Source organism: Ranitomeya imitator, chromosome 2 (assembly GCF_032444005.1).
Source record: "Ranitomeya imitator isolate aRanImi1 chromosome 2, aRanImi1.pri, whole genome shotgun sequence".
In the NCBI taxonomy this organism is placed as follows: Eukaryota; Metazoa; Chordata; class Amphibia; order Anura; family Dendrobatidae; genus Ranitomeya; species Ranitomeya imitator.
The window spans coordinates 715,510,096-715,638,560 of record NC_091283.1 but is presented as its reverse complement, the minus strand read 5'-3'; the positions used below and the strand labels follow the sequence as shown (position 1 = coordinate 715,638,560).

At 44.6% G+C, this 128,465-nt stretch overlaps 1 protein-coding gene across 1 annotated transcript; it reads left to right on the top strand.

Annotated features, from left to right (window-relative positions):
- The first annotated feature begins 52,712 nt into the window (after positions 1-52,712).
- LRIT1 (leucine rich repeat, Ig-like and transmembrane domains 1) lies at positions 52,713-126,000 on the top strand. The gene is made up of 5 exons (XM_069753138.1): positions 52,713-52,962; positions 66,485-66,951; positions 75,027-75,332; positions 100,817-100,993; positions 124,536-126,000. Exons 1-5 carry the CDS (start codon positions 52,841-52,843, stop codon positions 125,303-125,305), a joined length of 1,842 nt encoding a protein of 613 aa, XP_069609239.1. The 5' UTR covers positions 52,713-52,840; the 3' UTR covers positions 125,306-126,000.
- Positions 126,001-128,465: the final 2,465 nt, after the last annotated feature.

Here is a 128,465-nt window from a genome sequence, read left to right as displayed (position 1 = left end):
GCTTTTTACTTACTTAGTTACAGCAGGGTTTTTGCTCATTTTGTTTCTTGTAGGTTTTGTATGCTTTATGGCCAATGTGAACAAGCTCAATTTTTTTATTTTTTCTTTGTATTTTTGCATTCTGTGAAAGCCCTCTCCTGAGCTGGAAATTACATTAAAAGGCTTCCCCAGACTGGTGTCCACAGGTCGAGACCTAGTCCTTTTGTCTGCCCTTATTCACACACTGAGGTCATCTCTGACACATGGTAAGGTTTTTAATATTAGACAGCATAGGACTGTCCCGATCAGGGTCACCTTGTCGACGGTGGGATGGCTTTTTTACTATTTTGGATAAAAAACAGCATTACTAAGAACTCTGTTATTTAAATGCACTTTTGCTTTTTACTTATTTAGTTACGGCAGGGTTTACGCTCATTTTGTTTCTTGTAGGTTTTGTATTATTGTATTAGCGTTCCAGTTCCTGTATATGTATATGTGTATATATATATATATATATATATATATATACATATATATATATATATATATATACATATGTATATATATATATATATATACATATATATATATATATATATATATATACCGTATTTTCCGCTTTGTAAGACGCACTTTATTTCCCCCAAATTTGGGGGGGAAATGGGGGTGCGTCTTACAAAGCGGATATACCGCTTACCGTTACAGGCTGGGATGAGGGGGTGTCCGCTGCTGCCCGCCTCCCGCCACCGCTATCGCCCGCCACCGCTGCCGCGGTTGTCCGCTGCTGCCCGCTGCTGTCCTGGGAGATCCTGGAAACTCCGGTGCTGCGTGGGGCTCTGGCGAAATTTTGTGAAAGACCAGAGCCCCCAGGCAGTTCGTCCATGCATTCCTGTATGACTGACTTTGGGAAAATGGCCGCCGGAATCTCGAGAGATGAGATCTCAGCGCTGAGATCTCATCTCTCGAGATTCCGGCGGCCATTTTCGCGGAGTTAGTTCCAGTATGACTGACTTCGGGAAAATGGCCGCCGGAATCTCGGGAGATGAGATTTCAGCGCTGAAATCTCACCTCTCGAGATTCCGGTGGCCATTTTCCCGGAGTCAGTCATACAGGAACGCATGGACGAATTGCAGGGGGGCTCTGGTCTTTCACAAAATGTCGCCGGAGCCCCCCGCAGCCCCGGAGACAGCCCTGCAGCCCCCGAGACAGCCCTGCAGCCCCCGAGACAGCCCTGCAGCCCCCGAGACAGCCTTGCAGCCCCGGAGACAGCCCTGCAGCCCCGGAGACAGCCCTGCAGCACAGGAGCCCCCCTGCAGACCCCCTCATCCCAGCCTGCCGCACAGGAGCCCCCCTGCAGACCCCCTCATCCCAGCCTGCAGCAATGCTCCACTCCTGCCTCCAGCACCGACCCTGGGACCCTGATCCGCTGCAGCCACAACCCCTGGTGAGTAATAAGACGCATGGATTATAAGACACCCCACCAATTTATTAAAAAAAGTTTTTTTCCCTACTTTTCTCCTCAAATTTTGGGGTGCGTCTTATAATCCGGAGCGTCTTACAAAGCGAAAAATACGGTATATATATATATATATATATATATATATACAGTACAGACCAAAAGTTTGGACACACCTTCTCGTTTAAAGATTTTTCTGTATTTTCATGACTATGAAAATTGTAACTTCACACTGAAGGCATCAAAACTATGAATTAACACATGTGGAATTATATACTTAACAAAAAGTGTGAAACAACTGAAAATATGTCTTATATTCTAGGTTCTTCAAAGTAGCCACCTTTAGCTTTGATGACTGCTTTGCACACTCTTGGCATTCTCTTGATGAGCTTCAAGAGGTAGTCACCGGGAGTGGTCTTCCAACAATTTTGAAGGAGTTCCCAGAGATGCTTTGCACTTATTGGCCCTTTTGCCTTCACTCTGTGGTCCAGCTCACCCCAAACCATCTCGATTGGGTTCAGTTCTGGTGACTGTGGAGGCCAGGTCAGCTGATAGTCCTACTGAATAAACTGTTTGAATTTGTATTATGGCAAGAAAAAAGCAGAATATATGCATGGTTCCTTTTCTCTTTTTGGAACCTAGAATTTAAGACATATTTTCAGTTGTTTCACACTGTTAAATATTTTTTGTATTAATTATTAGTAGCTGGGTCCGACGGTAATAGTTAATATTGGAACCTGATAGAGGTGCACTGAAAGTCTCTCCCTTCAATAACAAACATTTTAGGTGGGAAGAACTCTGCCTTTTTGAGTTACACACCTGTTGGAAATGCGGTCCAGCACAAATATCAAGAGGACCTGTTTGGACCCGGGACATCTAGAGATTAAAGCCTTTCATATGAGAACTATATTAATACATTGCATAACTTACTAAGATTAATTCATCATACAACACTTTTTACAGCTGGACGACCTTAATCTTTAGTTAGGTATTCAGGATGTCTTCCATCTGTTAATCGTTTTCACAGACTTTACTTACTTTTAAAATTCATGTGCACATTTTAAGTATTTGTTGCAGACTTTTCTGCATCAAAAATATGTCTTGTGCTTTTTTCCATTTACCCCTTGAGGAAGCAACATATTTTATATGTGAAATGCCTACTGGGGATCATATGTTAGATGACTATACCTGGTGCTAGCTATTATGGGAAAGAAACCTGATTGCCATAACATACTGTACAAGCATATGCACTCGTTGGGGATTGGATTATCGTTTGACCATTGTGTCTTTTATTGATAATAGTGTTAATGTCCCCTATATTTGGCCTTTATTTTGTCTATGGATTCGTTATTTACTAACAATTTGGCTGTAGAACTATGCGGAATATTGTAGACAATAGTCAATTTTGTTACATAGATATTATGGTATTGCAATTTGAGCTCTGTAATTCTATCTGACCATTGTGCCTATTATTTGTCTATATTCTCTATGCACCTACTAAACCTTTTTCTACACGAATTTTGGGTGCCAATGTACTGGTATTGGTCATTTGATATATCCTGTTATTTTACACATTTCTGTTTCCGAAAAATGATTTAGCTGTGAACGTTATTTGACTGAATAACCCATTTATTGAAACTAAATACCGTATATACTTGAGTATAAGCCGACCCGAGTATAAGCCGAGACCCCTAATTTTGCCACAAAAATCTGGGAAAACTTAATGACTCGAGTATAAGCCTAGGGTGGGAAATGCAGCAGCTACTGGTAAATTTCAAAAATAAAAATAGATACCAATAAAAGTAAAATTAATTGAGACATCAGTAAGTTAAGTGTTTTTGAATATCCATATTGAATCAGGAGCCCCATATAATGCTCCGTACAGTTCATGATGGGCCCCATAAGATGCTCCATATTAAAATATGCCCCATATAATGCTGCACAAATGTTGTTTATGACCCCATAAGATGCTCCATAGACACATTTGCCCCATATAATGCTCCACAAATGCTGATTATGACCCCATAAGATGCTCCATAGAGATATTTGCCCCATATAATGCTGCACATGGCCCCATAGAGATCTTTTCCCCATATATGCTCCATACAAATATTTGCTCCATATAATGCTGTACATGGCCCCACACAGATATGTGCCCCATATAATGCTGCACATGGCCCCATAGAGATCTTTTCCCCATATAATGCAGCACATGGCCCCATAAGATGCTCCATACAAATATTTGCTCCATATAATGCTGTACATGGCCCCATACAGATATTTGCCCCATATAATGCTATACATGGCCCCATAGAGATATTTGCCCAATATAATGCTGCACATGGCCCCATAAGATACTTCATACAGATATTTGCCCCATATAATGCTGCACATGGCCCCATACAGATATTTGACCCATATAATGCTGCACATGGCCCCATAGAGATATTTGCCCCATATAATGCTGCACATGGCCCCATACAGATATTTGCCCCATATAATTCTGCACATGGCCCCATAAAATGCTCCATGCAGACATTTGCCCCATATGCTATTGCTGCGATTAAAAAAAATGACATACTCAACTCTCATGCCCCCTGCACTTGCTATATTCGCCGGTCCGCGTTCCACAGATGGCCACCGCTATGTCTTCCCTGTCCTGTGCACTGACGCTCAGACAGAGGGTGGCGCGCACACATATCGCGTCACCGCGTCCTCTGACCTGAGCATCACTGCAGAGGACAGGGAAGATACAGCGGTGGCTGTCGGTGGAACGGGGAAAAGGTGAATATCGCGCACTGCGTTATACTCACCTGCTCCTGGCGCGATGCAGTCCCTGGTTCTCTGGGTGCCGGCAGCTTCTTCCTGCATTGAGCGGTCACATGGTACCGCTCATTACAGTAATGAATATGCGGCTCTACCCCTATGGGAGTAGAGTCGGCTCCATATTCATTACTGTAATGAGTGGTACCACGTGACCGCTCACTACAGGAAGAAGCTGCTGGCACCCGGAGAACCAGGGACGTGCAGGGACCGCACCAGGAGCAGGTGAGTATGATTAGACAGCTGTTGCTCCCCCTCCCCTCCCAACCCCTGGGTATGACTTGAATATAAGCCGAGAGGGGCAATTTCAGCCTAAAGAAATGGGCTGAAATTCTCAGCTTATACTCGGGTATATACGGTATGTATCTGTTGGAGTTGCTGTTTCACGTTAAGTATTTGCTGCAGACTATTCTGCATAAAAAATGTGTCTTCCGGCAGGAAAAACGCTACATAAAAGTGCATGTTTTGCATGTTTTTCACATATTTTTTTTCAATTGATTAAAATTGATGCAAAAACTCTGAAAGAATAGATATGCTGCAAATTATAATCGGCTTCAAATCTTCAGGGAAAAAAAAGCAGCATGCACATGACATTTCATAAATCTTATTCACTTTGCTTGGAGAGTGAAATGATGCAGTTTTTGCTGCAAAAACGCAGCATGGGAACATACCTTATTCTGCATGGTGGAGCTTTGGAAATTAGTGGGTTACAGAGCTGATTGTAGAAAAATATCTCATCAGATTTGTAAAAAAAAAGTGTTTAAGAGGCAGATTTAGATCTCAGAGAAGATGCTAACTCATGTATAACATGAAAAATATCTTTATAGTTAGTCTCAGAATATTTACACCAATTCCAGTGTCTTCTCTTTTTTAATCACATTATTAATTAAATTGCAATTATCAGTAGCTTTTAAGTTAGGTTAAAGGTCCTTGTTAAAGGACTTATAAAGGCAATAATTTTAGAACATAATTTAGTGTTGCATCCATTTTGAGGATCTAGACTAGAGATGAGCGACATTGTTTGGAAAACATTTGCCAATCTCAAATGCAGCATGAACATAGCTCATTTGGATTTGAGTAGCATTTTTCATCAAAATCGGCTAAATTCAGGCGCAGTTTGGTAAATGATCGCGTTTCGCGTTTCCACTCATACTTTTGTTACTACTTTAGCTAGGATAGTCAAAATTGTTTGGGCTAGTGACGTAATCACGAGAGCAATACATCCTCTGCCACAACTGTGGCTATAGCCAGCACCGGTCCCAAGTCTGCAGTTTGCAGAGGCGGCAAGCCTTGCCTGGACCTTTTTTGACATCACAAAGGATGACCCAACTCACGTTATCTGCCAACTTTGCAAGCGACTCAGTTGAGGCAAATATTGCAATAATTTGACTGCTACATGCATGAACATGTGCGATCAGCATGCCTTAATCTGGGAATCACATTGCACTAAAATGCAGACTAGCGGGCCTTGTCAACCACTGGCAGTCCCATCAACCACATCTGCTGCTTCTTCCTCCTCGGTCACCGTGGCAAGTGTTCTCACACAGGTCTCCGGCCGTAGAACTCATGCCGTAGAACTCATACTTGTTTACCTCTACAATGTGGGTGTGTGAGAGCCCATCAGCGGTTATGGAAGTGCAGATTCCTGCTGTTTTTGTTTCACTTAGTTTACCACATCTTCCTCCATCCACCATAACATTTCCGCATGCACCTCACTCACAGTCCAGCAGTTTATCCTATTCACCCTACTACACACTGTCTCAGCACAGCAGCCAGCCCTCGGTCTTGCAGTTGTGGTCACGCAAAAAATGTTTCCTCCTACACATGCCAAATCTGAGAGCTTGAACTCAACATCTCTAATCTGTTGGCCATGGAAATTCTGCATTTCTGTCTTGTGGCTACAGATGGTTTCCAAACGTTGATGTCTGTTGCAGTCCCCTTGTAGCAGCTGCCCAGTCAGCATTATTACTTCTCTAAGAAAGTTGTGGTGCCTGAGCTACACGAACATGATGCAGACAACATCATCTTTTCAATGAAAAAATCTATCTCTGACAGGGTGCATTTCACAACTGCCCCCTTAGACGCACACATGGACAGGAACGCTACATCTTGCTTACTGAGCACTGGATGACTCTGGTGGCTGTGGGGAAAGGCAGTCAAGGGGCTGTGCTATAAGCCTTGGAATCCCCAAGACTTGTGGGACAAACATCTGTATCTAACACTTCCTCCACTGATCCTGGCTCTTCCACCTCCTCTAGCACCCCCACCTGTGTCCTCAACCAGTCCCTTAATGAGACAAGAGTTTCAACAGTGCGGAGAGAATCCCTCCCCACCTCTGTACAGTGCAGCCAGGGATCACCATAATCAGGCAGTGTTTAAATTAATATGCCTTAGAGATCAAAGTCACACAGCTCAAGAGCTGTGGACACAGTATCCAGGCCAAGTTTGAGCAATGGCTGTCTCCACTGAACCTGGAGTCAGGGAAGACCATGTGCGATAATAATGCAAACCTGGTGGCGGCCGTACATTGGGGCAACCTCACACACGTGCCTTGCATGGCTCACGTCCTCAACCTGGTTGTACAGCAATTTCTCCTCCACTATCACAGCCTGGATGTGACACGCCCACTAGGGCCGTGGGGTTCTCCGAGTCGGACAGTTCTTTGGGGTAGTGATGGGCCGTGGCTTGGCTCAGTGGCCCTGGCTGTGCCGTAAAATGATTTAACGTGATGCCACCTGTGGTGTTTGGCAACAGATGGCCGATGCTGCTAAAGGAGACCACTGGGGCTGATGGTGACGCAGCTGGGATGGTTCTGCTCCCCACAGGTGGAGCTGCGCCCCAAGGCTACCAGTTCCAATTTTGTCAGGCTTCGTGTACCTTGTGGTGCAAGACACAGAGCGCAAGAGATCACTGAAGGACACAAGGGCTGTAGTTTTCTTTTCCTTTACTTGATGGTTGATAGCACAGACCGGGGTACTGGTAACAGATCATAAAGGAGAGCTGTGCAGCCTGGATGCAATTTTTGGATACACCTGGCCAGGTAGGTACGGAGGCCTTCTTTCTGCGCTATCCTCCCTTTTTTATTTGCTGTCTAACAGCTCACCCTCCTGCTGCTGTCTCTCTCTGTTTTAAAAACAAACCGTTGCCCGCATGGCAGCCAGCTCGAGCTTATCACAGGTGCCGCTTCTTTTTTGTCAGCTCCAGGCTCTGGTATGCTGCTATGCCGACGGGTATTAGATCGGGCCAGGAGACCTGCAGTCCCCTGCCCTCCGGATTTAACTTCTGGGACTTCAGTACCCACGCAACCACGGACTCTGGTATCCGATTCCTAGCACTCAGCTCTGGGGTGAATTTAATCACAGCTCCACTCCCCAGGTTCTGCTCTACTTCTCTCCTACAGACACCAGGTAACAGGATCCCTCCTTGCTTCCAGGCATGACATTACTCCCTGTAAGGAGGCAATGCCACTGTGGCAATCGGACTCATGAGGTGCCATATTCCCCCCTAGTGAAATTCAGTACTCTCGGACTGAGGAAACAAATAATAAACAAATTAAACAGTGAACAATCATAACTATTTACAAAATTTCAAAAATAACAATTACAAAAACCAAAGCTCCAAAATAGTCCTGGTGATGACTAGACCATGCATCATTGTCCATTGTTCGTTCCTGAGCCAAATTGATAACTATATACAAGTATCGTCTTGGTCACGATTCCAGTGACACAGTCGTCCATTAAATCAAGTAAAATAGGATTGCTCAAGAGTTGTTAGAGTCTCTGTAGGCTCATATGCTTAATGGTTAAGTACTTACATTACATATTTCCATATCTTATTTACACAATCTACTTACATGCGCAACCTTACGGGGATATGACCTAGGGTACTATGGGTAGACCTTCGTAGCATTGGAACTGGTGTAGTGCGCTCTCTATTGGCTGCACTACGGGTGACTATACGTGGCACGAGTATACCTGATGTTCTACAACCACTGATGCTCACCGTGGGCATGACAGATTTGCCGGTGGCAGGGGGTGGATTTTCTTGCTCTGCTTCTGGTGTGGCATCTGCTGCTTGAGCCCGCTGCTCTTCAGGCTGGTCTTGAGTCGCATCTCTTTCTGGCACTACTAGCTGGGGAAAGGTAAAAACGGACACGACTATGGCCTGGTTCACCCTTGTCCAATTTGGAGGGAACTCGCCGAGTACTGTGTTGATCTTTTCTTCCACCTCTTCCACTGGCTGAGGAACGTCTTGGTCTGCAATCCTCTCCTTTAGTTGGTCAGGACATTTTTTTAGATGATCTCTCGACACTGCCGTTGAGGTTTCTCCTACATCTTTGGTGTTATCAAAATCTGAAGGTAAAACGGTGTATGGCTCAGCTTCCCACTGGTCATCTAGTTCGTGAACTCGTATCTTCCTTTTGAGTACCTGTTCTCCAGGTGACAAGGGAACTGCAGAGGTGTGCTGATTATAATTTCTTTCCTGCCTCTATCTTGCCTGGGACAAACTTTTCTCTGCACCTTGTGATATTGCTGCTGCCGCTCCGTATCCCAGTCTGTATCTGGTGATGTTGTCTGAGGTGTTAAAACTTCCATGTCCAAGTCAATGGGTAACTTGCCAGGTCTTTCCCTCATCAGGTAGGTGGGTGTACAATTAGTGGAGTTCACCGGGATGTGTTTATATAAGTTTACCAAATCCAGTAACTTCTCTGGCCACAGGCTACGCTCTTCCAGGGGCAGAGTCTGCAACACGTCTATTACTACCTGGTTCATTTTCTCATATAACCCATTGGTCTGGGGATGGTACTGCATGGTTCATATTTTCGTGCAGCTGTACAGGTTACAGAACTCCTGGAAAACTTCTGCTTCAAAGGCTGGGCCTTGGTCGGTAAGCACTTGTTCAGGGTATCCGTGCGGGCGACAAAAGTGTTGTTGAAATGCTTGGGCTGCTGTCATCGCCGTCAGATCCTTTGCTGACACTACTACCAGGAACCAGGAGTAGTGGTCTTCTATGGTGAGGGCGTAGACATAGCCTGACTGGCTTGGGGCCAGCTTCACGTGGTCCAAGGCTACCAGCTCAAGCGGATGTTTGGTGACTATGGGCTAAAGGGGAGCCCTCTGGCTATCATGGTCTTTTCATCTCAGGTTGCATGGACCACATTCTTGATGCCAATTCTCGATTGATTTCCTCATGCCAACCCAGTAGAATCACTCAAGCAGCAGGACTTCCAACTTCTTCCACCCGAAGTGTCCTGCTCCATCATGTTACGCTTCTAAAAACATTGGCGTATCCTGCTTCGGGACTTCCACCTGCCAGACCACTTCATATGTTCGGGAGTTGACACTTCTCCAACACAGCTTCCCCTCATAGATGAACAGCTTGCCCTTCTCCTTCCACAACTGTTGGGTCTCTTGTGGAGCATCTGGACCAGGGTGCGAATCAGCTTGTGTCAGCAATTTCTTTACTCGGTGGACTGCCGGATCGCTGTTCTGCGCTTCTGCCCATCCAAGGTGGGGCAATGGGTTAATTGTTGCCTCTTGCACGGCATAGTGCTTGTCTCGCATGCAGTGGCAGCACTGGGCCACACGGGGCTGGTAACTTGAATTCTTCGAGTTACTCTGGGTCTTCTCCCACATCCGGCAAGCGCATCAGCATTAGTGTTTTTATGCCCCACCCGGTATTTGATGATAAACTCATAGTTGGGCAGCCGAGCCATCCATCGCTGCTTCAAGGCACCTAACCTTCGCCGTTTCAAGGTGGGTCAGTGATTTATTATCTGTATAAATGATAAATTTTGCTGAAACCAGGTAGTGCTTGAATCGCTCCTTTACTGCCCAGATTATGGTGAGAAACTCCATTTTAAAGGAACTATAGTTGTCGGCGTTATGGTTGAGCGACTTTTACTTTTTTAGGATCGAGTCGGGTTTTGCGAAACCCGACTATCTCAAAAGTCAAGTCGAGTGAAATCGGCCGATTATCGCGAAAGGTCGGGGATGGACCGAAACACGAAACCCAATGCAAGTCAATGGGGAAGCATAGTCGGCAGTGAGTGGAGGCCAGGAAAACACCTACAGTGCCCATTTAAATGGCAAAAAACATCCATTCTTGGTACTGAAGCTTGTCAATCTTAATTTACCCTATAATAATAGTTAGGCATTGGACATTGGGGGTCATTTGGCTAAAGTTGTGGGGGGTATGGCTGGTTCAAGTATTTAGTTGGCCCAAGAAATGTGGACCACGTCACGGCAGTGGAGCAGGGAGAGGTAAGTATTTCAACTTTGCAAGTGCTGTGATCCTGAGCAAGCAGGGGGGGCCCACTCATTCGCATTGGCACTGGCACAGGGCCCCTCAAAGTACGGCGTTGTGTTTTCACGGCGGGGGTGCCTCCCACCGGCAGCGACACTTTTGCGTACTATGTGGGGCCCTGTGCCAGTGACGTTGCCAACGAGTATTCCCCCCACCTGATGAAGGAGCCTACACTTTCATCTGCACCTTCCTCTTTGTCCCCGTGTAAGGTGATATAGTATGCGGAAAGGGGAACCTCACTTTCAGCAGGGTCAGATTCTGGCTGTGTAGCGTGCAAGGGGAATGTAGCGGTCTGGGTCAATGTACCAGCAGCGTCATCTAGCACTGGCTGGGCAATGGGCAGGATGAGGAGGAAACACAGATATAGGCCCAAATAATAAAGTGGGCTAAATGCATTTCAAAATTGGTAACAGGACTAACCAGGCGGCATTGCTTTGTTCAGTGGAGGACAACTGTAATGAGAGGCTGACACAGTGAGTTGGCCCAAATCAGTAAGTAGTCTAAATGCAGTTCAAAATTGGTAACAGTAGTAAACAGGCGGCACTGCTTAGTTCAATGGAGAACAGCAAGGAGCGGCAGACACTGTTAGTAGGCCCCAACCAAACTAGTAGGCCAAATGCAGTGTTATATTAAAAACTACTTAATGAGAGCCTGAAGATAGAAGCTCAGGAAAGGAAACCAGGAGAACACCTTGGAGCAACAGACACCGTTAGTAGGACCCAACCAAACTAGTAGGCCAAATGCAGTGTTATATTAAAAACTACTTAATGAGAGCCTGAAGATTGAATCTCAGGAAAGGAAACCAGGAGAAACCCTTGGAGCGGCAGACACCGTTAGTAGGCTCCAGCCAAACTAGTAGGCCAAATGCAGTGTTATATTAAAAACTACTTAATGAGAGCTTGAAGATTGAAGCTCAGGACAGTAAACCCGGAGAACACCTTGGAGCGGCAGACACCTTTAGGAGGCCCCAACCAAACTAGTAGGCCAAATGCAGCGTTATATTAAAAATTACTTAATGAGAGCCTGAAGATTGAAGTTCAGTACAGGAAACCAGGAGAAAACCTTGGAGCGGCAGACACCGTTAGTAGGCCCCAACCAAACTAGAAGGCCAAATGCAGTGTTATATTAAAAACTACTTAATGAGAGCCTGAAAATTGAAGCTCTGGACAGTAAACTTGGAGAACACCTTGAAGCGGCAGACACCGTTAGTAGGCCCCAACCAAACTAGTAGGCCAAATGCAGTGTTATATTAAAAACTACTTAATGAGAGCCTGAAGATTGAAGCTCAGGACAGGAAACCAGGAGAAAACATTGGAGCAGCAGACATCGTTAGTATGCCCCAACCAAACTAGTAGGCCAAATGCAGTGTTATATTAAAAACTACTTAATGAGAGCCTGAAGATTGAAGCTCAGGACAGTAAACCTGGAGAACACCTTGGAGCGGCATACACCGTTTGTAGAACCCAACCAAACTTGTAGCCCCAATGCAATTTTCAAATTCCGATAGGCTGAAAACCTGACAATTGCAGCTCAGCTTTTTAAGAGGAGGACAGCTGTATTGAGTGGCGCAGACACTGGTAGTAGGCCTTACACCACAAAGTTGGCTCAATGCAGTTTAAAAAAGGTTACAGGGGTACACGGGAAGCATTGGTGTGGTCAGCGGAGGACAATTGGCAGGAAGGACCGCAGACAGACTTACTAGACCTAAAATAAAAAAGTAGGCTCGATGCAGATCTAAATAGGTTCCAGGGGTACACAGGCAGCATTGGCGTGGTCAGTGGAGGACAATTGGGAGGAGGGATCGCAGACAGACTTACTAGGCCTAAAATAAAAAAGTGGGCTCGATGCATATCTAAATAGGTTCCAGGGGTACACAGGCAGCATTAGCATGGTCAGTGGAGGACAATTGGCAGGAGAGATCGCAGACAGACTTACTAGGCCTAAAATAAAGAAGTAGGCTCGATGCAGATCTAAATAGGTTCCAGGGGTACACAGGCAGCATTGGCGTGGTCAGTAGAGGACAATTGGCAGGAGGGACCGCAGACAGACTTACTAGGCCTAAAATAAAAAAGTGGGCTCGATGCAGATCTAAATATGTTCCAGGGGTACACAGGCAGCATTGGCGTGGTCAGTGGAGGACAATTGGCAGGAGGGACCGCAAACAGACTTACTAGGCCTAAAATAAAAAAAGTAGGCTCGATGCAGATCTAAATAGGTTCCAGGGGTACACAGGCAGCATTGGCGTGGTCAGTAGAGGACAATTGGCAGGAGGGACCGCAGTCAGACTTACTAGGCCTAAAATAAAAAAGTGGGCTCGATGCAGATCTAAATAGGTTCCAGGGGTACACAGGCAGCATTGGTGTGGTCAGCGGTGTTGTGAATTCAGCTTTTGGGCTCCCTCCGGTGGTTGTACAGGGTAATGCAGTTGTGCCTGGACTGCAGGAGTGGACAGGTGTATCTACTAATTGCAAAACTGACTGGGGTATATAGCTTTGCTGGATCCTTTAGTCAGTGCCAGTTGTCCATTGTTCTTGAAGGATTCACTTCCCTGCTGGTCTCTCCAGTTTGCTGTGTTTTTCTACAAAGATAAGTCCTGGCTTTGTTTTTGCTGTCCACCTGCAGTGGACCTTATAGTTCTGTGCATTTTTATGTTTTTGTTTTGTCCAGCTTGGTCTGTGAAGGATTTTTTGCAGCCTAGCTATTTCTCTGGAGATGCAGATATATCCCCATGTCTTTAGTCAGATGTGGTGATCCGTATTTTCTGCGGTGGATATTTTCTAGTGTTTTTATACTGACCGCATAGTACTCTGTTCTATTCTTTCTTTTTAGCTAGTATGGCCTTCTATGCTAAAATCTGATTTCATATCTGTGTATGTTATTTCCCTCTCCTCTCACAGTCAATATTTGTAGGGGGCTATCTATCCTTTGGGGATTTTCTCTGAGGCAAGATAGGTTTCCTGTTTCTGTCTTTAGGGGTTGTTAGATCTTAGGCTGTGCCGAGGGGTCTAGGGAGTGTTAGGTACCCCCCACGGCTACTTTTAGTTGCGCTGCTAGGTTCAGGGTTTGCGGTCAGTACAGGTACCACCTTCTCCAGAGTACGTCTCATGCTGCTCCAAGGCCACCAGATCATAACAAGCGGAGGACAATTGGAAGGAGTGTCTGACACAGGTAGTAGTCCAAAATAATAAATATATGTTTATGTCTGGCAAAAAAACAAATTAACAAATAAACAGGTGGCATACCTAGGTACAGGGGTGGGCTCCTCTGCTGACTTGCAGACAGTGGTATTTGGCGCAAAGTATTAACTGGCGTAAATGTAGTTCAGGGCCCCTGAATATTTTTGCTAGCATCATACATGTCAAGAAATTGGTATTGGCAGTGCCATTGAAAGATTTAACTGCATAGACTAAACAGTGGTGGAGCAGTGAGAGATAATTTTGCAAGTGGTAGAGCACTGTTTGAGCTTGGGGGGGACACTCTCTCGTGGCCGGCGGTACTGGCCCAGGGCCCCTCATGCTACAACAGTGTGTCTGACGTTGGGTGCACACCACCACTGCCAGAGACACTTCCTTGTACTATGGGGGACCCTGTGCCAGTGCCGTCGCCCAAAAGTGGGCACACCCACCTCTTCAGAGAAACGGCACTCTCACGGGTGCTTGCGCCAAGTGGTGACCACGGCCCCGTGGGGGGAGTCAGCCCATTTAGGGAGGTGTAAAAATGTTGTATGCTGGACATACAGCAGCTGCAAATGGAGAAATTGGAACACTCAGTAAGACCAGTCCAAAAGCAAGACCTTATACAGAAAAGCTAGGTGTCAGCTGGGAGAGGTGGGGCAAAATAATTAGAAATCCATGATTGGTTCATTTTAATGAAGGTTAGATCATCAACATTTTGGGTAGGCAGACGACTCCTTCTTTTGGTCAGTATTGAACCAGCAGCACGGAATACTCTTTCTGGTAGCACACTAGCTGCTGGGCAAGCAAGCTCCTGCAATTCATATTCTGCCAATTCAGGCCAGGTGTCTATTTTGGATGCCCAGTAATCAAATGGGAATGACGGGTGAGGGAGAACATCGATAAGGGAGGAAAAATAGTTAGTAACCATACTGGACAAATGTTGTCTCCTGCCACTTTGAATTGATGCTGCAGTACCTGTCCTGTCTGTGGTCATTGCAAAATCACTCCACAAACTGGTCAGAAAACCCCTCTGTGCAACGCCACTTCTGATTTGTGCACCTCTAACACCTCTGTCATGTTGCCCCTTGCAGCTCGTGTGAGAACCATCAGCGCCGCTGTGTGCTGGGAATGCCTGAACCAAACAGTCTACAAGAGTTGCTTGTTTGGTAGCCAATATTTGCTCAAGGTTCTCATGTGGCATGATATTTTGCAATTTCCCTTTGTAGCGTGGATCCAGGAGGCAGGCCAACCAATATTCGTCATCTGTCATCATTTTTATAATGCGTGGGTCCCTTTTTAGGATGCTCAAGGCATAATCCGCCATGTGGGCCAATGTTCCAGGTGTCAATTCACTGCTTGTGCTGGGTTGTGGAGCACTTTCTGGCAAATCAACGTCACTTGTCTCCCTCAAAAACCCTGAACCTGACCTTGCAACGCCACCAGTTTCTATTGCCCCCTGACAAGATTTCTCATCCAAAAAATATTCATCCTCATCATCCTCCTCGTCCTCGGCTGCAGACGCCTGCTCCTTTATGTGCGTCAAACTTTGCATCAGCAGACGCATTAGGGGGATGCTCATGGCGTCATCTGCACTAACCAGGCGTGTGCATTCCTCAAAACATTGAAGGACTTGACACAGGTCTTGTAGCTTCGACCACTGCACACCTGACAACTCCATGTCTGCCATCCAACTGCCTGCCCGTGTATGTGTATCCTCCCACAAATACATAACATCACGCCTCTGTTCGCACAGCCTCTGAAACATGTGCAGTGTGGAGTTCCACCTTGTTGCAACGTCGATTATTAGGCGGTGCTGGGGAAGCTTCAAAGATCGCTGATGGTTCTGCATACGGTTGGAGTGTACGGTCGAACGGCGGATGTGCGAGCAAAGTCTGCACACCTTCAGGAGCAGGTCAGGTAACCCCGGATAACTTTTCAGGAAGCACTGCACCACCAGGTTCAAGGTGTGAGCCAGGCAAGGAATATGTTTTAGTTGTGAAAGGGCTATGGCAGCCATAAAATTCCTTCCGTTATCACTGACTACCTTGCCTGCTTCAAGATGTACACTGCCCAGCCATGACTGAGTTTCTTGCTTCAAGAACTCGGACAGAACTTCCGCGGTGTGTCTGTTGTCGCCCAAACACTTCATTCCCAACACAGCCTACTGACGCTTGCCACTAGCTGTTCTATAATGGGACACCTCGTGTTCAACATTGGCAGCTGCGGATGGAGCGGTTGTGCGACTGCGGTCTGTGGACAAGCTCTCGCTTCTGCTGGAGGATGAGGAGGAGGAGGAGGGGGGCGAACGCCTACAGCCAACCGTTTCCTAGACCGTGGGCTAGGCAGAACTATCCCAATATGGCTGTCCCCTGTGGACCCTGCATCCACCACATTAACCCAGTGTGCCGTGATGGACATGTAACGTCCCTGGCCGTGCCTACTGGTCCATGCATCTGTTGTGAGGTGCACCTTTCTACTGACAGATTGCCTGAGTGCATGGACAATGCGGTCTTTTACATGCTGGTGGAGGGCTGGGATGGCTTTTCTCACAAAGAAGTGTCGACTGGGTATGTTGTAGCGTGGTACTGCGTAGTCGGTAGGGCATCATCTCTAGCGAGATAAGTCTAGCAATGTGGGCATTCAAACCCTGTGTATGCAGATGAGAGGATGAGTACTTCCTTTTCCTAACGAGAGTCTCTTGTAGGGTGAGCTGGACTGGAAAGCTGCATATGGTGGAACTAGCGGGGGTGTTGGTGGACATGGCAGACTGAGAGAGGGTTGGTGATGGTATTCTTGCTGTTGGCCTACATACAGTGTTTCCTACCAAGAACCTGGTGATTCCCTGACTGCTTTGGCCTTGCGACGATACCGCCACATTTGCTGCAGGTGGTGTGGTAAACGGTGTGCTTACAGTGAGGGAAGGAATGTAGCGTTGCTGACTAACTTCATTGTGAGCGGGTACAACAACGTTACAGGACGTTTGGTAGTTAGTCCAGGCTTGCAAGTGCATGGTGGTTAAATGTCTACGCATGCAAGTTGTATTTAGATTTTTCACATTCTGAACTCTGCTAAAGGTCCTTGAGCATTTCTTACAGATGACTTTGCACTGATCATTCGGATCTTGGTTAAAAAATGGCCAGACTGCACTCTTCCTACTATCGAATACCTTTTCAGGCATTGCACACTAAGCTACTTTAACCGGATGGCCACGCTGTCCTACAACTGTTTTTGGTTTTGACACACGTTTTTGCCCAGATACGGGCCTGCCAGATGAAAGCTGTTGCGATGTTGATGCCTGCTGCAGCTCCTCCTCCTCCGCTTCAGAGCTACTGCCGGCAGCACCCTGTTCCCCCAATGGCTGCGAATCGGGGTCAACAACTGTGTCATCTATCACCTCCTCTTCTATGTCCTGTGCACCTTCCTCTGTGTCACCGTGTAAGCCAGTGCTATAGCGTTCGGGACGGGGCACCATAGTCTCATCAGGGTCAGATTCTGGCTCAGTACACTGTAAGGACAATGTTGTGATATGACTCAATGGAACAGCATAATAATCTAGCTGTGGCTGTGCATCTGTGCACTCCATGTCCGATTCATCTTGTAATGGGCATGGCCTGTTACCAATTTCCCTTTCTAACCCAGGCACGATATGTGTAAAGAGCTCCATGGAGTAACCTGTTGTGTCGCCTAACGCATCCTTCTCTGTTGTTCTGGATGAAGGACACAAGGAAGCAACTTGTTCCTGACCGGGAGCATCCACTGACGACGCACTGCTTTTAAATTTTGCACTTTCCGATGAGGAGGCGAAAGAGCTAGAGGCAGAATCAGCAAGGAAAGCGAAAACTTGTTCCTGCTGCTCCAGCTTTAAAAGCGGTTTTCCTACTCCCGGAAAAGGGAGCGTTCGAGGCTTTGTGTAGCCAGACAATGACGCTGGCTCAACAACTCGAGACTTAAGTGCTATATTGCTTTTCCCATGACCACCTGATGCTCCACCACCACTACCATCATTACCAGCTGGCAATGACCGACCACGGCCACGACCTCTTCCACCAGACTTCCTCATTCTTAGAAAAATGTAACCAAACTAACTTGTTGTGAGTTTAAATCTCCCTTTATAGGTGTGTGAGACAGCAGGAAAAAATCAGGCCCACTGTATTACACTACAGTTTGAGTGGCAGAAAGTGGATAACAGATGCCACAAACAGGACTGACGCAGATGCACTCAGTGGCAATACAAATCTCCCTTTTTTATGTGTGGGAGACAGCAGGAAAAAATCAGGCCCACTGTATTACACAACAGTTTGAGTGGCAGAAAGTGGATGACAGATGCCACAAACAGGACTGACGCAGATGCACTCAGTGGCAATACAAATCTCCCTTTTTTATGTGTGGGAGACAGCAGTAAAAAATCAGGCCCACTGTATTAAACAACAGTTTGAGTGGCAGAAAGTGGATGACAGATGCCACAAACAGGACTGACGCAGATGCACTCAGTGGCAATACAAATCTCCCTTTTTTATGTGTGGGAGACAGCAGCAAAAAATCAGGCCCACTGTATTACACAACAGTTTGAGTGGCAGAAAGTGGATGACAGATGCCACAAACAGGACTGACGCAGATGCACTCAGTGGCAATACAAATCTCCCTTTTTTATGTGTGGGAGACAGCAGCAAAAAATCAGGCCCACTGTATTACACAACAGTTTGAGTGGCAGAAAGTGGATGACAGATGCCACAAACAGGACTGACGCAGATGCACAGTGGCAATACAAATCTCCCTTTTTGATGTGTGGGAGAATGCAGGAAAAAATCAGGCCCACTGTATTACACAACAGTTTGAGTGGCAGAAAGTGGATGACAGATATATCAAAAAATACAAAGGCTGTAGTCGAATTTCAATCTCCCTACAATGATCAAAGGACAAGTATGGCAGCAATAAAAAGGACTGCTGCACACAAGAGTGCGGACAAAGAAACAAGAGAACTGTGCAGAAAAGAAGGAGCAACAGGATTTTTGCTTTGAAAAAAGCAGTTGGTTTGCACAGCGGTGTACAAACAGCAATGCAGCTTATCAGGGAGCCTTAGAATGCAGCCTAATAAGCTACAGAGCTGATGCACCAAAAAAAAACCTCCACTGTCCCTGCAAAGAAAAGGTGGTGTTAGACAGTGGAAATCGCTACAGCACAAGCGGTTTGGAGGTTAAAATTCCCTTCCTAACAATATCCCTGCTTCAGACGAAGCTACAGCAACCTCTCCCTATGCTCAGATTGGCAGAAGTAAGATGGCGGTCGGCGTGCACGCCTTTTTATAGCCCCTGTGACGCCGCAGAAAGCAAGTGAATCACTGTAATGCCCTTCTCTAAGATGGTGGGGACTGAGACCTATGTCATCACGCTGCCCACACTCTGCATCCACCTTCATTGGCTGAGAAATGGCGCTTAACGCGTCATATGAAACACGACTTTGGCGCGAAGATCGCCAAGCGCGTGGCCGATCCCACACTGGGATCGGCCCAGGTTTCACAAAGCCCGACTTTGCAGAAAGTCTGCGACTTATGAAATTGACCGATCCGTTTTGCTCAACCCTACTTTGGGATGATTCAGATGAAGCCTCTGAGGGATTTATGCACTATAATAAGGCAGATGAGTTACTCTAGACTCCGTCTGGCCTATGTTCAGCGGTGTCCTTCTTTTCAGAAGTGCACAAAACTGTGGACGACAGCACGTTTATGCATGACTAAAATGACGGCACCGCCGGCTCATAGGCCAGAACACATCCACAGTGCCTCCATTGAATGTTTTGCTGCTGTGACACACTAAAAGCCGCTTTTTTTTCAAAAACTAGTTTTTGCATCATCATATTTAGACAGCTAGAATTTTTACATATTCCGACTGACAAAGTCATGTGGGTTTGTTTTTTGTGGGACATTTTAGGGCACATGACAACAGTTTTTGATCGCTTTTTATTCCGATTTTTGGGAGGCAGAATGAACAAAAAACAGCAATTTAGGAATTGTTGTTTTTTATTTATTTCTGTAGTTCCGCATGTGACAAAATTGATAAGGCAGCTTTATTCTTTGGGTCAGTACGATTACAGAGATACCACATTTATATTGTTTATTTATGTTTTGGAGCTTTTACAGAATAAAAACTACTTTATGGAAATAATAATTATTTTTGCTCTGAGCATGATCAAGCAACTTTCTTAACTCTGGTATCCCGAATGTCATAACAACATTGGGTCACCATGGCAATAATTGGGAACCTGCAATGATGTTGTGCGGTCTCCGATCCAAGGGCAGAGGGGCTTTTGGAGCACCACCAAGGGCTGTGGGGTACTCAGATCCGGGCCCTTCTTCTGTACTCAGTGGGGATGTCATGGTGGCTGACCCGGTCCGTGGCCCTTGGGAGGTCCGTTGATGAAATGGGGAAAGGTCTTTAAAGGGATAGTGTTCGTGACGCCACCTGTGGTATTCGGTCAGGGTGACCGACGCTGCATAGTGGTCCGCTGGGGTGATGTTATGGCAGCTAGATGGTATACCTTCCCACAGGTGAAGTATGTCCCCAGGGCTTCCCAGAGTGTAGATGGTGGATGGTAGATGATGTAAGGCACAGTGAATAACGAGGACACAAGGTTGCAGTCTATTTACCTTTACTGAAGGCTTCAGCATCCACAGTCCAGAGTAGGGACCACAGGGTAGGCAGAGTCCGGCCGGTCTGAAGGCAAATCCAGAGTCCCCTTATCCAGGTGGAATTCAATAGCCTTCCTCTAGCGCCTGGGCATTGTATTACCTCCCTGCTGAGCAAATCGGTAAGGTCCTCACAAGTATTGTAGATGTTAAGTCTCTTCTCTCTGTCCCCCTGACGGATAGGACAAACCCGTATGACTGGCGGCCTGAGGCTTTTTACAGGGACCCTAGTGACGCTCCGGCCTCCACAAGTTGCCACCCTGCCTCCTGAGTAAATGGTCAGGCAGCTAACGTGGATTAACTGTCCTGCCAGTCTCTGAAGTAAAGCATAGAGATCCTTACTCCCTCGGCGTTCTAGCTACTGGCACTGCGCTTCAGAAGGAGGCAGACTGCTACTAGCTGGTCTCCCTCTGATAATCTTCTCCTTTTGCTATGACTTCGTTGCTCACTCACTGCAACACAATTCCTTTCATTTCCTTTCCTAGGATGCTGCCGCATGGGGTGCAGGTGCAGCTCCGTGTACCTTCCTCTTCCACAGGCCGCAGTCTGGAGCTGGCTGGAACCCACTCCAACCAGCCTCTGCCAAACTCGGTCGGAACTCACTGACTATCTCCTTCTCCCTCTAGTCAGCTTCTGTCTGAACTCACTTCCTAACCAACCCACCAGTTTTACCTAAGTGTGAGGAGTACCCTAGTAGATAGAAGCATGGCTCCCATTGGAGGACTGGAGTGTGAAGTGTGTTTTGTGGTTGTGATACCTGGACAGAAGATCTCCTTCATTGCCTTCATACGTAACATCACTCCCCCTGGTGGAAGAATAACTGTTCTGTCTCCGCCATCTAATATTGTTACCCTGATTATCTGTTTGCGTAATTACAGGTTTCTCAGTATGGATGTTCATATCTTTATTTGTTTTTAGTGCTTTGGCTCCCTCTAGCGGTCAGAGTTATGTTGACAGTTCAATCTTCTGTGTTTGTATTATCCATGTCTGATTCTCCTCCTCCTTTGCAATGCATTATGGTAGCTCAGCCTCCATTTCCCTCCATTTTTCCTTTCACTTTCTTCAGTTTGCCTTCAAGGAAAGACGCTTCACTTCATCCCCCTTGTGATTGCATTGCCGGTATGTCTTTATGCTTTCCGTAGATATTTCTGCTCCATTTAAGCCTAGCCTAGCCAGTTGTACTCCCAGTTTAGTCACTAGCTTTCTAAATGTTATGCATAATGTCTATCATGTGTATTATGTATCTATTCTATACCATGCACTGATTCTATGTATATCATTGTTCACAGTTTCACCGCATCAATATACCACTACGTTTAATAAAGCACAGACTCAACCACAGTCTCCTTATTGGACCCCGGTATAGCGGTTTAGCTGACTGTATAGCTACGTATGAGCCTGCCTCAGCTAGTGAGGACAGAACAGTGAAACAGCAGCCATCCAACTAGTGGGATTCAAGTCACCGGCTACACAGAGACTGAATACAGCTGCAGCAATCTCTGCACAGCCAAGCACTTTCCCAAGACACCATGTCTCACAAATCACATAGGACTAGATCTGTTACTTCCGTCTCCTCAAAGACAGCATCCATCAGCAGCGCGGTCGCCATTGCCCGCGCAAATGCTGAAGCCGCCAAAATACGAGCGAGCTTTGCTGACCAAGAGATGCAACTTAAATTAGAAAAAGCACGCCTAGATGACGAAGAGAGAAGGTTGCGCTTAGAGAGAGACGAGCAAGAGAGAAGGTCACGCTTAGAGAGAGCCGACCAAGAGAGAAGAATGCAGTTAGAGAGAGCCGACCAAGAGAGAAGAATGCAGTTAGAGAGAGCCGACCAAGAGAGAAGAACGCAGTTAGAGAAGACACGTGTGGATGCCGCCTTAGGCTAGGTTCACACTACGTTAGTGCAGTCCGTTCAACATATCCGTTAAACGGACTGCACTAACGCAAGTGCCGGCGCTTGCACAGCGCTAGCGCAGATGGAGCTTCTGCTAGCTCCATCTGCGCTAGCGGCATGCTAGCAGTGACGGGCACAGAAACGCTGCAAGCGGCGTCTCGGGTCCGTCACTCAAATGACGGCACATCGCTAGCGCATGCCCATTATGGGCGTGCGCTAGCGATGCGCTCGCCATTGCTTGTAATGGTGGCGTTAACGGACTACGCTACACCGCGTTATGCTGCGGTGTAACGTAGTCCGTTAAACGGGTTCACACAACACAGTGTGAACCCAGCCTTAGAAAGCCTAGCAGCAAAAAGAGAAGCTGCCGCAGCCCTCGCCGAAGCAGAATCGCTAGAAGCTGCGCAAAATCCCAAGCTACATAGCCAAAGCAGTATGTCGAGTCTGGAGTTTCCACTGCAAGACTCACCACAATGCACATCTCAGTATGTTAATGACCTTCCTGATCCAAACTATAACCCTGAACCAGTACCAAAACCAGAATACGATACCTCCAGCGAAGTGAGCGAGAGTCGTCACAAGGCTCAGCTCCAGGACAGAAACAAACTCGAAAACATGAGGCAAAACAACTCTGCTAATGACTACCTTGCCCCTCATCAGGTAACCAACGTGGATCACCCTGCTGACACACCGTACATCAGGCCGAAGCAATACGATACCGGCTGGCGCCACCATGAGGACACTAACAGGTACGAACGCACCTCACATCACTATCAGGGCGACCCATCACCAGTATACTCTGCTGACCACCGGTTCACGACAGAATTTGCCAAGTTCTTCACACGACGTGAACTGGTTGCCAAGGGACTCATGAAATTCACTGACCGAGCTGAAGGTTACAGAGCTTGGAAAGCTTCCTTTCAAAAAGTCATTAGAGACTTAGGGCTACAACACAGGGAAGAGATAGACCTGTTAGTCAAAAACCTGGGAGAAGAGTCAGTCAAACACGCAGTAAGGATCAGAGACATTAATATAAACCGCCCTGAGACTGGCCTCAAAGAGATCTGGAAAAGGCTGGATGAGTGTTACGGCTCAGCAGAAGTAATAGAAAGAGCCTTGTTCAAAAGAATTGATGACTTTCCTAAAATATCTAACAAAGGTCTCCAGAAACTTAGAGAACTAAGCGACCTGCTGAAGGAAGTCCAAGTTGCCAAATATGAGGACGACCTACAGGGACTTGCATTTCTCGACACAGCCAGAGGTGTTAATCCTATAGTCCAGAAGTTGCCCTACAATCTACAGGAGAGGTGGCTCACACATGGTTCCATGTACAAATACAAACACAGCGTTCCATTCCCTCCCTTCTACGTTTTTGTAGACTTCATACACCAACAAGCGAGAATTAGAAACGATCCCAGCTTTGACTTTGCAATGCCATATGCCACACCATCACCACCTGCAAATCCACGCAGAACATCTGTGGCAGTACACAAGACTTATGTTTCTTCAGGCTCTAATTACAGGTCTGCTGGCTGCTCCCAATCAGAGACAAAGGTGCAGGACCCTGACAAGCAGTGCCCACTTCATCAGAAGCCTCATCCTCTCCTGAAATGCAAAGCCTTCAGAGGAAAATCTATGCCAGATCGCAGAAGCTTCCTGAAAGAAAACGGTATCTGCTACAAGTGCTGCTCGTCCACAGCTCATCTCGCCAAGGATTGCAAGGTCAGTGTAAAATGCACAGAATGTGGCACCACAGATCATAACACTGCTCTACACCCTGGCCCAGCTCCATGGAGTACACAAAACACGCCAGCTGACAGTGAGCATGGCGGGGAGGAAAGGAACACTGATACAGCTACGCCAGAGATCACTTCACAATGCACCGAGGTCTGCAAAGGGACAATAGACAGTAGGTCCTGTTCAAAAATATGCCTCGTCAAAGTATACCCGAAGGGCCATAGAGACCAAGCTGTAAGACTGTATGCTATCTTGGATGATCAAAGTAATAGATCCCTGGCTAGATCAACGTTCTTTGACCTATTCAACATCAAAGGGCCAAGCACTCCCTACTCCTTAAAGACGTGTGCAGGTACTGTGACAACAGCAGGCAGGAAAGCTACTGACTACCAGATCGAGTCTTTAGATGGACAATTCTGCCTACCGCTACCTACGATCATCGAATGTAACCAGATCCCAGACAACAGATCTGAAATCCCTACACCAGATGTAGCAATCCATCACGCTCACTTAAAACGAATAGCACACCTTATACCGGAACTCGACCATCAGGCCCAGATAATTCTGCTGTTGGGGAGAGATATCCTGCAGGTTCATAAAGTGAGACGTCATATCAATGGACTCCACAATGCTCCCTATGCCCAAAGGCTAGACCTAGGATGGGTCATAATTGGCAATGTATGCTTGGAACGCATGCACGCCCCATCTTCTGTGACAAGCATGCTGACAAATACATTGGAGAAAGGACGTCCATCTCTGTTTCAACCTTGTAACAATGAGTTCCATGTCAGGGAACTGCCACACAGCATCCAACTACATGATCATTTAATAGACTTTACTCACGACAGTAGTATAGTGTCGGGAAGCTATGAGGATCAGTTAGGGTGCACAGTCTTCCAGAGAACTAAGCAGGACAACCAAGTGGCAATGTCGGTAGAAGACAAGTTGTTCTTAGAGATAATGGACAAGGGACTCGTTAAAGATAAGACCAACAGCTGGGTCGCACCTCTTCCCTTCAAAACCCACAGACCACGTCTACCGAACAACAGAAATCAGGCATTACAACGTTTCTCCTCTCTCAAACGTAATCTGCAAAAAAAAACAGAGATGAAAATCACTTTTTCTCCTTCATGTCAAAGATTTTTGAAAACTGTCACGCAGAACTAGCTCCCACTCTCAAAGACTCTGAAGAATGCTGGTTCCTACCCATGTTCGGAGTTTACTACCCCAAAAAACCAGGCCAGATCAGAGTCGTGTTTGATTCCAGTGCTAAATTTAATGATGTCTCCTTGAATGACGTTCTACTGACAGGACCAGACCTCAATAACAAACTATTGGGTGTACTTATGCGCTTCCGTAAGGATTCCATTGCCGTTATCGCTGACATCCAGCAAATGTTCCATTGTTTCCTTGTGAGAGAGAGAGACAGGAACTTCCTAAGATTCTTCTGGTACAGAGACAATGATCCTACTAAAGAAGTCACAGAGTATCGCATGAGAGTGCACATCTTTGGCAACAGTCCTTCACCTGCAGTCGCCATTTACAGACTCAAAAGGTCGGCTCAGGAAGGAGAAGCAGAATATGGAGCAGATGTCAGACAATTCATAGAAAAGGACTTTTATGTCGACGACTGTCTAAAAGCCATGCCTTCAAATGAGACTGCCATCAGTCTTCTCAGGAGAGCCCAGGACATGCTTGCCTGATCGAACCTTAGGCTTCATAAAATAGCCTCAAACAGCCAAGAATTCATGGAAGCGTTCCCTTCTCAGGACCTATGTAATGGTCTCAGAGACCTGGACCTGGGGTCAGACCCCGCACCAATGCAACGCAGCCTCGGGCTTCTCTGGAATCTACAATCAGACACTTTCACCTTTCAGGTCAGCCAGGAAGAAAGGCCTTTCACACGTAGAGGCGTCCTGTCTACCATCAACAGTCTGTACGATCCCTTGGGTTTCGCAGCTCCTGTTACTATACAAGGCAAGGCCCTACTAAGAGACTTAACTAGGGAAACATCTGACTGGGATGCACCTCTGCCACCTGACAAGAGGATCCAGTGGGAAGAGTGGAAGAACTCGTTAGCGGCACTCTCCAACCTGCATGTGCCAAGACCATACACCCCTGTGCCATCTACTGAGATACAGAGCCAAAGACTGTACGTATTTGCAGATGCTTCTGTCAAAGCAATTGCCGCTGTTGCCTACCTCAAAACTGTAGACTCTAAATGTCAGTGCCACATTGGTTTTGTCATGGGAAAGGCCAAACTCGCACCACAACCAGAGCACACTATACCCAGGTTAGAGCTTTGTGCCGCAGTCTTAGCCGTTGAGTTAGCGGAGTTCATCGCATCCGAAATGGATATCGACCTGACACAGGCCAAGCTCTACTCAGACAGCAAAGTAGTCCTGGGATATATCCACAATGAAACCAGGCAATTCTACATTTATGTCAATAACAGAGTGCTACGAATCAGGAGATCAGTTCATCCAAAGCAGTGGCATTACATACCCACAGATCAGAATCCCGCAGATCATGCAACTAGAGCTAGTTGACGCAAGTCGACTAGGAAACACAACGTGGCTCTCTGGACTAAAACTATTGTACATTGAGGAATGTTTTCCAGATACCTTTGAACTAGTAGGAGAGGACTCAGATGCTGAAATCCGCCCTCAGGTGTCTACCCTTCATACAGTGACCTCTGTTATCCAGCTTGGATCTTGCAGGTTCGACAGATTCTCAAGTTGGAAGTCACTTACTCGAGCCATTACCTGCCTGACTCATATAGCTCGCTCATTCAGGACCACCAGAACTTGTGGCACAGAAAAATGTAAAGGTTGGCATCTTTGTAAAAATACCTACGCTACCTCCGACTTAGAGTTCTCTAGAAATCACATCATCCTCACTGTTCAAAGAGAAACCTACTTTGCAGAAATCCAATGTCTTATTAACAAAGCTCCAATACCAGTGAGCAGCATATTGAGAAAACTCGACCCATTCATCGACAACAGCGGCCTACTGAGAGTAGGAGGCCGACTCAAAGAAGCTGAGATGGAGTTTGTGGAGAAATTCCCTCTTATACTTCCCGGAAAATGTCACGTTGCCTACCGAATCGTACAACATTACCACAATCTGGTCAAGCACCAAGGAAGACTATTTACAGAAGGAGCAGCGAGGCTTACCCACGAAAGCCTAATCACCTTCATGGCTGAAGCTTCAGCTATAATCAATGCAAGACCCCTGGTTCCAGTTCCTAACGACCCTGAGGAGCCCTTGTTATTGACTCCATCTACTTTACTTACCCAGAAAACGGGACTGTCCAGTACCCCTCCAGGAGGATTCGACGCTAAGGACCTCTACAAGCGCCAATGGAGACAGGTACAAAGTCTTGCAAATACTTTCTGGGACAGGTGGCGCAAACAATATTTGTCTACCCTGCAGCCACGGACGAAGTGGCAATCTACTAAACCTAATCTGAACATAGGTGACCTTGTTCTTGTGAAAGACTGTCAAATTCATCGGAACCAGTGGCCACTTGGCCTAGTTACCGCAACGTTCCCGAGTAAGGATGGCAACGTCCGCAAAGTTGAGCTAAGGATGACCAAAGGGAAGACATTTTCCAGACCGGTATCTGAACTGGTCCTATTGTTGCCTTCGGAAGAAAGGAGTAGTGACATCCGTTGATGCCAGACGGGGAGTGTTCTGTCTCCGCCATCTAATATTGTTACCCTGATTATCTGTTTGCGTAATTACAGGTTTCTCAGTATGGATGTTCATATCTTTATTTGTTTTTAGTGCTTTGGCTCCCTCTAGCGGTCAGAGTTATGTTGACAGTTCAATCTTCTGTGTTTGTATTATCCATGTCTGATTCTCCTCCTCCTTTGCAATGCATTATGGTAGCTCAGCCTTCATTTCCCTCCATTTTTCCTTTCACTTTCTTCAGTTTGCCTTCAAGGAAAGACGCTTCACTTCATCCCCCTTGCGATTGCATTGCCGGTATGTCTTTATGCTTTCCGTAGATATTTCTGCTCCATATTAGCCTAGCCTAGCCAGTTGTACTCCCAGTTTAGTCACTAGCTTTCTAAATGTTATGCATAATGTCTATCATGTGTATTATGTATCTATTCTATACCATGCACTGATTCTATGTATATCATTGTTCACAGTTTCACCGCATCAATATACCACTACGTTTAATAAAGCACAGACTCAACCACAGTCTCCTTATTGGACCCCGGTATAGCGGTTTAGCTGACTGTATAGCTACGTATGAGCCTGCCTCAGCTAGTGAGGACAGAACAACAACAGTACTGCAACGAACCAGGACTCTGGGGCGCTGCACTTTCTTGCTCTGCATGCTCTTGAAATGCTGCAATCAAGTTCATTCTCAGCATTTAGGGTGTTAAAGTGCCAGGAGCACTGCTGGACCAGTCCTGGCACTAAGTGCTGGGTGTCAGCTGTCAGAATCAGCTGACACCTGGCGATGATCGGGCATGCACAGTGTCTGTGCGCACAATCGCCTAGACGTATCCATACATCCAAGTTCGATAAGTACCAGGCCACCTGGACGTATGGATACATCTAAGGTCGAAAGGTGTTAAAGATAGGGGCCAGGATGGGGGATATTATTAAAAGAAGGGGACAGCTGGGGGATAATTTTGAAAGATAGGGACCAGAATGAGGGATATTATTACAGAATGGAGACTATAATGAAGGTCATTATTAAAGAGTAGAGGCCAGGATGGGGGACATCATTAAAGGATGGGGGTCAGGATGAGGAACATTAATAAAGAGGGACCAGGATGGGGGATATTATTACAGGATAACCGATATTATTACAGAGTGGAGACCATGATGAAAGTCATTTTTACATGGTAGAGGCCAGGATGGGGGACATTATTAAATGAGAGGGGCCATGATGGGGGACATTATTAAACGATGGGGGCCAGGAAGGGGATATTATTAAACCCTTAATAAGCTCTCTCCTCATATAGCAGACAATGGTTATATGAAATATCCAGAACCTGTCTTTAACAGATGGGGCCAAAGATAAGCTCTGGCAGTGGCTGTTAACTATTTAAATGCCAGCATTTAAACGAAACTCCTAACTCTGTTCATGCTTACCTGTTCCCATCGGTGCCCTGTGACAATGGGCTACAAAAGCAGTTGCTAGCTTAGCCCTCCTCTGAAAAGAGACCGAGATTTACCCTATAAATTGCAATACTGCAGAATTCCAGTATATAGTACAAGCGATTGAATGATCACAGGTACTGGTCCCCTGAGATGACAACATTGCAGGACAGATAGTATTCTTACAGGATGGAGACCAGGATAATGTACATTATGTACATTATTACATGATGGAGGCCAGGATGGGAAGCATTATTACAGGATAGGAGACATTATTATAGGATAGAGGCAAGGACGGGGGCCAGAATGATAAAAAAAACATACATTATTACATTATTAGGTTATGGTAGCAAGGGTCATAATAACTGTATTGTGTCAATTGCAGGACATTATTATTAATGAATAGGGTCAATTAGGGGGAATCATTACTCCACAATGGAGGACATTAATAATGTTCCCCATTGTGGCTTGTACATTATCAATTATGGAGCCACAAATTGTAACATTCCCACTGTATCTAGATATAATAGGTGGATGTGATTACTGTATGGGGGAGTGGGCAGAAATGGTGTGTGTTATTACTGTATGGTTCCCATCAGGAAAGGGGTAATATTGTGATAGTTGACCACAAAGGCTGACATTACTACTGTGTTGGGACACAAAGAGGAATTTTACTATTGCATCGAGACTACAAAAAAGGACATATGCATTAATTTTGTATGGCAGTCACAGAGGGGGTCATTTCTACTGTGAGGGGTTCACAAAGGGATACATCACTATTGTAATATATAGTTTTTTAGGTTTTTTTTGTGGATACTCTCTCAATGAGAGGGACAAAATGGAGTTACTGTTACCGTGCAGGGCACCAGGGCGGTAATATTACAATTCTCTTCTTTATCTGGTGCAGTGTAGAAGTGGGGTGGATGAGTTTTGAGTTTTGCTGTAGAAGTGATCAGAAGGGTTGAGCAAAACGGGTCGTTCATTTTCAAAAGTCGCCGACTTTTGGCAAAGTCGGGTTTCATGAAACCCGATCCGACCCCTGTGCGGGGTCGGCCATGCGGTACGCGACTTTCGCGCCAAAGTCGCGTTTCAATGACGCGAAAAGCGCCATTTCTCAGCCAATGAAGGTAAACGCAGAGTGTGGGCAGCGTGATGACATAGGTCCTGGTCCCCACCATCTTAGAGAAGGGCATTGCAGTGATTGGCTTGCTGTCTGCGGCGTCACAGGGGCTATAAAGGGGCGTTCCCGCCGACCGCCATGTTACTGCTGCTGATCTGAGCATAGGGAGAGGTTGCTGCCGCTTCGTCAGAAGCAGGGATAGCGTTAGGCAGGGTCCATTAACCACCAAACCGCTTGTGCTGTAGCGATTTCCACTGCCCAACACCACGTTCGGTGTGCAGGGACAGTGGAAGCTACATTTTTTTTTTTTCCCCTCAGCGCTGTAGCTCATTGGGCTGCCCTAGAAGGCTCCCTGATAGCTGCATTGCTGTGTGTACGCCGCTGTGCAAACCAACTGCTTTTTTCAAAGCACAAATCCTCTTGTTCCTTCCTTTCTGCACAGCTATCTTTTTTGTTTGTACACACTTTTTATTTAATTTGTGCATCAGTCCACTCCTTATTGCTGCCTGCCATACCTGGCTGAGATTACTGCAGGGAGATAGTAATTGTTGGACACTCCCTGTTTTTTTTTTTTTTTTGTGGGAGATTAAGATTGACATTTCTGCTAGAGTGCCATCCCTGTGTGTGCCATCTCTCACTCAGTGGGCCATAGAAAGCCTATTTATTTTTTTGCTTGATTTGGGTTCTAAAATCTACCTGAAAAAATCACTACATCAATCAGTGGGAGAAAAATATTGGCCTCAGGGCTTGTGTGCCACTCCTGACTCCTGTGTGCATCATCACTCACTCAGTGGGCCATAGAAAGCCCATTTTTTTTTTTTTTTGCTTTATTTGGGTTCTAAATTCTAACTGAAAAAATCAATAAATCAATCAGTGGGAGATTAATATTGGCCTTTGGGCTTGTGTGCCAGTCCTAAGCGTGCCATCTCTCTCTCTCAGATAGTGGGCCATAGAAAGCCTATTTATTATTTTTTTTATTGGGTTTATAAATTTTCCCTGGAACAAAAAAAAAAAAGTGGGAGATTAATATTGGCCTCTGGGCTTGTGTGCCAGTCCTGAGCGTGCCATCTCTCTCACAAATAGTGGGCCATAGAAAGCCTATTTATTTATTTTTTTTTGGTTTTATAAATTCTCCCTGAAAAAAAAAAGGGAGATTAATATTGGCCTTTGGGCTTGTGTGCCAGTCCTAAGCGTGCCATCTCTCTCTCTCAGATAGTGGGCCATAGAAAGCCTATTTATTATTTTTTTTTATTGGGTTTATAAATTTTCCCTGGAACAAAAAAAAAAAAGTGGGAGATTAATATTGGCCTCTGGGCTTGTGTGCCAGTCCTGAGCGTGCCATCTCTCTCACAAATAGTGGGCCATAGAAAGCCTATTTATTTTTTTTTTTTGGTTTTATAAATTCTCCCTGAAAAAAAAAAGGGAGATTAATATTGGCCTTTGGGCTTGTGTGCCAGTCCTAAGCGTGCCATCTCTCTCTCTCAGATAGTGGGCCATAGAAAGCCTATTTATTTATTTTTTTATTGGGTTTATAAATTTTCCCTGAAAAAAAAAAAAAAAGTGGGAGATTAATATTGGCCTCTGGGCTTGTGTGCCAGTCCTGAGCGTGCCATCTCTCTCACAAATAGTGGGCCATAGAAAGCCTATTTATGTTTTTGGTTGATTTGGGTTCTAAATTCTACCTGAAAAAATCAATAAATCAATCAGTGGGAGATAAATATTGGCCTCTGGGCTTGTGTGCCACTCCTGACTCCTGTGTGCGTCATCTCTCACTCAGTGGGCCATAGAAAGCCTTTTTTTGTTTTATTTGTTTTCTAAATTCTCCCTGAAAAAATCATTTTATTTTATTTGGTTTCTAAATTCTTCCTGAAAAAAATCATTTTATTCTATTATTTTTTTTTCCTAAAGTCTCCCTGAAAAAAAAAAAAAAACAAATCAGTGGGAGATTAATATTGCCCTTTCTGCTTGTGTGCCAGTCTTGACTCCTGGGTGTGCCATCTCTCTCTCTCTCTCCAATTGTGGGCCATAGAAAGCCTATTATTTTTTTAGCTTGATTTGGGTTCCAAAATCTACCTGAAAAAATCACTACATCAATCAGTGGGAGATAAATATTGGCCTCTGGGCTTGTGTGCCACTCCTGACTCCTGTGTGCGTCATCTCTCACTCAGTGGGCCATAGAAAGCCTTTTTTTGTTTTATTTGTTTTCTAAATTCTCCCTGAAAAAATCATTTTATTTTATTTGGTTTCTAAATTCTTCCTGAAAAAATCATTTTATTCTATTATTTTTTTTTCCTAAAGTCTCCCTGAAAAAAAAAAAAAAAAAAATCAGTGGGAGATTAATATTGCCCTTTCTGCTTGTGTGCCAGTTTTAACTCCTGGGTGTGCCATCTCTCTCTCTCTCTCTCCAATTATGGGCCATAGAAAGCCTATTATTTTTTTAGCTTGATTTGGGTTCCAAAATCTACCTGAAAAAATCACTACATCAATCAGTGGGAGATAAATATTGGCCTCTGGGCTTGTGTGCCACTCCTGACTCCTGTGTGCGTCATCTCTCACTCAGTGGGCCATAGAAAGCCTTTTTTTGTTTTATTTGTTTTCTAAATTCTCCCTGAAAAAATCATTTTATTTTATTTGGTTTCTAAATTCTTCCTGAAAAAATCATTTTATTCTATTATTTTTTTTTCCTAAAGTCTCCCTGAAAAAAAAAAAAAAAAAAAAATCAGTGGGAGATTAATATTGCCCTTTCTGCTTGTGTGCCAGTCTTGACTCCTGGGTGTGCCATCTCTCTCTCTCTCTCCAATTGTGGGCCATAGAAAGCCTATTATTTTTTTAGCTTGATTTGGGTTCCAAAATCTACCTGAAAAAATCACTACATCAATCAGTGGGAGATAAATATTGGCCTCTGGGCTTGTGTGCCACTCCTGACTCCTGTGTGCGTCATCTCTCACTCAGTGGGCCATAGAAAGCCTTTTTTTGTTTTATTTGTTTTCTAAATTCTCCCTGAAAAAATCATTTTATTTTATTTGGTTTCTAAATTCTTCCTGAAAAAATCATTTTATTCTATTATTTTTTTTTCCTAAAGTCTCCCTGAAAAAAAAAAAAAAAAAATCAGTGGGAGATTAATATTGCCCTTTCTGCTTGTGTGCCAGTCTTGACTCCTGGGTGTGCCATCTCTCTCTCTCTCTCCAATTGTGGGCCATAGAAAGCCTAATATTTTTTTAGCTTGATTTGGGTTCCAAAATCTACCTGAAAAAATCACTACATCAATCAGTGGGAGATAAATATTGGCCTCTGGGCTTGTGTGCCACTCCTGACTCCTGTGTGCGTCATCTCTCACTCAGTGGGCCATAGAAAGCCTTTTTTTGTTTTATTTGTTTTCTAAATTCTCCCTGAAAAAATCATTTTATTTTATTTGGTTTCTAAATTCTTCCTGAAAAAATCATTTTATTCTATTATTTTTTTTTCCTAAAGTCTCCCTGAAAAAAAAAAAAACAAATCAGTGGGAGATTAATATTGCCCTTTCTGCTTGTGTGCCAGTCTTGACTCCTGGGTGTGCCATCTCTCTCTCTCTCTCTCCAATTGTGGGCCATAGAAAGCCTATTATTTTTTTAGCTTGATTTGGGTTCCAAAATCTACCTGAAAAAATCACTACATCAATCAGTGGGAGATAAATATTGGCCTCTGGGCTTGTGTGCCACTCCTGACTCCTGTGTGCGTCATCTCTCACTCAGTGGGCCATAGAAAGCCTTTTTTTGTTTTATTTGTTTTCTAAATTCTCCCTGAAAAAATCATTTTATTTTATTTGGTTTCTAAATTCTTCCTGAAAAAATCATTTTATTCTATTATTTTTTTTTCCTAAAGTCTCCCTGAAAAAAAAAAAAAAAAAAAATCAGTGAGAGATTAATATTTACATTTGTGCTTCAGTGACAGTCCAGCGTGTGTGGCATCTCTCTCATTTGTTGCCACCAACAACAGAGTGTGTAACATTGTGCCTGATTTTCGTTGTGGTCTCACTCACCTGTAAAGGGGTAGCTAAATCATACTGAAGTTATAGCTCACCGTGTAAGTTGTGTGACAGCAACAAATACCGTTAGTTTGTTTACGTTTTTAAAACAATGAGGAAGTCTTGTGGAAGAGGTCGTGGCCGGGGGCGTTCATTGTCAAAGCCAAAACCTGTTGGAGGACAGCGTGGCCATCCGGTTAAAGCTCAGTCTGCAATGCCTGAAAAGGTATCCGATGCTAGAAAGAGTGCAGTCTGGCATTTTTTTAAACAACATCCAATTGATCAGCGCAAAGTCATCTGTCAAAAATGTTCAACTACCTTAAGCAGAGGACAGAATCTGAAAAGTCTCAATACAAGTTGCATGCATAGACATTTAACCACCATGCATTTGCAAGCCTGGACTAACTACCAAACGTCCCTTAAGGTTGTAGCACCCTCGGCCAATGAAGCTAGTCAGCAACGCAATATCCCTTCCGGCAGTGTAGGGCCACCATTTTCCGCACCACCTGCAGTATCTGTGCAGGTTTCTTTGCCAGGCCAAAGCAGTCAGGGTCAGGGAATCACCAGTTTCGTAGTAGGAAACACTGCATCTAGGGCACCGGCGGCAACAATACCATCTCCCACCGTCTCTCAGTCTGCCATGTCCACCGGCACCCCCGCTAGTTCCACGATCTCCAGCTCTCCAGTCCAGCTCACCCTACATGAGACTATGGTTAGAAAAAGGAAGTACTTAGCCTCGCATCCGCGTACACAGGGTTTGAACGCCCACATAGCTAGACTAATCTCGTTAGAGATGATGCCCTACCGGTTAGTTGAAAGCGAAGCTTTCAAAGCCCTGATGGACTACGCTGTACCACGCTACGAGCTACCCAGTCGACACTTTTTTTCCAGAAAAGCCATCCCAGCCCTCCACCAGCATGTTAAAGAGCGCATCGTCCATGCACTCAGGCAATCTGTGAGCACAAAGGTGCACCTGACAACAGATGCATGGACCAGTAGGCATGGCCAGGGACGTTACTTGTCCATCACGGCACACTGGGTGAATGTTGTGGATGCAGGGTCCACAGGGGACAGCAAGTTTGGGACAGTTCTGCCTAGCCCACGGTCTAGGAAACAGTTGGCTGTAGCCGTTCGCACCCCCTCCTCCTCCTCTTCGTCCTCCTGCAGAAGCGAGAGCTCGTCCACAGACCGCAGTCGCACAACCACTCCATCCGCAGCTGCCACTGTTGCACACCAGGTCTCCCATTATGGGGCAGCTACTGGCAAACGTCAGCAGGCTATATTGGCTATGAAGTGTTTGGGCGACAACAGACACACCGCGGAAGTTCTGTCCGAGTTCTTGCAGAAAGAAACGCAGTCGTGGCTGGGCACTGTAGATCTTGAGGCAGGCAAGGTAGTGAGTGATAACGGAAGGAATTTCATGGCTGCCATCTCCCTTTCCCAACTGAAACACATTCCTTAATAAAACCATCCCACAATGGCCAGCAGAGTACTTGGTCCTATACACATCCTAATAGTACTGTGTTAACGCAACAAGACCAAGATAAACATATAGTATAGGACACTCCAAAAATACATAAAGACACTACAGAACATACGGAGTCTAAGTCCCATTAATCCAAAATGCAAATATAAATCTTTATTAGTAAAACCGTAAATTACATAACAGAATACATAAAGACATAAATAATAAATTGTAACAGACATATAATATTCGAACAAGGAACCAAAAAATAGCACTGAAAACAGTCCCTGCTAGGCGGCAACCCCTATAGATCCCTGTTAATTGTAAATTCATAAAGTGCCAGTAGTGCAACAAATCAGGGTGAAAAACACCATATGAACCCATCAGACTAGTACTCAATCCGTTAGCCTCCACTTTTGGGAACCTACGTGCCAGGTGCGGCAGTTGTCATATTGAATCAGGCTCAGTGTCTCTTACCCATGGGACAGGAGTATACGGGTCACCGCCGCGGCCCCAACGCGCGTTTCGCGTCGGCTTCGTCAGGGGGCAGACTGTTTTTCACCCTGATTTGTTGCACTACTGGCACTTTATGAATTTACAATTAACAGGGATCTATAGGGGTTGCCGCCTAGCAGGGACTGTTCGAATATTATATGTCTGTTACAATTTATTATTTATGTCTTTATGTATTCTGTTATGTAATTTACGGTTTTACTAATAAAGATTTATATTTGTATTTTGGATTAATGGGACTTAGACTCCGTATGTTCTGTAGTGTCTTTATGAAACACATTCCTTGCCTGGCTCACACCTTAAACCTGGTGGTGCAGTGCTTCCTGAAAAGTTATCCGGGGTTATCCGACCTGCTCCTCAAAGTGCGTGGACTTTGCTCACATATCCGCCGTTCGCCCGTACACTCCAGCCATATGCAGACCTATCAGCGTTCTTTGAACCTTCCCCAGCATCGCCTAATCATAGACGTTGCAACAAGGTGGAACTCAACACTGCACATGCTTCAGAGACTGTGCGAACAGAGGCGGGCTGTTATGTTTTTGTGGGAGGATACACATACACGGGCAGGCAGTAGGATGGCAGACATGGAGTTGTCAGGTGTGCAGTGGTCGAAGATTCAAGACATGTGTCAAGTCCTTCAGTGTTTTGAGGAATGCACACGGCTGGTTAGTGCAGACAACGCCATAATAAGCATGAGCATCCCCCTAATGCGTCTGCTGATGCAAAGTTTGACGCACATAAAGGATCAGGCGTCTGCAGCTGAGGAAGAGGAAAGCCTTGATGACAGTCAGCCATTGTCTGGCCAGGGCAGTGTACAGGACGAGTTAGCGGGCGAAGAGGAGGAGGAGGACGAGGAGGATGATGGGGATGATTATATTTTTAATGAGGAAGCTTTTCCGGGGCCACTGGAAATTGGTGGCGCGGCAAGGCCGGGTTCTGGTTTTTGGAGGGACACAAGTGACGTGGATTTGCCTGAAACTGCCCCTCAACCAAGCACAACCGCAGATTTGAGAACTGGAACTTTGGCCCACATGGCGGATTATGCCTTACGTATCCTCAAAAGGGACACACGCATAACTAAAATGATGAACGATGACGATTACTGGTTGGCCTGCCTCCTTGATCCTCGCTATAAAGGCAAATTGCAAAATATAATGCCACATGAGAACTTGGAACTAATATTAGCAACCAAACAATCAACTCTTGTTGACCGTTTGCTTCTGGCATTCCCTGCACACAGCGCCCGTGATCGTTCTCACACGAGCTGCAGGGGCCAGCAGACCAGAGGAGTTAGAGGGGCAGAAATCAGAAGTGGCGTTGGCCAGAGGGGTTTTCTGACCAGGTTGTGGAGTGATATTGCTATGACCGCAGACAGGACAGGTACTGCAGCATCAATTCAAAGTGACAGGAGACAACATTTGTCCAGTATGGTTACAAACTATTTTTCATCCCTTATCGATGTTCTCCCTCAACCGTCATTCTCATTTGATTACTGGGCATCCAAATTAGACACCTGGCCAGAATTGGCAGAATATGCATTGCAGGAGCTTGCTTGCCCGGCAGCTAGTGTCCTATCAGAAAGAGTATTCAGTGCTGCAGGTTCAATACTAACAGAAAAAAGGACTCATCTGGCTACCCAAAATGTAGATGATCTAACCTTCATTAAAATGAACCACAACTGGATTTCGAAATCTTTTGCCCCACCTTGCCCGGCTGACACCTAGCTTTCCTATGAAAAGGTCTTGCCTGTGGACTATTCTGAATGCCTTTTCCAATCTCGTAATTTTCTGCACCTGATTGTCCAGCATACGACATGTTTACACCTCACTAAATGGCCAAACTCCCCACACGGGGCCGTGGTATCGACACTTGGCGACAGCACCCGTGAGAGTGCTGTTTGTCTGAAGAGGTGGGTGTGCCTGCTTTTGGTCGACGGCACTGCCACTGGGTCCCTCCTAGTACAATAAAGTGTCTCTGGCGGTGGTGGTGCGCACCCAACGTCAGACACACCGTTGTAATATGAGGGGCCCTGGGCCTGTACCGCCGGCCACAAGACAGTTCCCCCCCCCCCAGCTCAAACAGTGCTCTACCACTTGCAAAATTATCTCACAGCTCCACCAATGTTTAGTCTATGCGCTGACATCCTTCAATGCCTGCCACTGACAATACCATTGTATTGACATTTTTGTTATGTTAGGCCTTCGAAGCCTGTCTGCAGTCACTCCTTCCACTATGCCTCCACTGACCACACCACTGCTGCCCGTGTACCCCTGGAACCAATTTAAAATTGCCTACAGCCAGCCCAATTTTTTTATTTTAGGCCTTCGAGGCCTGTCTGCGGTCACTCCTTCCACTAGGCCTCCACTGACCACACCACTGCTGCCCGTGTACCCCTGGAACCAATTTAAAATTGCCTACAGCCATGTGTTATTATTTTAGGCCTTCGATGCCTGTCTGCGGTCACTCCTTCCACTAGGCCTCCACTGACCACACCACTGCTGCCCGTGTTCCCCTGGAACCAATTTAAAATTGCCTACAGCCAGCCCAATTTTTTTTATTTTAGGCCTTCGATGCCTGTCTGCGGTCCATTCTTTCTACTACTACTACACTGACCAGGCCACTGCTGCCCGTGTACCCCTGGAACCAATTTAAAATTGCCTACAGCCATGTGTTATTATTTTAGGCCTTCGATGCCTGTCTGCGGTCACTCCTTCCACTAGGCCTCCACTGACCACACCACTGCTGCCCGTGTACCCCTGGAACCAATTTAAAATTGCCTACAGCCATGTGTTATTATTTTAGGCCTTCGATGCCTGTCTGCGGTCACTCCTTCCACTAGGCCTCCACTGACCACACCACTGCTGCCTGTGTACCCCTGGAACCAATTTAAAATTGCCTACAGCCATGTGTTATTATTTTATGCCTTCGATGCCTGTCTGCGGTCACTCCTTCCACTATGCCTCCACTGACCACACCACTGCTGCCCGTGTACCCCTGGAACCAATTTAAAATTGCCTACAGCCATGTGTTATTATTTTAGGCCTTCGATGCCTGTCTGCGGTCACTCCTTCCACTAGGCCTCCACTGACCACACCACTGCTGCCCGTGTACCCCTGGAACCAATTTAAAATTGCCTACAGCCATGTGTTATTATTTTAGGCCTTCGATGCCTGTCTGCGGTCACTCCTTCCACTAGGCCTCCACTGACCACACCACTGCTGCCCGTGTACCCCTGGAACCAATTTAAAATTGCCTACAGCCATGTGTTATTATTTTAGGCCTTCGATGCCTGTCTGCGGTCACTCCTTACAATATGCCTCCACTGACCACACCACTGCTGCCCGTGTACCCCTGGAACCAATTTAAAATTGCCTACAGCCAGCCCAATTTTTTTATTTTAGGCCTTCGATGCCTGTCTGCGGTCCGTTCTTTCTACTACTACTACACTGACCAGGCCACTGCTGCCCGTGTTCCCCTGGAACCAATTTAAAATTGCCAACAGCAATGTGTTATTATGTTAGGCCTTCGATGCCTGTTTGCGGTCACTCCTTCCAATAGTTCTCCACTGACCAGACCAATGCTGGCCGTGTACCCCTGGAACCCAGCTGAAAGTGCATGTAGCCTCCTTTTTTTCTTTGTTTTATATTTAGAAAGCCCAGATGAACTACGCTGTGCAACGGTTCAAGCTACCCAGTCGACATTTCTTTTGCGAGAAAAGCCATCCCAGCCCTCCACCGGCATGAAAAAGTCTGCATTGTCATAGCACTCAGGCAATCAAACAGTAGAAAGGTGCACCTGACAAGAGACGCATGGACCAGTAGGCATGTCCACAAAAAGTTACGTGTCCATTACGGCGCACTGGGTTAATGTGTTGGATGCATGGTCCACAGGGGACAGCCTACAAAGTCTGTCTGCAGTCCCTAATTCCAATTTTCCTCCGCTGACCACACCACTGCTGCCCGTGTACCCCTGGAACCAATTTTACAGTGTCTACAGCCTAATTTTGTTATGTTAGGCCTACTACGCCTGTCTGCGGTCCCTCCTTCCAATACTCGTCCACTGACCACACCACTGCTGCCCGTGGACCCCTGGAACCTATTTTTAATTGCATTGAGCATCCTTTTTTTAATAGTAGGCGTACAAAGTCTGTCTGCGGTCCACTATTGAAATTGTCCTCCACTGCCCAGAGCACTGCTGCTTGTGTACCCCTGTAACTTTTTTAAGCTGCAGTGAGCCACATTTTTGGGTTAAGTCCTACTACCTGTGTCTGTCTGCGCCACTCAATTCAGCTGTGTTCCTTTGAAAAAAGCTGAGCGTCAATAGTCTTGTTTTCAGCCTCTAGGAATTTTAAAACTGCATTGGGGGTACAACTTTGGTAGGGCCTACTAACGGTGTCTGCCTCCCCAAGGTGTGCCCCAGGTTTCCTCGCCATTGCTTCGATCTTAATGCTCTCGTTTAGTAGTTGTTGGAAACTACACTGCATTAGGCCTACAAATTGGGTATGGGGTGTAGAGAGATGGTGTGTTCCACTCCAAGGTGTTCTCCAGGTTACCTTTCCTGAGCTCCGATCTTCCGGCTCTCGTTTAGTAGTTCTTGGAAACTACACTGCATTAGGCCTACAAATTGGGTATGGGGTGTAGAGAGATGGTGTGTTCCACTCCAAGGTGTTCTCCAGGTTGCCTTTCCTGAGCTCCGATCTTCCGGCTCTCGTTTAGTAGTTCTTGGAAACTACACTGCATTAGGCCTACAAATTGGGTATGGGGTGTAGAGAGATGGTGTGTTCCACTCCAAGGTGTTCTCCAGGTTGCCTTTCCTGAGCTTCGATCTTCCGGCTCTCATTTAGTAGTTCTTGGAAACTACACTGCATTAGGCCTACAAATTGGGTATGGGGTGTAGAGAGATGGTGTGTTCCACTCCAAGGTGTTCTCCAGGTTGCCTTTCCTGAGCTTCGATCTTCCGGCTCTCGTTTAGTAGTTCTTGGAAACTACACTGCATTAGGCCTACAAATTGGGTATGGGGTGTAGAGAGATGGTGTGTTCCACTCCAAGGTGTTCTCCAGGTTGCCTTTCCTGAGCTTCGATCTTCCGGCTCTCGTTTAGTAGTTGTTGGAAACTACGCTGCATTAGGCCTACAAATTGGGTATGGGGTGTAGAGAGATGGTGTGTTCCACTCCAAGGTGTTCCCCAGGTTTCCTCGCCAATGCTTCGATCTTCATGCTCTCGTTTAGTAGTTGTTGGAAACTACGCTGCATTAGGCCTACAAATTGGGTATGGGGTGTAGAGAGATGGTGTGTTCCACTCCAAGGTGTTCTCCAGGTTGCCTTTCCTGAGCTTCGATCTTCCGGCTCTCGTTTAGTAATTCTTGGAAACTACACTGCATTAGGCCTACAAATTGGGTATGGGGTGTAGAGAGATGGTGTGTTCCACTCCAAGGTGTTCTCCAGGTTGCCTTTCCTGAACTTCGATCTTCCGGCTCTCGTTTAGTAGTTCTTGGAAACTACACTGCATTAGGCCTACAAATTGGGTATGGGGTGTAGAGAGATGGTGTGTTCCACTCCAAGGTGTTCTCCAGGTTGCCTTTCCTGAGATTCGATCTTCCGGCTCTCGTTTAGTAGTTCTTGGAAACTACACTGCATTAGGCCTACAAATTGGGTATGGGGTGTAGAGAGATGGTGTGTTCCACTCCAAGGTGTTCTCCAGGTTGCCTTTCCTGAGCTTCGATCTTCCGGCTCTCGTTTAGTAGTTCTTGGAAACTACACTGCATTAGGCCTACAAATTGGGTATGGGGTGTAGAGAGATGGTGTGTTCCACTCCAAGGTGTTCTCCAGGTTGCCTTTCCTGAGCTTCGATCTTCCGGCTCTCGTTTAGTAGTTGTTGGAAACTACGCTGCATTAGGCCTACAAATTGGGTATGGGGTGTAGAGAGATGGTGTGTTCCACTCCAAGGTGTTCCCCAGGTTTCCTCGCCAATGCTTCGATCTTCATGCTCTCGTTTAGTAGTTGTTGGAAACTACGCTGCATTAGGCCTACAAATTGGGTATGGGGTGTAGAGAGATGGTGTGTTCCACTCCAAGGTGTTCTCCAGGTTGCCTTTCCTGAGCTTCGATCTTCCGGCTCTCGTTTAGTAATTCTTGGAAACTACACTGCATTAGGCCTACAAATTGGGTATGGGGTGTAGAGAGATGGTGTGTTCCACTCCAAGGTGTTCTCCAGGTTGCCTTTCCTGAGCTTCGATCTTCCGGCTCTCGTTTAGTAGTTCTTGGAAACTACACTGCATTAGGCCTACAAATTGGGTATGGGGTGTAGAGAGATGGTGTGTTCCACTCCAAGGTGTTCTCCAGGTTGCCTTTCCTGAGCTTCGATCTTCCGGCTCTCGTTTAGTAGTTGTTGGAAACTACGCTGCATTAGGCCTACAAATTGGGTATGGGGTGTAGAGAGATGGTGTGTTCCACTCCAAGGTGTTCCCCAGGTTTCCTCGCCAATGCTTCGATCTTCATGCTCTCGTTTAGTAGTTGTTGGAAACTACGCTGCATTAGGCCTACAAATTGGGTATGGGGTGTAGAGAGATGGTGTGTTCCACTCCAAGGTGTTCTCCAGGTTGCCTTTCCTGAGCTTCGATCTTCCGGCTCTCGTTTAGTAGTTCTTGGAAACTACACTGCATTAGGCCTACAAATTGGGTATGGGGTGTAGAGAGATGGTGTGTTCCACTCCAAGGTGTTCTCCAGGTTGCCTTTCCTGAGCTTCGAACTTCCGGCTCTCGTTTAGTAGTTGTTGGAAACTACACTGCATTAGGCCTACAAATTGGGTATGGGGTGTAGAGAGATGGTGTGTTCCACTCCAAGGTGTTCTCCAGGTTGCCTTTCCTGAGCTTCGATCTTCCGGCTCTCGTTTAGTAGTTCTTGGAAACTACACTGCATTAGGCCTACAAATTGGGTATGGGGTGTAGAGAGATGGTGTGTTCCACTCCAAGGTGTTCTCCAGGTTGCCTTTCCTGAGCTTCGATCTTCCGGCTCTCGTTTAGTAGTTCTTGGAAACTACACTGCATTAGGCCTACAAATTGGGTATGGGGTGTAGAGAGATGGTGTGTTCCACTCCAAGGTGTTCTCCAGGTTGCCTTTCCTGAGCTTCGATCTTCCGGCTCTCGTTTAGTAGTTGTTGGAAACTACGCTGCATTAGGCCTACAAATTGGGTATGGGGTGTAGAGAGATGGTGTGTTCCACTCCAAGGTGTTCCCCAGGTTTCCTCGCCAATGCTTCGATCTTCATGCTCTCGTTTAGTAGTTGTTGGAAACTACGCTGCATTAGGCCTACAAATTGGGTATGGGGTGTAGAGAGATGGTGTGTTCCACTCCAAGGTGTTCTCCAGGTTGCCTTTCCTGAGCTTCGATCTTCCGGCTCTCGTTTAGTAATTCTTGGAAACTACACTGCATTAGGCCTACAAATTGGGTATGGGGTGTAGAGAGATGGTGTGTTCCACTCCAAGGTGTTCTCCAGGTTGCCTTTCCTGAACTTCGATCTTCCGGCTCTCGTTTAGTAGTTCTTGGAAACTACACTGCATTAGGCCTACAAATTGGGTATGGGGTGTAGAGAGATGGTGTGTTCCACTCCAAGGTGTTCTCCAGGTTGCCTTTCCTGAGATTCGATCTTCCGGCTCTCGTTTAGTAGTTCTTGGAAACTACACTGCATTAGGCCTACAAATTGGGTATGGGGTGTAGAGAGATGGTGTGTTCCACTCCAAGGTGTTCTCCAGGTTGCCTTTCCTGAGCTTCGATCTTCCGGCTCTCGTTTAGTAGTTCTTGGAAACTACACTGCATTAGGCCTACAAATTGGGTATGGGGTGTAGAGAGATGGTGTGTTCCACTCCAAGGTGTTCTCCAGGTTGCCTTTCCTGAGCTTCGATCTTCCGGCTCTCGTTTAGTAGTTGTTGGAAACTACGCTGCATTAGGCCTACAAATTGGGTATGGGGTGTAGAGAGATGGTGTGTTCCACTCCAAGGTGTTCCCCAGGTTTCCTCGCCAATGCTTCGATCTTCATGCTCTCGTTTAGTAGTTGTTGGAAACTACGCTGCATTAGGCCTACAAATTGGGTATGGGGTGTAGAGAGATGGTGTGTTCCACTCCAAGGTGTTCTCCAGGTTGCCTTTCCTGAGCTTCGATCTTCCGGCTCTCGTTTAGTAATTCTTGGAAACTACACTGCATTAGGCCTACAAATTGGGTATGGGGTGTAGAGAGATGGTGTGTTCCACTCCAAGGTGTTCTCCAGGTTGCCTTTCCTGAGCTTCGATCTTCCGGCTCTCGTTTAGTAGTTCTTGGAAACTACACTGCATTAGGCCTACAAATTGGGTATGGGGTGTAGAGAGATGGTGTGTTCCACTCCAAGGTGTTCTCCAGGTTGCCTTTCCTGAGCTTCGATCTTCCGGCTCTCGTTTAGTAGTTGTTGGAAACTACGCTGCATTAGGCCTACAAATTGGGTATGGGGTGTAGAGAGATGGTGTGTTCCACTCCAAGGTGTTCCCCAGGTTTCCTCGCCAATGCTTCGATCTTCATGCTCTCGTTTAGTAGTTGTTGGAAACTACGCTGCATTAGGCCTACAAATTGGGTATGGGGTGTAGAGAGATGGTGTGTTCCACTCCAAGGTGTTCTCCAGGTTGCCTTTCCTGAGCTTCGATCTTCCGGCTCTCGTTTAGTAGTTCTTGGAAACTACACTGCATTAGGCCTACAAATTGGGTATGGGGTGTAGAGAGATGGTGTGTTCCACTCCAAGGTGTTCTCCAGGTTGCCTTTCCTGAGCTTCGAACTTCCGGCTCTCGTTTAGTAGTTGTTGGAAACTACACTGCATTAGGCCTACAAATTGGGTATGGGGTGTAGAGAGATGGTGTGTTCCACTCCAAGGTGTTCTCCAGGTTGCCTTTCCTGAGCTTCGATCTTCCGGCTCTCGTTTAGTAGTTCTTGGAAACTACACTGCATTAGGCCTACAAATTGGGTATGGGGTGTAGAGAGATGGTGTGTTCCACTCCAAGGTGTTCTCCAGGTTGCCTTTCCTGAGCTTCGATCTTCCGGCTCTCGTTTAGTAGTTCTTGGAAACTACACTGCATTAGGCCTACAAATTGGGTATGGGGTGTAGAGAGATGGTGTGTTCCACTCCAAGGTGTTCTCCAGGTTGCCTTTCCTGAGCTTCGATCTTCCGGCTCTCGTTTAGTAGTTCTTGGAAACTACACTGCATTAGGCCTACAAATTGGGTATGAGGTGTAGAGAGATGGTGTGTTCCACTCCAAGGTGTTCTCCAGGTTGCCTTTCCTGAGCTTCGATCTTCCGGCTCTCGTTTAGTAGTTGTTGGAAACTACGCTGCATTAGGCCTACAAATTGGGTATGGGGTGTAGAGAGATGGTGTGTTCCACTCCAAGGTGTTCCCCAGGTTTCCTCGCCAATGCTTCGATCTTCATGCTCTCGTTTAGTAGTTGTTGGAAACTACGCTGCATTAGGCCTACAAATTGGGTATGGGGTGTAGAGAGATGGTGTGTTCCACTCCAAGGTATTCTCCAGGTTGCCTTTCCTGAGCTTTGATCTTCCGGCTCTCGTTTAGTAATTCTTGGAAACTACACTGCATTAGGCCTACAAATTGGGTATGGGGTGTAGAGAGATGGTGTGTTCCACTCCAAGGTGTTCTCCAGGTTGCCTTTCCTGAACTTCGATCTTCCGGCTCTCGTTTAGTAGTTCTTGGAAACTACACTGCATTAGGCCTACAAATTGGGTATGGGGTGTAGAGAGATGGTGTGTTCCACTCCAAGGTGTTCTCCAGGTTGCCTTTCCTGAGCTTCGATCTTCCGGCTCTCGCTTAGTAGTTTTTGGAAACTACACTGCATTAGGCCTACAAATTGGGTATGGGGTGTAGAGAGATGGTGTGTTCCACTCCAAGGTGTTCTCCAGGTTGCCTTTCCTGAGCTTCGATCTTCCGGCTCTCGTTTAGTAGTTGTTGGAAACTACGCTGCATTAGGCCTACAAATTGGGTATGGGGTGTAGAGAGATGGTGTGTTCCACTCCAAGGTGTTCCCCAGGTTTCCTCGCCAATGCTTCGATCTTCATGCTCTCGTTTAGTAGTTGTTAGAAACTACGCTGCATTAGGCCTACAAATTGGGTATGGGGTGTAGAGAGATGGTGTGTTCCACTCCAAGGTGTTCTCCAGGTTGCCTTTCCTGAGCTTCGATCTTCCGGCTCTCGTTTAGTAATTCTTGGAAACTACACTGCATTAGGCCTACAAATTGGGTATGGGGTGTAGAGAGATGGTGTGTTCCACTCCAAGGTGTTCTCCAGGTTGCCTTTCCTGAGCTTCGATCTTCCGGCTCTCGTTTAGTAGTTCTTGGAAACTACACTGCATTAGGCCTACAAATTGGGTATGGGGTGTAGAGAGATGGTGTGTTCCACTCCAAGGTGTTCTCCAGGTTGCCTTTCCTGAGCTTCGATCTTCCGGCTCTCGTTTAGTAGTTGTTGGAAACTACGCTGCACTAAGGCCTACAAATTGGGTATGGGGTGTAGAGAGATGGTGTGTTCCACTCCAAGGTGTTCCCCAGGTTTCCTCGCCAATGCTTCGATCTTCATGCTCTCGTTTAGTAGTTGTTGGAAACTACGCTGCATTAGGCCTACAAATTGGGTATGGGGTGTAGAGAGATGGTGTGTTCCACTCCAAGGTGTTCTCCAGGTTGCCTTTCCTGAGCTTCGATCTTCCGGCTCTCGTTTAGTAGTTCTTGGAAACTACGCTGCATTAGGGCTACAAATTGGGTATGGGGTGTAGAGAGATGGTGTGTTCCACTCCAAGGCGTTCCCCAGGTTTCCTCGCCAATGCTTCGATCTTCATGCTCTCGTTTAGTAGTTGTTGGAAACTACGCTGCATTAGGCCTACAAATTGGGTATGGGGTGTAGAGAGATGGTGTGTTCCACTTCAAGGTGTTCTCCAGATTGCCTTTCCTGAGCTTCGATCTTCCGGCTCTCGTTTAGTAGTTCTTGGAAACTACACTGCATTAGGCCTACAAATTGGGTATGGGGTGTAGAGAGATGGTGTGTTCCACTCCAAGGTGTTCTCCAGGTTGCCTTTCCTGAGCTTCGATCTTCCGGCTCTCGTTTAGTAGTTGTTGGAAACTACGCTGCATTAGGCCTACAAATTGGGTATGGGGTGTAGAGAGATGGTGTGTTCCACTCCAAGGTGTTCCCCAGGTTTCCTTGCCAATGCTTCGATCTTCATGCTCTCGTTTAGTAGTTGTTGGAAACTACGCTGCATTAGGCCTACAAATTGGGTATGGGGTGTAGAGAGATGGTGTGTTCCACTCCAAGGTGTTCTCCAGGTTGCCTTTCCTGAGCTTCGATCTTCCGGCTCTCGTTTAGTAGTTCTTGGAAACTACACTGCATTAGGCCTACAAATTGGGTATGGGGTGTAGAGAGATGGTGTGTTCCACTCCAAGGTGTTTTCCAGGTTGCCTTTCCTGAGCTTCGAACTTCCGGCTCTCGTTTAGTAGTTGTTGGAAACTACACTGCATTAGGCCTACAAATTGGGTATGGGGTGTAGAGAGATGGTGTGTTCCACTCCAAGGTGTTCTCCAGGTTGCCTTTCCTGAGCTTCGATCTTCCGGCTCTCGTTTAGTAGTTCTTGGAAACTACACTGCATTAGGCCTACAAATTGGGTATGGGGTGTAGAGAGATGGTGTGTTCCACTCCAAGGTGTTCTCCAGGTTGCCTTTCCTGAGCTTCGATCTTCCGGCTCTCGTTTAGTAGTTCTTGGAAACTACACTGCATTAGGCCTACAAATTGGGTATGGGGTGTAGAGAGATGGTGTGTTCCACTCCAAGGTGTTCTCCAGGTTGCCTTTCCTGAGCTTCGATCTTCCGGCTCTCGTTTAGTAGTTCTTGGAAACTACACTGCATTACGCGTACAAATTGGGTATGGGGTGTAGAGAGATGGTGTGTTCCACTCCAAGGTGTTCTCCAGGTTGCCTTTCCTGAGCTTCGATCTTCCGGCTCTCGTTTAGTAGTTGTTGGAAACTACACTGCATTAGGCCTACAAATTGGGTATGGGGTGTAGAGAGATGGTGTGTTCCACTCCAAGGTGTTCTCCAGGTTGCCTTTCCTGAGCTTCGATCTTCCGGCTCTCGTTTAGTAGTTGTTGGAAACTACACTGCATTAGGCCTACAAATTGGGTATGGGGTGTAGAGAGATGGTGTGTTCCACTCCAATGTGTTCTCCAGGTTGCCTTTCCTGAGCTTCGATCTTCCGGCTCTCGTTTAGTAGTTCTTGGAAACTACACTGCATTAGGCCTACAAATTGGGTATGGGGTGTAGAGAGATGGTGTGTTCCACTCCAAGGTGTTCTCCAGGTTGCCTTTCCTGAGCTTCGATCTTCCGGCTCTCGTTTAGTAGTTGTTGGAAACTACGCTGCATTAGGCCTACAAATTGGGTATGGGGTGTAGAGAGATGGTGTGTTCCACTCCAAGGTGTTCTCCAGGTTGCCTTTCCTGAGCTTCGATCTTCCGGCTCTCGTTTAGTAGTTCTTGGAAACTACACCGCATTAGGCCTACAAATTGGGTATGGGGTGTAGAGAGATGGTGTGTTCCACTCCAAGGTGTTCTCCAGGTTGCCTTTCCTGAGCTTCGAACTTCCGGCTCTCGTTTAGTAGTTGTTGGAAACTACACTGCATTAGGCCTACAAATTGGGTATGGGGTGTAGAGAGATGGTGTGTTCCACTCCAAGGTGTTCTCCAGGTTGCCTTTCCTGAGCTTCGATCTTCCGGCTCTCGTTTAGTAGTTCTTGGAAACTACACTGCATTAGGCCTACAAATTGGGTATGGGGTGTAGAGAGATGGTGTGTTCCACTCCAAGGTGTTCTCCAGGTTGCCTTTCCTGAGCTTCGATCTTCCGGCTCTCGTTTAGTAGTTCTTGGAAACTACACTGCATTAGGCCTACAAATTGGGTATGGGGTGTAGAGAGATGGTGTGTTCCACTCCAAGGTGTTCTCCAGGTTGCCTTTCCTGAGCTTCGATCTTCCGGCTCTCGTTTAGTAGTTCTTGGAAACTACACCGCATTAGGCCTACAAATTGGGTATGGGGTGTAGAGAGATGGTGTGTTCCACTCCAAGGTGTTCTCCAGGTTGCCTTTCCTGAGCTTCGAACTTCCGGCTCTCGTTTAGTAGTTGTTGGAAACTACACTGCATTAGGCCTACAAATTGGGTATGGGGTGTAGAGAGATGGTGTGTTCCACTCCAAGGTGTTCTCCAGGTTGCCTTTCCTGAGCTTCGATCTTCCGGCTCTCGTTTAGTAGTTCTTGGAAACTACACTGCATTAGGCCTACAAATTGGGTATGGGGTGTAGAGAGATGGTGTGTTCCACTCCAAGGTGTTCTCCAGGTTGCCTTTCCTGAGCTTCGATCTTCCGGCTCTCGTTTAGTAGTTCTTGGAAACTACACTGCATTAGGCCTACAAATTGGGTATGGGGTGTAGAGAGATGGTGTGTTCCACTCCAAGGTGTTCTCCAGGTTGCCTTTCCTGAGCTTCGATCTTCCGGCTCTCGTTTAGTAGTTGTTGGAAACTACACTGCATTAGGCCTACAAATTGGGTATGGGGTGTAAAGAGATGGTGTGTTCCACTCCAAGGTGTTCTCCAGGTTGCCTTTCCTGAGCTTCGATCTTCCGGCTCTCGTTTAGTAGTTCTTGGAAACTACACTGCATTAGGCCTACAAATTGGGTATGGGGTGTAGAGAGATGGTGTGTTCCACTCCAAGGTGTTCTCCAGGTTGCCTTCCCTGAGCTTCGATCTTCCGGCTCTCGTTTAGTAGTTGTTGGAAACTACACTGCATTAGGCCTACAAATTGGGTATGGGGTGTAGAGAGATGGTGTGTTCCACTCCAAGGTGTTCTCCAGGTTGCCTTTCCTGAGCTTCGATCTTCCGGCTCTCGTTTAGTAGTTGTTGGAAACTACACTGCATTAGGCCTACAAATTGGGTATGGGGTGTAGAGAGATGGTGTGTTCCACTCCAAGGTGTTCTCCAGGTTGCCTTTCCTGAGCTTCGATCTTCCGGCTCTCGTTTAGTAGTTCTTGGAAACTACACTGCATTAGGCCTACAAATTGGGTATGGGGTGTAGAGAGATGGTGTGTTCCACTCCAAGGTGTTCTCCAGGTTGCCTTTCCTGAGCTTCGATCTTCCGGCTCTCGTTTAGTAGTTGTTGGAAACTACGCTGCATTAGGCCTACAAATTGGGTATGGGGTGTAGAGAGATGGTGTGTTCCACTCCAAGGTGTTCTACAGGTTGCCTTTCCTGAACTTCTATCTGCAGGCTCTCATTAAATTGTGGTTAAACGGAACAACTGCATTTGGCGTACTAGTTGGTTTGGGGCCTACTATCGGTGTCTGCCACTCCTTGCTGTTCTCCTGGTTTCCTGTCCTGAAATTCCATTTTCAGGCTCTCGTTAAGTAGTTGTTAATGTTAGACTGCATTTGGCCTACTAGTTGGGTTGGGGCCTACTATCGGTGTCTGCCACTCCTTGCTGTTCTCCTCCACTGAACAAAGCTGTGCCGCCTGTTTACTACGGTTGCCAATTTTGAACTGCATTTCGACTACTTACTGATTTGGGCCTACTCTCTGTGTCAGCCTCTCATTCCAGTTGTCCTCCACTGCAATGCCCCCTGGTTAGTCCTGTGTTACCAATTTTGAACTGCATTTAGCCAACTTTATTCTTTGGGCCTATATCTGTGTTTCCTCCTCATCCTGCCCATTGCCCAGCCAGTGATAGATGAGTCTGCTGGTACATTGACCCATAACGCAACATTCCCCGTGCACGCTACACAGCAAGATTGTGACCCTGCTGAAAGTCAGGTTCCTCTTCCCGCATACCATACCACCTTACACGGGGACAAAGAGGAAGGTGCAGATGAAAGTGCAGGGTCCTTCATCAGGTGGGGGGAGGAATACTAGTTGGCGACGTCACTGGCACAGGGCCTCTCATAGTACGCAAAAGTGTTGCTGCCGGTGGGAGGCGCCCCCGCCGTGCAAACACACCGCTGTACTTTGAGGGGCCCTGTGCCAGTGCCAATGCCAACGAGTGGGCCCCCCCTGCTTGCTCAGGATCACAGCACTTGCAAAGTTGAAATACTTACCTCTCCCTGCTCCACTGCCGTGACGTGGTCCAGATTTACTGGGCCCACTAATTACTTGAACCAGCCCTACCCCCCACAACTTTAGCCAAATGACCCCCAATTTCAAATGCCTTCCAATTATTATAAGGTAAATTACGATTGACAAGCTTCTTTAACAAGAATGGATGTTTTTGCCATTAAAATGGGCAGTGTAGGTGTTTTCCTGGCCTCCACTCACTGCCGACTATGCTCCCCCATTGACTTGCATTGGGTTTCGTGTTTCGGGCGATACCCGACTTTTCGCGATAATCGGCCGATTCCACTCGACTCGACTTCTAAGATAGTCGGGTTTCGCGAAACACGGCTCGACTCTAAAAAGGTCAAGGTCGCTCAACCCTAGTGATCAGTCATAGATGTCTTACTTTCTGCCAAGACGAGTCCCAGCTGGAAGAAGTCATTGTGGTCTGTACTAGATGAAGAAGAAAACTGAAAATGAATGACTTCATTTGGATTTTTTACAAATAAGTCACTGGATTTTCCTATACTATATGTACTTACACTATGTACAGAGCTCCTGTGTATAATGTCACTGGTGGTGATAGTAGTTTTACTGTGGTTTTTGATAATGATAATTATCGTCATAGTATTCAGTTACTTTATGCTGGTAATATGTGATCTGGATACAGCGTGTTATTATTGGTATTTTGGTCTTGATATAGCGATAATATATGCTCATTGTGTAGTGGAATGTCCCCCTTTAAGTGGATTATTATTGCTGTAATGGTTTTAGTGGACTTGTTCACTAACTGTGTGACTACTATTTACAAGTATTACAGTACTTAAAAAATGATTTTATTACTTTGTTTTTCTAAGATTTTCTAATATTTCATCTGTAGTCATGAACACGTCTTCTTAGAATCTAGAATGCTACAGGGGCCCATACATCTGACCAACATGCTGGTTGGTGGGAGCTGAGGTCCAAATTTTACACCAAGCCCTATAGGATTCTAGGAACCACTGAGATACTGCATGTGTTTTTTCACAGATTATTATCAACAATAGCAACAATGGTAACCTTTTAATATTTTTACAGCTTTCGATAAAACAACAGATACAACAAGAAATTGTAGTGACTCTAAAATTCAGATAATTCTTTTGTGTAGATATCTCATCTGTAATGTGCATAGCACTGTGGCATTCTCATGTAACAGCTTAGATAGACGCTGTCCTATAAGCTTAGATAGACGCTTTCCTATGACATTCCAGGAAGCAATAGGCAGCGACAGGAAAATAACCAAGTCCTCTCACTAATCCCCTATCCTATTTTATCAGATGGACTGAGCTGCAGCTAAAGCATCAGTCTCCGACTGGAAGCTGAAGGCACTCAACAAAATGTGACCAGGTGCCACCTGCAAATATCTCTGGGTTCCCCAAGGTGCTCCTCATGGTTAGTTCACCATGTGTGTCTCTTTGGTCATCTTTGGTTGCCTGGTGTTTGGAAGCCTTCCTTTCTTTTGCTTGTCCTGTCCATCTCAGTGCAGCTGTACATTTCACTCACTCAGTGATGGATCTAAATCAAGGTATGTCACCCCATGTCTTCTGCTCACTTATCTATCCAATATGTAGCTACTTGCTTCTAACCTGTGCAGATATTGCTTGTATGCTGTTTTTTATTTTCCTTATTCAGTTTGTCCTTCCACTTCCTGTGGCCAAAGGATTAACTTCTGAGCAGTTTGTAATCTGATTTCAAAGAAAGCATTGGATGCCTTCTATAGCACATAGAGACTGTGTATTTATATCATGGGTATCTGGAATAATGCGGACAGTATTACAAATGAACAGTAAATGAAATATGTTACTACCTGTATTCAACAAGTGATTAAGAATTGTAATTTTAGATAACTATGTTACATATATTCTTCATTCCCATATTTATTTTATTTACGGAAATATTCCTAGCTGTCTAGCATGATGTATAGGGCTCATGTACACACGTATGTGCCTGTATGTGGAGTTTAGAGCCTCACAGCTTCCATGCAGTGCCATAGCGTTTTTCCCTTAGAAGCATACACGCTAAATGACTACATTTGCAGCATGGAGTTCGGTGGAAAAAGATAATTTTGTTGTTCAATTTGTTAAATTTTTATGTAAATGCAAAATTATAGGAATAAAGAGGTACAATAACAACAAAACATTTGTATTGCTCTTTTCTCACCATGGACTCCATGCTAGGGCCGAGGGCCATAGTATTGACAAGTGAATGAGTGCATATTGTATTTTATAAATGATGCCTCTTATCATTAAGAAATAGAATAATTACAAATTTGGGCAGAAATTATTGGGGCTCTGCTGATTTTTTTACAAATTTTTTATTCCTGAATAAACAAATCAGTTGCAGTACGTAACATTCAAAGGCCGCACAATTTTTCTTTTTAATTTATGGCAGACAAAAGGGCAGAGGTTATAACCACAGTCGTAGTGAATGACATATTTTTTAATGCAAATATAACAGAAAGCTTTTTACTTTGTGCTGATGTTTTCCATATGTTTATATCTAATCGTATGGACACATACTGTAATTATCTGGGGAAAACATAGAAAATCAGTTCTGACAATGATTTTATGTATACAATGCATTATTATACTGCTATGGCTCCACTTATGGCCGTGTACAATATAATGTATGTCTCAATTTAGAGCATATTTAGTGTTTAGATAAGTCTGAATTATAAAGTGTGTTGTAATGCTAGCAAGAACAATGGGGGAATGGGTTAAGAACCCTGGTCTGTGACGGAATCCATGCCGCTTTGATTGATTGTTCCTCTGATTATTTTGTGGTCCAGTGATTTTTTTTTACACATACTATTTTCATTAAAAATGTGGGCATGGCTGATTTCAAAGAAACAGTCCTGTATCTGTAATTTAGCTTGGTCGGTAAATGCTGGATATTCCACAAGACTCCACACTATGCTAGGGTCATTGGGTTTGTTGTACCTATTTGTATTAGGGGTACACCAAACAACTATTAATTCAATCAAAAGGTGCTTTACTGCAAGTGAAAACAAGTCACCGGTCCATTTACTGTAATTACTGTGGGGACGGCAGGAGCGAAGGTCACTGCGGCTCAGGCGGCCAATAATTGTAATTGCTGTTAGCCCATCTGCATTATGGTTTATGGCTGTTTTGGCCTTGATCCCAACAACATGTAGCGTACTTGATTCTGATTGCATTATACTACAGAAAATAAAGTGTGATATCAGGTATCATCTGCGTAAAGTGTCTGAAATAATAAGGGATATAAGAGATAAAAGGGATAATAAATATATGCATTATCTTTAATTTTATTCCTTCTAAGGCCGGTAACATAAGGGATAGTTGGCGGAACCAAGCAAGATATTTTGCCCCAAATCTCTATGTACAAGATGACTGCATTTGATAAAAAGTAGATCTTGATTACAGAAGTAGATTTTCCAGCATGTTGCTAAGTCTCCTTGCGATGACACATTCCTCATATTTTGTACTAGAAATGAGTAGAATTGCGTAAAGGCGTACACGAGCACTTCTTAGAGAGTCCAGGTGTTGGATTTACTAGCACTGCATATGGAGTTTAGGCATCAGGAATACCAACACTGAATGGTGAGGCCAGACATTGTGCCCACCAGCACTTCATAGCCAGTCTGCGTGTAGAGCCTAACAGAGCTGCATAGCCAACTCAGGCATTGAGTATACCAGCATTGCATAGTCAGTCCAGGTATATGGTCTATCAGCTCTGCATGTAGATTCCAGGTGTTGGGTTTACTAGCACTATATAGAGCGTTTAGGAATTATGAATACCAATAATGACTAGTGAGGCTAGGCATTGTGCCCACCAGTACTGCGTATCCAGTCTGGGCATGAAGTCCACCAGAACTGCATAAGGAGCCCAGGTGCTAGGTTTACTATAAATTATACCACTACTACATTGAAAGTTTTGAGTTTTATGGTGCATTTACCAACTGAGATTTCTGGACTGGTTGCAGGTCTCCTGACCCTTACTCACCAGAGTCAGGAATGTCTATAAGTCTGTTGAGTACATGGACAGTACATGTATTCAACAGCCTCTAGGACATATGGAATTGGTTCGAGGACATATGAAGTTGGTCTTAGACATATATTTTACTAACCATGATAATAATCTTTATTTTTATATAGTGCTAACATATTCTGCAGTGCTTTACAGTTTGCACACATTATCATCACTGTCCCCGATGGGGCTCACAATCTAAATTCTCTATCCATATGTCTTTGGAATGTGGGAGGAAACCAGAGTGCCCGGAGGAAACCCACGCAAACACGGAGAGAACATATAAACTCTTTGCAGATGTTGTCCTGGGTGGGATTAGAACCCAGGACCCCAGCGCTGCAAGGCTGCTGTGCTAACCACTGAGCCACCGTGATATATCTATCTTGCTACGGACACATTTCCTGTTAATATATTTCTGGTCATTGTCTCTTCCATATATTTCTTGTAAAAGCTGTATCTTATAGCTGTATCCTTTTGGAAATTCACTCCCTCGATGCTCATTAGATGCAGTAACTTTTGTGATTGCACATGGTCTCCATACATCTGCAGATTGTGCACGTGTTTATAAAACCCATTCAGATGTATGGACTCTGTAAAAAAATACTTGTGCATTATGGAGATTTATGGAAGGCAATGGCAGTCACAGAAATGTGTGCAGCCGACCTAAGCTGTGTAAATGAGCAAAATGATTACCATTAAAAATGTTATTCTTTGCTGACAAATGTGATCACATCTACAAATAAAACAATTTCCTTTGCATACTATTCAAATATTTCTTATGAAAATAAGTTTTTATTTGGCAAATTCTAGGTGTAATTCACCAGCTCCATGGAAATGGAGTGGGGAAATGGGCTCAAGGCGTCACTTTGCGTTAGCCAAAGTTTTAGATACTGGGCTGGGTCTGCAAAGTGAAATCTTTCACGGTGAGTTGTCCTTGAGGTGACAACAAGTTTTTGGTACAGTACAGAACTACAAAAAATAAAAGACATGGTGAGTCCAGTAGGAAGTCCTACTCAGTGATTGACTGCTATCTCTGCATAAATACCCAAGCAGGTAAGATTGTCAATCATTGAATATGATCTCCTAAGTTATAATTAGAAAGCTCTAATTCTTTAAGGCAGTAAAAAATAAATATACAAGTGCATCTCACAAAATTCATCAAAAATTTTAATTTATTTCAGTTTTTCAATACAAAAAGTGAAATTCATATATTATATAGAGTCATTACAAACAGAGTGATTTATTTCAACTGTTTATTTCTGCTAATGTTGATGATTATGCCTTACAGCCAAACAAAACCCAAAAGTCGTTATCTCAGTAAATTAGAATAATTAACAAAAAACACCAGGAAAGGCTTCCTAAGTGTTTAAAAAGGTCCCTTAGGGTACCGTCACACAGTGCAATTTTCATCGCTACAACGGTACGATCCGTGACGCTCCAGCATCGTAACAATATCGCTCCAGCGTCGTAGACTGCTGTCACACTTTGCAATCTACGACGCTGGAGCGATAATTTCATGACGTATGTGCGATGTAGAAGCCGTTGGTTACTATGCGCCCATCGTATACGATATATGTTACACCATGCGATCATGCCGCCACAGCGGGACACTAGACGACGAAAGAAAGTTTCAAACGATCTGCTACGACGTACGATTCTCAGCGGGGTCCCTGATCGCAGGAGCGTGTCAGACACTGCGATATCGTAACTATATCGCTCGAACGTCACGAATCGTGCCGTCGTAGCGATCAAAATTGCACTGTGTGACGGTACCCTAAGTCTGTTTCAGTAGTCTCCAAAATCATGGGGAAGACTGCTGACTTGACAGATGTCCAGAAGGCAGTCATTGACACACTCCACAAGGAGGGTAAGCCGCAAAAAAGGTCATTGCTTCAAGAGTCACCACACACAGACATATCCAGGATATGGGCTACGAATGTCACATTCCTTGTGTCAAGCCACTCATGACAAATGAACAACACCAGAAGCATCTGACCTGGGCCAAGGAGGAAATAAATTAACTTTTTGATGATATTCTACTTTTGTGATAAGCACTTGTATCTCATAAGTAATGGAGAATAGCAATGAAGAACAAAGATTCATAAAAGGTCTTTAAACATACAGTATGTTATAAATTGGCATTTTCTAGAAATATTTATATGTCCCCCCTTACAAATATGAAGGACTGAAAGAAATCAGATTTTTTATCATTGCTTTACAAATCTATATATAAAATATAATCTGCAGTTATTACTTGTACATACTGTATAACATTTCAGCTTTTCAGGTAGTAAATGCATGTGAATTTCAAAAATCTTTCCCAATATCATCACACTCTTTTTCAGATCATCCCCATCTTCTTTAACATCTTTACTGTGCCCCCTTTAAACCTACTGTACACTGCATTATCTACTCAGAATAAGCCCTCTGGTTCCAGTTCAGTTTCAGGAAATATTAGTGATTCTCTGGATATTTGCCAACTTTTCGTTTGCGATATCGGTTCTGCCCTTTTTCAGGGAACCTTCCAAATTTTCCAAGGAGAAAGGACAAGGTTAGATTACTAATAGACAGCAGATTATATAATTTTTTATAGAAAAAATGCCTATAGTCCACTAACATCTAGCAAGGATACCACAATTATCTGAATTCTCCACAAATCCTTGCCATATACAAGTAGCAGAAAGTCCCATGTGTAAAGGGAGTACACAGTGTAGATATATCATAAGAATATGTTGTTCAGGCAATTCCCTAGTACAATAATGTACATTTGTCTATTACGTACATCCTCTTTTGTTCTCTCTTATTTTTTGTGCATTTATTTTTTGTGCATTTTTGTAAAGAAAGCTATAACCTTTATTAGAATAATCAGATAAAGGGACATTATGATTGGTTTTTATAGGTAAAGGTGGGTTCATTTGTATGTATTTTTTACTGTAGTTAGGTTTAAAAATAGCTCTTTGACTAATAATCTTGGAAACAACTCATGCCAATGATACGGCTCAGCATGAGCACCAAGTGACAAGACCTGTGGCCAATTTAGTTACGTATGCAGATGACCAAATTGGATTAGATCCATCCGATAAGCACATGGACCTGCACTAGGACTTCTTACGGCTTTTAACGTTGTGTCAGAATACTCATCCGGAAGTTTATTTCAGGACTTCAGTGCTTTGCTCTCATTTCGCAGTTTTGACATACATTTTTTTAGATTTTAATAATAATAATAATATAATAAATAATATAATAAATAGATTTTAAATGAAATGTCTGTATACATATATACATTACCCCATAATGAGTGGCAGACACCTTGCTCCTATCAGTCGCAATGCCCCTTCTTGAACATCAGTTACAATCCCCTAGCCCTATATATAGAATAACCCATCGGTAATTCCCATTCTGATGATCAGATGTATGCTGCCATCTTTTGTCACTGGGTTCTTTCTGTGTAGTCGGTTGAAGTCATCACTGGGGCTAATCCATTTGGAGTCTTGGAATGTCAATAAAAATGTGCCAAAGGGCTTGATGCAGCATAATATTTGTACTTTTGATATTTAGATATGGAAGTAATAAGGCAATTACTGTATATTGTAGACTTAAAGGGAACCTGTCACCCCCCAGGCATTTGTAACTAAAAGAGCCACCTTGTGCAGCACTAATGCTGCATTTGGACAAGGTGGCTCTTTAAGTTATGCTCGTTGCACACGCTGAAATAAACACTTATAAAATGTGTCCCCTCATACCGTGAAATTGCCAGGGAGGCGGGTCTTTCCCCCCTAATGAGACGCAGCACAGCCATCAGTCATACCGCCTTGGCGCAAGGCGCCGCTTCCTCAGCGTTGCTTGAACCTGCGCTGTTATGTTATCCCTTGGACATGTGCAGTTAGCGCCGCCCATCTTCTGACATCATTTGAAGTGAGGCTGACTGCGCCTGTGCGGCCGCGCTGCCTGAGATCCCTCATTTCTATCTGCTCCTCACGTGTTAACCTCTGCGACACGTCAATGGCTGTAAACAAAGAGTAACTTGTAAATAACTCATGAAAGAATAGAGTTACATTAAAATCAAGCACACCATTGTTTTTCTTGTGAAATTCTCAATAAGTTTGATGTGTCACATGACCCTCTTCCCATTGGAAAAAATAAAAAAAATAAAGTTGTATCCAAATGGCTGACTTCAAAATGGACGCCATGGTCACCACCCATCTTCAAAAGTTTTCTCCCTCCCATATACTAATGTGCCACAAACAGGAAGCTGATATCACCAACCATTCCCATTGTATTTAGGTGTATCCATATACATGGCCTACCTTAGAGCAATTTTGTATCTCCATGATTTTGCTGCAGAAAAGCACAAAGGTGCAATCATCATGGTTATTTTTTCATTATAAATGGGTGTAAATACATCGATAAATAAGCCACAAAATTCTAGTTTATGAAATTAAGGACACCTCTCAGCTAAAAAAAATATTCATTCCTTTCTGGGATTACCATGGCTGTGATCTGTATGTCAGCAGATATGTTGGTAAATTTTCAAAAAAGTTTTCAATTTTAGACTTACACATTTTAGGTTTCCTGATTCTTCTTTTCTGCTTTGAGACTTACTATATACAGTATGAACATTCCAGTATTCCTTCTAACTCCATATATTCGTAGTCATTTTGCCATGTCTTGATTATCCTTACTTTTTTAAATCTTCCGAGGAGTAGGTGTAGTTGCTTGTTGATGCCCTCCTCTGGCCTATCCTGTTGCCTCCCTCCAGCCCTTTCTATTTCTCTTTTCTAACATTATTTATTTGAGTGCTTTAGAGTGCTTCTAGGCCTTTTCCCTGGGTGGTATATTTCTTCAGATTCAGTACTGAAAATTAGCAATGAAATACAATACAATGCACGTGAAATGGATCTAGAAAAACCTCATACATGATAGATTTTAAAATCTGTAGTACGGTCTGTTTTGTAGCAGATGTAATCTCCTCTGTTGTGAGAGTTGAAATCCACTGCAAATCCATTGTAAAATCACGTGGATGTACTGCAGATTGTGAAAGGGTTAGTTGCGGGCAATGTCAGCAGTGTAGGTTCCCGGCCTTATAAATTAAGGCTTTGTATGTATACATGCACTTTGTGTGTTTTTTCTACACGAATTTCACTGTCATCACTATTTTTTAATTTATTCTCTTCGTCCCTACTTCTCCCAATTTGTTAAACATTTCACTACTTGGCCTCAGGTCACTATTTCTACTCGTCCTGCAATTCTCCTCTAGCTCTGGTCCCTATTTTAAAACCCCTCTAGTCTTTGGCCTAACTTGTGTTACCTTTTGTACTTGAACTATCATTTACTGGGTTACTTGATATAATATTCTGGTTGTAATGGTTTATGGGTCACTATGATGCAGTTTCCTTTTTTCATGTGCCAAGTTATCATAAAGTGTCGCTAAGTAATGAAATTTAAATATTATTTATGACTTTTTACCTTTTTGTTAAATGATTAGTATTTTAAAGAGGTTTCATATCATAATTATAACCAAATGCCCTATTAATACTATAGTTTAGCCCTATTAATACTAATAGATCTCATACTGTAGATTAAGTCCCCACCTTTATTTTGTACTAAGATATTAGTTGGATATTAGTTTTAAAACTTGTAGGTCAAACTTAAGGTACCTTCACATTAAGCGACGCTGCAGCGATCCCGACAACGATCCGGATCGCTGCAGCGTCGCTGTTTGGTCGCTGGAGAGCTGTCACACAGACCGCTCTCCAGCGACCAACGATGCCGGTAACCAGGGTAAACATCGGGTAACTAAGCGCAGGGCCGCGCTTAGTAACCCGATGTTTACCCTGGTTGCCATCCTAAAAGTAAAAAAAAACAAACAGTACATACTTACCTACCGCTGTCTGTCCCCGGCGCTGTGCTCTGCTCTCCTCCTGTACTGACTGTGAGCACAGCGGCCGGAAAGCAGAGCGGTGACGTCACCGCTCTGCTTTCCGGCTGACCGACGCTCACAGACAGTACAGGAGTGCAGAGCACAGCGCTGGAGGACAGAGAGCGGTAGGTAAGTATGTAGTGTTTGTTTTTTTTTACTTTTAGGATGGTAACCAGGGTAAACATCGGGTTACTAAGCGCGGCCCTGCGCTTAGTTACCCGATGTTTACCCTGGTTACCAGTGAAGACATCGCTGGATCGGTGTCCCACACGCCGATCCAGCGATGTCAGCAGGAGTCCAGCGACGAAATAAAGTTCTGGACTTTCTTCAGCGACCAACGATCTCTCAGCAGGGGCCTGATCGTTGGTCGCTGTCACACATAACGATTTCATTAACGATATCGTTGCTACGTCACAAAAAGCAACGATATCGTTAACAATATCGTTATGTGTGAACGTACCTTTACTCTTGGTTTTAACTCCTTAGTGACCGAGCCAAATTTTTTAAATCTGACCAGTGCCTCTTTATGTGATAATACCTCTGGAATACTTCAACGGATCCCATTGATTTTGAGACTGTTTTTTCATCACACATTGTACTTTATGAGAGTGGTAAAATTATGTTGATATGTTCTGCTTTTATTTATAAAAATATTAGAAATTTTACAAAAATTAAAACATTAGTGCAATTTTCAAATTGTGAATGATTATCCCTATAATCCAGATCGTCATACCACACAAAAACATTAATAAATAACATTTCTCTCATGTCTGCTTTACATCGGCACCATTTATAAAATGTTATTTTATTTTGTTAGCATTTTAGAAGGTTTAACAATGTAGCAGTCATTTTTTTTTTCAAGGAAATTGACAAAACAATTTTTTTTAGGGACCAATTCAGTTTTGAATTGACTTTGGGGGTCCGATATATCAGAAACCCCCCAAAAGGATGCCATTTTAAAAACAGAACCACTCAACGTATTCAAAATAGCTTTCAAGTTGTTTATTAACCTTTCAGGGGCTTTTCAGGAATTAATGCAAAGTGGCATAAGAGGAATAAAGAAATGTATTTTTACCATCTAAATACTAATAACTTCTGAATAGGTGCCAATGGGGATAAAGAGAAAGCCCCCACACTCTGTTAGCCATCTAGATGCTGTAGTTATTATTGACAGCAGCATTTAAGGGGTTAAACAACTATATTCGGTAACATCACTGATCGTGGCTGATGCAGCAAGTTGTCAGCTATAGTGCACAGCCAACAGCTGCTCGATAGTCATCCGTCAGGGGATGCTAGTCTCTTATATCAAAGGTTAGCAAAAAGACGAATTGGTGGTGAGTAAGGGGTTAAACATGGGATGCTTGCTTACCTTTTTAAGCTATTATACAAAATATTTGATCATGCAAATTCATATTTCAGCATGTCACCAACTCTGATAATGCTGCTTTTAATACCTGGGAATAAAATAATATTAATAAGAATTGGCATCTACTACATATCAATGTCACACGTGTAGTGCGTGTCTGGCTAGCAGCCCAATGTCATGCAAGCACCTTCTGATGGTTTGTGTAGATACTGTTTGACACATTAGGCTTGGTATGTGACATTTCACTTGTAGTACAGAATGGATCAATCGTGGAACCAGTGGAATGGCCATTTCTCCAAAGTGTCCCAGGAGCAATCTTTCAACACCACAGCATTAGGTTGCATGTTGCTAGTTTTACTGTGAGCAGCCTATGTGGCCTAAAAGTACTGTCAAAGTTAAATCATCTGGACTTGTTTCCATAGAGCACATCTGGGATGTCATTGGTCAGCAATTGCAAAAATCACTGCCAGAAGCAGATCTTGATAAATTGAACAAGTGTGGCACATCATTCCTCAGACTGCCAATAATAACCTCCTTGATAGCAGTCAAGGCATGTATGCAGGTGCATCTCTGCACATAGAGCTCATACTTGATATTGAATAAATATGTAAATTTTGAATTTGATTTCCTTGTGATGCAATTTCAATTTTGAGGAGTGTATTTACAGCATATTCTTTAAGATGGGGAACAGATTGCCCACCGGCATCAGGGGCTTATCTACAGCTTTCTGTAATGCTGAAGATAAGCCCCTGGTGTATCCTGAAAGATGACAAAAAGAGGTTAAATTATACTCACCCAGATTATACTCACCGATGCGGTCCGGTCCGGGTGTCGCAGTCCGGTCCGGGGCATCGCAGTCCGGTCCGGGGCCCCCCATCTTGTTACGATGACGTCCTCTTCTTATCTTCATGCTGTGGCTCCGGCGCAAGCGTACTTTTTCTGCCCTGTTGAGGGCAGAGCAAAGTACTGCAGTGCGCAGGTGCCGGGAAAGGTCAGAGAGGCCCGGCGCCTGCGCACTGCAGTACTTTGCTCTGCCCTCAACAGGGCAGACAAAGTACGCCTGCGCCGGAGCTGCAACATGAAGACAAGAAGAGGACGTCCTCCTATGAAGATAGGAGGCCCCGGACCGGACCACGATGCCCATCGGACCCGGACCGCAGCAGGACCGTCCCTGGGTGAGTATAATCTAACCTCTTTTTCTCATCTTTCAGGTTACATCGGGGGCTTATCTACAGCATTACAGAATGCTGTAGATAAGCCCCTGATGCCGATGGGCTTAGCTCATCTTCGATATTGGGGGTGACAGGTTCCCTTTAAGGTATGTTCTTATTCAAAATGCTCTATAATTTTTTTTCCTATAAGAAAAAAAATGAGATCATTTTGAGTTTCTTTTTATCGTCTTAAATTTCAAAAATTAACAAAAAAATCATGAAACCGGTATGCTTAGGCAAGGTAAAGTACATGTTTATTATGAAGATGGGGAGAATCTCTTATTTCAAGTCTTTTCATATTTGTATAAAATTCATGAAGACAAAACCCTAGTAATAAAACTTAACTTTTATTAGATAAATTGAAAAATCCTTTTATAGGACTACAAATCCAAAACATTGTCAAAATAGAGGCAACAAGAAAGTGGCAAAAGTGATCATATTACATGACATATATGCAATAAATGAATGTACTGTCTACATGCACGATATAAGTACATTTATAAAGACAAAAACTACAAGGTAAGCCACTATAGGAAGGAGGGCACTATCTGTGAACAAGAAATAAGTATATATGTAGAAACATGACCTGAATGTAGATGCTAAACAGATACAGATATAGGCAGGGGGCAACTGGTAAAATATCAGGATAGAAAAAAATTTATGTGAACAAGGAGGAATCTCTAGTTTATCTAGCTCTGATTGACTTATCCCTACTAATAAGACCTTGCCTGACTATGGAAGTTTGCTCCCTAGATGACTAGTGGGGCCCCCACTCAACTGTGCCTATAATATCTCTGTTAGAGCCCTCACTGCAGCAATATACACTATGGAATTTAACAAATGTAATAAAGAGTCACCCACTAGGCCTTGCAGTATTAATAAATATGCAGCAAATTCACCATGATAGTGCACATATAGAATAGCACAGCAAAATGATAACACATAGAGTACTAAGACTCAGTAGCTCTTATATGACTAGAAGGCTAAATCAAGAATTTTATCCTGCATATATAAAAAGGTCCCCAAAAGACTTATCTTTAGTTTTCTCAACATTCTAACACTTTTCTCCCTTTAGATATTGGGGTCATCAAGCAAAAGATGCAATCTTGCTTAAGGTGCAGTATGTGGGATTGCAGCTAGTATACTACCATGTTATCCCTTCAGTGGCTGGTTCATAGCACGGGAGTGCAGCCGGTATGGTGACAAATTCTCCCTTGAACTTTTGGTTCACAGTGTTTTTTTTTTTATTTTATAGCTGCTTTGCAGAATCAATAATAAAGGAAAGACAAAAAGGTATTGCATGCTCTGCTAGTTTTTTATGTAATGATGTACCGCCAATGTCCATTAAACAACAGACAGAGCACAGCTCAGATCCAGTGCTACATAGTACAGCTACGTCAACTGTATAGTGGCCATGGCCAGGTACTGCACATCTATGGTGCAGTGCATATGCAGTACCTGGGTACGGCCACTATGCAGCTGACAGAGCTGTGCACTTCTGGCTGACACCTGAAAGAGCTGATGGACAGGGATGCAAAGTGTAACACCTTCACCAATCAAATATTGATAACTGTGACAAGACTGCATTTATTCAGCCATTGTTCATATGAGCCTGAATGTTGACTCTTAAATTGATGTTTGTTGCAGTTTATTGTGTTAATATCCTTGTAGGACAGGTACACAGGGTAATGGAACAATTGATGTTTGCTAATATGTTGATTATCCATTCTATCAGCCAATGCAACTTGTTGACCTGTAAACATTAAAGGACAAGCAGTGCAGATTGAGAGATGAGAGATGACATCATCACCTTCCTCTTGACCTGTGGATGATGTCCTGAAACAGTTGTGAACTATAACGGGGAGATCTGCCTCTGTTCCCAGAAAGATGCTACATAACAGTAGCCAAGGTACCATGGTCCCAGCTGGAGGAATACAGATCTGCTCCATTGAGCATCCCTGAACCCTCAAATATGTTTGGAGAATCCAGGTTGGGACAATCAGTTCACCTGGCCACATACCTCATTGGACTCTGTCAGCTTCCTAAGCTTGTCGTTTTCTCCTCTCTTGCTGGGACTGTACTATATGCTATTGTCTGTTGGTTGTTCAATTAAGTATTTCCACACTGTTTTACCCACACCCTGTGTTGTCTCAGTAGTTTTCTACCCATGGAAAAGGAATGCAGGTGTTCAGTGGGATAAGCTCTGGTCCATGCGGGCTTTCTAAAGACTGCCGGGCGAGCTGATGAGAGCACCCACTGACCTTCATTTCTCCACAATGATCCTAAGGATAGGTCATCAATGGAAAAGTCCCAGACAATGCCTTTAACTGTAATTGGATTTGTTTCACTTGACAAAATCTCCATGATAGTAGTAACCTTTTATATTATCATAATTCTATTTTTCATGGTCAATTGTCAACAAGAAACCAACTTCCATACCACGTTTCTTAGCTTCAAAGACTTTGCTTACAATCTGCCAATTTGATGACTCAGATTTATTCTTTTTTTGCATTGACCATATTTTTTTTTTTTCATTTTACAGGGAAGTACTTTGCAATGACCCCGAGATGACCTTGACACCAGTGAATATTCCTACAGACACTTTTAAACTTCGTATAGAAAAGACCTCTATCAGGCGTATTCAAGGAGAAGCTTTCCAAAAACTCTCTAACCTTGAGTTTCTTTGGATGCCCTATAATTCAGTATTTAGCTTGAGTTTGGTGACATTGCGAGGACTCCGTAAACTTCAAGAACTTAGATTGGATGGAAATGTTCTCACATCTTTTGCTTGGGATTCTCTTGCCAGCACACCCAAACTAAGGCTGCTTGACTTGCACAATAATGAGCTATCTTCTATACCTAAAGATGCAGCTCGCTACATGAAAAATATAACCTACCTAGATTTGTCCAGCAATAAACTCCTGACGCTTCCTCAAGAACTTATTGCTTCTTGGCTAAATCTACATTCTGGATCATATTTTTCAAATGATCATTCCACTCTAATTCTCGGTAAGTAGCAGCAATAAAATTTATGCTAAAGACAGTTTGTAACATTTTATAGTACAAATGAAATACCTTAATGACCACTGATATGCTCTTTTACAGCAGTTCTTATTCCTCACTGCTGTGCTTTTACGGAGCTGAGGATTAGGTCAGTCTTAGCGGGTGTCAGCTCATATTACAGGTGACATCCTGCTGCATTGGCTACAGTGTAGCAAGTAATGATGAAAGCAATATGGAAATGCAAAGCCAAATAATTTTTTTCTAAAAAAAACTGTGTGCAAAAGTAACTACACAAAAAAACAATATAAATCAGATATCACTGTAATCCAAAGAATAAAGTTGGCATATCACTTTTACCACATGGTAATTGGATTAAAAATATAACAAAAATAATTCTTCAATTGCTGTTTTTTGATTTTAATAGCTGAAAACAAATCATAATTGAAAGTAATAAAAATATGTAATGTACCCTAAAATGGTACAAATAAAAACTCATGGCACAAAAAACAAGCTCTCATAGAGCTCTGTCTGCAAAAGAAATATAAAGTTCTCTTAAAATAGGCTAGTGCAAACACAATTTATTTTTCTTAAAGTGAGTTTAGCATGTAAAAGTAGCAAAACATTAAAAACAACATTATAAATCTGGTATCAGGGAAAGGCCAGAAGAATAAAGTTGTCTTAAAATAGTTTTTATATGCTTAATGGGGCAAAAAATATAAAAAATAAAATTCCTCAACTTCTGTTTATTTTTTGATTCTGCCTCCCAAAAGTCAAAATAGGACTCGGTTCACAGTTCACATTTATCCTGTGCAGTAAGCTGAACATTTACATCAGGGTTTAAATATAAATCCACAGAAAACATGATTCAGATTCAGCCCCTGACAGAACTAGTCATAAAATGAAGCAGGCAAAGTTATTTTGGACTCCATCTGGACTCTTTTTCAACTTTATCATAAAGTGTCGTGAACTACAGTTACACGAATACTCAAAAAGACAGGACACCGCAGGAGGCCAGACAGAACCCAAAGTTACTCCTTTTGTCTCACTATAATCAATGGTACTTTTGAAGCAGGGCTGCGACTAGGTGTTTTGGTGCCCTAGGCAGATTAAGTAAATAGCGCCCTCGTCCCCCAAGCAAAGGAATAGGTCATAGACTAATATAACAAGACACTAAATCCACCGTCCCATGGGTAAGGTAGCAAGCTTCAATGACCACATCCACTAGAATAGTTACATTTTTCAATTTCAAAGTCAGATATAGAATCGATCATTATTTGCTGACCATTCGCACAATACGAGGGACACAGTGATATTCTTCTCTTACATCCTATATTTTAAATGTTAGACTGAAAGGCAGTCATGGAAACTAATATAGCTTAACTATAATGGGGGCCAATTGGTTTCAATTAAGGTGTTCAACATTTGGCATATAGCCCAATGGAAACTAAACAAATTGCATCATAGCGAAAGTGATGCATATGGTGGTTTTTATCGTCCATCATGCAACAAATACCGCTAGCAACAAAACTGATTGTTGGTGGTTTTGGGATCGTATTCATGTACTGATGGTAGTACTGATGATATACTCATGGAGTAATGATGACTTTGGAAATGTACTCATCACCTTAACTATCACCAGTAAATAAATATGAAAACCATAATCATCATCAGTACATAAATAGAACACCATTAATAGTACATGAATCTAACATCAGAAACATCATCAGTAAATAAATACATCAACAGAACCACCAGAGTACATGAATATGTCAATAGAACCACCATCAGTACTTGAATATGTTGCCAGAATCACACTCGGTATGTTAACCCCTTTCCGACATTGAGCGTAATAGCTCGCCAATGTCGAACTCCCTCCCTTTGATGTGGGCTCCAGCGCTGAGCCTACAGCTTTCCCGGCACATGTCAGCTGTTTTGGACAGCTGACATGTTCCTCTAACAGCCACAGGTGGAATTGTGAACCACCCTGCGGCTGTTAACTAGTTACATGCAGCTGTCAAACTCAGGCAATTAACATGCGCTTCTGGCAAGCACGCCGGACATCTCGCTCATCAGCGCCTGTGTTACATGACCGCGGGTCACCTATGGGTTGGGATTACAACCAGAGGTTTCCAGCAGACCTCTATGGTTGTCACTGCCAGATTGCTATGAGCGCGGCGGTCCGGTGGTCGGCAGTCATAGCAAGTAAGTAGTTATGTTACATACAGGCAATCTGATTATCGCCTCTCTGTAGCAGAGCTGATCAGCCACAACACACCAGGCAGTATATCCACCACAGCCCCCTATCCAGTACGATCACCACAGCCTAATTTTCAGTATGATGTCCCAACATCCCAAGCATAATGTCCGCCACAGCTCCTAATATAATGTCCTTCATATCATGTCCCACACAGCCCCTCATATCTTGTCCCCCTGCAGTCCCTCATATGATGTCCCCCTATATATCATCTTATCAGGTTCCACACAGCCCCTCATATCAGGTCCCCCCGCTATTCCTCATATCATGTTCACCCGCAGCCCCTCATATCATGTCCACCTGCATTCCCTCATATCAGGTCCCCTCACTGCCCCTCTTGTCATGTCCACCCAGAGCCCCTCACATCAGGGCCCCCTACAGACTCTCATATTATGTCCCACACAGCTTTCATATTAGGTGCCCCACAGCCCCTTTTGTAATGTTCCTCACTTAATGTCCAAGTAGCATAAAAAAAGAAAAAAGAAGCTTATACTCACTGAATCTGTGTATACTGTGGCCGTCATCTCCTCTTCTGTGAAGCACAGCAGTGGACACTGGACAGCTCGATAATGTCATTGCATCATGCCAGCCAGCATCCCCTGCTTATGCCATCCCCAACAGTGCGAAAACCAGAAGAGGTCTGCATTCTACTGTAATTCCCAGCAGAACAGGGGGCTGATTACAGCTACTCTGCGCCTGTGCTGGTAGCACTAACAGCAACTGTATTTTCGTTTCACAGACACAAATACAATTGAGTGAAGAGGAGGAATAACAGTCACTTTTGAGGTGTTGGATGTATAGGCCAACCAAATTCACTTCAAAAGTGAATTTGATTGCTAAAAAAGATTTTCTAAATTTCCTTGAAAAATTTAAATTTCCTGCTAAACTTTTAAACCTTCTAACATAAAAATGATTCCAATGTAAAGTATATATAGCACAAATGTTTTTATTAAAGCAAGCAATGGAAAACCACTCTCACTGTAATGACTTAAAAAATAGTGATATACTGTGTATAAATGAATAAGCTATGTAATGCACATACAAGAGTATCTAAGGTTAAGCTAGTTTGTGGTGACAGAGATCTGAGCTCACCTATAATTATAGGTGAATCCTGACTACTTCCATGTAAGGGGTATAACACAGGTGTCCAATGATAGGAGATGGAAGCTGGAAGACGCACTGATGTAAATTACCGTATATACTCGAGTATAAGCCGACCCGAGTATAAGCCGACCCCCCTAATTTTGCCACAAAAAACTGGGAAAACTTATTGACTCGAGTATAAGCCTAGGGTAGAAAATGCAGCAGCTACCGGTGAATTTCAAAAATAAAAATAGATGCTCCATACCGTTCATTATGGCCCCATAGATGCTCCACATAAAGCTGTGCCACATATAATGCTCTGCACCGTTCATTATGGCCCCATAGATGCTCCATATAAAACTGTGCCATATAGAATGCTCTGCACCGTTCATTATGGCCCCCATAGATGCTCCATATAAAACTGTGCCATATAGAATGCTCTGCACCGTTCATTATGGCCCCATAGATGCTCCACATAAAGCTGTGCCATATGGAATGCTCTGCACCGTTTATATGGAGCATCTATGGGGCCATAATGAAGCTGTGCCATATAGAATGCTCTGCACCGTTCATTATGACCCCATAGATGCTACACATAAAGCTGTGCCATATGGAATGCTCTGCACCATTCATTATGGCCCCATAGATGCTCCACATAAAGCTGTGCCCCATATAGAATGCTCTGCACTGTTCATTATAGCCCCATAGATGCTCCATATAAAGCTGTGCCATATATAATGCTCTGCATCGTTCATTATTGCCCCATAGATGCTCCATATAAAGCTGTGCCATATATAATGCTCTGCATCGTTCATTATTGCCCCATAGATGCTCCATATAAAGCTGTGCCATATATAATGCTCTGCACCATTCATTATTGGCCCATAGATGCTTCATATAAAGCTGTCCAATATATAATGCTGCTGCAATTAAAAATAATCACATACACACCTCTCTTGCTCAGGACACCGACGCTTTCAATATTTACCTGCTCCTCATGCGGCTCCGTCTCCAGCACTGACGCTCAGCAGAGGGCGCGCACTGACTAGGTCACCGCGCCCTCCGACCTGAGCGTCACTGCCAGAGGACGCTGGAGACGGAGCCACACCAGAACGAGAGCAAGTAAATATCGCGCAGCGCTCCCCTCCCCGTATACTTACCTACTCCTGGCACGGTCCCTGCTTCTTCCAGTGCTGCATCTTCTTCCTGTATTGAGCGGTCACAGTTACCGCTCATTTTCAGTCATGAATATGCGGCTCCACCTCTATGGGAGGTGGAGCCGCATATTCATGACTGTTATGAGCGGTACCATATGACCGCTCAATACAGGAAGAAGATGCAGCACTGGAAGAAGCAGGGACGCGCAGGGACCGCACCGGAGCAGGTAAGTATAACTAGACAGCCCCCGCTCCCCCTCCCCTGCCGACCCCTGGGTATGACTCGAGTATAAGCCGAGAGGGGGACTTTCAGCCCCAAAAAATGGGCTGAAAATCTCGGCTTATACTCGAGTATATATGGTAAGCGTTTCTAGCAATGTACCAAATACGTCAGTCGCCAAAAATAAAGTCTATCATGAGTGCACTCTGTGGCATAGAACCAGGAGGCCCCGGCTGGTGGCATTCCTGGTAACCTCACATGTCTTTCTGGATCCGGCATGTGATATCATTGACTCAATGGTAGGGTGGCCTAAAAGAGGTAAAACATTAATGTGTTTGAGAAAACTCCTCTTTCATTCATCACGGCATCTGACAAACTAAAAAAGGGTTTTCATCATATACTCAGACGAAGTAAGAGAGTTTTTTTCCTAAATGCATTTGTGTTGTGCATCTTCCAGGCCACGGTACAGTTGAATTAGTGATGTCACACGTCAGATCCAGGAAGGCATATGTCTTTACCAGGAATGCCACGATCCAGGACCTCCTGGTTCCATTCCACAGTGCATTCTCATGGCAGACTTTGTTTTTGGTGTCGGAACTATTTGGCACATTGCTAGGAATGCTTCAAATATGCCACAATAGTTCATCTTCTATTTTCCATCTCCGATCATTAGACATCTGTGGAATACTAATAACTGACAAGGAGTCAGGATTCTCCTCTAATTATATAAGTAAACACAAATTGCTGATCCTCACTTACTAGTTTAACCCCTTACCGACATCGGCTAATAGTACGCTGATGTCGGTATCCCTCCCTTTGTTGTGGGCTCCCGCGGTGAGCCCACATCTTTCTCGGGACATGTCAGCTGTTATGTGCCCTCATAGCCGCGGGTGGAATTGCGATCCACCCATGGCTATTAACTAGTTAAATGTCGCTGTCAAATGCTGACAGCGACATTTAAATGGTGCTTTCGGCAATCGTGCCAGAGATACGCACAGCGGTGACATGCGTCACATGATCGCAGGTCACCGGTGTTTCAGCATGACAACCCTAGGTCTCTTGAAGACTTCTATGGTTGTCACTGCCGGATTGCTGTGCGTGTCATCCAGTGGTCGGCGCTCATTACAAGTCAGCAATTCTATGTAGCAGAGGCGATTGGGAAATGGCAGTTTCAAGTCTCCTATAGATACTATTGAAGCATGTCAGAAGTTAAAAAAAAAGTTTTTAAAAATATAAAAAAAAAAAAAATCTAAAAGTTCAAATCACTCACCTTTCACCTCATTCAAAGTAAAACAATAAAAATAAAATCAAACCTACACATATTTGTTATCACCGCATCCAGAATTGCCCTATCTATCAATAAAAACGGAATAACCTGATTGTTAAAGAGCATAGCGAGAAAAAAAGCCAAAACGCCAAAATTATGGTTTTTGGTCGCCGTGACATTGCATTAAAATGCAATAACGGGAGATCAAAAGATCATATCTGCACCACAATGTTATCATTAAAAACGTCAGCTCAGCACGCAAAAATTATGGTCTCACCTAACCTGAGATCATGAAAAATGGAGACGCTACGGGAATCGGAAAATGGTGCAATTTTTTTTTTTAACAAAGTTTGGAATTTTTTTCACCACCTAGATAAAAAAGAACCTAGACATGTTTGGTGTCTATGAACTTATAATGACCTGGAGAATCATAATGACAGCTCAGTTTTAGCATTCGGTGAACCTAGTAAAAAAAGCCAAACAGAAAACAAGTGTGGGATTGCACTTTTTTTGCAATTTCACTGCACTTGGAATTTTTTTCCCATTTTCTAGTACACAACATGGTAAAACCAATGATGTCGTTCAAAATTACAACTTGTTCTGCAAAAAACAAGTCCTCACATATTTAGAACAAATTGAAAAAGTTAGGCTCTGGGAAGGAGGGGAGCGAAAAACGAAAACGCAAAACCGAAAAAAGCTTCGGGGCGTTAAGGGGTTAACGTTGGATACTCTTGTATGTGCATTACTTACCATATTCTTGTATACACTGTAAATTATTTTTAGGTCATTTAACCATGAGTGCATTCTTTCATTTTTTTTTTAATGATTTTTGGTGTCTTTGGCACAGGACCACTTGTTTGATTACCTGCAACTGCTGTAATATAGTTGTGGCATTTATATTTATTATTTATTTCAGCATGAGTGTACATTTATTTAAAATTATTTTTATTAAAGGGAATCGATCACTAGGTTTTTGCTACCTCATCTTAGAACAGCATGATGTAGGCAAAGAGACCATGAATCCAACGATGCATCACTTAGGGTATGTTTCCACGTTCAGGAAATGCTGCGTGTTTGACACTGCATAAAGCCGCAGCATCAAACACGCAGCGTCCAGATGTTACAGCATAGTGGAGGGGATTTCATGAAATCCCGTCTCCACTATGCATTAAAAGACGCATGCGGCGGACCCGCGGAAACGGACATACGGCGTGTCTTTTAAGAACGCAGCATGTCCTTACAATGCTGAAACAACGCAAGGACAACGCTGGTGACCTGCCTGTGACCCCAGGTGCAGATTTAGTCAGGATTTTACCTGAGTAAAGTCCTGTCCAAATCCTGATGCAATCCTGAACGTGGACACATACCCTTAGTTTACTGGGGGCATTGGTTTTCACGCAGAGTTTTTACATTTAGCATTACAGCAGAGCTGAGAAAGTTGAACCCGCCCACACCAGGCTCTGTATGTACACTGCCTATTGACAGTGAGCTACTTATCACAGGAGGGGGCAGAGTTGGGTTAGCAAGAGCATACTGTTGTAGCTGCTATGTTACAGGCAATGATAATGTCCTGAGGATGAAACCTTCATTGCAAGTAAAATAAAACAGCAAACAGCCTGACAAGGCACAGAAATATTACAGCTGAAATTGCTTATGTAATGAATTGCATATTGGCATAGTGATTTCCCCAAACGTCAGTGTGCAGAGGGCTTTCTAGTTTCGCACTCCATATTTATTGGTATGAACACTTGACTCTTTGCTGTTGTGTACTTATTTGGGCCTCTAACCAATGTGCAATTCTTCACATGTAACTGATGTAGATTTTTTCCATCTTTTTGGTGTATATATTGTGCTCCTTACAATCTGAACCCTAGCCATCCGTTACATGCTCATTTAGGTTTGTTTTATGGAATTGTTATGATAGAGTATCTAATAAAATTACAATTTTACCCTGATAGTATTCAGTGCCTGTTTTTGAGTGTACAAATTCTCAAGTTCATAACACTACATAAGATATTAATTAATAAGAAACGTTTGTGATTCAGTCATGAAAAAGATGTAAAACCATTGCTGCAAACAAAATTGTCCTTTGATTTTCAGGTCTGCAGGACAACCCTTGGTTGTGTGATTGCAGTCTGTATGAAATGGTTCATTTTCTCAACTTCCCATCTCCATCGGTAGCTTTCATAGAGCCTCGCCTAAAGTGCTATTCACCACGCAGCCTTGCTGGAGTACCATTCAATCAAGTGGAGTTGAGGAAATGTCAGAGTCCGGTAATTCAGACTTCTGTGGCAAAGCTCACGACAATGATTGGCAGCACAGTCTTACTACGATGTGGCACCATAGGTATCCCAATCCCAGAACTGAGCTGGAGAAGAACTGATGGGAATCAAATTAATGGAACAGGTACGAATCTTTACCAACTGCCTTGTCTTCTTTTTATGATGCTCGTGACTTCCAATAGACTCATAATAAATATTATTTCAAAATACTTCTACATCTGCATTGATCTAAATGATCAATTAAAAGTGAATACACTATTAGTAAAATGATAAAGCCCCTTAATAAAGCTCAGAAAATCCAATGCCTAGATAAAAGATAAGTCAATTACCTAGCCGGGTTGCTCGCTCTGTTAGTTGTGGTGGTAGCCGAGGAGTTAGTGGCATTCTATGGCAGGACAAATCTAGAATTGCTAGTCAGACAAGATGGATGGACCTCGGGACATTTCCACACTGAGTCAACTTTCAGCTGAGTGAGGAATGGGGATGTCAATAATAATGATTATCGTGGCATGTAAACGTTGGGGTATCCTGATCAAAATAAATAATCAAATGAAAGATGAAATGATCTCTAAAAGGCCTAAAGTTAAAGGTGACACATTCCTTTGTCTTTTCAGGCAAAATATATATGTACATTTTTTTTATCTTTTACATTTTAAAAATTATAAAAAGTAAAATGGCCAATGCAAAAGTTTCGGCACCCTGCATGGTTAGTGCAAAGTGCACACACTTTTGAAAGTATCACAGCTTGCACACGCTTTTTGTAGCAATCCAAGAGTCTTTCAATTCTTGTTTGAGGGATTTTCATCCATTATTTCTTGGACAGTTCTGTGGTAATTTCCTGAAGAAGAAGCCATAGGCTTTGAAATAGTAACATAGTAACATAGTAACATAGTTAGTAAGGCCGAAAAAAGACATTTGTCCATCCAGTTCAGCCTATATTCCATCATAATAAATCCCCAGATCTACGTCCTTCTACAGAACCTAATAATTGTATGATACAATATTGTTCTGCTCCAGGAAGACATCCAGGCCTCTCTTGAACCCCTCGACTGAGTTCGCCATCACCACCTCCTCAGGCAAGCAATTCCAGATTCTCACTGCCCTAACAGTAAAGAATCCTCTTCTATGTTGGTGGAAAAACCTTCTCTCCTCCAGACGCAAAGAATGCCCCCTTGTGCCCGTCACCTTCCTTGGTATAAACAGATCCTCAGCGAGATATTTGTATTGTCCCCTTATATACTTATACATGGTTATTAGATCGCCCCTCAGTCGTCTTTTTTCAAGACTAAATAATCCTAATTTCGCTAATCTATCTGGGTATTGTAGTTCTCCCATCCCCTTTATTAATTTTGTTGCCCTCCTTTGTACTCTCTCTAGTTCTATTATATCCTTCCTGAGCACCGGTGCCCAAAACTGCGTAACTAGGGATTTGTACAGAGGCAGTATAATGCTCTCATCATGTGTATCCAGACCTCTTTTAATGCACCCCATGATCCTGTTTGCCTTGGCAGCTGCTGCCTGGCACTGGCTGCTCCAGGTAAGTTTATCATTAACTAGGATCCCCAAGTCCTTCTCCCTGTCAGATTTACCCAGTGGTTTCCCGTTCAGTGTGTAATGGTGATATTGATTCCTTCTTCCCATGTGTATAACCTTACATTTATCATTGTTAAACCTCATCTGCCACCTTTCAGCCCAAGTTTCCAACTTATCCAGATCCATCTGTAGCAGAATACTATCTTCTCTTGTATTAACTGCTTTACATAGTTTTGTATCATCTGCAAATATCGATATTTTACTGTGTAAACCTTCTACCAGATCATTAATGAATATGTTGAAGAGAACAGGTCCCAATACCGACCCCTGCGGTACCCCACTGGTCACAGCGACCCAGTTAGAGACTATACCATTTATAACCACCCTCTGCTTTCTATCACTAAGCCAGTTACTAACCCATTTACACACATTTTGCCCCAGACCAAGCATTCTCATTTTGTGTACCAACCTCTCGTGCGGCACGGTATCAAACGCTTTGGAAAAATCGAGATATACCACGTCCAATGACTCACCGTGGTCCAGCCTATAGCTTACCTCTTCATAAAAACTGATTAGATTGGTTTGACAGGAGCGATTTCTCATAAACCCATGCTGATATGGAGTTAAACAGTTATTCTCATTGAGATAATCCAGAATAACATCCCTCAGAAACCCTTCAAATATTTTACCAACAATAGAGGTTAGACTTACTGGCCTATAATTTCCAGGTTCACTTTTAGAGCCCTTTTTGAATATTGGCACCACATTTGCTATGCGCCAGTCCTGCGGAACAGACCCCGTCACTATAGAGTCCCTAAAAATAAGAAATAATGGTTTATCTATTACATTACTTAGTTCTCTTAGTACTCGTGGGTGTATGCCATCCGGACCCAGAGACTTATCTATTTTAATCTTATTTAGCCAGTTTCGCACCTCTTCTTGGGTTAGATTGGTGACCCTTAATATAGGGTTTTCATTGTTTCTTGGGATTTCACCTAGCATTTCATTTTCCACCATGAATACCGTGGAGAAGAAGGTGTTTAATATGTTAGCTTTTTCCTCGTCATCTACAACCATTCTTTCCTCACTATTTTTTAAGGGGCCTACATTTTCAGTTTTTATTCTTTTACTATTGATATAGTTGAAGAACAGTTTGGGATTAGTTTTACTCTCCTTAGCAATGTGCTTCTCTGTTTCCTTTTTGGCAGCTTTAATTAGTTTTTTAGATAAAGTATTTTTCTCCCTATAGTTTTTTAGAGCTTCAATGGTGCCATCCTGCTTTAGTAGTGCAAATGCTTTCTTTTTACTGTTAATTGCCTGTCTTACTTCTTTGTTTAGCCACATTGGGTTTTTCCTATTTCTAGTCCTTTTATTCCCACAAGGTATAAACCGCTTACACTGCCTATTTAGGATGTTCTTAAACATTTCCCATTTATTATCTGTATTCTTAATTCTGAGGATATTGTCCCAGTCTACCAGATTAAGGGCATCTCTACAATATTGTGGTCGCTATTTCCTAGATGCCCGACCAGCTGCAGATTTGTTATTCCGTCAGGTCTATTAGATAGTATTAGGTCTAAAAGTGCTGCTCCTCTGGTTGGATTCTGCACCAATTGTGAAAGATAATTCTACACCAATTGTGAAAATACGCTGAATAAACTGAATAAACTCATCGGAGTGTATTACAACTATATCTGCATTTGTTTTGCCACAGCAGTGTGGATATCATCCACACACATTTATTATTACGTCTTTGATTCCATTTCAAACAGAGGAAAGAACAACTTGGAAATCCTTTGCTATCTTCTTATGGCCTTCACCTGCTTTGTGAACCTTCACCATTTTCATTTTCAGAGTGCTAGGCAGCTGCTTAAAAGAACCTATGGCTGCTGTTTTTTGGCACAAGCTTAGAGTAGTTTGGGGCTTTATAAAGCTGGGAAATTTGTATCACTTGGTCTTTCCTAACATTGATAGTGAACAAGCCATAACCCTAACAGGCTAATTAAGGTCTGAAATCTAGGTCAAACTTATCTGATCACACAAATCTTTAAGAGTGCCCAAAAGTTTGCATCGGTCCATTTTGCTGTTTGTCATTTTAAAAATGTAAAACATTACAATATATACTAGTTGGCCCGTGCAAAATTGTTGCACATTGGTTGTTGGGGGCGCAGGCAATTTCAGGAAAATCAAGCTGGTCAAATGTAAATGTATTTAATGAGATGATGAACACAGAGAGGTATGTGTCTCACTGACTGACTGATCCCCCAACATTAAACATAATGGTATTTTACTTACTGATCAGAAGGGGTCTGATTGTCAGGACCTTGCAAAAGAACAGGGGTAGCAGCATTTTTTCCCCTCCACAGCAGTTCTGCCATCTATCTGCAGTGTAGGGAAGTGCAACACAGCCCTATGTATGTGAACGGAGCAGCCCCCTGTACAGCAGTGCCACTTTGACAGTAAAAATGATGAAGGAGAATTGACCCCATAATTGAGCATATTTACACCATTGTATAATAATTGGGAATATCCCTTTAAAAAAAAGTAATATCTGCAGATTATTTTACCTTTTTTTCCCCTACGGTTGGATTTTTTTTTTCAATTTTTGCAAGGTTGTTTCCACCAATCTCTCCCATCGGGAAACAATGTACAGTCTGAGTTATGTCAGCGCTGCAGTTTTTTTTCTTGTAACCAGAGGTGACTCCAGGTCACCAATAAGCTGCAACCTTAGAAGGAAGATAGACTTTTCAATGACTGTCCAATAATACAGAAAATCTGATGGCTCAGAACCTGTCCGGTCCATTTTAGGCTGCATTCATTGATATCTTCAGATTTAAAGCTGAAGTCTTAAACAGGTAAAGTTTTACTTTGATTCTACTTCCACAAATGTAGCAAATATATTATATGTACCGGCCTGAAATCGGCTGGGCAAGGAGTTTGGCAAGCTGGAAAGCTCCCAAGGCAAATGTTAGGATTTGTTTCAGCTTTTTGGTATTGTGCTTTGGGGTAGTGTGGTGCCACCTGCAGGTCATTTTTCCTTACTGCAGTTTTATGAAAAATAATGTTTAAAATGTATTTTATGATAATATCGTGGATGTGTGGTTTGTTTGGCTATTTTCTTGCTGAAGGGGGCAAGTTTACCTTTCAAATGTTGTATCATTTGTGTGTGGGTGCAGTCTGAACGGAGATACAAAGTAATCACCGAAAAAGAGTGTTTTGAAATAATATTGAAGGATTGTTTGGGCTCAAATACAAAGGATGTGTTTTAGCTTTAACTTAAGACCTTTTAAGGATCATTTCATTTTCAACTTGTTCAACTATATAGAATAGCAATAACTTTGACCAGGGGTGGCCAAACATTTACATGCCACTGTATGTGGTGGACATGGCATGTTAAACAGAGAAGGGTGCCAAGAAGGTTCTGTCATCAAAGAACGAGTGTGGAACGAGGTCAGCAATATGAGCAAGGCTCAAGTTGTCATCCTGCCCCTTCTCCTTTTGTTTGCATTTGTGGTAATCAGGCCATATCCTTAAGTATACACCTGGTCAGTTACATCATAATCCACAATTACTATTATACTCTGTTACATAAGCAAATATCTATCTCTGCTTGTATAAAATAAGATGATATTTCCAATTATCTGCCTGTGTGCCAACGCAATCAGTATCTAGTCAAGTTAGTGGTGATGCAGTCACTGCTGAATCACTTAGTAAACTTCTCTGACTTTTGAGAAATTATGACATGAGCTAAGCCTTACTGGAAGATACACATACAGGAAAGATATATATATTTGCACCGTGTTAGCCTGAGTAGTCTGGAAAGCTTAAGTGAACATCATGATTCAGTCCTGGCTGGACATCCTGCTAGTAAAGCCACCACAGATCTTTGTACTCATTGTTTTTGGTGATCTAGGGTGCACCAGGATGTTTGGAAATGCATCCCCCTGAGGAAGCTACTGCCTAGCCCTAGCAAAATGGGCATCAGAGACAAAGCACAGGAGTGCTAGCCTATTTTTGTACATGGGTGATGACCACCTTATTTGTTTTACCTAGACAAGTCTTTGCCAGTCCACTAGACTCTCCAGTGCTGTAATTACATGTCACGGCTGACCTTGCTCTTTCTGTCTTAGTATAGACTCGCATGTGGATATGCAGCAATACATTGAATTTACTTTTATCTTGATACGATATATTGCTGCTGTCCACTTTGATTGCCTCAATTAGATGACATATATACAAACATTATTACTTTGGGCTTTGTCACCTTGACTATGAGGGTATGTTTCCACAATCAGGAAACATAGCATAGTAAACAAGCGCCGCCCCCTTTGTACACACGGTGATTCCACCTGTGTTCATTGAGCACATATGGAATCACCGCATCCTATCCATAAAGTGGGTTATTTATCTTGCGGACATGGAGCGTCTCCGCAAGATAAATAGACATGCTGCAGTCTAGAAAGACGCGCCGCATGTGCATAAATGCAGGGCCGCCGGGTAATCGAGACGGGATTTCATAAAATCCCCTCCACTATGCTGTAACATCTGAACGCTGCAGATTGGATGCTGCGGCTGTACGCAGCGTCCAATCTGCAGCAAATCCTGAAGGAATACGCCACGTGGAAAGATACCCTTAAAGAGATGGCTATAAAACTTTTATTACTATGTGGACATTGACCCAGGGCTACTTGCATGCATAGCACTGCTTGCATTATCCACATTGGTTCTAATGTCACTGGTCTCACTTATGTTACTTTTTTGCTCATATTTTGTCAACGTACTTGTGAATGTATAATCTGTTTTTAGCATTTTTTCTAATAAAATGTAAATGGTTTTATCACGATATAGCATGGCTCATTGTTCTCATTATATTTGATATTTGATTGAGTTGCTGTGAAGACATATCATATGGGTATTTGTTGCATAAATACTGTATGCATAAACCATCACGAAGTTGATTAGGAGTATTTTCTTTATGTTTGGAAATATGTAGCTGCCTGCAGCACTTGTGCGCATTCCCACATACTCGTCCTTCTCAGGCTCTTCAACTTTTGGCGATTCCCTGTATATCATGGGCTGATTTATCTGTAGATTTCATCACTGATCTACCTGTAACAGAAGGGAACTTTGTAAAATTGGTGGTGAATAGATTCAGCAAGATGGCTGTTGTGCAGGTAGGTATGGCAGACGGCACAACATGCACAAACAATGGGATTGAATAAGGAGATTAAGACCCTAACAGTAGAATGTGAGGGATGGGGCATATCCTGACTCCAACCTGTGCCTTCATAGCCATCACGTGCCTAGTCCCTCATTGTCACCTCACTATTCCCTGGCTAGTGCACTGGCCAGCAAGGAGGCTAGCCTCACCACTGCAGATGATGTCAATACAGAAGAAGTGACTAACACAACAGACAAGGAAAGAGAAGCGATACTTAGCTACTGCCTCTGCTGCAAAGCTCCAAACAGCAGAGGATACAGCCCCAGGAACCCAAACTCCACAGAAGCAGCATCTACACAGCTGGCACTAGAGAGCAAACTCCAGGCTGATCTTCATAAAATAACTCTATTACCAACAGTCAGCTGATGCATCTTGTGGCTATTTAAAGGATGGTGGGAGTAGTCACCACCCACATCAGCTGACCAGCAACAAAACAGCTGCCAGCAAGGAAACTGACATTAACCCTTGCTGGCCCAAAAGGAAAAAAACATTAAAACTACAGCAGAACCAGGCCTATCATGAATCCAAAAATGAATCGTGCAAATGGCTCATTTTATTGTGCTACCTGCTTTTTAAAAAGGCTAAAACTTTGGTGAAAATTTTTATTAAAGAAATTGTGAAATTATGTGATTCTACAGGTCCTTCTCAAAAATTAGCATATAGTGTTAAATTTCATTATTTACCATAATGTAATGATTACAATTAAACTTTCATATATTATAGATTCATTATCCACCAACTGAAATTTGTCAGGTCTTTTATTGTTTTAATACTGATGATTTTGGCATACAACTCCTGATAACCCAAAAAACCTGTCTCAATAAATTAGCATATTTCACCCATCCAATCAAATAAAAGTGTTTTTTAATAACAAACAAAAAACCAACAAATAATAATGTTCAGTTATGCACACAATACTTGGTTGGGAATCCTTTGGCAGAAATGACTGCTTCAATGCGGCGTGGCATGGAGGCAATCAGCCTGTGACACTGCTGAGATGTTATGGAGGCCCAGGATGCTTCAATAGCGGCCTTAAGCTCATCCAGAGTGTTGGGTCTTGCGTCTCTCAACTTTCTCTTCACAATATCCCACAGATTCTCTATGGGGTTCAGGTCAGGAGAGTTGGCAGGCCAATTGAGCACAGTAATACCATGGTCAGTAAACCATTTACCAGTGGTTTTGGCACTGTGAGCAGGTGCCAGGTCATGCTGAAAAATGAAATCTTCATCTCCATAAAGCATTTCAGCCGATGGAAGCATGAAGTGCTCCAAAATCTCCTGATAGCTAGCTGCATTGACCCTGCCCTTGATGAAACACAGTGGACCAACACCAGCAGCTGACATGGCACCCCACACCATCACTGACTGTCGGTACTTGACACTGGACTTCAGGCATTTTGGAATTTCCTTCTCCCCAGTCTTCCTCCAGACTCTGGCACCTTGATTTCCGAATGACATGCAAAATTTGCTTTCATCAGAAAAAAGTACTTGGGACCACTTAGCAACAGTCCAGTGCTGCTTCTCTGTAGCTCAAAAGTGGCTTTACCTGGGGAATGCGGCACCTGTAGCCCATTTCCTGCACACGCCTGTGCACGGTGGCTCTGGATGTTTCCACACCAGACTCAGTCCACTGCTTCCTCAGGTTCCCCAAGGTCTGGAATCGGTCCTTCTCCACAATCTTCCTCAGGGTCCGGTCTCCTCTTCTCGTTGTACAGCGTTTTCTGCCACATTGTTTCCTTCCAACAGACTTACCATTGAGGTGCCTTGATACAGCACTCTGGGAACAGCCTATTTGTTGAGAAATTTCTTTCTGGGTCTTACCCTCTTGCTTGAGGGTGTCAATGATGGCCTTCTTGACATCTGTCAGGTCGCTAGTCTTACCCATGATGGGGGTTTTGAGTAATGAACCAGGCAGGGAGTTTATAAAAGCCTCAGGTATCTTTTGCATGTGTTTAGAGTTAATTAGTTGATTCAGAAGATTAGGGTAATAGGTCGTTTAGAGAACCTTTTCTTGATATGCTAATTTATTGAGACAGGTTTTTTGGGTTATCAGGAGTTGTATGCCAAAATCATCAGTATTAAAACAATAAAAGACCTGACAAATTTCAGTTGGTGGATAATGAATCTATAATATATGAAAGTTTAATTGTAATCATTACATTATGGTAAATAATGAAATTTAACACTATATGCTAATTTTTTGAGAAGGACCTGTATATGATTTTTTTTCCAACCGGGGGGTTCAATTTATTTCCACAATTTGGAAAGTGTTTTGTGCTTGCTTAGGCTGCTTTCAAACTAGCGTTTTTTCAATCCGTCACAATGCGTCGGCATGACATATCGACGGATGCGCCAAAAATAGTGAAAAAGGATGCAACGCATCCAGTAATTCGACGGACCCGCTAGACGGTTCCATCAAAAAACTGGATCCGTTGCATCCATCTTGTCAGTTTTTACCTTCCGTTTCATCTGTTTTTTTGACGGATCCATTTTCCATGCCTAAAAAAAATGGGAGTCTACCAAATGTGATTGGCTACTGGAAAATAGGGAAACCTATATATTGACTGTTTTTACACCCCATCTTTGACAGGGTTTAGGCTAGGTTCACATTGCATTAACAGCAGCCCGTTCAACACATGCGTTAATGGGCTGCTGTTAACGCAAGTGCCAATATACTAGCAGATGCTCTATCTGCGCTAGCAATGACGGACCCGGAAACGCTGCAGCCCGCGTCCCAGGGTCCTTCACTCAATGATGGCACATCGCGATGCGTCCGACATTGGACTAAATGGTGGAGTTGACGGACTACATTACACCGCGTTATGCCGCGGTGTAATGTAGTCTGTCTAACAGACAACAAAAAAGGAATGTGAACCTGGCCTAAGAGAAAGTGGCAGAGATGGAAGGAGTGCTTGTGAAGATTGTGACCATATGTTCTGATGTTATTTTTGAGACCAATAAGCTGGCAATAATAGTTCGGGAGAAGGAGGCAGCAGCAAGAGAGAGGATTCTTCAACAGTGACGTCGCCTATGGATACATCCAATAAACGCCCAGCGAATGACCTGGGGCGTGTATTCAACTCTCTTCATGGAGTTGCGGCAGAAACTGGATAAATTCTTTAATTATATTCGGATGAGACAGGAACACTTTGATGTTTTGTTGGAACTTGTTGGGGATGTCATCCAAAGGCAGGATCTCACCGGCGGAATGGCTGATGGTGACATTGCGGTTTCCATGTGCGACCATTTCGCCGATTATTTCACCTGAAGGCAGAGTTCCATGGCAAGATGACATAGTTTGAGATGTTTCTTTGGTGTCTCTGTCAATAATGTTTCTGTATGAAGTTTTATGATTTTATTGGCACCAAGTTTTACTTACTACCTTAAATTTTGGTATGTTTTATAATAAACCACACATGTTATACCTTGTCAACGTGTGTTATGCTTTTGCACCTTTTTTTTCTTACCACACTTAAATGAAGACACTTAACCCCTTTCTGCTATTAGACGTCCTATTCCATCCATGTGGGGTGGGCACTACTTCCCAAGGACGGAATAGTACGTCCAGCGCGATCAGCTGCGCTCACGGGGTGAGAGCGGCTGATCGCGGCTGGGTGTCAGCTGACTATCACAGCTGACATCTGGCACTATGTGCCAGGAGCAGTCACGGACCGCCCCCGGCACATTAACACCCAGCACACTGCGATCAAACATGATCGCAGTGTTTCGGCGGTATAGGGAAGTATCGCGCAGGGAGGGGGCTCCCTGCGTGCTTCCCTGAGACCCTCGGAGCAACGCAATGTGATCACGTTGCTGCGAGGGTCTCTTACCTCCTCCTCCCTGCAGGCCAGGATCCAAAATTGCTGCGGGGCTGCATCCGGGTCCTGCAGGGAGGTGGCTTACCAGCGCCTGGTCAGAGCAAGAGCTGGTAAGCTACCCTGCTGTGCCTGTGTGATCGCTGATCTGACACAGTGCACAGCAAAGTGTCAGATCAGCGATCTGTCAATAAAATGTGATGCCCCCCCTGGTGCAAAGTAAAACAGTAAAAAAAAATCTTTACATGTGTGAAAAAAAAAACCTAAATAAATAATAATAAAAAAAAATATTATTCCAATAAATACATTCCTTTATCTAAATAAAAAAATAAAAGTACACATATTTAGTATCGCAGCGTCCGTAACGACCCATCCTATAAAACTGTCCCACTAGATAGCCCCTTCAGTGAACACCGTAAAAAAAAACAAGGCAAAAAACAACGCTTTATTATCATACTGCCGAACAAAAAGTGGAATAACACGCGATCAAAATGACGGATATAAATAATAACCATGGTACCGCTGAAAACGTCATCTTGTACCGCAAAAAACAACCTGCCATACAGCATCATCAGCAAAAAAATAAAAAAGTTATAGTCCTCAGAATAAAGCAATGCAAAAATAATTATTTTTTCTATAAAATAGTTTTTATCGTATAAAAGCGCCAAAACATAAAAAACTGATATAAATGAGGTATTGCTGTAATCGTACTGACCCGAAGAATAAAATATATATTTTACGAAATGCGGAACGGTATAAACGCCCCCCCTTCCCAAAAGAATTCATGAATAGCTGGTTTTTGGTCATTCTGCCTCACAAAAATCGGAATAAAAGCGATCAAAAAATGTCACATGCCCGAAAATGTTACCAATAAAAACGTCAACTCGTCCCGCAAAAAACAAGACCTCAAATGACTCTGTGGACCAAAATATGGAAAAATAAGAGCTCTCAAAATGTGGTAAAACAAAAAATATTTTTTGCAATAAAAAGCGTCTTTTAGTGTGTGACGGCTGCCAGTCATAAAAATCCGGTAAAAAAAAACGCTATAAAATTAAATCAAACCCCCCTTCATCACCCCCTTAGTTAGGGAAAAATAAAAAAAAATAATTTTTTTTTATTTATTTCCATTTTCCCACTAGGGTTAGGGCTAGGGTTACGGCTAGGGTTAGGGCTAAGGTTAGGGTTAGGGCCAGATTTAGGGTAAGGGGTGGGGCTAGGGTTAGGGTTAGGGCAACAATTAGGGTTGGGGCTAAAGGTAGGGTTTGTATTTGGATTACATTTACGGTTGGGAATAGGTTTGGGATTAGGGTTAGGGGTGTGTTAGGGTTAGGGGTGTGGTTAGGGTTACCATTGAGATTAGGGTTAGGGGTGTGTTTGGATTAGGGTTTCCATTATAATTGGGGGTTTCCACTGTTTAGGCACATCAGGGGCTCTCCGAATGCGACATGGCATCCGATTTCAATTCCAGCCAATTCTGCGTTGAAAAAGTAAAACTGTGCTCCTTCCCTTCCGAGCTCTCCCGTGCGCCCAAACAGGGGTTTACCCCAACATATGGGGTATCAGCGTATTCAGGTCACATTGGACAACAACTTTTGGGGTCCAATTTCTCCTCTTACCCTTGGGAAAATACAAAACTGGGGGCTAAAAAATAATTTTTATGGAAAAAAAAAGATTTTTTATTTTCACGGCTCTGCGTTATAAACTGTAGTGAAACACTTGGGGGTTCAAAGTTCTCACAATACATCTAGATAAGTTCCTTGGGGGGTCTAGTTTCCAATATGGGGTCACTTGTCGGGGTTTATACTGTTTAGTTACATCAGGGGCTCTGCAAATGCAACGTGAGTGACGCCTGCAGACCAATCCATCCAAGTCTGCATTCCAAATGGCGCTCCTTCCCTTCTGAGCTCTGCCATGCACCCAAACGGTGGTACTCCCCCCACATATTGGGTATCATCATACTCAGGACAAATTGGACAACAACTTTTGTGGTCCAATTTCTTCTCTTACTCTTGGGAAAATACAAAACTGGGGGCTAAAAAATAATTTTTGTGGAAAAAAAAAGGATTTTTTATTTTCACGGCTCTGCGTTATAAACTGTAGTGAAACACTTGGGGCTTCAAAGTTCTCACAACACATCTAGATAAGCTCCTTGGGGCGTCTAGTTTCCAATATGGGGGTCACTTGTGGGGGGTTTCTACTGTTTAGGTACATTAGGGGCTCTGCAAATGCAATGTGACGCCTGCAGACCATTCCATCTAAGTTTGCATTCCAAATGGCGCTCCTTCCCTTCCGAGCTCTCCAATGCGCCCAAACGGTGGTTCCCCCCATATATGGAGTATCAGCATACTCAGGACAAATTGGACAACAACTTTTGGGGTCCAATTTCTTCTCTTACCCTTGGGAAAATAAAAAATTTGGGGCGAAAAGATCATTTTTGTGAAAAAAATATGATTTTTTATTTTTACGGCTCTGCATTATAAACTTCTATGAATCACTTAATTGGTCAAAATGCTCACCACACATCTAGATAAGTTCCTTAGGGGGGTCTACTTTCCAAAATGGTGTCACTTGTTGGGGGTTTCAATGTTTAGGCACATCAGGGGCTCTCCAAACGCAACATGGCGTCCCATCTCAATTCCAGTCAATTTTGCATTGAAAAGTCAAATGTCGCTCCTTCCCTTCCGAGCTCTGCCATGCGCCCAAACAGTGGTTTACCCCCACATATGGGGTATCAACATACTCAGGACAAATTGTACAACAACTTTTGGGGTCCATTTTCTCCTGTTACCTTTGGAAAAAAATAAAACAAATTGGAGCTGAAATACATTTTTTGTGAAAAAAGTTAAATGTTCATTTTTATTTAAACATTCCAAAAATTCCTGTGAAACACCTGAAGGGTTAGTAAACTTCTTGAATGTGGTTTTGAGCACCTTGAGGGGTGCAGTTTTTAGTTTGGGGGGTGCAGTTTTTAGAATGGTGTCACACTTGGTAATTTTCTATCATATAGACCCCTAAAAATGACTTCAAATGAGATGTGGTCCCTAACAATGGTGTTGTAAAAATGAGAAATTGCTGGTCAACTTTTAACCCTTATAACACACTAACAAAAAAAAAAAATTACTTCCAAAATTGTGCTGCTGTAAAGTAGACATGTGGGAAATGTTATTTATTAAGTATTTTGTGTGACATATCTCTGTGATTTAATTGCATAAAAATAAAAAATTAGAAAATTGCTAAATTTTAAAAATTTTCGCCATATTTCCGTTTTTTTCATAAATAGTCGCAAGTAATATCAAAGAAATTTTACCACTATCATGAAGTACAATATGTCACGAGAAAACAGTGTCAGAATCACCGGGATCCGTTGAAGCATTCCAGAGTTATAACCTCTTAAAAGGACAGTGGTCAGAATTAACGTGCAAACCGCCCTTGGGGGTAAAGGGGTTAACAATAAAATAGTTTTTAAATAAAACCAAATTTTATTTTACATATTTTTATTAAACACTTTTTTTTATCCTTTTTTGGTAAAACACATTTTTTAAAATCCTTTTTGGGTTACACACTTTTTAACCCTTTTTGGGTTAAACAAAATATTTTTACAAATGTTTATTACACAAATTTTACAGTTCATAAATCTGTAAATTGTGGGGTGGAGATACTAACGGAGGGGCTGGAAGGTTGGACCACGTCGATAGTGAGGGAAAGCCTACTGGATTGGGGTTGATATGAACTGGAAGTGGGGAAAAAAACATGAGGCTGAGCATAGAGGTCAGGTTGGACAGGGGGTGGTGTTGGTGTAGATGGCAAAGTAAATGGGGAAGGAAAATTTGACAGGGAAGGAAATACTGGGGAGGACGTTTGATATTGGGCCTAGGTTGGGATTTGGGCCTGGGTTGGGACTTGGGCCTGGGTTGGGACTTGGGCCTGTGTTGGTAATTGGGCCTGTTTTGGGGATTGGGCCTGTGTTGGGAATTGGGCTGGAAATTGGGCCTGGGCTGGGAATTGGCCCTTGGCTGGGAAATGACAATTGACTTGGAAAGGGATGCTAGGAGATGCAGTGGCTGTGTGGGGAGGTGTGGGAGTTGGAAGGGCTTGGGTGATGATCTCGACTAGAGCAGCATGGCAGCCTTGCATTATCTGCATCTGCTGGTCAAGTGTTAGCTTTTCCATGCTCCTGAGCATTGATTGGAAAAAAAAAGGTTATTTGGAGATTCCCTGGCATCTGAATGCATCCTATCCAAGCGAAAGCTGTGTTCACTGATGCGTGTTTGCACCATGTTGAACCCAGCAGCCACTTGCTCTCCCAAAAGCTTGAAAGAGCTCTGGAAGGATGCAATCAGATGCAAGAACTCAGGAGCATAACTCCTTTCCTGACCCCTCTGTCACTGCCGCCCCGAACCTAATGGTGGTCTAGAGGTGGCAGGATCAGAGGGGTGGGGTAAAGGGAACGCTAAATCATCACCAGCAGCTTCAAGTAACAAAGGCTGTGATGATGCTCCAGCGCGGAGGTTGAAGTGGGTGGGGCAGAGGTACCGGAAGGGCCAGATGAAGGATCAGAGGGGTGGGATCTAGCGACATGGCCCACGGTGGCGGACTCCTGTGGGATCGCTCCAGAGGGGTCTAAGGTAGAAGCAGGCTCCCGAGTGCTGCAGAAGGTGCTGTGAAATAATAAAAAAAAATTAATATATTGATAGGAAAAAGCCCTGCCTGAAACAAAAAAAAGTTAGACAGGTAAACATGGTTAATTATTCAATGGGCTGTTGAATATTTACCTTCTTCTCAGCATTGTCTCCCGGAGGAAGGACAGGGCACAGCTGTATTTATAGCATGGCCTTCTTCGTCCTCTTGAGCCACTCGGGGCCTGCATCTCCTGGTTAAACTCCCTCTTGAAGCGATCCCTGAGTGAGCGACACCGCTTCATAACCCTTTCACCTGGAAAGAGAAGAACGAAGAAAAAAATGGGTTAAGTACAACACATTCTGACCTGCTCCAGAAATTACTGAAATGTGGCTACTTACAGTTAGGTCCATATATATTTGGACAGAGGCAACATTTTTCTAATTTTGGTTCTAGACATTACCACAATGAATTTTAAACAAAACAATTCAGATGCAGTTGAAATTCAGACTTTCAGCTTTCATTTGAGGGTATCCACAATAAAATTGGATGAAGGGGTTAGGAGTTTCAGCTCCTTAACATGTGTCACACTGTTTTTAAAGGGACCAATAGTAATTGGACAATTGACTCCAAGGCTATTTCATGGACAGGTGTGGGCAATCCCTTCGTTATGGCATTCTCAATTAAGCAGATAAAAGGCCTGGAGTTGATTTGAGGTGTGGTGCTTGCATTTGAAAGGTTTTGCAGTGAAGTAAACATGCGGTCAAAGGAGCTCTCCATGCAGGTGAAGCAAGCCATCCTTAAGCTGCAAAAACAGAAAAAAAACATCCGAGAAATTGCTACAATATTAGGAGTGGCAAAATCTACAGTTTGGTACATCCTGAGAAAGAAAGAAAGCACTGGTGAACTCATCAATGCAAAAAGACCTGGGTGCCCATGGAAGACAACAGTGGTGGATGATTGCAGAATAATCTCCATGGTGAAGAGAAACCCCTTCACAACAGCCAACCAAGTGAACTACACTCTCCAAGAGGTAGGCGTATCAATATCCAAATCTACCATAAAGAGAAGACTGCATGAAAGTAAATACAGAGGATTCACTGCACGGTGCAAGCCACTCATAAGCATCCAGAATAAAAAGGCTAGATTGGACTTTGCTAAAAAACATCTAAAAATGCCAGCACAGTTCTGGAAGAACATTCTTTGGACAGATGAAACCAAGATCAACCTCTACCAGAATGATGGAAAGAGAAAAGTATGGTGAAGGCGTGGTACAGCTCATGATCAAAAGCATACCACATCTTCTGTAAAACATGGCGGAGGCAGTGTAATGGCTTGAGCATGCATGGCTGCCAGTGGCACTGGGTCACTAGTGTTTATTGATGATGTGACACAGGACAGAAGCAGCCGAATGAATTCTGAGGTATTCAGAGACATACTGTGTGCTCAGATCCAGCCAAATGCAGCCAAACTGATTGGTCGACGTTTCGAACTACAGATGGACAATGACCCAAAACATAAAGCCAAATCAACCCAGGAGTTTATTAAAGCAAAGAAGTGGAATATTCTTGAATGGCCAAGTCAGTCACCTGATCTCAACCCAATTGAGCATGCATTTCACTTGTTAAAGACTAAACTTCAGACAGAAAGGCCCACAAATAAACAGCAACTGAAAACCACCACAGTGAAGGCCTGGCAGAGCATTAAAAAGGAGGAAACACAGTGTCTGGTGATGTCCATGAGTTCAAGCCTTCAGGCAGTCATTGCCAACAAAGGGTTTTCAACCAAGTACTAGAAATGAACATTTTATTTAAAATTATTTAATCTGTCCAATTACTTTTGGTCCCTTTAAAAACAGGGTGGCACATGTTAAGGAGCTGAAACTCCTAAACCCTTCATCCAATTTTATTCTGGATACCCTCAAATGAAAGCTGAAAGGCTGAACTTCAACTGCATCTGAATTGTTTTGTTTAAAATTCATTGTGGTAATGTCTATAACCAAAATTAGAAAAATGTTGTCTCTGTCCAAATATATATGGACCTAACTGTATGTTCTCAAGTCTGATGCCTTGGGTCAAGGTCCTCCCAGTTGCCTACAACGTTGTTACATACTTCCTCCCAGAGCCGACGTGTGACAAACGTATCTGCATGCCTGTGGTCAGCCATATTCCACAGCGGCCCCCGCTCAGCTGCCTCCTCGATGAGGCAGTCCACATCAAGTCCGCTGTCATCATCTGAGTCGGGAGCACGCTGTGAAGACTGTGAAAGAGCAAAAAAAAATTAGCACACTGAAACACAAAAGTACCAAGAGAAAAATAAAAAAAACCTCACTACTGGCTGACCTCTGCGGCGATTACAACGCCGACTCTGGGAGCTGCTGGGAGGACCTTCAAGGGGGGGGGCTGGAATGGGCAGAGCTAGATGAAAGCCCCCCATGATTGCGTTGCCATGGGAGGGTTTTTTCCCATATTATGTTTTGAGTTTAGTGAGGGGGATTGGCTGGGGGAAAAATGGGGGAGGAGCTGGGTGGCTGGGTATCACTGGTTAGGGGAAAAAGTGCGGGAAGAAGTGCAGTCACGAGGAGGAAGGCAGCAGAGAAAGCCGACCCACCCTCCCTTTGTTTTCAGGGGCATCGATTAGGGCGGTTGTTTAGGGTATTTAATGCGATTAGTTAGTGGGTGAGGTTGGTGTTTTTTGATAATTTTACGAGTTCTCATTGTCACAGTGGCAAGTGTGGCGGGGGGCGGGGTTCTTGGAGTTGGTGATGTTTATTGGAGGAAGGTCAATTAAAAAGGATGGGGGTGGATCTGGCTTGTGGTTACGCGCTCTGGACGGGGATTGTCCTCGGGAGCTTTCGGGTTTTTGGTCTGCCCTGAAAAAAGGTTACATGGTGCCCTCAAGCTGGTGGTCACGGCTGAGGGTAAAAAGTGTTGGTTTTTGCCTATATATATATATATATATATATATATATATATATATATATATATATATATATATATATATAATGCCAGATCTTTTAGCTCCAAGAACCCTCCCCCTCAGGTTTTCAGATAATTCTGTATGTTATAATGTTTTTAATTGTTGTTTGTTAATAAACTGGCCGCTGTGGCCAAAAATTTCCAAAGAATTTAATGTGTCATGTCTTTTTGCATATTTAGCATGAGACGGGGTGGCAGAATTTGGTCTGGGGGTGGGGGGGGCGGGGGAAATGTTCCATATGGGCTATACGCAGTCATGTGCAGCAGATTAAGAAAAATGAAAAATAATTATGTTGGATGTAGGTGTATGTTGTATGTGTACTGTGATGTATGATGATCTGTTTTGTATGTGTTGGGTGCACTGTGATGTGTGAAGCGACTGATTCGGCACAACTTACACTCTGTACGCCCGCTCCTTGCGTTTCTCCACCCATCTCGTCTCCTTGTGAGAGGCCCTCAGCTGCTTCAGCTTCCTGTGAAAACATAATGCATATAGTGTTTAACAGAAATTTTAACACCAAAAACAATTTTTTTTTTAAATTACCTCACTACGCAGACGCTGTGGAGGAGGGCTCCCAGAAGAAGACATTTTCTGCTGGCTCGGTCTCTGGTGTATCTGTAAGCATAAAGACAGCTGTAGGCTACTATACAAATTTAATTTGAAGCTTTGTGGTCTTTCATACTTACATCAGGAAAGTGGCTTGCTGGCTCGGTCCCTGCTGGCTCGGTCCCTGTTGGCTCGGTCCCTGCTGGCTTGGTCCCTGGTGTATCTGTAAGCATAAAGACAGTTGCAAGCTACTATACCAATTGAATTTGAAGCTTTGTGGTCTTTAATACTTACATCAGGAAAGTGGCTTGCTGGCTCGGTCCCTGCTAGCTCGGTCCCTTGTAGCAGTGGTCCCTGGTGGATCTGTAAATATCAAGAATTTATACTTAGACCCACCCCCAAACTAGCTAATGTTAAAGATTTAATAACCACCCTGCTCAAATGATCTGAGCAATGTTCATGCAGGCCAACAACCAAAGTTTTGAGAAACAACCCCAAAAACAAATATAACCAAGGCACACCAGTCTGAGCTGGATTACCTACTTCAATAGTATGTGCAAGCTGTAAAACCATTTCCTCCCCACCCCAAAAAAAAAAAAAAAAAATAATATCCTCATGTAAAACTGAAATGTCTAAACACCAGTTGAAAATGATTTTAAAAGATCCCTTTAAAAATTACTTCAAAAACACATGCACACGCACGAAAGCACACAAGCGCACGCATAACGCATACACACACACAAAAGCAACCAAACGCACGCACAATGCATGCACACGCACAAAAGCACCCAAACGCACAACGTATGCACATGCACAAAAGCACACAGGTGCACACAAACACACAGATGCAAACATGCACAAAAGCACCCAAATGCATGCACAATGCATGCACATGCATGAAAGCACACAGGCGCACGCAAACACACACAGATGCACACATGCACAAAAGTACCCAGACACATGCACAACGCATGCACATGCACGAAAGCACACAGGCGCATGCAAACACACAGAGATGCACATGCACAAAAGCACACAGGCGGACACAAACACACAGACGCACACACACAGAGACGCTCGCAAAAATGGCAGTACTCACACTGGCTGGCAGGCCTCTAGCTGGACACTGGCTGGCTTCTTGCTGCACACTGCCAGGCCTCCTGCTGGTTGCTGGATACAGGTTTTATATATAGCTGTACATTGGCAGACCTCAGGCTTGATTCTGGCTGGTGGATGGCTGCTGGATGGCTGCTGGCTGGCAGGCCTCTTTCACACTTCTGTCTTTTTGAATCCTTTGCAATCCGTCATTTAGGGGAAAAAACGGATCCTGCAAATGTGCTCGCAGGATGCGTTTTTGCCCATAAACTTGTATTAGCAACGGATCGTGATGGATTGCCACATGGCGCGTCCGTCGTGCGACGGATCCGTCATGTTTTGGTGGACCGTCGTCACAAAAAATTTCAATGTAACTTTTTTTGTGTGTCGCGTCCGCCATTTTTGACTGTGCATGTGCGGCCAAAACTCTGCCCCCTTCTCCCCGGACTGCAGAATGGGCAGCGGATGCGTCAAAAAACTGCATCCGCTGCCCACGTCGTGCAGAAATGTCACAACGTCTGTCGGTACGTTTGCCCGACGCATTGCGACAGACCCGTACCGACGGAAATGTGAAAGAGGCCTTATTTTCCTCAAGTTGAGTTCACTGTGAATAACCATTGTCATGAATCTACTGGCAAGTCCCCGCTCTTTGAGCCATACGGTTTTCAATCTCAATTTTGCTTCTTCAATAGGAATCGCTCTTCAGGAGCACCTGAGGATTAATCTTTTCTTCACCCATTACATCAGTGTGGCAAGGGGTTCTTAATATTTTGAGAAAGATGGGGTCCAAATATAAGAGTATTGGTAATTGGAGACATTTGGTGGGCCGGGACCTGTGTGTTGGTGATTTGGTGTGGTTGTCCTCAAAGACTATTAAGTTAAAGGTCCCTTCTTTAAAACTGAGACCCAGGTTCATCGGCCCCTATGAAATAGTTGCCGTCGTTAATCTTGTAATGCTTCGCCTTGCTCTGCCACCCACTTTTAAGACTCATAATGTGTTTCACAAATCACTTCTCAAAAAATAAATTGCTTCCTCTGAAAAATCTCTACCACCACTTCCTTGAGCTCTGTAATGCAACTACAGCCTTTTTACTGTCCAAGTGACCTAAACTTTTAATGTAGCAAGGTGTATATGGATGGAAAAACTATCTCTTGTACTATTTTGAATGTGAAGAAGGAATGCTTTCTCAAATAGGATTGAAAAAGATATACCTTTTTGGGATGCACAACAGGTTTGATATTCGCATAATTATTATGCAACATCAAATTATATTTATCAAGCAGTCGAAAAATTATTCCTTTATTTAGGAAGAACAATCCATCTGTTTTCAAGGGGTGATGAAGCAATGGCTTGGCACCAAGGTTATCCAAAAATGAACTCTATTTTCTGAGCGGTTTCATTTTTGAGAATCCTCAAGAAAGAAAGTTTCTCAGCATCAATACTGTCTAGCACTGTAAATCACAGTGGGCAGCTAGAAGATCTGTAGCTTGCAAGGCTGTGCAGTTTATTAATTATGTGTTTACATAAAATCTATAACAATTAACCCCTTAATGACCGCCGATACGCCTTTTAACGGCGGCCGCTAAGGGTACTTAAACCACAGCGCCCCCCAGAGTCGGATTTTCTCTGGGCTCTCGGCTGCCGGGGGTAGCCGAGACCCCAGAGAACATGATTCGGGGTTTTTTTTACCGACCCCGCATTTGCGATCGCCGGTAATTAACCGTTTACCGGCGATCGCAAAAAAAAAAAAAAACGCGATTTCTTTTTAATTTCTCTGTCCTCCGATGTGATCGCACATCAGAGGGCAGAGAAGTGGGGTCCCGATAGCCCCCCAATACTTACCTATCTCCCCCGGTGCTCCTCGTGGCTCCCGATGGGCGCTGGCATCTTCAAAATGGCAGGCGCATGCGCAGTGTGCCCGCCGGCCGGCACCGGGAGAATCTGTGGGGTCTCGGCTGCCGGGGGTAGCCGAGACCCCAAAGAACATGATCGGGGTTGGTTTTACCGACCCCTGTTTTGCGATCACTGGTAATTAACTGTTTACCGGCGAACGCAAATAAAAAAAAAGCAAAGTGTAATTCTCTGTCCTTTGATGTGATCGCACATCAGAGGACAGAGAAATAGGGGGATTCGGGGACGCTATCATACTCACCGGTGTCCCTGGGTCCTCCAGCTGCTCCTCCTGGCTGCCGGGGAATAGAAAATGGTGGGCGCATGCGCAGTGCGCCCGCCATCTATCGCCATCTGCCGGCCAGCAGGAGAAGAGCAGTTGGGGCTAAAATTAGGGTTAGGGTTAGGGCTAGGGTTAGGGTTAGGGCTAGGGTTTGGGCTAAATTTAGGGTTAGGGTTGGGGCTAAATTTAGGGTTAGGGTTGGAGCTAAATTTAGGGTTAGGCTTCTTTCACACTTATGTCGGTACGGGGCAAAGCGTCGGCCCGACATACCGACGCACGTTGTGAAAATTGTGCACAACGTGGGCAGCGGATGTAGTTTTTCAACGCATCCGCTGCCAAATCTATGTCCTGGGGAGGAGGGGGCGGAGTTACGGCCACGACGTACAAAAAAACATTACATTGAACGTTTTTTGTGCCAATGGTCCGCCAAAACACAACTGATCCAGTGCACGATGGACGCGACGTGTGGCCATCCGTCACGATCCGTCGGTAATACAAGTCTATGGGCAAAAAACGCATTCTGCGGGCACATTTGCAGGATCCGTTTTTTGTCCAAAACGATGGATTGCAACGGATGCCAAGCGACGCAAGTGTGAAAGTAGCCTTAGGGCTAGGGCTAGGGTTGGGGTTAAAGTTAGGGTTAGAATTGGGATTAGGGTTTGGATTAGGGTTAGGGTTGGCATTAGGGTTACGCTTGGGATTAGGGTTAGGTTTGGGATTAGGGTTAAGGTTAGGGTTGTGATTAGGGGTGTATTGGGATTAGGGTTAGGTTTGAGGTTAGGGTTGAGATTAGGATTAGGGGTGTGTTGGATTTAGGGTTTTGATTAGGGTTATGGTTAGGGTTGACATTAGGGTTGTTTTGGGGTAAGGGTTGTGATTATCGTTAGGGTTAGTGATTAGGATTATGGATCGGGTTGGGATTAGGGTTAAGTGTGTGTTGGGGTTAGGGTTGGAGCTAGAATTGGGGGGTTTCCACTGTTTAGGTACATCAGGAGGTCTCCAAACACGACAGCCAATTTTGCGCTCAAAAAGTCAAATGGTGCTCCCTCCCTTCTGAGCTCTGCTGTGCGCCCAAACAGTGGGTTACCCCCACATATGGGGCATCAGCGTACTCGGGATAAATTGGACAACAAATTTAGTGGTCCAATTTCTCCTGTTATCCTTGTGAAAATAAAAACTTGGGGGCTACAAAATCTTTTTGTGGAAAAAAAAATATTTTTTTATTTTCACGACTCGCATTCTAAACTTCTGTGAAGCACTTGGGGATTCAAAGTTGTCACCACACATCTAGATAAGTTCCTTAAGGGGTCTAGTTTACAAAATGGTGTCACTTTTGGAGGGTTTCCACTGTTTAGGCACATCAGGGGCTCTCCAAACTTGACATGGCGTCCGATCTCAATTCCAGCCAATTCTACATTGAAAAAGTAAAACGGCACTCCTTCTCTTCCAAGCTCTGTGGTGCGCCCAAACAGTGGTTTACCCCCACATATTGGGCATCGACGTACTCAGGAGAAATTGCTCTACAACTTTTGTGGTCTAATTTCTCCTGTTAGCCTTGTGAAAATAAAAATTTGGGGGCAAAAAGATCATTTTTGTAGAAAAAATGTGATTTTTTATTTTCACGGCTCAACGTTATAAACTTCTGTGAAGCACATGGGGGTTCAAAGTGCTCACCACACATCTAGATAAGTTCCTTAAGGGGTCTAGTTTACAAAATGGTGTCACTTGTGGGGGGTTTCCACTGTTTAGGCACATCAGGGGCTCTCCAAACGCGACATGGTGTCCAATCTCAATTCCAGACAATTCTACATTGAAAAAGTAAAATAGCACTCCTTCTCTTCCAAGCTCTGCGGTGCACCCAAACAGTGGTTTACCCCCACATATGGGGTATTGGCGTATTTAGGAGAAATCGCACAACAACTTTTGTGGTCTAATTTCTCCTGTTACCCTTGTGAAAATAAGAATTTGTGGGCGAAAAAATCATTTTTGTGTAAACAAATGCGATTTTTTATTTTCACGGCTCTACGTTATAAACTTCTGTGAAGCTCTTGGGGGTTCAAAGTGCTCACCACACATCTAGATAAGTTCCTTATGGGGTCTAGTTTACAAAATGGTGTCACTTGTGGGGGGTTTCCACTGTTTAGGCACATCAGGGGCTCTCTAAACGTGACATGGCGTCCGATCTCAATTCCAGCCAATTCTGCATTGAAAAAGTCAAACGGTGCTCCTTCACTTCCAAGTTCTGCGGTGCACCCAAACAGTGGTTTACCCTCACATATGGGTTATTGTCGTATTCAGGAGAAATTGCTTAACAAAATTTATGGTTACATTTCTGTTTTTACACTTGTGAAAATAAAAAAAATGGTTCTGAATTAAAATGTTTGCAAAAAAAAGTTAAATGTTCATTTTTTTCCTTCCACATTGTTTCAGTTCCTGTGAAGCACGTAAAGGGTTAATAAACTTCTTGAATGTGGTTTTGAGCACCTTGAGGGGTGTAGTTTTTAGAATGGTGTCACACTTTGTTATTTTCTATCATATAGACCCCTCAAAATGACTTCAAATGTGATGTGGTCCCTAAAAAAAAAGGTGTTGTAAAAATGAGAAATTGCTGGTCAACTTTTAACCCTTATAACTCCCTAACAAAAAAAATTTTGTTTCCAAAATTGTGCTGATGTAAAGTAGACATGTATAAAATGTTATTTATTAACTATTTTTCGTGACATATCTCTCTGATTTAAGGGCATAAAAATACAAAGTTTGAAAATTGCAAAATTGTAAAAATTTTCGCCATATTTCCGTTTTTTTCATAAATAATCGCAAGTAATATCGAAGAAATGTTACCACTAGCATGAAGTACAATATGTCACGAAAAAACAAGCTCAGAATCAGCGGGATCCGTTGAAGCGTTCCAGAGTTATAACCTCATAAAATGACAGTGGTCAGAATTGCAAAAATTGGCTCGGTCATTAAAGGGACACTGTCACCTGGATTTGTAGGGAACAATCTTCAGCCATGGAGGCGGGGTTTTGGGGTTTTTGATTCACCCTTTCCTTACCCGCTGGCTGCATGCTGGCTGCAATATTGGATTGAAGTTCATTCTCTGTCCTCCGTAGTACATGCCTGCACAAGGCAATCTTGCTTTGCGCAGGCGTGTACTATGGAGGACAGAGAATGAACTTCAATCCAATATTGCAGCCAGCATGCAGCCAGCGGGTAAGGAAAGGGTGAATCAAAAACCCCAAAACCCCGCCTCCATGGCTGAAGATTGTTCCCTCCAAATCCAGGTGACAGTGTCCCTTTAAGTACCAAATTGGCTCTGTCACTAAGGGGTTAAATACGTTTGCTGTTTAATTTTGCACATGAATATTGGATAGTTAGATAGATGCCCTTGCTCTGCCACCCATTTTTAAGATTCATAATGTGTTTCACCGATCACTTTTCAAAAAATAAATTTGTTTCCTCTGAACCATCTCCACCACCACCTTCCTCAGTCATTGTTGATGGGAATCTGGAATTACAGATAGCGAAAGCACATTTGCATAACAATTCACATTCCTATTTCCGTCTCAACATCCATAATAATAATTTGAAATTGATATATAAAGCTCTTGTTTTCTTTTGTTTTTCAGTGCATCAAGAAATTTCAAGTGACGGTATGAGTTGGTCCATGCTCAACTTACCTACTGTTACCTACAAAGATTCTGGTGAATATATCTGTAAAGCTAGAAATAACCTGGGAATGGCAGAAGCCTTCATTTCAGTTTTAGTCACTGACTCCAACACAACTGATGAGCCAAATGACAGTGGTAAGTAGCCAATGTAAGTAATGTGTTGCTATAGCATTTTCTATCTCATTCTAAATTTCCCAATTTAACCCCTTACCTACCAGGTGATTTTCTTTTTTTTTCCCTTTAGTTTTTTCCTCCCCTTTTCCCAAAAGCTATACTTTTTAATTTTTCATCCCACATAGTTGTATGAGAGCTTGTTTATTTGCATCACAAGTTGTAATATTGAAAAATGTCTTTCATTTTGCCATACAGTGCAATGAAATTTTTCAAAAATGCAATTCAGCAGTTTTTGAGTTTCGTTTACACATAATTCATTTTGCTCTAAAAGTGACCTGGCATTATGATTTTTCACGTCAGTATGATTGCAGGGATGACAACCTTTCATAGTTTTTTTTTTATTTAAATGGTGAAAAAAATGGAAATTTGTAAAAAAAAAAAAAAAAAAAAAAATTCACTTCTGTCACCATTTTCAGAAAGCCAAAGCATTTTTACTTTTCCATCAATGGAACTGTAGGAGAGCTTTTTTTGAAGTGAGCTGATGTTTTTATTGACATAAATTGGGGTAGATATGATTTGCGTTTACTGATCGGGTTATTTAATTTTATAGATTTGATAGATTTGCATAGATTGACCTTTTACGGAGGCAGCAAGGCCTCATGTTTGTTTATATATATATTTTTTCCTTTTTGAATCGGGAAAAGGTAGGGTGATGTGAATTTTTATACTTTTTTTTAGTTCTATGTTTTTTTTTATAAACTTTTTTCTACTTTATTTTTTTAGTCTATTTATGGGATTTGAACCTGTGATCATAAAATCACTTATAGTACATACGAAAATACCACAATATTGAATTATATAGTAACATTTATTGTCTCCTATCCCCGTGAGACTAGCAGGGACCTCACCGAGGTCACCGCAGTTCAACCCAGCTGGGAACTCAGCCTCATTGACCTTTGGTAATACTCCCATCAGCCGCTTCTGCTTTCACTGTTATTAGTGACAGCAGTTATCCACTGATGGGGAGGAAGTCCCATCAGCTGACACCAGTAACCAGAGGTAAACTTTATACTTCCAATAATAGATGCGCCCTCACGCTGTCTTTTGACAGTGTGGAAACGGCAGATGTCTGACTGGCGTGAAGGATTTCACTGCCGATTAGAAGCGGTGTTTGCCGCACTGTCATACACATGACAGCATGGCATACACTGGATGTTCAGGCCCACCATTCAAGTTAATGGGGTCTGGGTTCAGGTCCAGATACTGTTCTGGTACCCGTACCTGAAAATTTTGTAACTTTTCAGCTGGACTTCAACATCTAGGTATACGCCCATCTCTATTAGGAACAATCCTGCTTGGGTGCACCTTGTCGTGGTGGGATGACTTTTCCTTTTTTTGTGAAAACAGTATTAGTTAGTGCCGTATTTTTCGGATAATAAGGCACTCCGGAATATAAGACGCACCCCAAATTTTGAGGAGAAAAATAGGAATTTTTTTAATAAACTAGTGTTGCTTCTTATAATGCATGTGCTTATTGCTTACCGGGGGTGGTGGCTGCTGTGAAGCAGGGTCCCAGGGTCACTGCTGGTGGAGGCAGGAGTGGGATGATGCTGCAGGCTCCATCTGCACATGCGCCGCCCCCCGACGGCCATTTATCCAAAGTCCACCACACAGAAAGCCATGGAACTGCGGGGGCTCTGGCCTTTCACAAAATGTCAGACACAGCACAGTAGCAGCACCGGACACAGTGCAGCAGCAGCATCGGACACAGCGCAGCAGCATCAGACACCCGTAGCAGCAACACCGGACACCAGCAGCGGCGCGCCTATAAGGTATATCCGCATTATAAGATGCACCCCTATTTTCCCCCCAAATTTTGGGGGAAAAAAGTGTGTCTTAGAATCCGAAAAACATGGTACCCTATTTTTTTAGACATAATTTTGCTCCTTATTTCTTACTGTAGAGTATCTATAAATTACTTTTATTCTCTATTTTATACTAGTACATCATATGTTAGGAAGTACTTAGAGATTTTCTACCCATTTCTTATAATATATACTCTCTCCCCAACTTCTCTGTCCTGCTGGCCTCATTCTACTTTGCTATCTTCTCTTTTGGATTTGGCAAGGAACTTTTCTATTTTTTTTATATCACACTTGAGCCATACAGTTTTTTTTATAACAATGGGGTAGGCAGCCCATTTAATGCATATTTGTCACTATAAATGGACAAAGACACACAAACAGCACAATTGCATGAATACTACTACACATACATCTAGTATTTTGCAGATTATAAGACGCACCAGACCTTAAGATGGACCACAAATTTTGGTTAGGAAAATAGGATTTTTTTTAATAAAATGGTCATGCGTCTTATAGTTCGCTTACCAGAGGGCGGTGACTGGGGTGGAGTGGGGTCCTTGAAGGCAGGGTCGCTGCTGCAGGGAGCAGGTGGTGGTGGCATGCTGTGGGCCCCGGGCTAGAAGGATGGGGTGCTCTGTGGTGTGAGGCTGAGGCGTGCTCCGGGCTTTCAGAAAATACTGAGGGGCGGAGTCCCCTCATTTCCCATCAATTTCATTGGATTTTGGGAAAGTAGTCACCAAGGGCGGCGTAGCACAGATTGGAGCTTCCTGCATTAGAGACTCTGCCTCTTCAGTCCCCGCTCCACGCAGCCACCCCCTTTCCCCCCCCCCCAATTTTTTTTTGCGGGGAAGTGTGTCTTGTAATCCAAAAAATATGGTAGTTAGATTACTGTAAACATTGAAAGTAGTCACCAAAAAGTTTCTACAAAAATGCTAATGCATTCAAAACAAATTCTGGGACCATCCTGGGAATAACAGTTTGAAGACGGTTATAAAGTAATATCTTAAACTTCATTAAACAACAATTATTGAAATATATTTAGACAGTGCAAACTTAGACTAGACAGTTTTAATATGTGACACATTTATTTAATCTAACCTATACTATTAGGCTACTTTCTCAAAATGAGCTTTTGGTGAGTTATTGATGTTGAAAATTTTCTGCACCTATTAAAGCTATGTGCACTTTTTTTCATCAAGTTTTTTGAGTACTTTTTTTACATGCATTTTTATCTTTATTTTTACATGCATGCATATGTGCACCTAAAGAAGGCTGTATGCAGTCATAATACATAGTGTTTTTTAATATAAAGTATTTTTTACACGTAACTTTTGTTTTATTTGCATTTATCGGATCCATTTGCCTTTTTATCTCGCTGGGTGTGTTTTTTTCACTTCATCTAGCAGGGCCTAGAGTAGGATTTAAGGCAGTGTTCCCCAAGTCTGGTCCTCAAGAGCCACCAACAGGTCATGTTTTCAGTATTTCCTTAGTATTGCACAGGTGATAATTGCATCACCTGCACAGGCAATAATTCCATCACCTGTGCCATACTAAGGAAATCCTGAAAACATGACCTGTCGGTGGCTCTTGAGGACCGGACTTGGGGAACACTGATTTAAGGGGAAGTGTACACAGAGGTGTATGCTACTCGTCCAATGTTCCTGATTTATGAAGAGGCATATACCTGTTCATGAATCAGGGCTGTCTGACTTCAGCATGTCTCACCAAAACCAGAGTGAACAATTCTGGTCTTGATGAATTGAGCCTATAGTGTCTGGACTGGAGGCAGAATGTTATACAGCAAAAAGGGCTGAACAGATCATTTAATAGTTTTGCAGTATAAATGTTGCTCTTTTTGTGGTTAGGAGGCATGTTGGTGGCCTTAGTTAGTCATGTGCTTTTATATATGTGCATTGAAAGATAGCTGTCAACTGCTAATTATTACTCAACTTACAAAAAATTTTTCCCGCAGACCTACTGCATATATCAATCATTTCCTTATCTCCTCCTGATTAATGCCATGAGGTCTGCAGATAGGACTGGACAGCATGACAGGTTCCTATAAAAGTACAGGGTGGGCCATTTATATGGGTACAACTGTGTGCGCCATTGATAAATTTGCATTAACAAATGGCTGACTTCAGAATGGCCGCCATGGTCACTCACCACTAGTGTTGAGCGATACCTTCCGATATCGGAAAGTATCGGTATCGGATTGGATCGGCCGATATTCAAAAAATATCGGATATCGCCGATACCGATACCCGATCCCAATGCAAGTCAATGGGACCAAAATATCGGAATTAAAATAAACCCTTTCTTTCCTTGTAGGTTCATTCTACATGAAGGAAAACAACTAAGAATAATGCAGGATGTATTTGGGGAGGTGGCGGAGACATTAAAGTCATAGAGGTTTAGCCCAATCAAATAGAATAGCATTTTTTTTTTTTTAAAGACGTTCGGAGTGACAAAGATATTGACTATGTAATTTTTTTTTTTATTTTGTCAGATATTGATGTTTCACTATTCCACGCCCTTCCCCTTCTCTTTTTTTTACTTTTCCCACACTTTCATCTTCTTCATCATCAGCATCTTTGACATCAACTTCTTCACCTTATTCATCTTCTTCTTCATCTTCTACCTATTTTATTTTTTTGATTACATTCTTCATATTAATTTTATTCAACTATTATTATTCTTCCTATTCTACTTCTTCATCATATTCTCATTTGTCACAGGCATTCCCGTAGTTGTTATCTATAAAAGTTTGAAGAGTACACCTTCCGTTCTGCCAGTCACAAAAGTTACATTTGTCCGCGTTCAGTTTGGCCTGCAGCATCAGGCTTTATCCAGGGGCACCACGAGGAGGAACGGACTCACCCCCATACACTGCTTAGACTTCTTCTGCATATAATTTAGATAATATCTTTTGCTCTGATATTAAGTGTTATGCTTAATGTTCTTCTGCTCTTTGTTCTGCAGCCTCTTGTTCTTCTGCTTCTCGGTCTTCCATGTCGTCGTCTCCAGGGTCGTCGTCTCCAGGGTCGTCGTCTCCGCCGTCGTCGTCTCCGCCGTCGTCGTCGTCATCGGGGTGGTCTTCCGGGTCGTCGACTTTAGGGTCTTCAACTTGGAAATGTAGCAGAAGGTACAAGAAGGCTGAGAAACTGCCAAGAACCAACTGATGGAACTGGAACTCGGATGGCTACCCGAAGGTTCAAGAGCCTATGGAACTACCGAGGACCAGCTGACGTTACTGGAACCCGAGTACTAAGCAGGAGGTAACCGTGCTAAAAAGCACTACCAAGGACCGCCTGACGTTGGCGGAACTCGGATACCCAGAAGGAGGCACCTAAGCCAAAGGCTCTGCCCGGAACCAGCTGACGTTACTGGAACCAGGATGGGGAGCAGAAGGTACAAGAGCAAAAGACACTGCCGAGAACCAGCTGACGGTGCTGGAACCAGGTGGTGGACCCGAAGGCCCACAGGAGAGGAGAGAACAGCTAGGCCGCGAGGCAGCCGCAGTTACCGATCCCCAACAGTCCTACAGGGGGAGCTTGACCTACTGGCACTACAGAACCAGCCTTGACTACCAATTCATGCAGCCCACATAGGAAGCTCCTAAACTGGAGGCACCCTGGAGTTGGCTAACCCGACCGCAACACGACGGGGCAAGCATAGGCGTCTCAGTGAGCTTGACACTACCCAGAAACAGCTGACGGTGCTGGTACCAGGCTTGGCACGAGGGAGTACCTGTGACAAAAACACTGCCGAGAACCAGCTGGCGATGCTGGAACCCGGATGCGTTGCCCCAGTGTGCAAGAGCCAATGGCACGACCGAGGGCCAGCTGACGGTGCTGGAACCCGGTTACTAAGCTGTAGGTGCCCGCGCTTAAAAGCACTACCAAGGACCGCCTGGCGTTGGCGGAACTTGGATACCCAGGAGGAGGCACCTAAGCCAAAGGTTCGGCCCGGAACCAGCTGACGGTGCTGGAACCAGGTGGTAGACCCGAAGGCCCACAGGAGAGGAGAGAACAGCTAGGCCGCGATGCAGCCGCAGTTACCGAACCCCAACAGTCCTACAGGGGGAGCTTGGCCTACTGGCACTACAGAACCAGCCTTGACTACCAATTCACGCAGCCCACATAGGAAGCTCCTAAACTGGAGGCACCCTGGAGTTGGCTAACCCGACCGCAACACGACGGGGCAAGCATAGGCGTCTCAGTGAGCTTGACACTACCCAGAAACAGCTGACGGTGCTGGAACCAGGCTTGGCACGAGGGAGTACCTGTGACAAAAACACTGCCGAGAACCAGCTGGCGGTGCTGGAACCCGGATGCGTTGCCCCAGTGTGCAAGAGCCAATGGCACGACCGAGGACCAGCTGACAGTGCTGGAACCCGGTTACTAAGCTGTAGGTGCCCACGCTTAAAAGCACTACCAAGGACCGCCTGGCGTTGGTGGAACTCGGATACCCAGGAGGAGGCACCTAAGCCAAAGGCTCGGCCCGGAACCAGCTGATGGTGCTGGAACCAGGTGGTGGACCCGAAGGCCCACAGGAGAGGAGAGAACAGCTTGGCCGCGATGCAGCCGCAGTTACCGAACCCCAACAGTCCTACAGGGGGAGCTTGGCCTACTGGCACTACAGAACCAGCCTTGACTACCAATTCACGCAGCCCACATAGGAAGCTCCTAAACTGGAGGCACCCTCGAGTTGGCTAACCCGACCGCAACACGACGTGGCAAGCATAGGCGTCTCAGTGAGCTTGACACTACCCAGAAACAGCTGACGGTGCTGGTACCAGGCTTGGCACGAGGGAGTACCTGTGACAAAAACACTGCCGAGAACCAGCTGGCGGTGCTGGAACCCGGATGCGTTGCCCCAGTGTGCAAGAGCCAATGGCACGACCGAGGACCAGCTGACGGTGCTGGAACCCGGTTACTAAGCTGTAGGTGCCCGCGCTTAAAAGCACTACCAAGGACCGCCTGGCGTTGGCGGAACTCGGATACCCAGGAGGAGGCACCTAAGCCAAAGGCTCGGCCCGGAACCAGCTGACGGTGCTGGAACCAGGTGGTGGACCCGAAGGCCCACAGGAGAGGAGAGAATAGCTAGGCCGCGAGGCAGCCGCAGTTACCGAACCCCAACAGTCCTACAGGGGGAGCTTGGCCTACTGGCACTACAGAACCAGCCTTGACTACCAATTCACACAGCCCACATAGGAAGCTCCTAAACTGGAGGCACCCTGGAGTTGGCTAACCCGACCGCAACACGACGGGGCAAGCATAGGCGTCTCAGTGAGCTTTACACTACCCGGAAACAGCTGACGGTGCTGGAACCAGGATGCGTTGCCTATTAAAGATTGTCTTCCTACAGCCCCAACTAGCGGTGTTGGAGCAAAGGGTAAGCAGGGGGAGCAGAGTGTAGGCCGAAGCCTGCACTGGAGTCAGCTTTGTGTCTGCGTTGCGTTTGCAGGACACTTTGCCGGCTACACAGTGGGGGAACAGCTGGCGTTGCTGAACCCCACTGACACAATGGCGGGTGTTTTTCTCTGTGCAGCTAGCACTTCCGGGCCCAAAAACTAGCGGTGGTAGAGCCCAGGGGCAGCAGGAGGAGGAGAGGAGCATAGTGTAGGCCGAAGCCTAGTTGAACCAATTTCAAAGGTAACCTTTAACCCCCCCTCAGGTGTTACAAAGTACAAGAGCCACACCTTGTGCAGCATTAATGCTGCACAAGTGAAAGGTTGCTCTATTAATTTGTCTACTTGCACACGCTGAATGAAAGACGTACACAATTTAGCCCATTCTACAGTCAAACTGTAGTGGAGGCGTGACTTGTATTTTTAAGGAGACGCAGCACAGGTGTCCCAAATAACGCCTTGGTGCTTGGTGCAGCTTCCTGAGCGTTGTTATTTGCTGTACAGGAGTCTGCGCTCTTGTGTTATCCCTTGGCAATGCCCTGTTAGCGCTGCCCATCTTATGACCTCATTTCATGTTGGCCGGTGCTGTTAACGATGGCCATAAATCCCAGACCCACAGTGACTTTTCATAAAGTCACACTGCGGTGCTGGGATTCGTGGCCTTGAGCAGTAAATATTTTCGCCGCTCACACACGTCCTTACACCTGCTTCAGACTGGGCGGCCTCTGCTGATCCCTTTTCACATGCCGCGGCCATGAGGCCGCACAGTCTGAAGAAGGCGGAAGGAGATGAGTGACGACAGGCGAACATATGCACTGCTCGTGCCCATAAACCACACCCTCACTGACAACATAAATAAGACACCGAGGGGCGTTGTTTCTAGCAGGGCGGACGCACAGGCGCAGCCAGCTAACCAATGATGTCAGAAGACGGGAAGCGCTACCAAGGGGGGTGCTGCATATCATTAGAAAGGAAAGTCACACCTCAGGGACAGTGTAATGGTCTCAATGAGACACATTTTGTACGTGTTGAGTTCCACGTGGGCAAGGGGAAAAAGTCAGCCACATTGTACAAATGCAGCAGTACTGCTGAACAAGGTAGCTGTTATACATAGAAACACCTGGGGGTGGGGGGCAGGCTCACTTCAATTTCAGTTCATTTGCCTGCGTGGCGTTTGCAGGTCACGTTGCCGGCTACACAGCAGGGGAACAGCTGGCGGTGCTGAACCCCACTAACACATTGGCTGGTGTTTTTCTCTGTGCAGCTAGCACTTCCAGGCTACAACTGGCGGTGTTATGAGCCCAGGGTCAGCAGGCGGAGGAGAGGAGTAGAGTGTAGGCCGAAGCCTGCACTGGTGGCAGCTTTTGGTCAGTTGTGCCAGCGTGGCTTGTGCTGGACACTATGCCGGCTACACAGCAGGGGAACAACTGGCGTTGCTGAACCCCACAAACACATTGGCTGGTGTTTTTCTCTGTGCAGCTAGCACTTCCAGGCTACAACTGGCGGTGTGATAGCCCAGGGGCAGCAGGAGGAGGAGAGGAGCAGAGTGCAGGCTGAAGCCTAGTAGAACCAATTTCAAAGGTTACCTTTAAATCCCCTCAGGTGTTGCAAGGTACAAGAGCCACACCTTGTGCAGCATTAATGCTGACCAAGTAAAAGGTTGCTCTATTAATCTAGCTCCTTGCACACGCAGAATAAAACACCTACACTATTTAGCCCCTTATACTGTCAAACAGTAGTGGAGGCGTGACTTGTCTTTTTAAGGAGACGCAGCACAGGTGTCAAAATTTACACCTAGGTGCTGGGCGCAGATTCCTAAGTGTTGTTATTTGCTGTACAGGAGTCTGCGCTCTTGTTATCCCTTGGCCATGCGCTGTGAGCTATGCCTGTCTTCTCACCTCATTTCATGTTGGCCGGTGCAGTTAGCGATGGCCATGAAACCCAGACCCGCAGTGTCTTTTCTTTAAGTCACACTACGGGGCTGGGATTCTTGACCTTGCGCAGTAAATTTTGTCGCCTGTCACTCATGTCCTTACACCTGCATCAGACTGGGCGGCCTCATCTGATCCCTTCTCGCATGCCGCGGCCATGAGGCCGCACAGTCTGAAGAAGGCGGAAGGAGATGAGTAAAGACAGGCGAAGATATCCACAGCTCATGCCCATCAATCACACCCTCGCAGTCAAAATAAGTAAGACAACGAGGAGCGTGGTTTCAGGCACGGCGGACGCACAGGCGCAGCCAGCCAACCAATGATGTCAGAAGATGGGCAGTGCTACCAAGGGGGGTGCTGTGTGTCATTAAAAAGGAAAGTCACACCTCAGGGACATTGTAATGGTCTGTAATGAGACACATTTTGTACGTGTTTAATTAAACGTGGGCAAGGAAAAAAAGACAGCCACCTTGTACAAATGCAGCAGTACTGCTGTACAAGGTGGCTGTTATACATAGAAACACCTTGGGGGTGGGTGGCAGGCTCCCTTCAATTTCAGTTCATGTGCCTGCGTGGCGTTTGCAGGTCACGTTGCCGGCTACACAGCAGGGGAACAGCTGGCGTTGCTGAACCCCACTGACACATTGGCGGGTGTTTTTCTCTGTGCAGCTAGCACTTCCGGGCCCAAAACTAGCGGTGTTAGAGCCCAGGGTCAGCAGGAGGAGGAGAGGAGCAGAGTGTAGGCCGAAGCCTGCACTGGTGGCAGCTTTTGTTCTGTTGTGCCAGCGTGGCTTGTGCTGGACACGTTGCTGACGACACAGCAGGGGAACAGCTGGCGGTGCTGAACCCCACTGACACATTGGCAGGTGTTTTTCTCTGTGCAGCTAGCACTTCTGGGCAAAAACTGGCGGTGTTAGAGCCCAGGGTCAGCAGGAGGAGGCGAGGAGCAGAGTGTAGGCCGAAGTCTAGTTGAACCAATTTCAAAGGTTACCTTTAACCCCCCCTCAGGAGTTACAAAGTACAAGAGCCACACCTTGTGCAGCATTAATGCTGCACAAGTGAAAGGTTGCTCTATTAATTTGTCTACTTGCACACGCTGAATGAAAGACGTACACAATTTAGCCCATTCTACAGTCAAACTGTAGTGGAGGCGTGATTTGTCTTTTTAAGGAGACGCAGCACAGGTGTCCCAAATAACACCTTGGTGCATGGGCGCAGCTTCCTGACCGTTGTTATTTGCTGTACAGAAGTCTGCGCTCTTGTTATCCCTTGGCCATGCGCTGTTAGTGCTGCCTGTCTTCTGACCTCATTTCATGTCGGCCGTTGCGGTGAGCGATGGACATGAATCCCAGACCAACAGTGTGTTTTCAAAAATTCACACTGCGTGGCTGGGATTCATGGCCTTGTGCAGTAAATATGTTTGCCGCTCACACATGTCCTTACACCTGCTTCAGACTGGGCGGCCTCATCTGATCCCTTATCGCATGCCGCGGCCATGAGGCCGCCCAGTCTGAAGAAGGCGGAAGGAGATGAGTGAACACAGGCGAACATATGCACTGCACATGCCCATCAATCACACCCTCGCAGCGAAAATATAGGAGACAACAAGGGGGGTTGTGTCGGGCAGGGCGGAGGCACAGGCACAGGCAGCCAACCAATGATGTCGAAAGACGGACAGCGCTATCAAGGGTGGTGCTGCGTATCATTAGAAAGGAAAGTCACACCTCAGGGACAGTGGAATGGTCTCAATGAGACACATTTAGTACGTGTTTAATTCACCGTGGGCAACGAGAAAAAGTCTGCCTCCTTGTACAAATGCAGCAGTACTGCTGTACAAGGTGGCTGTTATACATAGAAACACCTGGGGGGGTGGGGGCTGGTTCCCTTTAATTTCAGTTCAGGTGCCTGCATGGCGTTTGCAGGACACGTTGCCAGCTACACAGCAGGGGAACAGCTGGCGGTGCTGAACCCAACTAACACATTGGCTGGTGTTTTTCTCTGTGCAGCTAGCAGTTCCGGGCAAAAACTGGCGGTGTTAGAGCCCAGGGTCAGCAGGAGGAGGAGAGGAGCAGAGTGTAGGCCGAAGCCTGCACTGGTGGCAGCTTTTGGTCTGTTGTGCCAGCGTGGCTTGTGCTGGACACGATGCCGGCTACACAGCAGGGGAACAGCTGGCGGTGCTGAACCCAACTAACACATTGGCTGGTGTTTTTCTCTGTGCAGCTAGCAGTTCCGGGCAAAAACTGGCGGTGTTAGAGCCCAGGGTCAGCAGGAGGAGGAGAGGAGCAGAGTGTAGGCCGAAGCCTGCACTGGTGGCAGCTTTTGGTCTGTTGTGCCAGCGTGGCTTGTGCTGGACACGATGCCGGCTACACAGCACGGGAACAGCTGGCGGTGCTGAACCCCACTGACACAATGGTGAGTGTTTTTCTCTGTGCAGCCAGCACTTCCGGGCCCCAACTGTTGTAGTTAGAGCCCAGGGTCTGCAGGAGGAGCAGAGTTTAGGCCGAAGCCTAATTGAACCAATTTCAAAGGTAACCTTTAACCCACCCTCAGGTGTTACAATGTTGAAGAGCCACACCTTGTGCAGCAGTAAAGCTACACAAGTTAAAGGTTGCTCTTTAAGTTTTGCTCATTGCACACGCAGAATGAAAGACGTACACAATTTAGCCCATTGAACAGTAGAATTGTATTGGAGGCGTGACTTGTCTTTTTAATGAGACGCAGCACAGGTGCACATACATAATGCCTTGGTGCTGGGCGCAGCCTCCTGAGCGTTGTTATTTGCTGTACAGGAGTCTGCGCTATTGTGATCCCTTGGCCATGCGCTGTGATCGCTGCCTGTCTTCTCACCTCATTTCATGTTGGCCGGTGCGGTTAGCAATGGCCATGAAACCCAGACCCGCAGTGTGTTTTCAAAAATTCACACTGCGTGGCTGGGATTCGTGTCCTTGTGCATTAAATATGTTTGCCGCTCACACATGTCCTTACACCTGCTTCAGACTGTGCGGCCTCAGCTGATCCCTTATCGCCTACCACGGCCATGAGGCCGCACAGTCTGAAGAAGGCGGAAGGAGATGAGTTAACATAGGCGAACATATGCACTGCACATGCCCATCAATCACACCCTCACAGCGAAAATATATAACACAACGAGGGGGGTTGTGTCAGGCAGGGCGGACGCACAGGCACAGGCAGCCAACCAATGATGTCAGAAGACGGGCAGCGCTACCAAGGGTGGTGCTGCGTACCATTAGAAAGGAAAGTCACACCTCAGGGACAGTGGAATGGTCTCAATGAGACACATTTTGTACGTGTTGAGTTCCACGTGGGCAAGGAGAAAAAGTCAGCCACCTTGTACAAATGCAGCATTACTGCTGTACAAGGTGGCTGTTATACATAGAAACACCTTGGGGTGGGTGGCAGGGTCCCTTTCATTTCAGTTCATGTGCCTGCGTGGCGTTTGCAGGTCACGTTGCCGGCTACACAGCAGGGGAACAGCTGGCGGTGCTGAACCCCACTAACACATTGGCTGGTGTTTTTCTCTGTGCAGCTAGCAGTTCAGGGCAAAAACTGGTGGTGTTAGAGCCCAGGGTCAGCAGGAGGAGGAGAGGAACAGAGTGTAGGCCGAAGCCTGCACTGGTGGCAGCTTTTGTTCGATTGTGCCAGCGTGGCTTGTGCTGGACACGTTGCCGACTACAAAGCAGGGGAACAGCTGGCGGTGCTGAACCCCACTGACACATCAGCTTGTGTTTTTTCTGTGTAGACAACACTTCCAGGTGGCAACTGACAGTGTTGAAACCCAGGGAATCAATGAGGAGCAGAGTGTAGGCCGAAGCCTGCAGTGCAGCAAGTTGAAAGGGAACCTTTAACCCCCCCCCCCCCAGGCATTTGTTGCTGAAAGAGCCATCTTGTACAGCAGTAATACTGCACATGGAAAATGGTGGCTACTAAAATTATGCTCCTTGCAAACGCTGAAGTACACACTCATATAATGTGTCCCCTCACACCGTCAAACCGTCACGGAAGTGGGACTTTCCTTTGTAATATGACACAGCACAGCTGTCATTCCAACCCCCTTGGTGCCGTGCGCCACCTCCTCAACGTTGTTTGGTTCTGTCACGGAGCCCGCGCTGTAATTTTATCCCTTGGCCATGTACAGTTAGCAGTGCCCGTCTTCTGACATCATTTAGGTGTCAGGCTGGCAGTGCCTGTGCGTCAAAGCTGCCCGAGATACAACCTCGCAGTGTCATCTAATGTAATCCCACTGCGGGCCAGGGATCCATGGGCATGCGAAGTGCATATCATTGCCTCTCACTCACCACCTTCCTGCTTCTTCAGACTGTGAGGCGTCACGGCCGTGGCATGCTATTAGGGATCAGCTGACGCCGCCTAGTCTGAAGAAGCGTGAAGAAGGGGAGTGAGAGGCAAGTATATGCACTGCGCATGGCCATGGATACCAGGCCCACTGTGGGATCACATTAGACGACACTGCGAGGTGGCGTTTTGGGCAGCGTGGACGCACAGGCGCAGCCAGGACGACAACAAATGATGTCAGAGGACGGGCAGCGCAAACTGTGCATGGCCAAGGGATAACATAACAGCGCAGGGTCCATGACGGAATCAAACAACGCTAAGGAGGCAGCGCACGGTGCCAAGGGGGTAGGAATGATGGCTGTGCTGCGTCACATTACAAAGGAAAGTCCCACCTCCGGGACAGTTGGACGGTGTGAGGGGACACATTACATGAGTGTGTAGTTCAGCGTTTCCAAGGAGCATAATTTCAAGAGCGACCTTTTCCTTGTGCAGTATTAGTGCTGCACAAGGTGGCTCTTTCAGTAACAAACGCCTGGGGGGGGGGGACAGGTCCCCTTACATGATAGTTGTGCCAGCGTGGCGGTCGCATGACACGTTGCCGGATACACAGCTGGGGATCAGCTGACATTACTGAACCCCAATAACAGAGGAGCGACTGTGACTGTGCAGACAGCACTTCCAGGCACCAACTGGCAGTGTTAGAGCCCAGGGACAGCAGGAGGAGCAGATTGGAGGTATTGCCGCACACACAGCTGGGGATCAGCTGACGTTACTGAACCCCAATAACAGAGGAGCGACTGTTGACTGTGCAGACAGCACTTCCAGGCACCAACTGGCGGTGTTAGAGCCCAGGGACAGCAGGAGGAGCAGAGGAACAGAGTGTAGGCCGAAGCCTGATTGGAGCACGTTGAAAGGGAACCTTTAACCCCCCCCAAGACGTTTGTAGCTGAAAGAGCCATCTTGTGCAGACCTAAGGATGCAAAAGGAAAAGGTTGCTCTTTTAATTATGCTCCTTGCAAATACAGAAGTAAACACAAAAATTGTGTCACGTAATACCGTAAAACCGTCCCGGAGGTGGGAATTTCCTTCGTAATGGGACGCAGCACGATGTCATTCCTATCCCCTTGGTGCCTTGCGCTGCCTCCTCAGCGTTGTTTTAAGCTGTCACGGAGCCTGCGCTGTTCTGTTATCCCTTGGCCATGCCCAATTAGCGCTGCCTGTCTTCTGACATAATTTGGTGTCAGGCTGTCAGTGCCTGTGCGTTCACGCTGCTCCAGATCTCACCTCGCAGTGTCGTCTAATGTAATCCCACTGCGGGCCTTGGATCCATGGGCATGCACAGTGCATATCCTCGACTCTCACTCCCCTCCTTCCCTCTTCTTCAGACTGTGCGGTGTCACGGCCGTGGCATGCTATTAGGGATCAGCTGACGGCACACAGTCTAAAGAAGGCGGAGGGAGATGGGCGAGAGCCCGAGGTGAAGATATGCACTGCGCATGCCCATGGATCCCAGGCTCGCAGTGTGATTCAATTAGAAGACACTGCGAGGCGGGTTCTCGGGCAGCGCGGGTGCACAGGCGCAGCCATCCTGACACCAAATTATGTCAGAAGACAGGCAGCGCAAACTGGCCATGGCCAAGGGATAACAGAACAGCGCAGGCTCCGTGACAGCTTAAAACAACGCTGAGGAGGCAGCGCATGGCACCAAGGGGGTAGGAATGACGGTTGTGCTGCGTCACATTATGAAGGAAAGTCCCAGCTCCGGGATGGTATAACGGTATCAGTGAACACATTTTATAAGTGTTAAGTTCTGCGTGTGCAAGGAGCTAAACTAAAAGAGCTACCTTTTCCTTGTGCAACATTACTGCTGCACAAGATGGATCTTTCAGTAACAAACGCCAAGGGGGGGGACAGGTTCCATTACATTTAGGTTGTTGTGCCAGCGTGGCGGTCGCAGGACACATTGCCGGCTACACAGCTGTGGATCAGCTGACGTTACTGAAACCCAATAACACTGGGTCGTATGTTTTGACTGTGCAGCCTGCACTTCTGAGCCGCAACTGGCGGTGTTGGAGCCCAGGAATAGCAGTTCAGGTGGTAGAAAGATGAACGCATGAGGAGACCTGGATGACACCCAATTACTTAATCAGGCAGAGGAGTGGCAAATTCCTGCGAGATCCAGGCCTGATTCATTTTCAGGAAAGTAAGCCGGTCAACGTTATCGGAGGATAGTCGCATGCGACGGTCTGTTAGTACACCACCTGCGGCACTAAAGACACGTTCCGATAAGACACTAGCCGCAGGGCAAGCCAGCACCTCCAATGCATCCTGGCTTAGCTCTGGCCATGTATCCAGCTTAGAGACCCAAAACTTGAACGGGGAAGAGCCGTGTGGGAGTACACTAAGAGGGCAAGCCATGTAGTCTGTCACCATCTGACGGAACCGTTGCCTCCTGCTGACTGGAGCCGCCGGTGATGGTGTAGACATTTGGGGCGGGCAAACAAAAGGTTTCCACAGTTGTGCCATACTGGGCTTGCCTTGGGCAGAGGAACTGCTTCTGCTCCCTCTTTGTGCAGAGCCTCCTCCTCCACTGCCTCGACGCACTGAGCTGCTTTGTAAAGCACTAGCAGCACTCTTCTCAGTTGGACTGGAGAAGATTATGGAATTCACCAGTGTGTCGTTGTACTCCCGCATTTTACGCTCCCGTGTCAACGCCGGGATGAGGTTTTGGACATTGTCACGGTAGCGAGGATCGAGGAGGGCGTACACCCAATAATCAGGCACGTTGAGAATGTGGTCGATGCGGTGGTCGTTTCTCAGGCACTGCAACATGAAATCAATCATGTGCTGCAGACTGCCAACTGGCCCAGAAACGCTGTCCCCTGCTTGAGACATGATCTCTGCCCGCTCTTCATCACTCCACCCTCACTGTACACACTGACCACTGGACAATGGTGTAACTGCCTCCTCTGGACGTAGCTCTTCCTCGTCCATTGACTCCTCCTCATCCTCCTCACAAAGGGTCCCCTGCCGACCCCTTTGTGAGGAACCACGTGGCGCTGACTGCCCAGAAGCTGATGGAAAAGGTGACTCCTCATCCTCCACCTCTTCCACATCATCCCTTATCCCTTGCAGGGTTTCTTGAAGCAAGCAGATAAGGGGGACAGTCATGCTGACTAGTGCATCATCTGCACTTGCCATCCGCGTGGAATAATCGAAAGGACGCAAAACCTGGCAGACGTCCTTCATAGTGGCCCACTCTGTGGTTGTGAACTCTGAGCGGCGCTGACTGCGACTTTTTTGCGCCTGATGCAGCTGATACTCCATTACTGCTTGCTGCTGCTCACACAAACGCTCCAACATATGTAACGTGGAATTCCACCTGGTAGGTAGGTCACATATGATGCGCTGTTCAGGAAGGCGAAACCGACGCTGCAGAGCAGCAATGCGGGATCTTGCCAAGCTGGAACGCCGCAAGTCAGCACACTCTAGGCGGGCCTTGTGCAGAAGTGCATCAAGATCCGGATAGTCCCTCAGAAAACTCTGCACAACCAAATTGAGCACATGTGCCAGACATGGGATGTGAGTGAGGTTGCCAGGGCCTAAAGCTGCCACCAGATTTCGGCCATTGTCACACACTACCATGCTTGGCTGGAGATTCGCTGGCACAAACCACACATCGCTCTCCTGCTTTAGGGCATTCCAGAGCTCCTGCGCTGTGTGGCTTCGATTCCCCAAAGAAACTAGTTTCAAGACGGCCTGCTGACGTTTGGCCACGGCTGTGCTCATGTCGGTCATAGGTAAACGTTCACGGGTCCATGTGGAGGTGGACTGTGACGGATCCTGCAGCGATGAATCTGAGGAACTGGTGTAAGAGGAGGAGTCGATGCGTACAGACTGGATTCCTGCAATCCTTGGAGTGGGAAGAACACGTCCTGCGCCACTCGCACGGTCTGTACCCGGCTCACCAACATTAACCCAATGGGCAGTGATGGAAAGGTATCGCCCCTGTCCATGTTGACTGGTCCACGCATCGGTGGTGAGGTGGACCTTGCTACTGATGGCGTTCAGTAGCGCGTGTTTTATGTGTCCCTCCACATGCTTGTGCAGGGCAGGGACAGCTTGCCTGCTGAAGTAAAAGCGGCTGGGCACCTTGTACTGTGGGACTGCCAATGCCATCAAGTCACGGAAGCTGTCATTCTCCACCAGCCTGAATGAGAGCATTTCCAGCGACAGAAGTTTGGCAATGCCTGCATTCAGAGCCTGTGCTCGGGGGTGGTTTGCCGAGAATGCCCGCCTTTTCTCCCATGCCTGTACTACCGATGGCTGTAGACTAGGCTGGGAGTGTGAGGATGACTGGGAATGTGGTGCTGTGGGTGGAATTACACTAGGTCCCTGGACAACAGTGCCAGAGGTTCTTCCATGGCGATCCAAGGAGGAAGCCGAACCAGCTGTGCGTGAGTTGGAGGAAGAAGCAACACGAGCTGAAGAGGTGGTAGCTGCCGCTGTTGGTTGTCCTAGGTCTTCAGTGTTTTTGGAACTCCACCGCATGCCTGGTCCGCACATGTTTCCACATATTTGTGGTATTGAGGTTGCTGACACTTTTACCTCTTTTTACTTTCTGATGACACAGCTTGCATTTGACAAAACAAATGTCATCTGCAACTGTGTCAAAAAAGGACCAGGCACTGCAAGTCTTGGGAGCACCCTTTTTGGCTTTTGAAAGAGACAGGCTCCTAACTGGTGCCAAAGTGGAGGCTACAGGCTCCGCAGTCTTCCCCCTCCCTCTCCCTCTTTGGCCCGTTAGGGGAATCTCTTCCTCTGAGCTGCTCCCACCACCTTCCTGTTCCTCACGCCACGATGGGTCAAGGACCTCATCATCTCCACTACCCTCTGCCACCAACTGCTCCTCCTGGGTAGTCTCGGCAGCACAGTACGCACCAGAAAGCGGCACCTGAGTTTCATCATCAGATGCGTACTGCGCTGTGGTCACCGCAGGCACTGACCCACCCGCCTCTTCAGAGTCAGAGAGACAAAGCTGTTGGGCGTCACTGCACACTGCCTCTTCTTCCATTTCTCCAATACTGCTTGGCTGGCCCCCTGTTTCCAAGCCAAGAGATTCAGAGAACAGAAGTAGAGACGGCTCCTGTCCTGGGCTCTCTGACTGCCTGGCCAATTTGGCAGGTGGTGAAGAGACAGATGGCTGCTCTCCAGTGGTCTGTGCCTGAGAGGATGTGGCACTCATTGAAGTCGATGCGTTAGCTGCCATTCATCCGACAACGGCTTCAATTTGATCTTCACGCAGCAGCGGTGCACGGCGCTCTCCGACAAAGCTGCGCATGAAGGACTGTTCCCTGCTGAAACTGGGTGATGATGAGTCACCGGTGCCCGCAGCAGGCACAGAATCACCACGTCCTCTCCCTGCTCCTCTCCCTGCTCCACGCCCACGCCCACGACCCTTACTCCCTGCCCTCTTCATCTTGGTTGACAGATAAAGATAAGCGGAAAAGTACTAAGGCGTTAGTGTGCTTATTCCTGAAATGCTCCTCCTAACAGGTGTAAGAAACACTAATGTTGTAAAGTGTGGACTAGACTTTATTATTGATAAAATGTGGCCTACACAAGTGTTAAGTGGTGTTTGGTGAACTTTACTTTTTTTTTGGTGCAGATCGGGCTACAGAGCGAGTTTAACTCACACGGAGACCGTGCAGACAGCCGTAAACGGCGCTGCAAGGCCCAAAAACCCTCCTCTAGGTTATCCTATCTAGTGTTTTTCCACTATTTTGCTGGAGACGGGTGGAAAGACACTAATAGGAAATTGTTTACAAAATTTTCAACAGGCTGCACTAGTTGAAAAAAAAGGATAAGTTATTGAACGGTATGAGGCAGTGACAAACCCTGAGCTGAATACAACGGGCTGTGGCTGCACACAGACTACAGGGCAAGCTGCGCTCACACGGAGACCGTGCAGACAGCCGTAAACGGCGCTGCAAGGCCCAAAAGCCCTCCTCTAGGTTATCCTATCTAGTGTTTTTCCACTATTTAGCTGGAGACGGGTGGAAAGACACTAATAGGAATTTTTTAAATAATTTTTAAACAGGCTGCACTAGTTGAAAAAAAGGACAAGTTATTGAACGGTATTAGGCAGTGACAAACCCTGAGCGGAATACAACGGGCTGTGGCTGCACACAGACTACAGGGCGAGCTGCGCTCACATGGAGACCGTGCAGACAGCCGTAAACGGCGCTGCAAGGCCCAAAAACCCCCCTCTAGGTTATCCTATCTAGTGTTTTTCCACTATTTGGCTGGAGATGGGTGGAAAGACACTAATAGGAAATTTTAGAAAAAATGTGCAGCAGGCTGCACTATGAGCAAAAAAGGACAATGGATAGAACTGTGTGAGGCAGTGTGAACCCCCCCTGAGCTGAATACAACCTGGTATATGGCTGCACACAGACTACAGAGTGAGATGCACACACACATACACAGAGACCTTGCAGAACGCTGTTAAAACAGCGCTGCAAGGCAAGAGCAAGGTGAACTGAACAGTGAACACAGCGTTTGCTAAATTAGCCTTGGAAAAGCAAAATAAAGCAATTAGCTATCTCAACTGGCCCTCAGTTAGAACACAGCGTCCTGTCCCTAACTGAAATCACAGCAGAGTGAGCGCAAAATGGCGGCAGCGTTTTTTTATAGTGCAGAGTGACATCATTTCAGCAGCCAATCACAGCCTTGCCAGTACTTACATGCCCACCATGCTAAACAGGATGTGCCCACACTTCCATTCATTCCTCATTGGCTGCTGCGTTCAGTTTGAATTCTGGGAACTTCCGATTCCGGTATCCGATACGCGGGAAGTATCGGAATTCGGTATCGGAATTCCGATACCGCAAGTATCAGCCGATACCCGATACTTGCGGTATCAGAATGCTCAACACTACTCACCACCCATCTTGAAAAGTTTTCCCCCTCCCATATACTAATGTGCCACAAACAGGAAGTTGATATCACCAACCATTCCCATTTTATTTATGCATATCCTTATACATGGCCCAACCAGGTGTATCCATATAAATGGCCCACCCTGTAGATTGCCATACCTTACATAATACACCCATTGTATAAACCATAAAAAACAAACATTGCCATTAAAATAGTGACCCAATGAGGAGTTTTACATTTACTTATAATGCATATAGCCACCAAGTGTTAATTATATCACAGTTATGTGTTATGGACCTGGTGGTTAGGAGCACCCGGAACGACCTGATGGTTAAACGCACACAGGACAAGCTCTGGGAAGTGGGAGCTCTGCTGACCGCAATCCCTAATCCTATCACACAACTAGAAATAGCCGTGGAGCGTACCTAACACGACCTAGACGCCTCTTCACAGCCTAAGAGCTAACTAGCCCTAAAGATAGAAAATAAAGCCTACCTTGCCTCAGAGAAATTCCCCAAAGGAAAAGGCAGACCCCCACATATATTGACTGTGAGTTTAAGATGAAAGTCACAAACACAGAAATGAAACAGGTTTCAGCAAAGGGAGGCCAGACTTACTAAACAGACTGAGGATAGGAAAGGCATCTTTGCGGTCAGCACAAAAAACTACAAAAAGACCACGCAGAGTATGCAAAAAGACCTCCGCACCGACTCACGGTGCGGAGGTGCCACTCTGCATCCCAGAGCTTCCAGCTAGCAAGGAAAAATCATGATAGCCAGCTGAACAAGGAAACAATGAACAAATAATTAACTAGCAGGGACTTAGCTTCTGCTGGAGTAGACAGGTCACCAGAAAGATCCAAGAGCGAACTGAACCAGTACAAGAACATTGCTAGCTGGCATGGAGTAATGATCTGAGCGGAGTTAAATAGAGCAGCCAGCCAAAGAATAACCTACGTCACCTGTGGAAGGAACCTCAGAAGTAGCAGCTCCACTCACAGCCACCAGAGGGAGTCCATGGACAGAACTCGCCGAAGTACCATTCATGACCACAGGAGGGAGTTCGATAACAGAATTCACAACAGCTATGATCCCATATGCTCGAACACTATTCTCACTGCCAGTTCTCTGCAGAGTGATTCATTTTTCACTAGAAAGCACCCAACAGAAAGAGCGTTCTGTCCGTCTTGCAATATTTTTAGCTACGTTCGAAATATTGTAATTTTTATCATCTATACATTGAATAGAATGCAATATAAGATGGTGGGCCACACTTTTATAACCTGTTATTATAATGTTGGTTATATGGATAATGTAATGTTCTATAGACAGAAGAGTCAAAACTGGAAATCTCTGGCTTCGATCATATGGCTGCAATGTCCGCTTGGTGTTCTGCTTCCTCATGTCACAAGTTTCTTACTTTTGACAAACTGTTCAGCTGTGCATGTGGCAAGATGATGAAAGACAAGGCCTATCCAAATATCTGAAGGGGTTTTCCGGTACGTTTTGTTGATGGCCTATCCTTAGGATAAGTCATCAATATCATCAATATCAGATTGGTCGGGGTGCTACACCTGACACCCTCACCGTCAGTTGTTCTTGGTGCTGTCGGTCACTAGATGTCAGCTGGAGAGTGGAACTACACAGCTCCGTCAACTTGACCGCGTATGGCCAATAAAGGATCCATTCCGTAAAGCATCCCCCACCCCCAACTACCTTGCCCCTCTTAACCCCTCCATCTATTACCCAGGAAAACACACCACCACGTTAATTTCTTTTTGGATAATTTGGCCACAGCGGCCATTTTATTAACAAACAAATACATAAATAACAACATGTAAACAGTAAATATATAAAACCTCGAGGGGGGGGCTCTTGGAGCTAAAAAATCTGGCTCATAATAGGCAGATAGCCTACCCAAAATTTTTACAAAAAACACGTATTTACCCTCAGCCGTAACCACCAGCTCGAGGGCACCATGTAACCCATTTCGGGCAAACCAACCACAAAGCTCCCGAGGTAAACACCCCGTCCAGAGCCCGTACCAAAAGCCAGATCAACCCTATCAGCATCATCACCAACTCCAAGAACCCCACCCCCCGCCAACGCCACTGTGACAATAATACAGAATGCTTGCCTTCAATAAATCAACAGAAAAGAAATATAAATCAAAAGACCCCTTTTTTTTTTTTTTTTTTTTTTTTTTACCTTAAGAATTGACGAACTCGCCGATCTTGCCTAAAGCTACGTTGCCTCATAGAACCGCTAAAACAGGGAGGGTGGGAGGGACTCACTTCGCCCGTCTAAGGTAACTGATCTCCCCTTTTCCCGCACTTTCCCAAGCCCCCACCTCCCTTTTTGCATAAATCCCCACCCCAAATCCTACTCTTCCAATCCCCGGGCTCCTTTACTCAATAACACCTTTATTTTTTAAAAGAAAACCTACTGCACTGCTCCCATGGCAACGCAGTCATGTGGGGGCCTCCTTTTAGCTGCGCCCCATACAGCCCCCCCTCTGGATAACGGCTTCAGTTGGAAACTGCTGATCCACCCATATTGAAACCCTTTAAAGTTCATTTCCCTTTGGCAAGAGTATGATAGTGATACCTGAAATAAGCCATTAAATAATAGGTTTCTATTTTTTTCCTAAGTTAAGCTTTATGCTGTAGGAACAAAATATAATGTAGGGAGTCATTTTACCAGGTGACATTTCATGCACCTCTGCAGTGGATCTCAAAAGTGAGCAGCTGCACGGCAAACTAAGATCAGAAGATGCTTCAGAATTTTTGACCACAGTGTCCATCACGTATATGAAGCGCGATGTCTATATTGTGACAACACAGGGAGGACATGCGTTGTCACAATCTATGTTAGAGCCCATCACATATAGTTTCTCCCTGAACCAGAGGGTCTTTTTAGCAGCCTGCTGAAAGATTGGCATCAACTTGGAGAAGGCAAGAAAGTCCAGTTAGGATGTAAGCAATCTCATTCTTTGATGATAGTCATATTTTTTAAAATCTATATTTTGGTGGTGAATATGTTTAAATACTTCTGCTTTGTTATCTGTATTGATATTTCCCATGATTATCTGCTTTTTTTCAGGAAAATATCAGTCTACAGAAGAGAACATTGGAATGCAAAAATTTAAAGTCGGTGGTAATAGACTGCAGGAAAGCGAGCTACAGAATATAAATCCTAATTCTGTTATGAAACCAGACATCAAGGATCCAGGCAATATCATGCTCAGTTCTCCAACAAAAGAACCGGTGACAGAAAGGATGGTTAGAGGGGTTAAAGTTATAGGTGATACTGACCACAGTGCATCTCTTGCTTGGAAAGCTCCTCTTGCCAAAAATGTAACAGTATTCAGTGTTCTCTACGCAATCTTTGGAGAGCGAGAAATGCGCAGGATCAATGTAGAGCCTGGAAAAACCAAAATTACCATAGATGGTCTAATGCCCAAAACAAAATATATTGCATGCGTTTGTGTGAAAGGTCTTGTACCTAAAAAAGAGCAATGCATCATTTTTTCCACTGATGAAGCTGTCAGTGCTGGTGGCACGCAGAAACTAATTAATGTTGTGGTGATCAGTGTAGCCTGTGTCATTGCTGTCCCTTTAACCTTGACGGTCTGCTGTGGAGCTTTGAAAAGAAGATTCAAAAAGGGGCTAGGTCGGAAATCTAAAGACATACAAGACTCCTATGTGACATTTGAAAGCCTTGCACCCAATTCCAAAGCAAAGGGCACGGAAGGAGAATATTTGACTCGACATAATCTAGATGAATCAAATAGGTTGCTGTCTGCACGGTCCAGTGTGGATTCTGAAGCAATTCCAAAGCCAGAAAGCCAGCCCAATGAGTTTTTTTGCTGATATGAAATGACTAACATTGATTGCCACTTACATATATGAAATGTTTTCACATACAGAAGAGTATATCCACCATGTGCCGGAAGCATGAAGAAAATAATTTCTATAAATGATGTGGGCTGCATCAATGAACTAATGAAAGTAGCTTGAGTGAAGAGACAAAATACGAGATTGCATTGCATTTGGTATTAGCAGCTAAAGAATGCAAAGAAAATTGTAGGTACAGTGATCAACAAATTAGAAAACTCTTCAGAAAGTAAAGGGAAAATATAAAAAATGATCCCTTGCATTGTCTGTTGCCCTCTGAGATTCTCACTGTTTCTGACCTAAAAGTGATTTTTTATTATTAAGGTTTATAGTACCTGGAATGTTTGAGTGTCAGCAATGTGTGATTGGCAGGTCTGCAGACTTTTGTGCTATGCCAGTTGATTTACATACTACACAGTGCTGCAATGGCTGGGTATAAAATAAGTAACCTGGTTTCCTATAATGGAGCATGGTCATAACATTTTCTTAATAATCTGAAAAGGTACTGTATAATAAGCTGACCACTACTAGCACTGTTAAAATACAGTCATGCTTTTAGGGAAAATGGACTGCTTCATTTTCTTTGTTTATCTTCATTTTTTGTGTTTTGTGTGCACAATCTAATAATTTTTGGTGTTTTACAAATATCAATAAATTTTGATATCAATATTATGTTGTGTATATTGTTCCTAAACTATGGTAAATGTGTTCATTATTTGCTTACCTTGTTATTTAATATGTTATAATTAATGCACAACATAAATTCTAGGCATATAAACATTTAAATTCTGGAAATTAGCTAAAAAGAAAAACATGCAAAATAAAAACCAAAATCAAATACCGTACATGTTTTTGGATGGAATTTGCACATGCAATTCTCCAGTAGTGAATTGAAACAAGGGCAGGGAATTGGTTTAGGGGTAGTATAAAGGAACCTATTTTCAGATGGAAAAAATAACAGATTTATATCGGTTTTTAATGTATGTTTGGCTGCTGTTACACACTAAAAGACACTTTTTTTGCAGCAAGTTTTTGCCTCACTATATTTTGAGATCTATAATTTTTCCATATTTCGTCCGACAGAGTCATGTCATGGCATGTTTTTTGTGGGTCGAGCTGACGTTTTTATTGGTACCATTTTCGAGCACATGACATTTTTTGATCGCTTTCTATTCTGATTTTTGGGAGACAGAAAGATCAAACACCAGGAATTCAGGAATTTTTTTTTTTAATGACATTCCGTGTGTAGTAAAATTAATAAGGCAGCTTTATTCTTCAGGTCAGTACAAATACAGTGATGCCACATTTATACTTTTTTTTTACGTTTTGCCACTTTTTCACAATAAAAACTATTTTATAGAAAAAATAATTGTTTTTGCATCGCTTTATTCTGAAAGCTATATCTTTTTTATTTTTCTACTGCTGAAGCTTTATGGCAGCTTGTTTTTTGCGGGACAAGATGACGTTTTCATCGCTACCATTGTAATTTTGATATGATTTTTTGATCGCGTTTTATTCTACTTTTTGTTTGGCAGCATGATGAAAAAGCAAAGGTTTATGCTGTGTTTTTTTTCTTATGGTGTACACCGAAGGAGGGAACAAGTGTGACCATTTTATAGGTTGGCTTATTCTGGACGCGGCGATACCAAATATGTGTACTTTTTTGCATATATATATATATATATATATATATATATATATATATGTATATATATATATACATATATATATATATATATATATATATATTTATTTATTGGTTTAATATTTTTTCTTTGTGATAGTGTGACGGCAGCCTTACAAACACAATCAGTATTTGGTCAGTATTTTACATCAGTATTTGTGAGCCAAAACCAGGAGTGGGTGATAAATGCAGAAGTGGTGCATATGTTTCTATTATACTTTTCCTCTAATTGTTCCACTCCTGGTTTTGGCTTACAAATACTGATGTAAAATACTGACCAAATACTGATAGTGTGATGTCAGCCTAACTCTGCTGTTGCAGTGTGTCAGCAAGGCAATCTAAAAAAAATCATAATTTTCTATTGGTAAATAAGTAGGTAAATAAATAGGGTATCTGTTACTTAGCAGTTGTGTGATTGGCGCAAAGCCTGCAGAGATACGCAAATGTGACTGTTCACCTGTAATTTACATCAGTCTGCTGTTGCCGTTTATAATAAAGCTAACATCTGAAAAAAATAGCCACACATTGCTAGATACAGTGAATTTCTACATAAAAACTTTGTGACAGTAGTTGTGAAAAATAAAGCCAGCATTTTTTGGTTTCAAAAGCATAACGCATTCAAGATGAGAAAGGGTGACGGTAAGGGACGTGGATGTGGTAGTGCCCCCCAAGGCCATGTGACAGATCCGTATTTCACTGTATCTCATTCTAGCTTCCTGTCAATATTTGGTCAGCACGCAACACCACTAACAAACCCAGATAAGTGCGAGGATGTTGTGGGATGGATGGCTGACAAAGGCTCCAGTGTTTTGACAAGCAGCACCACGAAGTCTTCCACACAGTCCAGTCTCAGTAGCTAATAGGCTAGACCTCTGAATCCTCAACCTGGTCCTGCTTCCTCCTACCGTCAAGAGTCCCAAGAGACATACAATTGCATCTCCCAAAATAAGAATATAATCAAATAGTTAATTTATTTCACGTCTTCACCTCAAAAAGTGAAACTCGTATATAGAGTAATGACAAACAGAGCGATCTATTTCAAGTGTTTATTTCCGTTAATGTTGATGATTATGGCTTACAGCTAATAGAAACCCAAAAGTCATAATCTCAGTAAATTAGAATACTTTAATACACCAACTTGAAAAAATGATTTTAAAATCCGAAATGTTGGCCTACTAAAATGTAAGTTCAGTAAATGCACTCAATACTTGGTTGGGGCTCCATTTGCATCAATTACTGCATCAATGTGGTGTGGTATGGAGGCGATCAGCCTGTGGTACTGCTCTCTCTAACAACTGCTAAGGCTATGTGCACACGTTGTGGATTAGGCTTAGGAATTTCTGGTGCGGATTCTGCCTCTCCTGGCAGAAAACGCACCTGCAGATTTGTCGCGTTTTTTGTGCGGTTCCGCAGCTTTTTTGGGGCGTTTTTGCTGCGGTTTTCTTGCAGATT

Coding starts and splice junctions, on each gene's coding strand:
- LRIT1 (XM_069753138.1), top strand. CDS start 52,841: ATGTGTGTCTCTTTGGTCATCTTTGGTTGCCTGGTGTTTGGAAGCCTT. Junction 52,963..66,484: donor AGTGATGGATCTAAATCAAG/GTATGTCACCCC, acceptor TTCATTTTACAG/GGAAGTACTTTGCAATGACC. Junction 100,994..124,535: donor TGATGAGCCAAATGACAGTG/GTAAGTAGCCAA, acceptor GCTTTTTTTCAG/GAAAATATCAGTCTACAGAA.